Below are 144,179 nucleotides of genomic sequence, written 5' to 3'. Positions count from 1 at the left end.
GATCTTACAACATGCCATCAGTGGGAATCAAACTAAGGACCTCAGGTTCTTACTTAAAGATCCTACAACATGCCATCAGTGGGAATCAAACTAAGGACCTCAGGTTCTTACTTAAAGATCCTACAACATGCCATCAGTGGGAATCAAACTAAGAACCTCAGGTTCTTACTTAAAGATTATACAACATGCCAGCAGTGGGAATCAAACTAAGAACCTCAGGTTCTTACTTAAAGATTATACAACATGCCATCAGTGAAAATCAAACTAAGGACCTCAGGTTCTACTTAAAGATCCTACAACATGCCATCAGTGGGAATCAAACTAAGAACCTCAGGTTCTTACTTAAAGATCCTACAACATGCCATCAGTGGGAATCAAACTAAGGACCTCAGGTTCTTACTTAAAGATCCTACAACATGCCATCAGTGGGAATCAAACTAAGAACCTCAGGTTCTTACTTAAAGATCCTACAACATGCCATCAGTGGGAATCAAACTAAGAACCTCAGGTTCTTACTTAAAGATTATACAACATGCCAGCAGTGGGAATCAAACTAAGAACCTCAGGTTCTTACTTAAAGATTATACAACATGCCATCAGTGAAAATCAAACTAAGGACCTCAGGTTCTACTTAAAGATTATACAACATGCCATCAGTGGGAATCAAACTAAGGACCTCAGGTTCTACTTAAAGATCCTACAACATGCCAGCAGTGGGAATCAAACTAAGAACCTCAGGTTCTTACTTAAAGATTATACAACATGCCATCAGTGGGAATCAAACTAAGGACCTCAGGTTCTTACTTAAAGATCCTACAACATGCCATCAGTGGGAATCAAACTAAGGACCTCAGGTTCTTACTTAAAGATCCTACAACATGCCATCAGTGGGAATCAAACTAAGGACCTCAGGTTCTTACTTAAAGATCCTACAACAAGCCAGCAGTGGGAATCAAACTAAGAACCTCAGGTTCTTACTTAAAGATTATACAACATGCCATCAGTGAAAATCAAACTAAGGACCTCAGGTTCTACTTAAAGATTATACAACATGCCATCAGTGGGAATCAAACTAAGGACCTCAGGTTCTACTTAAAGATCCTACAACATGCCAGCAGTGGGAATCAAACCAAGGACCTCAGGTCTTACTTAAAGATCCTACAACATGCCATCAGTGGGAATCAAACTAAGGACCTCAGGTTCTTACTTAAAGATCCTACAACATGCCAGCAGTGGGAATCAAACTAAGAACCTCAGGTTCTTACTTAAAGATTATACAACATGCCATCAGTGGGAATCAAACTAAGAACCTCAGGTTCTTACTTAAAGATCCTACAACATGCCATCAGTGGGAATCAAACTAAGAACCTCAGGTTCTTACTTAAAGATTATACAACATGCCAGCAGTGGGAATCAAACTAAGAACCTCAGGTTCTTACTTAAAGATTATACAACATGCCATCAGTGAAAATCAAACTAAGGACCTCAGGTTCTACTTAAAGATTATACAACATGCCATCAGTGGGAATCAAACTAAGGACCTCAGGTTCTACTTAAAGATCCTACAACATGCCAGCAGTGGGAATCAAACTAAGAACCTCAGGTTCTTACTTAAAGATTATACAACATGCCATCAGTGGGAATCAAACTAAGGACCTCAGGTTCTTACTTAAAGATCCTACAAAATGCCATCAGTGGGAATCAAACTAAGGACCTCAGGTTCTTACTTAAAGATCCTACAACATGCCATCAGTGGGAATCAAACTAAGGACCTCAGGTTCTTACTTAAAGATCCTACAACAAGCCAGCAGTGGGAATCAAACTAAGAACCTCAGGTTCTTACTTAAAGATTATACAACATGCCATCAGTGAAAATCAAACTAAGGACCTCAGGTTCTACTTAAAGATTATACAACATGCCATCAGTGGGAATCAAACTAAGGACCTCAGGTTCTACTTAAAGATCCTACAACATGCCAGCAGTGGGAATCAAACCAAGGACCTCAGGTCTTACTTAAAGATCCTACAACATGCCATCAGTGGGAATCAAACTAAGGACCTCAGGTTCTTACTTAAAGATCCTACAACATGCCAGCAGTGGGAATCAAACTAAGAACCTCAGGTTCTTACTTAAAGATTATACAACATGCCATCAGTGAAAATCAAACTAAGGACCTCAGGTTCTACTTAAAGATTATACAACATGCCATCAGTGGGAATCAAACTAAGGACCTCAGGTTCTACTTAAAGATCCTACAACATGCCATCAGTGGGAATCAAACTAAGGACCTCAGGTTCTTACTTAAAGATCCTACAACATGCCAGCAGTGGGAATTAAACTAAGAACCTCAGGTTCTTACTTAAAGATTATACAACATGCCATCAGTGAAAATCAAACTAAGGACCTCAGGTTCTACTTAAAGATTATACAACATGCCATCAGTGGGAATCAAACTAAGGACCTCAGGTTCTACTTAAAGATCCTACAACATGCCAGCAGTGGGAATCAAACCAAGGACCTCAGGTCTTACTTAAAGGTCCTACAACATGCCATCAGTGGGGTTCAAACTAAGAACCTCAGGTTCTTACTTAAAGATCCTACAACATGCCATCAGTGGGAATCAAACCAAGGACCTTAGGTTCTTACTTGAAGATCCTACAACATGGCATTAGTGGGAATCAAACTAAGGACCTCAGGTCCTACTTAAAGAAGCTACAACATGCCAGCAGTGGGAATCATGCAAGAATATGAAGCGAATTTTATTAATTACAAACTGTTTTTAGTTGTTGGTTGTTTACATGAATATAAAATTCTGGCTAATTCTTACGGAAATAAACTCAGAATTTCAGTAATGTCTAAATCCATGTTTATTAAGTGGCGTCCGTTCAGCAGAACGGAATTGCCTAACTGTTTAAAACGAACATTTGCATTTAATAAAAAGCATAAATGAATCGTTGAAAAAATAATTCAATACTAGAGAAACGAGGTTAGAGTTCCCATGTGAAAAGAGTTGTTAAATAACCCGCAAATTCGATAAACAAGTTATAGTTAAAAGCATTGAAACTTATTATTTAAATAGGGAGGAAAAATACGCCAAAGCTTGTCAGCAAATAAATAACAATTCCATTTCAAATCAACATCAAAAACTGTTTGTTTATAAAATTAAAAGTTAGCTTATGTGGATTTATCCAAAATAAGTTACAATTGTGGCATTGATAGGGCCAATACCTTCTTTGTTTGACCCAGTTACATCGATGTAGCTAATTGTTTGCTTGTTGGTCCGCGAATCAGTAGTAATCGTAACAGCACTTACTTTTTGTTCAACCTCGTCTTCTAATCCTTCCCACACCTCTGTTTTAAGAGCAGGTAGTATTGTGCGGGATGGTATTTCAAACCTGGGCTCTAGAACTTTCATAAGGTCCCTAAAACCGTTGTCATTTAAAACCTTTCGTCAATGAAAATGGCTGCAAATTCTTAGTATTATAACTTCTTTTGTTGCCTGGACAGCCATTTAACATAACTAATTTGCATTTATTACACATTTCTTCACTTTCACTATCTTTGATTACAGTCTTTACCAAATATTAGACCTACGATTTGACATCGCAGTAACTGTTCACTTGAAAATAGGAAATTTAAATATTACTATTATAGACTTTGTTACATTATGTTTATTCACACATTTAATAAACTCAACTATTACAGCCTTAACATTTTAGAACATTTACAGAACTTTATTTTTTGTAAGATTTAAATAATATAAAACGGATTATTTGTTCAAAATTATAAAATTAATTAGTTTACAAGTTTTAATATATTACATAACTAAAGAATTTTAATTAACAACTAGGAATTAAAATAATTAACCGAAAGAAATATGTGATTACTAGCAAGATAAAAGCTCCATGCGAAGAAAGGGATCACCACACCAGGTTTGTGGATACAATCGAACATAGCGGGCACTTATAGGGTGAGGAAAGTTGTTGAACTTGTAACCGCTTCTATCTTCATTACCAACAAAGACCTTAAAAAGATTTAATATAATATTCAACGTAATAATATTCAGGTTTAAGATATTAATTATTTAAATTTTATAACTTTTTTAATCGCGCGTTGTTCATCGCTTCACATTTAACTTAAAGGGACTGCAACATGCACAATTAAAAAGTCTATAAAGGGCATTGTGACGTGTTTGCCAGCCCCTGATTACAATCTAAATGGCTTATTTCCTGCCCAAAAGTTACGGATTTTTGCTATTTTAAATAAAAAAATGTTACGACGATGCTTAAATTTAAGTTATCGATTTTATATTTTAGTTGTGCTTAAATTTAAGCATTCGTGTTGACACTGTTTTTAGGGAGCTAGAACAGCGTCCATAGCAACGTGATATAAATACGTTCCATGTCTTGTAAAAAACAGTTTTATGGACATAAATCACAACCACAAAATTAAATGTAGCCTGCACTTTAAAAAACTGTTTTTAATTAACACTAAGTCCAAAAAGAATGCTGTTTTTAAGTAAGTTAGGTATTAAAAACGACTTTCCAAGCTACTTCGTACGCTGGGACCAAAGTAGCTACGTTCGGCCTTATGAAAACAGTAGATTATAACTTGCGTTAAATTATAAACTCACAACTTATTTACTACTTGGAAAAAACATAAAAATGTCTTTCAACAAGTAGTAAACCCCATTTGGGGCTAAAAATGTAAGTGAAAGTCAGCACTGGAAAATAATAAAACTGAAATACAAAATCGGTAAAAAATTGTAATCCAGTTTAGCCTTAGAACCTGTAGAATTTAAAAAAACATCAATATTGCAATATTGGACATGTTTTAATAAAAAAACGTTTTTCCAGTCAAACAACGACTGAAGACCGAGTACAAACATAAGAAAAGCTCACATAATTATTTTCACACCGGTTCGCGGGACTTTTACAATGTTAATTTTTAAAATTACAAAACTTTTCTTTTAGATTAATAAAAAATTTAAAACTGTCGCAGACCCTTTATTGTTACACGACGAATAATTAAGTTTTGTAACGAGCTATGACATCACAAAACAATTAGAATGGGGATTGTTTAAACAATGGTTTGCTTGGTTATTATTATCTAGATTGTAAACAACACACAACTTTTAAAAACAAGTTTTGGTGATTTTAATTGAAACATTTTTAATAAAATAAACTTTTTAAATTAATTAACACCAATTAATTAAAAACTGTTTCTAAACTTTAATAAGTTAAACAAAATAAATTTTCGTTTTAAATTTAAGCTTACCAGATCATTTCCATTATTTTGGATGAACTGCATATCTGATGTACTGGACCCATAAGATATCTTAAAGCTGGTGAGCCAACCATAACTATTGTAACTTCCTTGTGTCACAACCCCTTTCACTTGAGTTGGTGTCTTGAGGTCAATTTGGATCCATTCCCCAACCCTGGCTATTAATTAAAATAAAACAATGTTAATGTTTATTTTCCACTAATTACAAAAGTTGGGAAACTTTATTATAAGATAGAAAATAATTCCAACAACTCACCTTGTTTAGATAACCAACCCCAGGTATGAGCATCCAACCTTGCTTTATGTGGTAATAAGCTGCTGCTATAATAAGAACTAGCTGTGATGTCACTATCCGGTATTCTTCCATCTTTTAACCCAAGTCCACATACACTAGCTATAAATATTTAGGTTTATTTAGAATTAATCTTATAAGTTGGCATGATTTAGCTTAACTCTTAAATGTTTAAATTGTAAAATTAAATATTACAAAATGTTTATAAATTGTTATATTGTCTGCTTACTGTTAGAACCTCGTAACTCAAAATTTGACAACAAATATAAATTTAGCGGAATTAAAAAAATGATTTTATTTGTAATTAAAAAATAACTTTTTATTAATTTATCATTTGATTTTTGAACTTTAAATGACCGTGTATTTTAAGTAAAAAGATCGAGTGGTTAAAGTTTTGTTAACATACAAATGTTGTTTAATTAAAACTGGTTGCGATTTAAAAAAACACCGAAAATTTTAATTTATAAACAGAAGAAATTTCAGCTGATATTAAAAAATACAAATTTTAAAAGCTGCGTTTTCTTGGGCACAGATTCCATAAGACATTTTAAGTTATTTAAATTAAAAGTTTATTTAATTAAAACTGACATTATAACTTAATATCGTTTGTTAATATAATAAATAAATATCTATGATAAAATTAATTTTACTGATAAGTTTTAGCACTTTAAAAATGCCACTGTATTAAGTATACTTGTTTATATAAGTAACATTGTTAATAAACCATACAAAATATACTTGCAAGGTTAAAAAAGTTGTTTAATTGTCTTAAAATTGTTTTTATTTTAGTTTTGAGGTTCTAGCAGTAAGCCGATGATATTACTATTATATAACAAATATAAAGTAACCAAAATACCTTTTATTTGGGGGAGAATTTTTTCTAACTCCGACACGACCTCCCCATCGCAAGAACACTCTCCGGTGGGGCCAATTTCACCTCTCAAACCTTGCTCCCCCTTCGCTCCAGCTGGTCCAAGCTTGCCTGGTCTACCTTGTTTAGTTTCAGAAGGTTCATGAGCAGATGCAGTGGGACATGCACTAAAACAAACTTGGTTGTTTTGGGATGCAGCTAAGCATAACCAGAAGCACAAAAACATAAATATTTTCGGTTTTCGGCAAGTTTCAAGTTACAATTGTTTTATTCTAAACTCATTTAACAAGCTAGTTATACTTTTGTTATTAATATTTATCGCAAATAATTGAAAATAACTTTCCGTCTGTTCCGATATTTTTGTATCAAAACACGCAGGTACCAAAACGCACCAAAAATTATATCTTGATTAATTTTAAATCGACTGAAATTTAAAATTAATTAAAAACTTTTTAAACGAGATATGACGACACTATGACGTAACAATAATAGCAACGCTGCATTAAAATAATTATTCGAATTGTTGTCTAACAAGATTTGACGCTATAGTTTAATTGTGATGTCATAATCTACTAAAGTAACGACAAAGCCCGCTATAGTTTAATTGTGATGTCATAATCTACCAAAGTAACAACATAGCCCGCTATAGTTAAATTGTGATGTCATAATCTACTAAAGTGACGTTAAAGCTCGCTATCGGAGCCGCAAAGCGAGTCAGCTATTGTGACATGCAACGAGGTTTCCCATAACAGCGTTAAAAATGTGAAACGTTTCAAGATTGTGCCAGTTAAAGTGTGGGGCAACAATCAAAGTAATTTTGTGAACGCTTTTCTGGGTGACGGTTCAGATACAAGTATTTGTACTGCAAGCCTTGCAAAGAAATTGGAAGGAGACAAAAGAACACACCGAACTTTATACAGCAAATTAAAGAACTAGTCATGGGAGCCGAGTTGACTCACTGTATGTAAAGGAGGTCAAACCGAATCGTTTATTGTCGACAAGCTTTTGGTACTTGATCATATTGTCAATATAGGTGACAGCATTACAACCAAGAAAGTGGCAAACATGTATCCGCATCTGCATAACCTGAAGTTTCCTGAACCTAAAAACAAAATCAGTAGAGCTACTTCTGGGAAACAATGTTTACGATGCATTCAGGGTTTCTGAATGGCGTTACGGCAAAAAGTGGCAGCCTTTCGGCCCGCATACGGCGTTGGGTTGGACGTTGTTTGGCTCAGACCATAACCCAAGAAAATCGTCCCAACGAACTAATGTTAACTTTTTGCATGAGCCTGAACAAGTATCGACATCATGCAACGAAATTTCAGATGTTTTTGTCGAGCAATTTTCACGACCTTGATTGTGCGCTAAAGAGCGAAATGTCAATAAAGGACAAAAGGACGTTGAAAATTATGAACAAAACAGTTTCACGAAATGGCTGACACTATGAAATTGGATTACTCTGAAAAAAGGAATGTATAAAACTCTTAAAGAATAGAAAAATGACACTTCAAAGGCTACAATCTTTGAAAAAGAAGTTTATTGCAAACCCTAAAACTTTTAGTCAATATAGGAAAGAAATCTATAAAATATGTAAAATAAGGACATGTGACTGTATTGGCTAATAGGAATTGTGTAAATGATATAACGTGGTATATACCACACCACTGTACGGGCCCTAAGTTCATTATAGTGTTTGATTGTGCTGCAAACTCTGCGTTGTTTCTTTTAATGACGTTTTATTACAGGGACTTCACTAACAGCTTCGTGGAAGTGCTTTTACGATCTGGTTCCAGAACAATATATTAACACTTGGAATAATTGGCTAAACACTCTTGTTGATTGAGAGAACATTAGTATCCCCAGATGTTTTAAACCTTAATATTGATTATGGTTGTATTTAGTTTTATCGCTGAAAGGACTGAAGCCCGGTTTTAGTCAAAGGCAATATGTACGTTGGTGGCAGGCTACATAACTCAACCGTCCCTCTAATCACCAAACATCCGATGATTCTTTCATCTAACCAGGTTGTAACCGAGCTCAATGTAACAAAGTATCATAACAGGCATGGGCATTCGGGAACAATTCATGTCTTGTCCGACATTGATGGCTGAGGTGGAACGAATTTTAAACAGCAGACCTCTGGTGCCACTCAGCGACGACCTGCCTCACAGTTTAATTTAACTGCCATTGAACTAAATAGCGCAACAGCTGCCATTGATCTAAATAGCGCAACAGCTACCATTGAACTAAATAGCGCAACAGTTGCCATTGAACTGAATAGCGCAAAAGTTGCCATTGAACTAAATAGCGCAACAGTTGCCATTGTGCGGGCAGTTAACGACAATCTTTTCCCTAGGTGATCAATAAACTTTATGTCATTTAATGCGTTTTAAAATTACGTTTTCGAGATAAAAATATTTAAAAAATGAAATATTTAAAAAATTAACATATATATTTATCTTAACAACCGGTTAAAACTTTTTTAACTATTATACTTTTCGCCAAATTTCATTTTAAATGTCGGTAAAATATGTTCTTGCGTTAAAGGTATACGCGGGCTTTACGTTGCAGACTCTCCGCAGTTTAATAAAAAAATTTGCAGGCCAAAAGCTATTAGTCGTAAAATTTTGCAGGCCAGAAGCACCCGTCTTTAATCCGTTTATAAAAAGGTTTTTGAAACAAAATCTTCAAAAAAAAATAATATTCTAAAAACTAACATATGTCATTAACGTAACAACCAATAAAAACTTATATATACTGTACTTTATGCAAAATTTTATTTTGAATATCGGTAAAATATGGTCTTACGCTGACTTTATTCACGGGAATTTCATCGCCGACTCCCCGCCGTTTTTTTTTACAGAACAAATCTTCATATTTATGCACATTCTTCAGTGTAAAAAATGATAAATTAATGCTTTTTCTTCAAATATTGTTTAGAAATACGGCCCTATTTCGCAAAATACGTGATATCATAATGCATCGTCTTGCGTCACCTAAAAGCGCGCGCTTTCAAATTATTTTTTTATAAGTTTTAGTTTGTAAAATTAAAAAATAAATTGACACGGGAAAAGAAAGATAACATGTTCTTGCACATTATTCTTTAAAAAAACTATTAATTTACTGCTTATTTTATTTCAAATACTGTCTAAAAAACTGTATAAAACTACGCGAAAATAAAATTTCACGCGGTAATTAAAATGCAAAATCCCCGCTGTTCTAAAAAAAATCTTCGGGCTGAAGTGTCTGGTAACCTTTTTGGTCAGTTCTCTGGACGTAAAAACTTATAAATAAGGAAGGCCGAAGTAAGGTTTAACATACAATTAGATTTTCGCTTTTATACTTAATTTGTTAATTAAATACTTTGTAGTTTGTGTTTCGTATCATATAGTTTTTGTCGCATTTTTGTTTTAATTAAGTGTGGCCTTCTTATCGATGCCCATCTTTGCAGCGTACTCTATTGGGGTTAATAATTGTTTAAGCCATAGTAATAGTTTATTAGATCCTACATTATTCAAGATATAAACTGCAGTCAACTAATCAATAATTTTCGCCAGATTCATCTCGCGATGCTGCGATTTTTTAAAATTATTCCTCCTTTCTAGTTATATAGCCCATGAGCCACCTCTGTTATCTACACCTCAAAAACTGATAAAATATATTCTGACAACAACCTTACGTTAAAATAAAATTAAAATGTTTTGTTTATAAATTCTGAAATTTTTTGTTTATAAATTCTGGTATTTTTTCGTAAAATGCTGGTTTGAAACAGGTAGAAAAAGGCAATCTTTAAATTAAGGAGAATTAGTCACAAGTTTTTTTTGAATATATCTTTATCCTCGATGTGGGAAGGTCGATTGCGCGAACTAAACATAGAGTTACCCAGTCTCGAGTTGCATTAAGCAGTTTGGGATAATATAGAGATTATAATTGCCCGATAATTATGCTGCTGATTAAGTGCTGACTCAGCAGGAGTTTTCACCGTTTATAGCACTTTACTCGAGGGCGCTACAGCATAAGAGCAGTGGGGATTGAACCCACGACATCATGTTGGTGCAGCAAGTGTTCTTACAACTACACCACGCTGCCAAATGTTTAATAATTACCAATAATTATTATTTTTTTAAATTAATTAAACCCCCCCCCAAAAAAAAATTGTCCTGTTGCTAGGACATCGAACTAAAATTAAAAGCAACAAAATGTAAATAATTTAAAAACCAAACCAACTTTTAAACAACGAAATTTTAAGTTAATTTTATTACATTTTAAAGCAGTAAGTTATCCCATACCAAACAACTTGGTAGTTTACATTAAACTGAGTATTGTCAACATGGTGGTGTCAGCTAAATATGACGCAAAACCTGATGACGAATATTTAATTAAATTAAAAGCGAATATGCTATAAGGTTGTTGAACTTGGTTAATCATTTATAATATCGATAAATGAAACTCGGTAAATACACCTAGGACAAATATTGATGGCTGTATAACAGGAAGTTCTATTGATGGCTGAATAACATATACGATCACCATTTTGATCGGCACATACCTTTAATAAATTGCATTTTCGAAAAATAATCTCAAAAAATAGATGATATCAATTTTATAGATTTCTAAAATTTTAAAAGAAGTAACAAAAACAAAATATATTTCAGAAATATAAAACAATAATAATTTCTCATAAAATATGGAGTAATTATAAAGTAAGGAAATACAAAATCTTAAAAGTAATAAAAACTGTAAAATTAACATTATTTAAATTTCTGTTTAGTTGATATAAATTAGAAAATAAAAACAGTAAGAATGGCAACAAATAATTTAGGAACTAAAATAACTCACTAGTATAATATTAAAAATAACTTTAAAAAAATTTTGGCAAAAAATTATAAAAAAAATTTCACTAATAAATATTTAATAAAATTAAAATATTGTCATGGTAAAATTTTTTAAATTTATAAATGTTTAACATAATTTAAAACTTCAATTTTTTTTTCAATTTAAAGTTTCGTTTTATTAAATATCGCTTCACTTTCTTCACAATTATTCGCTTCAATGCTCATGTGCGGTGAACCACGCAGAAGAGAAATTTGAGTCAACAAAAAGAAAAAAGAACCTGAAATTAGAAAAAAGTTTTCGTAAAAACTAAAAAAATAAATTAAACCAGGTTTAAAAATCAAACTATATAAACCAATAAAATATTATTTAAAAAACTTGGCTTTGCTGCATAAGGTCCTGGGTTCGATTCCCACTGCTCTCAAGCTGTAACTTTATTGAGTAAGGTGCTATAAACTCCTGCTAAGCCAACACTTAATCAGCAGCATAATTATCAGGCATTATAATCTATAATATCCTAAACTGCCACAGGCAACTCGAGACTGGGTCAGGGTAAGAAATATACCTCCATGTTTAGGTCGTAAAGTCGACCTTCCCACATCGAGGATAAACAGTTATAAAGAAAAAAAAAACTTACTAGCCAAGTAAAATCCTGGGTAAACGATGTACAGTGCTTCCCTGAAACCTAAAACTTTGATCATAGGTGGTACTATAAGAGGGGCATTCCCTCCGATATTATTGATCACAAAAATAAACATAGCGATCGCCGTCGCGCGTGACTGGGCAGGAAAGAACTCAACCAAAACAGTGAACAAAACTCCGAACCACATTTCCGCTGTGTTTTAAATTAAATTTGATTACAATAAAGTCATCACAAAACTGGGTCGGGGTAACTGTTCTCTTAAAAAAATATGAAACTATTTACCGAATAAATAAGCTCCAAAGAGCGAAATAAAAGCATAAGGCGGAGAAAAGTAAAGAGTTCCCGCCGCTAGAGGGCAGGCTATTGCTTGACTAATGACCAAAACCCACAATCTTGTTCGTACACCTAAAAAAATTAGATTTAAAATTAAACCCCCCAAAAAATGGAATATTTCTAAATACAAATCTACAAAATTTGTGTTATATTAATAATACTGTCAATTTACATATAATGGGACATTTATATTAACCCCTTTATATCCTATCCCTTCTCTGAAAATAAAACTGTTTTATTGTACTTATTTATCTTTAACGTGGGAAGGTCGAATGCACAACCTAAACATAGAGTAACATCAGTTACCCCGACCCGGTCTCAAGTTGACAGTTTGGGATATATTAATTTCTCAATAATTAAGCTGCTGATTAAGTGCTGGCTCAGCAGAAGTTAATATCGTTTATAGCGCCTTACTCAAGGGCTCTACAGCATGGAAGCAGTGGGGATCGAACAACGGAACTTATGTAGTAAAGACAGGGGTTTTGACCACTACACCATGCTGCCAACCTTTAATTTATGTCAAAATTTTCAGATAATGCCGTTTTCGAAAACTATTTTAGAAAAATGTCCATTCAGTAAAATCGATTTTTAATAAGATGATCAAAATAAAGATTACCGTATTTAGAAGCGAGTAAATCGGACAAAATTCCACCAGTGATTATCCCAATCGTTCCACCAACGATGGAAGTTAAACTCATCCACAACCCCACCTCAGTGCCGGGGTAATATTGATCAAAATATAACTGACTGTTGTAAGACCAACAAAAACTTGCTGAAAATATTAAAATTTAATTTAGATTTTGTTATCCTCGATGTGGGAAGGTTAACTTGACTAAACAAAGATGAATATTTGTTACCCCGACCCAGTCTCGAGTTAACTTTAGCAGTTTGGGATATTATTATTATTTTTTTGTATATATCTTTATCCTCGATGTGGGAAAGTCGAATGCGCGACTTAAACATAGAGTAACACAAGCTACTCCGACCCAGTCTCGAGTTGCCTGTAGCAGTTTGGGATATTATAGAGAATATAGTTGCCCGATAATTAAGCTGCTGATTAAGTGTTGGCTTAGCAGGAGTACATACCGCTTATAGCGCCTTACTCAAGGACACTACAACATGAGAGCAGTAGGGATTGAACCAAAGACCTACAGTATGCAGGGTGAGGTTTAAAGTTTGATTCCCAGTAGCGGCATGTTGAAGCACCGACTAAGGATTTTATTCATAAATATAAAAACTCACCAGAATGTCTGAATGAAGCCCCAACCAGTAACAATAAGATAGTTGGAGATTTGATAAATAATTTGAAAGTTGTCAAAATTGATTTCAACACCGACTGCTTTTCTAAATAATAAAATTTATAGCCAGGTTTATAAATAGCTTAGTTAAAAATATAGTTTGCAAAATAGGCCAAATAACTTTTAAACATTTCTCCAAAAAAATAAGAAATTTTACGGCAGACTTAAAAAACATAATTCTTATAATGAAAATGGCAGAATGGTGTAGTGGTAAGAACAGTTGCTACACCACCATGAGGTCGTGGGTTCAATCTCCACTGCTCTCATGTGGTAGCGCCCTTAAGTAAGGTGTTATAACTGGTGTGAACTCCTGCTGAGCCAGAACTTAACCAGCAGCATAATTATCGGACAAATATATTCCATAATATCCCAAACTGCCAAAGTCAATTTGAGTAACTGATGTTATTCTATGTTTAGGTCATGAGATCGACCTTCCCACATCGAGGATAAAGAATTACAAAAAACAGTTTCATTTATTAAACATTTTAACAAAAGTATTAAATACCAAAATCTATCTCATATTTGTTATTCTCTTCGGCTTGTTCTATAATTTTACGTTCTGGTTCTTTGACAGAGAAATATAAAATAATCGCCATAATTATGCCTGGAGCTCCAGCTATAAAGTAACACCAATGCCAGCTCTAAGAAAAAATTAACAAAAGATTAGTTAAAAATCAATTCAAAACAATAAAATTAATTTTTTGGGGGTTGATTTGATAAAAAAACCTAAAAATAAATTGTTCAAAAATAGGGTAGGCTACTACGTTATGAGAGTAGTAGGAATCGAACCCAGGTTCTCATGTAGTAAAGCCAAGTGTTCTGACTACTACACCGCACTGTCGTTCAAAAAATATTTAAAAAATTTTCACCATTCCAAGAATGTTGGCGTCAGTCACATAATTTCCAACAGCAAATGCCAAACCATATCCAAAATAAATTCCAAAGTTGAAAAAACTCATCGCAAAAGCTCGAACTTTCTGTGAGAAAATGTCGGCCACCAAACTTGAGGTAAGAGGGCCGACTCTCTGAGAAAAAAAGGTTTAGGTTTTTAAAAGAATTTATTATACATACAAAAAATTTGATATTATTAAGGTTTGTTAAGACCCTAGCATAAGAGCAGTGGGAATTGAACACAGGACCTCATGTAGTGATGCCAAGTGCTCTTACTACTACACCATGCTTCACCTACAAATTTAGTTAAAAATAATAACTGGTACAAAAAACTTTTTTTTTTTTAAATATTTTTTTACTGAAACAAACTTTAAACTCACCCTGCCCCAAAGCCAACTCTCAGCAAAGCTAACAACCAATAAGTGTCGGCAAATCCGGTGGTAAAAGTCATTACCGAGTAAAAGAAAACACTTGCAGATAATATCTGGATTCTAAACCATAAAATAAAAAGACTTTTATAAAAGTTAATTAAAAATTTAAATAATTAAAAAGCAAAATAAATAAAAAAAAAGTTTTAAGAGATTTTAGGTTTGCATAGAAAATGGAGTTACTGACATTTTACCAAAAACTATATGCCCAAAACCACCATTTTACTAACAATAGCACATTTTCTATTAACTCTTTTTTACTCAATGAAAAATTCTCTTTAATTTCTAAAAAAAAATTTATCCTCATAGCTCTCATGCTGTTGCGCTATAAACAGTTTAAACTCCTGCTAAGCCAACACTTAATCAGCAGCATAATTATCGGGCAATTAAAATCTATAATATCTCAAACTGTTGAAGGCAACTTGAGACTGGGTCAGAGTAAATGATGTTACTTTATGTTTATGTCGTGAAGTTGACCTTTCCACATCGAGGATAAATTAATATAAAAAATAGTCGGTAATCAACATGTTATATTTATCGCCAACAATTCCCATTACAACTCCCATAACAGTAAAAATGGCAATAAATATTGGACCAGCAAGAACTTGGTATTCTATTCCCTGGCCTGAGTAATTCCATTCACAATATATCGTTCCATTCCATCCCATGAGATTACATCTAAAAATTAAGATTATTAATAATTTACTTTGTTAGTTAGCATGTTGTAGCATCCTTGAGTAAGACCTAAGGTCCTGAATTTAATTCCCACTGCTAGCATTTTGTAGCATTCGTGTAAGGCCTGAGATTCTGGGTTTGATTCCCACTGCTGGCATGTTGTATCATCCTTGAGTAAGACCTAAGATCCTGGGTTTGATTCTAACTGCTGGCATGTTGTAGCATCCTTAAGTCAGACCTGAGATCCTGGGTTTGATTCCTACTGCAGGCATATTGTAGCATTCTAAAGTAAGGCCTGAGATGTTGGGTTTGATTCTCACTGCTGACATGTTGTAGCATCGTTAGAAAGACCTGAAGTTCTTGGTTTGATTCTTACTACTGGCATGTTGTAGCATCGTTAGTTAAGATCCTGGGTTTGATTCTCACTGCTTAAGTAAATATCAACTTTATCTCGCAGTAAAATACAAAATTTTCTTTCCATCCCACATTCTCCAAATTTTTGTTAATGTTTACCTTTGGTATTGTCTAATATAGATCTAAGAAAATAAAATAATATTAGCATGCAAAATTAACAACTACTCACTGTGTTGAATTCTTCACATCTCCGCATTTTGTGTTTGACAGTTTTTCAACATTTATGTCCAAGGTCAAACAAGCCATGTCTCCAAATTGAACGTCCTGTGCCATTTCCTTTGAGGTGACACCAACCATAAAATGACCCAACTCCCCAAACCCATAACACAACATTAGGATTGTTATACAATACCAATGATACATGGGCTCCCCTTTAAATGTTTTAACCATTTCCAAATTGTTTTCCTAATGTTAAAGTAAACTGAATTTAAATTCTGTTAAACTATATTTTTACACCCAGGTCCTCATGTAGTGAAGCCAAGTGTTCTGACCACTACACCATGCTGCCATTATTAAAGTATATATAATTTTAAAATTTGATAAATAAAAATTGTTCGTTATTCGTTTAAATTTTAATAAAATAATAAAAACATTATTCAACAAAAAAGATTTAATTTATGCCTAAAATTAACTTAAAATTTTATCCAGAATATATCAGCTAACGCAAACAATTTTGGCAAATATTGCCAGACCATAACTTTTCTGATTTTTTTAACTTAAATATATCTTAACATTTCTTTGTTTTTACTTTATAATTTGCTCAATTAATCTAAAAACATCTGTTTTTGGTCTGTTTACAAAATCACATTTCCTCAACGCGATGTCAACAAAAAGTTGAAGTAGTTACTCATATGCGGCGTACGAAAAATGTCACCACGTTTTAAATATTCTTTGCAAGAAAGTCGCCTTCAAGACCTAAATATAGGGCAACAACTATTACACCGACCCAATCTTGAGTTGCCTTTAGCAGGTTAGAATATTATTATATTTGCACAATAAATAAACTGCTTTATAAATAATGACTTAGCAAGAGTTTATGTCGTTTATAGCACCTTACTTAATGCGCTAGTGCATGAGAGCAGTGGGAATTGAATCCAGGACCTCGTATAGAAAAGCCAAGTGTTCTGACTACTAAACCAGGCTGCCTTAACATAATTTAACTAAAAACATTTTACCAAATAAACATGAATTAGAAACTTTACAAAAAACGATGTTTTACCATTTTTATCACAAACAAACAAGCCCAAGATATTCACCTCAAAAACTACCAAGCGACCTAACTACTAAGACTAAAACGCAAGACATCTACCAAAAAATCTCGCAAGCAACCTAACTACTAAGACTGAAGCGCAACACATCTACCAAAAAACCTAGCAAGCGAACCAACTACTAAGACTGTAGTGCAAGACATCTACCAAAAATCCTAACAAGTGACCTAACTACTTAGACTAAAGCGCAACACATCTACCAAAAAATCTCGCAAGCAACCTAACTACTAAGACTGAAGCGCAACACATCTACCAAAAAAACTAGCAAGCAACCTAACTAATAAGACTAAAGCGCAAGACATCTACCAAAAAAACCAGCAAGCGACCTAACTACTAAGACTGTAGTGCAAGACATCTACATAAAAACTAGCAAGCAACCTAACTAATAAGACTAAAGCGCAAGACATCTACCAAAAAAACCAGCAAGCGACCTAACTACCTAAACGGACCAAAGCTTTAAAACTATGCCAACTTAGGGGAAAACAGTTCCTGCCATAGCCTAGGTGATCCGATATTCAAAAAAGCGAACAGTCGATCAAAGCCATCGGCCTAAGGGCACTACAAGCTAATCAGACGCGCTTATAAAACCAACGAATATCCACGTACGGAGAAGTGGTTGGCCTCCCATTGTCGCTGGGAGGCCTCCCATTTACACTTCCCTAACTGTTAGTTGAACATCGAAATCTTGAGCCTAGGTTAAGCTTAAAATGAAGCTATTTGTGGTCCTTTGTAAAAGTCCAAGTTTACGCTTTGTATATGTGTTGGCTTAGCATAAGCAAAAATTTATTTTAAACGACAATTTTTTTGATTTTTGTAAATAAAAAATGTTTTGGGTGAAAATTGTGACATGTTGAAAATTGAAAGCTTGCGTCGTTCGTCCGGTTTATAAAATGCGGAAAAGCGGAATTTTTAAACCTTACCCTAATCTTCCCTTGAAAAGTATCTGCCCATACTCTTTAAAAATGAAAAAAACGACTTTTTACCTAAATATAGGAAAGATATTTAACATATTTAGAGCATGAGATTTTCTTAAAAGAGCATTTCAAGGCACAAGATTTTAGTAAAAGATAATTAAAAAGTTGAGTTCATGAGTTGAGTTCTTTTTTCATAATGATGCACACTATAAGGCTAATCATGAGTTCTTTTGAGTTCTTTTTTCATAATGATGCACACTATAAGGCTAATAATAAAGATGCTACAACATACCATCAGTGGGAATTAAACCCAGGATCTCAGGTCTTAAGGATGTTACAACATGCCATCAGTGGGAATCAAACTAAAGTCCTCAGGTCCTTCTTAAATATGCTATAACATGCCATCAGTGGGAATCAAACTAAAAACCTTAGGTTCTTACTTAAAAATGCTACAACATGCCAGCAGTGGAAATCAAACTAAGGACCTCAGGTTCTTACTTAAAGATCCTACAAACATGGCATCAGTGGGAATCAAACCAAGGACCTTAGGTTCTTACTTGAAGATCCTACAAACATGGCATCAGTGGGAATCAAACCAAGGACCTCAGGTTCTTACTTGAAGATCCTACAACATGCCATCAGTGGAAATCAAACTAAGGACCTCAGGTTCTTACTTAAAGATCCTACAACATGCCATCAGTGAGAATCAAACCAAGGACCTTAGGTTCTTACTTGAAGATCCTACAAACATGGTATCAGTGGGAATCAAACCAAGGACCTTAGGTTCTTACTTGAAGATCCTACAAACATGGCATCAGTGGGAATCAAACTAAAAACCTTAGGTTCCTACTTGAAGATCCTACAACATGCCATCAGTGGGAATTAAACTAAGGACCTCAGGTTCTTTCTTAAAAATGCTACAACATGCCATCAGTGGGAATTAAACTAAGGACCTCAGGTTCTTACTTAAAGATCCTACAAACATGGCATCAGTGGGAATCAAACCAAGGACCTCAGGTTCTTACTTGAAGATCCTACAACATGCCATCAGTGAGAATCAAACTAAGGACCTCAGGTTCTTACTTAAAGATCCTACAACATGCCAGCAGTGGGAATCAAACCAAGGACCTCAGGTCCTACTTAAAGAAGCTATAACATGCTAGCAGTGGGAATCATGCAAGAATATGTAGCAAATTTTATTAATTACGAACGGTTTTTAGTTGTTGGTTGTTTACAAGAATATAAAATTCTGGCTAATTCTTACAAAAATAAACTCAGAATTTCAGTAACTGCTTTTAGAAACGAACATTTGCATTTAATAAAAAGCAGAAATGAATCGTTGGAAAAATGATTCAATACCAGAAAAACGAGGTTAGAGTTCCCATGTAAAAAGAGTTGTTAAATAACCCGCAAATTCGATAAACGAGTTATAGTTAAAAGCATTGAAACTTATTATTTAAATAGGGAGGAAAAATACGCCAAAGCCTGACAGCAAATAAATAACAATTCAATTTCAAATCAACATCAAAAACTGTTTGTTTATAAAATTAAAAGTTAGCTTATGTGGATTTATCCAAAATAAGTTACAATTGTGACATTAATAGGGCCAATACCTTCTGTGTTTGACCCAGTAACACCGATGTAGCTAATTGTTTGCTTGCTGGTCCGCAAATCAGTAGTAATCGTAACAGCACTTACTTTTTGTTCAACCTCGTCTTCTAATCCTTCCCACACCTCTGTTTTAAGAGCAGGTAGTATTGTGCGGGATGGTATTTCAAACCTGGGCTCTAGAACTTTCATAAGGTCTCTAAAACCTTCGTTATTTAAAACATTTCGTCAATGAAAATGGCTGCACATTTTTAGTATTATAACTTCTTTTGTTGCCTGCCACTTGAAATAACTAATTTGCATTTATTACACATTGCTTTACTTTCACTATCTTTGATTACAGTCTTTACCAAATATTAGACCTACGATTTGACATCGCAGTAACTGTTCACTTGAAAATAGGAAATTTAAATATTACTACTATAGACTTTGTTACATTATGTTTATTCACACATTTAATAAACTCAACTATTACAGCCTTAACATTTTAGTACATTTACAGAATTTTATTTTTTGTAAGATTTAATTAATATAACACGGAATAACAAACCTTAATAATATCATATTTTTTTGTTTTTATTAATTACGAAATGTTTTTAGTTGTTGGTTGTTTACAATAATATAAAATTCTGGCTAATTCTTACGGAAATAAACTCAGAAATTTAAGTTAAGTCGAAAACTTAAGTTAAATCGAAATCAATTTAAGTAATGTCTAAATCCATGTTTTTTGAGTGGCGTCCGTTCAGCAGAACGAAATTGCCTAACTGTTTAAAACGAACATTTGCATTTAATAAAAAGCAGAAATGAATTGTTGAAAAAATAATTCAATACCAGAAAAACGAGGTTAGAGTTCCCATGTGAAAAGAGTTGTTAAATAACCCGCAAATTCGATAAACGAGTTATAGTTAAAAGCATTGAAACTTATTATTTAAATAGGGAGGAAAAATACGTCAAAGCTTGTCAGCAAATAAATAACAATTTCATTTTAAATCAACATCAAAAACTGTTTGTTTATAAAATTTAAACTTAGCTTATGGGGATATATCCAAAATAAGTTACAATTGTGACACTAATAGGGCCAATACCTTCTTTGTTTGACCCAGTTACACCGATGTAGCTAATTGTTTGCTTGCTGGTCCGCAAATCAGTAGTAATCGTAACAGCACTTACTTTTTGTTCAATCTCGTCTTCTAATCCTTCCCACACCTCTGTTTTAAGAGCAGGTAGTATTGTGCGGGATGGTATTTTAAACCTGGGCTCTAGAACTTATATAAGGTCTCTAAAACCTTCGTCATTTAAAACATTTCGTCAATAAAAATGGCTGCACATTTTTAGTATTATAACTTGTTTTGTTGCCTGCCACTTGAAATAACTAATTTGCATTTATTACACATTGCTTTACTTTCACTATCTTTGATTACAGTCTTTACCAAATATTAGACCTACGATTTGACATCGCAGCAACTGTTCACTTGAAAATAGGAAATTTAAATATTACTACTATAGACTTTGTTACATTATGTTTATTCACACATTTAATAAACCCAAATATTACAGCCTTAACATTTTAGTACATTTACAGAATTTTACTTTTTGTAAGATTTAATTAATATAACACGGATTATTTGTTCAAATTATACAATTAATTAGTTTACAAGTTTTAATATAGTACATAACTAAAGAATTTTAATTAACAACTAGGAATTAAAATAATTAACCGAAAGAAATATGTGATTACTAGCAAGATAAAAGCTCCATGCGAAGATGGGGCTCACTACGCCAGGTTTGTGGATACAATCGAACATAGCGAGCACTTATAGGTTGAGGAAAGTTGTTGAACTTGTAACCCCTAATATCTTCATTACCAACAAAGACCTTAAAAAAGATTTAATATAATATTCAACGTAATAATATTCAGGTTTAAGATATTAATTATTTAAATTTTATAACTTTAATAATCGCGCGTTGTTCATCGCTTCACATTTAACTTAAAGGGACTGCAACATGCAAAATTAAAATGTTTATAAAGGGCATTGTGACGTGTTTGCCACCCCCTGATTACAATCTAAATGGCTTATTTCCTGCCCAAAAGTTACAGATTTTTGCTATTTTAAATAAAAAAATGTTACGACGATGTTTAAATTTAAGTTATCGACTTTATATTTAAGTTGTGCATAATTTAAGCATTCGTGTTGACACTGTTTTTAGGGAGCTAGAACAGCGTCCATAGCAACGTGATATAAATACGTTCCATGTCTTGTAAAAAAACAGTTTTATGGACATAAATCACAACCACAAAATCAAATGTAGCCTGCACTTTAAAAAAACTGTTTTTAATTAACACTAAGGCTAAAAAGAATGCTGTTTTTAAGTAAGTTAGGTACTATAAACTACTTTCCAAGCTACTTCGTACGCTGGGACCAAAGTAGCTACGTTCGGCCTTAAGAAAACAGTAGATTATAACTTGCGTTAAATTATAAACTCACAACTTATTTACTACTTGGAAAAAACATAAAAACGTCTTTCAACAAGTAGTAAACCCCATTTGGGGCTAAAAATGTAAGAGAAAGTCAGCACTGGAAAATAATAAAACTGAAATACAAAATCGGTAAAAAATTGTGCTCCAGTTTAGCCTTAGAACCTGTAGAATTTAAAAAACATCAATATTGCTATATTGGACATGTTTTAATAAAAAAACGTTTTTCCAGTCAAACAACGACTGAAGACCGAGTACAAACATAAGAAAAACCCACATAATTATTTTCACACCGGTTCGCGGGATTTTTACAATGTCAATTTTTAAAATTACAAAACTTTTCTTTTAGATTAATAAAAAATTTAAAACTGTCGCAGACCCTTTATTGTTACAAACAACGAATAATTAAGTTTTGTAACAAGCTATGACATCACAAAACAATTAGAATGGGGATTGTTTAAACAATGGTTTGCTTGGTTATTATTATCTAGATTGTAAACAACACACAACTTTTAAAAACAAGTTTTGGTGATTTTAATTGAAACATTTTTAATAAAATAAGTTTTTTTAAATTAATTAACACCAATTAATTAAAAACTGTTTCTAAACTTTAATAAGTTAAACAAAATAAATTTTCGTTTTAAATTTAAGCTTACCAGATCATTTCCATTATCTTGGATGAACTGCATATCTGATGTACTGGACCCATAAGATATCTTAAAGCTGGTGACCCAATAATAATAAGAGTAATCTCCTTGTGTCACAACTCCTGTCACTTGAGTTGATGTCTTGAAGTCAATTTGGATCCATTCCCCAACCCTGTCTATTAATTAAAACAATGTTAATGTTTATTTTCCACTAATTACAAAAGTTGTGAAACTTTATTATAAGATAGAAAATAATTCCAATAACTCACATTGTTTAGATAACCAACCATGGGTATGAGCATCCAACCTAGCTTTATGTGGTGAGTGGGTGCTGCTGTCCCAATAAGAACTAGCTGTGATGTCACTATCCGGTATTCTTCCATCTTTTAACCCAAGCGCACAAACACTAACTATAAATATTTATGTTTATTTAGAATTAATCTTATAAGTTGGCATGATTTAGCTTAACTCTTAAATACTTAAATTGTAAAATTAAATATTACAAAATGTTTATAAATTGTTATATTGTCTGCTTACTGTTAGAACCTCGTAACTCAAAATTTGAAAACAAATATAAATTTAGCGGAATTTAAAAAATGATTTAGTTTGTAATTAAAAATATCTTTTTATTAATTTATCATTTGATTTTTGAACTTTAAATAACCTTGTATTTTAAGTAAAAAGATCGAGTGGTTAAAGTTTTGTTAACATACAAATGTTGTTAAATTAAAACTGACATAATAACTAAATATCGGGTGTTAATATAATAATGTAGGAAAAGCACTTAGCATCGCAATCGATTACGCAGCAAATGCTTTCTAGCCTCAAAACAGCTGTGGTGCTGGTTCGCAAAGAACGGCAAAAATCACCTGCATTGACAGCCGTGATGTAATTTTCGCCGTGAAACTGGGGGTATCAAAAACAAAAATATTTACAAACTTTATCAACACTATCAACCAGAACCAACCCATTATGAAGTACAAAAAAGGGGTCAACTGAAAATGAAGGAACGGAAAATGAAGGGACCGGAGAATGAAGGAACCGGAAAATGAAGGAACCGGAAAATGAAAGAACGGAAAATGAAAGAACGGAAAATGAAAGGACCGTAGAATGAAAGAACGAAAAATGAAGGAACCGGAAAATGAAAGAACGGAAAATGAAAGGACCGTAGAATGAAAGAACGGAAAATGAAGGAACAGGAAAATGAAGGAATCGGAAAATGAAAGAACCGGAGAATGAAGGAACGGAAAATGAAGAAACCGGAAAATGAAGGAACCGGAAAATGAAGGAACGGAAAATGAAGGGACCGGAGAATGAAAAAACAGAAAATGAAGGAACCGGAAAATGAAGGAACCGGAAAATAAAGGAACCGGAGAATGAAGGAACGGAAAATGAAGGAACCGGAAAATGAAGGAACCGGAAAATGGAGGAACCGGAAAATAAAGGAACGGAAAATGAAGGGACCGGAGAATGAAAAAACAGAAAATAAAGGAACCGGAATATGAAAGAACCGGAAAATAAAGGAACCGGAGAATGAAGGAACGGAAAATGAAGGAACCGGAAAATGAAGGAACCGGAAAATGGAGGAACCGGAAAATAAAGGAACAAAAAATAAAGAAACCGAAGAGTGAAAGAAAGTGAACAAAGGAGAGGCGGAATCCTAAAAAATAAAAAATTCCGCGTCCCCCAAAAAGAATACGTAAGGACCCCTTCTCAGGCAAAATAATAACTTTCGTTCTGTGAACCCAAATAACTGTGCAAACTCGCTGCCATCCTATGCGGTTAAAAGCCGTGCAAATTTATTAACAATAAGAGAATTACAGAGAAACAATATGTATATGTATTGGTTACTTAAAAGGGTATGAAAACTAAGAAATACTTTTTTATTCAAGGACAGATCTAATTACCCATAAGGTGATTAGAATAATCAAATATATTTCGTCATTATATTAAAATAGTCAAACATTTTATAGACGCTATCTATGTACATATCAACGCCCCAATTTTGGATTTAGGTTATATCTTAATAACATTTCCTGTTGTTGTTTAGTTTTTACTATATAGTAAAAACCTAAAAAAAACATTATCAATAGTGACATAGTTTTTCTATGTATGCGTTAGATTTTTGCTGAATATATTAGTTTGTGTCAATTATGTACCATTTAATTAAGGTGTCGCTTTACGTGGAAGGCGAAGTTGTGAGTGTGTTGTATTTTTGATAATTGTGATTGTGGAGAAAGGAGTTAGAGTATTTTATATGATAATGATGTTAGTTTAGAAATGATTTAACATATTGTAATATTATCGCCCCATTTTTGTATATATATTGTTATCAATAAAGTATGTTAGCCAGAATTGTATTTGAATAAGGTTTTACCTAGGAATATATTTAAGAATTTTAATCCATTGCTGGACCCTTCTGCCACCTTCCTAACCCAATTCCCTACAATAACTAAATATCTATGATAAAATTAATTTTACAATTAAGTTTTAGCACTTTAAAAATGCCACTGTATTAAGTATACTTGTTTATATAAGTAACAATGTTAATAAACCATACAAAATAGACTTGCAAGGTTTAAAAAGTTAATTAATTATCTTAAAATTGTTTTTATTTTAGTTTTGAGGTTTTAACAGTAAGCCGATGATATTACTATTATTTAACAAATATAAAGTAACCAAAATACCTGCTTTATCAGGAAAAACTCGTTTTATTACTGCAACAATTTCATCATGACACGAACACTTTCCAGTAGCCCCAACTGACCCAACTTCACCCTTAGGACCTATGGGGCCAATTTCACCCCTGAAACCTTGTTCACCTCTAACGCCAGCGCCCCCAACTGACCCAATTTCACCCTTAGGACCTATGGGGCCAATTTCACCCCTGAAACCTTGCTCACCCCTGGCACCAGGACCCCCAATTGCCCCAAATTCACCCCTTGAACCTTTTTCACCTTTCTCCCCAGCTGGGCCAAGCTTTCCTGGTCTACCTTGTTTAGTTTCAGAAGGTTCATGAGCAGATGCAGTGGGACATGCACTAAAACAAACTTGGTTGTTTTGGGATGCAGCTAAGCATAACCAGAAGCACAAAAACATAAATAATTTCAAACTCATTTCGGCAAGTTTTAAGTTACAATTGTTTTATTCTAAACTCATTTAACAAGCTAGTTATATTTTTTTTATTAATATTTATCACTAATAATTGAAAATAACTTTCCGTCTGTTCCGACATTTTTGTATCAAAACACGCAGGTACCAAAACGCACCAAAAATTATATCTTGATTAATTTTCAAATCGGCTGCAATTTAAAAATAATTAAAAACTTTTTAAACGAGATATGACGACACTATGACGTAACAATAATAGCAACGCTGCATTAAAATACTTATTCGAATTGTTGTCTAACAAGATTTGACGCTATAGTTTAATTGTGATGTCATAATCTACTAAAGTAACGACAAAGCCCGCTATAGTTAAATTGTGATGTCATAATCAACTAAAGTAACGACAAAGCCCGCTGTAGTTTAATTGTGATGTCATAATCCACCAAAGTAACAACATAGCCCGCTATAGTTAAATTGTGATGTCATAATCTACCAAAGTAACGACAAAGCCCGCTATAGTTAAATTGTGATGTCATAATCTACTAAAGTGAAGACAAAGCTCGCTATCGGAGCCGCAAAGCGAGTCAGCTATTGTGCCATGCAACGAGGTTTCCCGTAACAGCGTTAAAAATGTGAAACGTTTCAAGATTGTGCCAGTTAAAGTGTGGGGCAACAATCAAAGTAATTTTGTGAACGCTTTTCTGGATGACGGTTCAAATACAAGTATTTGTACTGCAAGCCTTGTTAAGAAATTAGAAGGAGACAAAAGAACACACCGAGCTTTATACAGCAAATTAAGTAACTAGTCATGGGAGCCGAGTTGACTCACTGTATGTAAAAGAGGTCAAACCGAATCGTTTATTGTCGAAAAGCTTTTGGTACTTGATCATATTGTCAATATAGGTAACAGCATTACAACCAAGAAAGTGGCAAACATGTATCCGCATCTGCATAACCTAAAGTTTTCTGAACTTAAAACAAAATCAGTGGAGCTACTTCAATGTTCACGATGCATTCAGGGTTTCTGAATGGCGTTACGGCAAAAAGTGCCAGCCTTTCGGTCCGCATACGGCGTTGAGTTGGGCGTTGTTTGGCTCAGACCTTAACCCAAGAAAATCGTCCCAACAAACTAATGTTAACTTTATGCATGAGCCTGAACAAGTATCGACATCATGCAACAAAATTTCAGATGTTTTTTTCGAGCAATTTTCACGATCTTGATTGTGCGCTAAAGAGCGAAATGTCATTAAACGACAAAAGTACGTTGAAAATTATGAACAAAACAGTTTCGCGAAATGGCTGACACTATGAAATTGGATTACTCTGGAAAAAGAAATATATTAAACTTTTAAAGAATAGAAAAATGACACTTCAAAGGCTACAATCTTTGAAGAAGAAGTTTATTGCTAACCCTAAAACTTTTAGGCAATATAGGGAAGAAATCGATGAATATGTAAAATAAGGACATGTGACTGTATTGGCTAATAGGAATTGTGTAAACGATATAACGTGGTATATACCACACCACTGTACGGGCCCTAAGTTCATTATAGTGTTTGATTGTGTTGCAAAACACTGCGTTGTTTCTTTTAATGACGTTTTATTACAAGGACTTTACTAACAGCCTCGTGGAAGTGCTTTTACGATCTGGTTCCAGAACTATATATTAACACTTGGAATAATTGGCTTAACACTCTTGTTGATTGAGAGAACATTAGTATACCCAGATGTTTTAAACCTTAATATTGATTATGGTTGTATTTAGTTTTATCGCTGAAAGAACTGAAGCCCGGTTTTAGTCAAATGCAATATGTACGTTGGTGGCAGGCTACATAATTCAACCGTCCCTCTAATCACCGAACATCCGATGATTCTTCCATCTAACCAGGTTGTAACCGAGCTCATTGTAACAAAGTATCATGGCATGGGCATTCGGAAACAATTCATGTCTTGTCCGACATTGATGGCTGAGGTGGAACGAATTTTAAACAGCAGACCTCTGGTGCCACTCAGCGACGACTGCAAGGATGAATTGGCATTGATGCCAAGTATGTTGCTGAACAATGGACAACGACCTGCTTCCAGACACGTTTGTCAAGGAAGACAGTTACAGACGATCTTGGAAGTTCCACTTCTTGCTGATCAATTTTGGGGGAGATTGACAAAGAAGTATTTGCCTTCGTCATAATTGCGACAAAAATGGCTTCAGCCGATGAGGAATTTCACGGTTGGCGACGTGGTTCGTTAACGCAAAGAGAGGACTCTGGCCGAAAGGGATCATCCAGAAGTTAGACAAGAACGGGATGGTGCGCCGTGTGCAGGTGCGCACTGCATATGCTACCTCAACCCAAAACAAAATTTGCCTTCTAGAAGGGGTCGCATAAATTATGTATTTTCTATGTTCTTTGTGTTTACGCCTGCCTCACAGTTTTCTTCTTTACACATTCATATTGATTTTGTAGAATGTATTTTTGTGATATGGTGTGCCTTGTATTGCATGAACTGGGCTTGCTACCTTATAGAAGTAACATTAGTTTTATCGTTATGTTGACTGAATACTTTATGTGTTTGTTGTAGTTTCGAGTGTATAGTTATTGTGTTTATTTCTTGTATTTTGTTATCGTATAATAAACACTTTTGTTGTTAATTGCCCTAGTGTTAGTTAATTTTGTCATTTAGGGCCGGTATGTTATTTCCCCAGCTGCGGGAGTCTTTTCACTCTCCATCGTCATTTATAAAGCGTATGTTGTTTAGTTCATCAAATATGTTTTATATTTTCTTTATTGTTTGTATGCGCTTTCTCCTATTTTTATTTTGCTTTAAATAACTGGCAATATAGCTTTTTGGTCGAATACCAGACACTTCTGCCCCCGGACACCTTGGCCAAGACACTTCGGCCCGAAGTTTTTTTTTTAAACAGCGGGGAGTTCGCATTTTAATTACCGCGAAAAAATATTTTTGCGCATTTATATACAGTTTTTTCAGTTTGTAAAATTAAAAAATTGACACGGGAAAAGAAAGATGACATGTTCTTGTACATTATTCTTTAAAAAACTATTAATTTACTGTTTATTTTATTTCAAATACTGTCTAAAAAAAGTATAGGAATACGCGAAAATAAAATTTTTCGCGGTAATTAAACTGCGAAATCCCCGCTGTTCTAAAAAAAATCTTCGGGCTGAAGTGTCTGGTTACCTTTTTGGTCAGTTCGCTTGACGTAAAAACTCATAAATAAGTAAGGCCGAAGTAAGGTTTAACATACAATTAGACTTTCGCTTTTATACTAAATTTGTTGATTATATACTTTGTAGTTTGTGTTTCGTATCATATAGTTTGTGTCGCATTTTTGTTTTAATTAAGTGTGGCCTTCTTATCGATGCCCATCTTTACAGCGTACTCTATTGGGGTTTAATAATTGTTTAAGCCATAGTAGGAGTTTATTAGATCCTACATTATTCAAGATATAAACTGCAGTCAACTAATCAAAAATTTGCGCCAGACTCATCTCGCGGTGCTGCGATTTTTAAAATTATTCCTCCTTTCTAGTTATATAGCCCATGAGCCACCTCTGTTATCTACACTTCAAAAATAAAATATAATCTGACAACAACCTTACGTTAAAATAAAATTAAAATGTACGACCCTGAGCCCCACTGTTTAAAAATAAGTTTTGTTTATAAATTCTGGTATTTTTTCGTAAAGTTATTCTATATATATCTTAAACACTTTAGCCTAGCAATCAAAATGCGATCCCAGCAAAAGAACACTCGTTTATAAATGCTGGTTTGAAACAGGTAGAAAAAGGCAATCTTTAAATTTAGGAGAATTAGTCACAAGTTTTTTTTTTAATATATCTTTATCCTCGATTTGGAAGGTCGATTGCGCGAACTAAACATAGAGTTACCCAGTTTCGAGTTGCATTAAGCAGTTTGGGATAATATAGAGATTATAATTGCCCGATAATTATGCTGCTGATTAAGTGCTGACTCAGCAGGAGTTTTCACCGTTTATAGCACTTTACTCGAGGGCGCTACAGCATAAGAGCAGTGGGGATTGAACCCACGACATCGTGGTGGTGCAGCAAGTGTTCTTACAACTACACCACGCTGCTAAATGTTTAATAATTACCAATAATTATTATTTTTTCAAATTAAATAAAAACCAAAAAAACATTTAAAAAAAATTGTTCTGTTGCTAGGACATCGAACTAAAATTAAAAGCAACAAAATGTAAAAAATTTAAAAACCAAACCAACTTTTAAACAACGAAATTTTCAAATTAATTTTATTACATTTTAAAGCAGTTAGTTATCCCATACCAAACAACTTGGTAGTTTACATTAAACTGATTAAGTATTTTCAACATGGTGGTGTCAGTTAAATTTGACGCAAAACCTGATGATAAATATTTATTTAAATTGTAAGCGAACATGCTATAAGGTTGTTGAACTTGGTTAATCATTTATAATATCGATAAATAGAACTCGTTGGTATCAGCTAGGACAAATATTGATGGCTGCATAACAGGAAGTTATTTATAACACTTGATGTTTTTATAAGGTCGATATCAGCTGTGATTACAAATTCTGCGAAATGTTTGCGCAATGTTTACGAAATTCTTAGTAAATTTGTGTTTACTGAATTGCAACATTTTGCAGACCTTGAACTAAAGTCCATATAATAAACATGTTGTTTACATGTTTATGATTATTTACTAACTTTTAGGCCTTACACGAATGCTACAAAATGCCAGCAGTGGGAATCAAACCCAGGATCTCAGGTCTTACACGAATGCTACAAAATGCCAGCAGTGGGAATCAAACCCAGGATCTCAGGCATTACACGAATGCTACAAAATGCCAGCAGTGAGAATCAAACCCAGAATCTCGGGCCTTGCACAAATGCTACAAAATGCCAGCAGTGAGAATCAAACTCAGAATCTCGGGCCTTGCACAAATGCTACAAAATGCCAGCAGTAGGAATCAAACCCAGGATCTTAGGCCTTACACAAATGCTACAAAATGCCAGCAGTGGGAATCAAACCCAGGATCTTAGGCCTTACACAAATGCTACAAAATGCCAGCAGTGGGAATCAAACCCAGGATCTCAGGTCTTACACGAATGCTACAAAATGCCAGCAGTGGGAATCAAACCCAGGATCTTAGGCCTTACACAAATGCTACAAAATGCCAGCAGTGGGAATCAAACCCAGAAACTCAGGTCTTACACAAATGCTACAAAATGCCAGCAGTGAGAATCAAACCCAGGATCTCAGGCCTTACACAAATGCTACAAAATGCCAGCAGTAGGAATCAAACCCAGGATCTCAGGCCTTGCACAAATGCTACAAAATGCCAGCAGTGGGAATCAAACCCAGGATCTTAGGCCTTACACAAATGCTACAAAATGCCAGCAGTAGGAATCAAACCCAGAACCTCAGGCCTTACACAAATGCTACAAAATGCCAGCAGTGGGAATCAAACCCAGGACCTCAGGCCTTACCCGAATGCTACAAAATGCCAGCAATGGGAATCAAACCCAGGATCTCAGGCCTTACACGAATGCTACAAAATGCCAGCAGTGGGAATCAAATCCAGCCTTTTCAACAAAAATCAATTTATAGAAATCATGTCTTTAACATTTAAATATTTTAATAATTGTAAAAGCATAGTTGCATAAAAACAAAAAAACTTTCTACAGTATTTTAATAATTAGTGATGTGCCGATCGCCGTTTTTTTTGATCAGATCACGATCGGATAACGTGACCGAACAATCGGTAACTTTATCGCCACTAAATACAAAAACAATTGACCCTGTATGTTAAACACTACTTATTCACAAGTTTTTTTAAATATTTAACCGTAATATTCAGTATAATTTACAAGAACTAAAAACAATTTTACTAGCGCGGAAATAAAGCGCTGTAAAAGTTTATGGAATCTATGTGGTTAAGGCATGTGCGTGTTTATTTGTGACGTAAAATTAAATGTGACGTAATTACCGATCTGCCGATTTTGGACCTTGATCGGGTGATCGCAAAATACCTTTAAAAATCGACGATTTACGATCACCATTTTGATCGGCACATCACTATTAATAATTTGCATTTTCGAAAAATAATCTTAAAAAATAGATGATATCAATTTTATAGTTTTCTAAAATTTTAAAAAAAGTAACAAAAACAAAATATATTTCAGAAATATAAAACAATAATAATTTCTCATAAAATATGGAGTAATTATAAAGTAAAGGAATACAAAATCTTAAAAGTAATAAAAACTGTAAAATTAACATTATTTAAATTTCTGTTTAGTTGATATAAATTAGAAAATAAAAACAGCAAGAATGGCAACAAATAATTTAGGAACTAAAATAACTCACTAGTATAATATTAAAAATAACTTTAAAAAAATTTTGGCAAAAAAATTATAAAAAAAATTTCACTAATAAACATTTAATAAAATTAAAATATTGTCATGATAAAATTTTTTAAATTTATAAATGTTCAAAATAATTTAAAAACTTTTTTTTTCAAATTAAAGTTTCGTTTTATTAACTATCGCTTCACTTTCTTCACAATTATTCGCTTCAATGCTCATGTGCGGTGAACCACGCAGAAGAGAAATTTGAGTCAACAAAAAGAAAAAAGAACCTGAAATTAGAAAAAGGGTTTTCGTAAAAACTAACTAAAAAAAGGGTTTAAAAATCAAACTATTAAAAAAAAAACTTGGCTTTGCTGCATGAGGTATTGGGTTCGATTCCTACTGCTCTCAAGCTGTAACTTTATTGAGTAAGGTGATATAAACTCCTACTAAGCCAGCACTCAATCAGCAGCATAATTATCAGGCATTATAATTTATAATATCCCAAACTGCCACAACTCGAGACTGGGTCAGGGTAACAAATATACCTCCATGTTTAGGTCGTAAAGTTGACCTTCCCACATCGAGGATAAACAATTATCAGAAAAAAAACTTACTAGCCAAGTAAAATCCTTGGTAAACGATGTACAGTGCTTCCCTGAAACCTAAAACTTTGATCATAGGTGGTACTATAAGAGGGGCATTCCCTCCAATATTATTGATCACAAAAATAAACATAGCGATCGCTGTCGCGCGTGACTGGGCAGGAAAGAACTCAACCAAAACAGTGAACAAAACTCCGAACCACATTTCCGCTGTGTTTTAAATAAAATTTGATTACAATAAAGTCATCTCAAAACTGGGTCGGGGTAACTGTTCTCTTAAAAAAATATGAAACTATTTACCGAATAAATAAGCTCCAAAGAGCGAAATAAAAGCATAAGGCGGAGAAAAGTAAAGAGTTCCCGCCGCTAGAGGGCAGGCTATTGCTTGACTAACGACCAAAACCCACAATCTTGTTCGTACACACATACCACGATTGGACGCGTCGCGTGCGGTCGTGTTTTGGTTTACAGTAAAAATGGTTATGAGCTACGCTAAAGCCTTAGCAAAAGAGACAAGCAATGGGCAAGAAAGGCCCAACTGTCTAAGCTTTAGAACAGTCAAAAGAACCACAAGGGAAGACCTTCTAAACTATTTGATAGAAAGTAGCATCTCGCTAGAAAACTTTGTTGGAATTTCGATAAGAAAAGGGAATTTGGTAGATGTAACTTGCAAAACAAGAAAACTAGTGGTGGATTTAGCGGAAGATTTGAACGAAAAATGCAACGCCAGCATATACAGAATAAAACTTTACAATACAGACAAAATAAAAGTTACATTAGGATGGGTGCCAATCCCGCTAAGTAACGAAAAAATCCAAGAAGTATTCTCGGAAAGATTCGGGGAAGTCCACAAAGTTTATTTTCGTAAAGACAGCAAAAACCTTATAACTGGAGTTCGTACAATTCTGATGAACAAAGAAGATTTAAAACCAGATACAATTCCGAGCTATATCGAAATAGAGGGGTACGAGATGTTTGTGGCATATGAAAATCAAATTTTTACTTGTAAAAATTGCAACGAAAAAGGACACAAATTCGCTAATTGCCCTAAAAAGTTAGGAGAGTTCCCTAAATTAAGCGCAAGCCAGTCCGTATCAGTTTTATCTCGAGACTCTACAGACGGCAATAATAAAGATAAAATAGTAGCCGATAAGGAATCACAACCGAACGAGTGCGAGACTGACATAAACATCACTGATAACGAAGCAGACGACACTTTTACACAGGTAACCTACAAACGTAGGCGTGATACCATCTCCCCTCAAACAGGAAAAAGGCCCAAGGCTTTGAGCCTAAGCGAAAACAAAATAAATGTGGATTGCCCTGGTTGCAAAAGAGAGGCGTGGATACTGGAGTCCAACGATAAGTTCCATTGCTGGAATTGCAACTTGAATTATGATGTAGTGACTGCGTGTTGCGCGGACGACGAAAGGTTTTTGGTCCCAATTAAAAAAACTATCATAGGATGTGTAAGATGCAATCGTACAATGAGAAAACTCCCTTGCTGCAGGCAGTACTCAAGAGAAGCTGTGAACGATGAGCAGGTTTACGATTGTGTAACCTGTGACAAGCGATCATTTAGATGTGCATCTGATACATGCAACAACATGAACATTGTGCCCCCGAAGTCAAGAAGTCGCGCCTGCACTAATAACATCTGTGCAGGAAAAACCATACATTGTGAATGCGGCAAGATTTACTCCGTAACCGTCACTTCGGAGAAGCCGTACACATGTCCCTGTGGAATGACGTTTGAAAGGGATACGGATGCCGGGAAAATAGAAGGTAGTAAAACATGATTGTATTATAGGTTTATTTATTGATTTTTTTTTATATATAAGTATGGTTTTAACAATTGTATCGTATAATGTGGCCGGTCTCCAAGATAAACTTAAAAGAAAAACGGTATTTAATTTTCTGAAACATAAAAAAATCCATATCGCTTGTTTGCAAGAAACTCACTGTACTATGCAAGATCAAAAACTATGGCAAATGGAATTTGGGGGCGAAATAGAATGGTCGCACGGCACAAGTAGGAGCAAGGGCGTTGCGATCTGTTTGTCTAGGACTATAAATTATAAAATATATGACGTTATCAAGGATACGGACGGTAGATTTATTATTCTAAACATTAAAATTAATGACGAACGATTGACCTTGGCTAGCATATATGCTCCAAACAGTGACGAGCCAAATTTTTTTGCAAATTTATTTTCGAATATTGATAAACTAACATGTTATGATATGATAATTGCGGGAGATTTCAACCTAACACTAAATAACGACCTGGATAAACGTGGTGGCGCTTTAGCCCACTCAAACAAACAAGCGCGTGCTAAACTTATTTCGCTGATGCAAATATATAATCTTAATGACATATTTAGAGTAAAACATCCCAATTTATTAAATTTTTCTCGTATTCAAAATAACCCCAAAGTCGCAAGTCGAATAGATTTCTTTCTAACCTCTTCAAATTTAATAAACAAAACGCTTAAAGCTAATATCATACCTAGTGTCAGATCAGATCATAAAATAGTAAAATTAACGCTGTTGCTTGACCCAACACCGCGGGGTAAAGGGTATTGGAAACTTAATATATCCTTGTTGGAAGACGAAAATTACATAAACCTAATTAAAAAGGAAATTCAAAACTATCTTAAACAAAATCAGGAACTCGATACAACGCCACATATTAGATGGGATGCCCTGAAATGCGTACTGCGAGGTGTGTCTATCGCATATTCCTCATATAAAAGTAAACAATTTATTAAACAGGAAATTCGCCTTGAAGCGGAATTAATTAAACTGGAAAATTCCTTTCTTAACGATGGAACCTTAAAAAACGAAAATCAATGGCGCCTAATTAACAATTGTAAACAAAAAATTAACAATCTAGCAATGAATCGTACAAAGGCCGCGATTGTTCGGTCTAGAGCAAAGTGGGCGGAAGAAGGTGAAAAGAACACGAAATATTTTTTAAATTTAGAAAAGCGCCACGGAGATAAAAAAACTATTAACCGATTAAAAGTTCAAAATTCCATTTTGACGGACCAACATTCTATTTTAAAAGAGCTCTCGATATTTTATAAAAACTTGTTTGCTCGGAAAAAAGATATATATCCGTTGGATAAAATCCGACACTTTCTAACAAACCTTAACCTGCCGAAGCTATCAGAGCCCCAAAGAACTGCAACCGAGTCTCTTATAAGTAAAAATGAGTGCCATAAAAGCATGAAAAGTATGAAAACAAACAAATCTCCTGGCCCTGATGGGTTTCCTATTGAATTTTATTCAAAATTTTGGTCAGAGTTGCAGGACCCATTACTTAAATGTTATAAATATTCGCAGGCCACCGGCACTTTAAGTGAATCTCAATGCCAAGGTGTGGTTACCTTAATAGCTAAACCGAACAAAGATACTCTTTTTGCCATAAACTATAGACCTATAACCCTACTAAATGCAGACTATAAAATACTAGCTAAATTAATTAACTCTAGAATTAAACAGCACATCGATGATCTAGTCTCTCGAGACCAGACTGGGTTTATACCGGGCAGATATATAGGGGAAAATTTAAGACTTATATTCAATGTTATTGATTATGTGGATAATTTAAATCTTCCTGGGGCGATTATTGCCCTAGATATATATAAAGCTTTTGATACCTTAGACTGGGTCTTCATGAAAGAGGTTCTAATACAATTTGGATTTGGCCCATATGTACTATCATGGTTAAGTACATTTTATAGATGGCCTAAATGCTCAGTTATCAATAATAATTTTCTATCCAGCTATTTTTCTATACAGAGGGGGGTGCGCCAGGGCGATCCGTTATCACCAACGCTGTTTGTTCTTTGCATAGAATGTCTGGCAACGGCAATACGAATAAACAAATCTATTCAAGGTATTAAAATAAATGAAGACAGGCTTAAAGTATCGCTCTTAGCTGATGACACTTTGGTGTTTCTCAACGGTGACTCGGATGAATTTGATAAAGTCTTTGAAACTGTAAATCTTTTCGGGGACATCTCCGGGTGTAAGATGAACATAGAAAAATGCCAAGCCTTTTATATTGGCGCAAGTAGAAATAACCAAGATCATCCCTTCGCCTCCGCTGGCCTTCAATGGCCGTCGGAGAACATTAAATATTTGGGCGTTTGCATACCGATTTCCAAATACATTAGTGATAAACAATTCTTCAACTTAAACTTTAGCGAAACACTTAACAAAATTGCAAACATACTCCAAATCTGGTCCTCTCGGGGCCTTACTTTAATCGGAAAAACAACGATAATCAAAAGCCTAGTTATACCTACTTTAATATATAAACTTAGCGTTGTACCAGTGTTGCCACCAAAGGCTTTTTTGGCAAAATTAAAAAGAAAATTGTTTGTTTTTATTTGGGGTTCCAAATGGGAACGTGTGAAACGCGAAACACTACATCTTCATTATAAAGAGGGAAGAATTAATATGATTGATATAGAAAGTTACATCTTAGCCTTATACACACGTTGGGCAGCAAAACTCTTTGATAAGAACTTTAAGTCTCAATGGAAAAACATAGAAAGTGCGTCAGGAAACCTGCAAACAATTGCGAATGTGATGTGTTCCAAACTGATTTACAACCATAAAGACATAACGAGGATTTTACCGCTTCGTAACTTACGAACAACAGCACAACTATTAAAAATAATGTTACCACCTGACGATGTCGCCGAACCAATATTTCTTAATAAGACCACTAAATATCGAGGAAAATATCTCTTTAACCCCAACTGGCTACAACGTGGATTGACCGACCTCTCACAACTATATACAAACAATGGCGAACACATTGAATTTAGCGACCTAGTTTCAAAATATAACATTGGAAATACAAATGACGATTACATTTTTTATATAAAACTAAAATCCAAGCTACCATATGTTGACGACTCTTATTTTAACAATAACACGCGCTCAGGTTTAAAATACATAGATGATATTTTACTTTTTCTTAAAACATACGGCGGTACAGTTAAGTCTATTTACAATTACCAATTAAATAATACAAAAACTCCGATTAAACAAAAATTAAAATGGCAATCTACTATTAACGACCCGAGTTTAAACGAACACGTATGGAAATCAGTCTATAAACTAACTGCGGACACAAGTTTGACGACTAGATTGCGATCTTTTCAAATTAAATTAAACCTTAGGGCCATAGTTACTAACGATGCTCTCTTTGCGTTTGGGGTGAAGACCACGCCTGTATGTTCCTTTTGTAAAGCCGAAAGTGAGACCATTTACCATATTTTTTGTAAATGCCCAGTAACCAACGTGTTCTGGGAAGATGCCATATCCTGGATTGCGGCCACATTAAGACTTCCTTTAATTATTTCTAACAGCGAACGTTTGTTTGGAGTGGTCTCGCATGATCACTCTCATTCGTTAATTAATTTATTATTATTATGCTCTAGATATATTGTTTATATTTGTAAATATGCTGAACGGACACCAACAATTAGGGAACTTATTTTTTTTGTAACCAACTTAAGAGATTGTGATTTGTATCGTTATAAAAAATTTAAAAAAATGGAAAAATTTTTTACAAAATGGTCAACTTTGCCTTAAACTATGTTTATGTTTGTATTTAGCTATTTAAAATTTTTAATATTTGTTTTTTGATATGTACTACTACGTGCTACGCTATTCTTTCCTGTGTTGTACTGTATGTCGAATAAAAAAACTTAAAAAAAAAATCTTGTTCGTACACCTAAAAAAAGTTGATTTAAAATTAAACCCCCAAAAAATGGAATATTTCTAAATACAAATCTACAAAATTTTTGTTATATTAATAATACTGCCAATTTATACATAATGGAACATTTATATTAACCCCCTTACACCCCATCCCTTCTCTGAAAATAAAACTGTTTTATTGTACTTATTTATCTTTAACGTGGGAAGGTCGAATGCACAACCTAAACATAGAGTAACATCAGTTACCCCGACCAAGTTGACAGTTTGGGATATATTAATTTCTCAATAATTAAGCTGCTGATTAAGTGTTGGCTCAGCAGAAGTTAATATCGTTTATAGTGCCTTACTTAAGGGCTCTACAGCATGAAAGCAGTGGGGATCGAACAACGGAACTTATGTAGTAAAGACAAGGGTTTTGACCACTACACCATGCTGCCAACCTTCAATTTATGTCAAAATTTTCAGATAATGCCTTTTTCGAAAACTAAAAAAACAGTCTCGAGTTAACTTTAGCAGTTTGGGATATTATTATTATTTTTTTGTATATATCTTTATCCTCGATGTGGGAAAGTCAAATGCGCGACTTAAACATAGAATAACACAAGTTACTCCGACCCAGTCTCGAGTTGCCTGTGGCAGTTTGGGATATTATAGATTATAATTGCCCGGTAAATAAGCTGCTGATTAAGTTCTGGCTCAGCAGGGCATGGTAACTCCATTTGAATTGGCTGGGAAACGAAAATTTCGTTTCGAAAATCGTTTCGCCGAAACAAATTTTGTTTCGCCGAAACGAATTTCGTTTCGAAAAATAAATAATGTTTCGAAATGAAAAAATTGTTTCGAAATTCTCTAGGTGGTACGAAGAGTAAATTTTTTTCCGATTTTCAATTTTTTTCAAACTTGATTTAAAATTATATTTTTATTGTAGTTTAAAAACTTTAAAGTATTTTTTTTAAATTTATATACAGTGGTAAGTAATAAAGCCTAAATAATGTTTATTTTTTTATATGATTTTATAGAAAACATTTTAAAATTAAATTTTTATAAAATTTTGATAAAATAATATGTAAAGAATTAAAGTTAAATAAAAAAATGTATATACTGTGAACTTAATGGAAATACATTTTTAACTTATTATGGTTAAATTATTTTGATTACCTGTTTTTTGTGGCATTTTATATATAGTTGTTATTTATAAATGCTAATTTTTGTATTCATTTATTATTGCTCTTAACCTTTTAAAATACTTATTTTTAGAATCATCATGTTCCTAATTATTAAGCACATTAAAGAAAGTAAATAAAAAACAACAGTTTGCAATTATTGTTAATTTTAAAGTTTTTGAAAAAAATTAAATTGTTTTTTTTAAGGCCAATTTTTAACCAAAATAAAGGTAATGAGAAATTTTAAAAACCAGAAAGTACACATTATTAACATTTTTATATTTAAAATGATTATGATAAATTTATTTATGATAATGGTTAAAAGCAGTTAGTTAAACAACTATTTATAATAAAATATATGTATAGTCAATAGAGGTAATAAATGGACAGTTAAAATTGGGAGGTAATTAGTGGACACCATTCCCGTTTTTTTTCAGGGTTTTGTGGTTATATTATCTTAATAGTAAGGCTTAAATGATTAGCATTTTTTTTAATTATATTTTCAGAAAAAAATTATGTTGTTTTAAAAATTAAAAAAAAATTTAAATTTTTCGAAATATCTGAATAATTGAATTGACAATATAAACTAAAAATATTCCTAACCATATAAAGCTCAATGTCACATTTATATTTGCATCACAGTTTTAACAATATGCCTCCAAATATTACCTCCACACTATTATGGTGAATGGGGGAAATTATTGGATGCATTTTATGAAAATTTTTTTGTTTTTTTTACAATGCAAACTAATCCTACAGTACCTTAAAATAACAGTTATTACAAAAACACTAATTAACATTAACAACACTCAAGGGTTTTAAAAAAAACAAAGGAACAACTGTTATAAAACTCTTAATTTAAAAATGCCAAGAAAGTATTTGTAACAATATTTACAAAATCAATTATCTAAGACAAAAAATCATCACGAAAGAGCTTTAAGAAACTTACTTTTTTACAAAAATAAAAGCATCAAAAGAGAAATCCATGTGAATGAATAGAAAAATTATATGTTAGTTTTTTTTTAGTATAAAAAGTTGACAGATAAAGCATATGTAAAACCCGCGAATGTTAGGAAAACATGAACATTAAAAACATAATAAGTGGAGATTATTTGTAGTTTATAACTTTAAAAAAATAAGTTTAGTCTCCCATGAGCAGTTTTCCATATTAAAAATATGTTCCACCCATGCATTTATTACAAAAAAAACGTTACAGACCCATAAAAAATGAATATGGCCTTATGAAAATTGTAATGAGTATAGGTATTTCACGTCGTAAATGAAATTTTCCTTTCTACATATCTATTTTATGTTCTACAAAAAAGCGTCCATTAATTTCCTCCAGGGTGTCCATTAATCACCCCATTTGCAGGGGTAATAATTGAACAAAATATTTGACTTAAAAATTAAAACAAAAAAGTGATGGCCAATTTTATCAAAAACATCCAATAATTACCTCCATTGACTTACTTATACATTGCAAATTTTAGATCATAATTTAGTTTTATTTTTAATACAGACGATTAATTTTTTTTTTTAATAACTTAAAAAAGTTTTCTTTTTTTCTTTGGCGAATAAATCTCGCTATCTGAAAATCTTTTTGTAGGAGAATCTATAACAAAATTTACAAACAAATTTAAATTTTTACAAATTTAATTTTACAAATTTAATCAATTTTACAAATTTAATCACAGGTATATATTTTAATATATATATTTTAAAAAAATTATTAGTGAACTTACATTTAGTTATAAGACAAGCATCATAAAATCTTCGGTCATGAGGCCACCTTACAAAAAGTTTGACCTCTACTTTAATATTGTGGAAATCTGCAAGTTTACTTCCATCTATTTTTACGTCACAAGGGCGATAAACATCCAGTTCCAAGTCGTCATCGATGAATTTGACTCTTATAAAGCGTTTAGAGGTATCTATGCAATTAAAATAACAAAATTTACAACCATAAAAAGTAATGTGCAATTTAAACACAAAAAAAATATCATTTTTTTAAAATGACTTTGTTATAATATAGTAGCATCTAAATTTATTATTTAAACTTTAACAGGTTAAACTAACTGTAAACAAATCACATAGGTAGTAAATATTAAAATGCTTTTTATTCTACAGCAGTATATTAATATTGACTAAGTTATTATTTCTTTGAGTATTAAAATTAATTTATTTCTTATAGTAAAAAAACAGATATAATATATTCATGTCCATTGACTGCGATACAAATGACAGTTTTAGACATTCCACAACATGGCGACAATTCCACAACAGAAAAAGCTGTTTTCTTAGCGACATTTCAAAGAAACTTGCTGACATTTCAAGCATTAATTATCGCGAAATTTTTTAGTTTGCATATATAACTATCAATTTAACGCCAAAAATGCAGCATTTTGCAAATAACTTACAGGTGCGACATACACAGCAAAATTATAAATGGGGGTGCATGCACCCTCAGACATGTAACATGTCTCCTTGACCTTCAATAAATTTACATTACCATTTATTTTCTGTAATTTAATACTTAACTTTAATAGGAGTCAACCAATCAACCAACCACTGCACATACCCAAAAAAATGAAAATCAAAATAGAATGTAAAAAACTATAAAAATAGATATTTACAACTCTAGTTTAAAGGTTTAAAATACCTAGTTGGATATCATATATTTGTAAAATGTGCACCAAAAAGCAGACATAATTAACAATTTTAATTAATTTAAATTATAAACACTTCACAGATAAACTACATTTTTCAAACTTAACTTCCTTAATTTTTGTAACATTTTTCATAATCGTATAAAAAAATGATTTTAAATCTTTATTTTATTCTGTGTATTAATTCATGACAATAAACTGTCTCTGGTACACAAGTTATTATTCAATTTCTGGTTTAACTATTCTTGTAAATTAACCAAGTAGGCCATAATCTGTCATATCAAATTAAAATAGACCAGCTAAACTTTACAAAACATTACGCTATGAAAAAATAAAACGCCTATCTTTGTCATATATACAGTTTTCATACAGTTGACAAAATTTGTTTAATGTTTGAATAAGGCATAAACAACAACAAAAATACACTTACCAGATAGAGGATTGTACGGATTATCAATTTTCGTAATTTCGTTTTGTTTTTCCATTTTCTCAAATAATTCTACAGAATATATAAAAGTATAACTGTTTATGGTAATTTTTTAAGGTTAATAATAGTAATGCTGCTGCTTTAGTTAATTGGCTTTTTTGTGGTATTTTTTTACCAGAAATTATTGTTATATTATTTTAATCATACTGCTATTTTTACTCAGTTAGTAACACAAACCTGTTGCTGGTGGTGTAGTTGAACCACAGTACTCCTCTGAGTTATTGCTAGTATTGTCATACAATATGTTATTTGAATCCACTCTTACTTTATTCAAGTTATAACCAACAGTTGTTGTTTCTTCTGCAATAAAAATAATTTATTTTATTTTTAATAAATATTATATATACAGTGCATTCACCTTAAATTGCAACTAAACAAGGTAGGACTACTCTTATTTTTATAAAATAATAATTATTAACCATTTTTAATAACTTATAAATATTTAAATTAAAAAATTAGCATAATATAAATTAGCCCTATTGATTATAAAAGGCTTTTTTATAATTTTAAACAATAATTTAATTTTATGTTGATTTTGTTCTGTTAAAAGATATTAAAAGCTTAAAATCACATCTTTTACTAATAAAGTACAAAATGAATGAAAACAGTTTTTTAAAAAAAAAAACACGCAAAAAAGATTTAGAAATTTGTATAAAGCACATCGTTTAAACAAAAAAAAAACGACAACTTACAATCCTTAACTTTACTATTAAGAGATTAGGCTATAAATAATCTTAGAAGTGGTTCTTTACCTTCAGCTATTTTTTCTAAATATACTCTGGCATTTTCTACAATTTGGCCTGGGCTTGTTATGTCATAAAATTTATCTTGTACCTCGACAGAATGACCTTCAGCTCTTGCCACTGCTCTTTGTATTACCTTCGATTTACCACCCACTTCTCTTGTTATTAACTTTCTAGTTTCTGTTACATTGATTCCCTTTCCAAAATAATTTTCAGTGACCTTTTTGTAAATACTATTAAATTGGGATGCAGTCATTTTCTCACCAGTGTTATTGCCAAAAAATGAAGGAAATGCTCTATTAACGAGAGGAATTTTGTTGCAATTTTGCAAGTAGGCCCAAATATGATCAGAAACAGCAATAGCATCCTTATATTCTTTGTGTTTAAATACTATACATGCATGACGTTTTCTTTCTTTTTGATCACTTACTAACACAGAAAAGTTTCCACTACTTGTTTCTTCACAATCTTTAATTTCCGATAACAACATTCCTGTGAAAACACTTGATCTACAGCCTTGTGAGCAAATAATTCTAACAAAAATGTCCCCACACAGTTTTTTAATTTCTTGACAATTAAGGGATCCACATTTTTTATTTCTTAAAGAATTTAGAAACAATTCTTGAGCTTTTATATATTTTATAACAACTTTTCCAGGAAAAGCACATTCAGCAAGTGCTCGACGAGATCTATCTTTAACTAATTTTTCCCCTTTTTCTTTTTTTGGTCGTTGTCGCTGAAGCCATTCCTTAACAAGTTTTAAAAGTTTGGAAACAGAATATTCACGAAACAATTCTTCATACTCAATATCCAAAAAATAAATAAAATTTTTTAACGTTGCTAGATAAGAGTATCTGGTAGAATCTCGGCCATCCTTGCATACTTTTACATGTAGAGTCTTATAAAATTTTTGTGGTCGTTTTAAGTCGTCCAGACTCGATAGTAGGGTATATATTTGACGTATGTATGTTTGGACTTGAGATTTACTACCGGCATTTCTATGTCCACTTCCCATAGTTAAAAGTGTTGTTTTATAGTTTTCCAAAACATTTTGAAGGTTAATGTTTATTTTGCTTGAGCAACAACATTTTTGAATTTTTCAGACCCCTTTTTAATGTTTTTATGTTTGTTAAGAACATGACTTTTAATTCCCAGTACTGCAACTTTACAAATGCAACATATATTACCAGTATAATTTTTGTAAAAACCAACTCTATTGCGTTTAGCAAACGAATCATACATAAAATCTTTTTTATCAATATCTTTGTGTTTTTTTCGATGATGAGTCAGTCCCATTAACAAAATTTTGCCCACAGTGAGGACATTCCCTTATTTTTCTAGTTGCAGTTTTAAATCTAGTTTAAAAAAAAATTTTATGTGTTTTATATTTTAGTATTAAAATGTATCACAAAACACTTCTACAAAAAGTTTAAATAGGCTATATCAGTGGTTTTTAAACATCAAGCAGCTCTCTCTCACTAAAAATTAAAAAAATCCTGTCTTTCCAATTTTTAATATCTAGAAGTAGTTGTAATTGTGTGTACTTTATGATAATAACCAATATAACAAAACCCCATTATTAAAAAGACAGTTACCCTACTATATAACAGTTTTTTAAGAAAAAAATACATGGAAATAAAATGCCTTTTATCATTAAAAGAAGAATATTTTAAACATAAAAAATATTTAACAAAACATATCCCTGGAAAAAAATGTTACTTTACTGAACATAGTGGGATATGTAGTTAAATTATAAAATAGTTCAATTTTTTTCACTTAGTTTACCAATAAATAACCTTTTTTTGTAACAAAACTTATTTAGAACAAACTAAGTATTAATATAATTCAAAAAAATAAAAATTATTTTTCAACAAACCGCAACGAAGACTCAGTATCACTACTGGAACTGCTTGATGATGACCTAAAACACCACGATTATTATTAATTTCATTTTTTACTTTTTAAATATATCATCGTTTAACTCACCTAACAGAAGATCTTTTTTTACTGACTAAAGTATGAGAAAAGCGCTTTTTTTTTCTTCGTTTCTTGTATTGGTACCTAGTAGATTCAAAAAGCTAAGTTTATTTTTTGTAAATTCTTCTTTTGTCTTAAAAACACAACAAATAAATTTTTTATATTGAAAATAATTATATATTAATCAATGTATATATACTCCATTCTCAAACAGCAATATGCTTATTTGGGTGTTTTTAGAAAATTTAGTAATTACTATTACATTTCCCTTGCAGAATCATGTACAGAGCTTTCACTTTTTGATGAAGATTTCCAACATTGATTTTTATGTTTTAGTTTTTTATGCCTGGTGAAAACAATGTATCTACTTTACAAAAATAAGATAACACAAAAGAATAACTAAAAAGTAGATATATATATAACTTTGTAAACAACCCAAGTTTATATTTAAGTTATTGCAAATAATTTTTTTTTTGTAAGGTAAGCATGCACAAAAAAAGTTATCATGCTGTAATAGGCTTTTTAATATAGATTTTGACTTAAGTGCAGTCGGTATTAAATATTAATTAGAACAACTAAAAAAATATTACAGTCAAGTATCTAAATTTTAGTAAGAACAGCCATAAATTAATGCAATTATTGGCAAATAAATAAATTGTGACTAACTGGATAAATTTTTGTTCATTATCAGTATTCGAATCACTTGAAGAAATACCTCTGAAACAAAAATGCATACTTGTACAAATTGACATTTTGATAAAACATTACAAATAATTTTAATATTAACGAATGTCTTAATATTGTTCTCATATTTATCGAACCTTGAAAAAAATGTTTTTCTTGAATGTGTCTTTCTAAAAAATAAATAACACTGTTTCATTAAAATTATCGATAACAAACATTAAAATATATCGGTATATATTTTGATCCGTACTCAGGTCGATGCGCACAAGGCGATCTGTACTCGGGTTCAAGTCCATTCGTACTTGCATTGCGTCACCCTTTATATAATTCAGGCGCATATACATGCCGAATCGGTTTATTTAAAGTGTTTTATCTTAGTAGAAATGTGCGATAAGTACTTATATATGTCGTACTTAGTATTGTTAATAAATTTTAATACAATTTAAGTGAACAAGTGTACCAAAAAGTCAGGCCACAGAATTTGGCGTATGGCCAATAAGTATGCTTACACCATTTTAATCTACAAAAAAATAATGATTAAAAGGAAATCTTGTTATTAAAATATATTGTGTTATTTGTTTTTTGTTATGTTTATGAATTGTAAAAAGTTTTACTTTGAAATTATGTATTTATGCTTAAAACAAGACTATTAATACACGAAGTTTTTTTTTATGTAACAAAAAGTGTTCGCTGGTATGTTATAAAAGCTAATCACCGTGACAATAATTTAAAATGAATAAGGTCAACTGATAAAAATTCCGATTACACGTCAAAGCTATTACCCTTATCTTACGTCTTGGTTGCAATAATGGTTAAAAGCAGCTGACAAAAAAGATGTCAACAACACAATAATTTATCACTAGAAACGTTGAAAAACACATTTACTAAAGCATATATCCAACATTTATTCGGTAAAAAATAGAAATAGATTATAACTAGCAACATATCATATTTACAAATAACGTAAAAAAGACCGAGTTTGGATCGCCCGTTGATACAAAGGTTTGCGTAGCGGTCCAAAAGGCAAAAAATCACCGCAAAAAAAAAATTGCCGTTGTTTCGAGTACAGACCGCTTTGGTGACATAAACCGGGGTATGGATCGACTGGCAATCACTTATAATGCCTGTAACATTTACATCCAATTCAGTCAATCAGTTAAAAAATAAATTAATAAAAATAAAGTTTAATGACAAACAGAGTTTTAGCACTTAAAATTGCACAATACAATAAAATTCTGAGTTATATAGGACTCGATGGACTAGTAAGATGGTACAAATCGTGCCTTATAAAACAGTCAGACAGTAAGAGTAGTCAAAACAAAAAGAAAATAAAAAACATTACCTTCCAAAATTCGTTTCCTTATTCATTTTTGATTATATTAGTTCAGTCAACTATAAATAATAACCTAATTTATTACCAAAAACTGAAATAATTCTTAGCAATTATTAAAAAAATAGTTCATAATCGCTCTGTCGTTGGTCAGTCTGTCAGTTGGTAATTAGTATGCATCGCAAAAAAAATTCACAAAACTTGTTCCTAAACGTTAGGGGGCGCAATTTTAAAATAATTTTTAATCAAATTTATTTTGATTCCGATTAAATTAAATTGACTTTATTACTTTTTGTATGCCTTAGTTGTATATATTATTCGAAAGAGAGTAAAAAAGTGTTAGATAAACTAACCCTTATTTGGTTTTGACTCTCTTTTTTTATTTTTTTACATAAGATCGTAATAATAAAGCCTGCTTGTTTTTTTGCCGCGTGATTTCGCACATCTACATTCATGTTATAATAATTTCATTTAAATTGTCAAAAATGATTACTAAGTAATAAAATCCGTTTTGGTTTGTATAAAACAAAATTATTTCTAAAAACAATTTTGAAATTTAAAACACAGTTTACTTTTTAAAACAAATTTTGTTTCTCGAAACAATTTTGGAAACGAAATTCGTTTCCAGAAACAAATTTTGTTTCAAAAAAAATATCGTTTCGAAAATTATTTCGTGAAACAAAATTCGTTTCGAGAAACAAATTTTGTTTCGAAAATTGTTTCAGAAACAAACTTTGTTTCAAAAAGTAATTGTGTTCAAAATTTTTGGTAACTGTAGCCTATCTTATAGGCCAGCTTATAGTTCTTTTAAATAATTTATTAAGTGTTTAACTTTAACTTAAAAAAATATATACAATATTTAAATTAAAAACAGTTAAAAGTTAAAAGCCCTCTTTTAAACAATTTTAGCTATGTTAAGTTGTTACTTGATAAGACTTGCCGACAACAGTCAGACAGTATAAACTTGAATAAATTTTTTTTGGACAATTCTTATACTGGTACTTCATTTACTAAATAAAATTTTAATATGCAGCAGTCAGACGGTAAACAATCTGGCGTAGTAAATGTCTAACTGTATTTTCAAGAATAGTTTTGTAAATTTCTTCTCTGACTGTCTGAACAAAATAAATGGTAAAATGTTAACAGGAAACATGGAAAAAAAGGTAATGTCCAGTTTATACCGGTACCTATAAACTATACAGGTTCGAATGGATTGTATATTAAATGGTTAGCGAATGGACCGAATCGATCAAATGGATCGATCCATTCGGTTCATTTGCTATCCATTTGTTATACATTTGATCCATTTGGTCCATTCGATCCTGTATAGCTTATAAATACCCAGTTTATACTAGTTTTTGACATTTAATTTTTAACATTCTTGTTACTTTAATATGTTTTTGACAGTCTTAACAACATAAGACCTTAGCAAGGTAATATATATGTTATATATTTCAGGAACACTTATGCTAAAAGAAAAAGGTTTTCCAAAAAAGATACAGTAACTGAGATACACCATTTCTTAGAGTTTTTGGTGATTTAAAAACCAAATTTAAAAATCGACAAACCTTGTGATGAAGTATTTTTTTCTTGTTCTATACGGTATGTTGATTTTATTTTTATAGATATAACCAACATATAAATCAATAGATTAAGATTTATATATATGATATTTAATTAAAAAATAAAAATTTATCTACTCAATGACATGTTTAAAATAAACAATATAGGCCTATATAATATATACATTTTGTTGAAAGAATTGGAATCACATCTATTTTATAGTTAGAAAGAAGTCATAGAATTGTAAACTATAAGAACTTAGCATTTAAACAATTCACTGCTATTGCAAGCATTTTGACCAAACTTTTGTGGGGTGTTGTTTGTTAAATTTTTATTTTCATGATATTTGCAGATTTTCTTGCTAGGTAACATTTTCGTTTACTAATGACATATGCCTATAATTAACAAACTTTTTAATTTAGCTCTCTACGTATTAGCTGTCTCCATATTGTAAATGCTAAATTGTTTTTTTACAAAATAAGTTAAAATGAAAAAAGTGTTATATAGGCTTAAATAGGAACAGTGGTAATTAAAAAATTAGCTCGGAGGAATAAAAAGGTCAACAAGCGCATTATAAGAGGAAATTATGCATTTCAATTATAATTTTTTTTGCAGAAAAGACGTCACGACCCCTGTGTGCTACATTTTAATTTGCCCATTTCTAAAGTAAATTTAATTTGCAATCGAATGATGGTGATGGTTAGACTTTGGCACAAAGGAGATTTAATATCTTACAAGAACATTATATGTTAGGCAGGTTTTGGATAAAAATTTTGCAACTCTGTGCAAGCCTAATTGTTTACAACCGAGCCATTCGCATTTTCTTCATATAATACTTCTGTTGTCTCCTTAAACCCTTTTGTGTCAACCTGTAGGTAGCATCATTTAATTGCTAGTTTTTCTACATTTTAAGTACAATCATTTGTTTTATATTTAGTTTAGGCTTTTAACATCTTAGCATACATTATAATTACCACACCAAAGCAGTTTGTGACATCATTTAAAAAAACACTCTGAACTTTTTACATGGTGTCGCTATTTTTCAAGATATAAAAATTTGATTTTGTTATTAATATAATTAAATTCATAGGTATTTTAACAAGATTTATTAAAATAAAATTTATTTTTAGGAATAAGTTTACACTCTCAATAATAATCTTTAAAATGCTGTGTTGAGCTGAAGACCTTTAATTTAAGGTAAGTTGTTTAATTTTACTGATTGTTGGAACTTAGAAAGTAAATATAGCAAAATTTATATTTTGTTTTATTAAAATACTTTTGTTTATTAAAATATATTGCCACAGTCATTAAGCGAGAAAACTCAACAATATTAAACGCAAAAAACAAATAATAAATAAAAAAGTGTTTGTTAATTAGTAATATTGTAATTGCATGTTATGAAATGATAATTTAAATTAACATTATTATTGTTTAGAATCTTCAAATACCAAACAAATTGTTATTGTCAGTAATATTAAATTTTTGCTTCTAAATTCTCTGGCTGGTTTACGGCTTTCCAAAATTCTCTCTTATGGGGAAATACTTATGGAGAAATTGTCTTGTCAGGATTACGGCTCTCCTAAATTCTCTACTATGGTAAACGACTCGTTGTTTTGTCTAGAGCCGGACAACATGAACCTTAACATTCTGTATTTTGCTTTTTAATTTTTTTTTCCATATTTTATTTTTCAACTAAATCTAGTTTTAAATTGCTATGGTGTTTAGTACAAAATTTTAAAATTTTTGTTTCACCTTATTTAGATTATTCTACTGAAAGACTTCATTGTGGTCAATTTTAAGAAATATGAAAACTGGAATTAAAAAAAAAACTGCTTAATTTTATTAAAATGTTTTTAATGTTAAGCTTCTATTAAGTGCTGGATTTTAATTATTTTTTTGAATGTTAAACTTAAATTAGTTATAACTTATTCAAATTTACCAACTGTATTGTACCACGATATAATTTTGTATTAAAAAGTGTTAATTTTTAAATGGAAACAAAATTTATAAAATACAACTTTATTTTCGTTAATGCTTATGATTTTTTTTTCTTAATGACAAGCTATGTGCTATGTTAACATTTTAAAAATGTGTATGTTAAGTATGATTTTGTACTAATTTCACCAACTGTAATTTAATGTTCTCGTATTTACCAACTGTTATTTCACCAAAAACTTTTGACATAAAATAAAACAAAGGTGCATTAAACGAAGATGTTAGGCACGAAAAGGTACATAACCTGATTTTAGATTGTGTATTGCACCAGTATGTGGTGTGTTCACTAAGGTAATTTTAATGTATTTATAAATAAATGCCATTAATGGTAAATTCATCAGGCAATTTGCGTTTATAAATTATTTCCCGTTCCTTCCCTCATTTTCCAGTTCTTTTATTTTCCGTTCCTTCATTTTCTCGTTTCCTCATTTTCCGGTTCCTTCATTTTACCGCTCCTTCATTTTCCGTTCCTTTATTTACCGGTTCCTTCATTTTCCGTTTCCTTCATTTTACCGTTCCCTCATTTTCCCGATCTTTTATTTTCCAGTTCTTTCATTTTTCGGTTCCTTCATTTTCCCGTTCCATCATTTTTCGGTTCCTTCATTTTCCCGTTCCCTCATTTTTCGGTTCCTTCATTTTCCCGCTCCTTTATTTTCCGTTCCTTTGTTTACTGGGTCCTTTATTTTCTGTTCCTTCATTTTTCGCGTCCCCCCTTTATCGTAGGCAGCTTTTTTTAGTTCCTTCATTTCCGGTCCCTTTATTTTACCATTCACTTAAATTTCTCGTTCCCATTGTAATTACATAAAATACTACAAAGTTTAAAAATGGTCCTCTACTGCCACCTTACCACTAGAAAATGCAAATTTTGCTCGAAACAAAATTTTTTTTTCTCGAAACGATTTTTGTTTTTCGAAACGATTTTTGATTTTTGCCATGTATATGGTTTTGCTATAAATACTGGAACAACTTAAACTTTCTTCACCAATCTACCGATAGTTGGTCACCGTTGCATCTCGCAATAACTGGTCCTACAAACCGTACTGTAACCGTAACGTCAGTCTAGCGATCTAGTTGATCTTGTAACGTAAATTTTAATTAAACCAAGTGATTTGCCGTATTACAATAAAAGTATTACTGTTAATGTCTTGTTGTTTATCAATAAAACTTAAACAAAATACCAAACCAGATAATAATAATAAATAGAGTCGCTAAACGGAGTCAAATTAAACCAAATAAACAATCAAAATAATTATAACAACAAATCTAGTAACTCTACAAATGGCGATTTTCCGGCCTGATTAAAGGTTAATAATGTAGTTGTAGAGTGCTATAATTAACCTCGAATACGCAAACCTTTCGATACTTCAAATCTTTCGATATTTTTAAACTTCCGAATTACGATATAAAATAAGATACCTTTATAAAAGTGTTAAATAATTAGTTTGCTATGCGCGCATAAATAAAATATAACTAACAACTGCCTAAGGCTATTATGCCATTTTAACAAAGCGCAGCAAATAAACGTTTTATAGCGCAAAAATAAAACAAAAGCCAAAACCTACATTCTGTAGGAAGCGTCACAACAACTTTGTTTTTAGATAATCCGAGACAACATAAACCCTCATTGCAGGCACAACAAATTACGACAGTTCCCATATCTCCTCGAACAAAAATAAAACAAACGCCAAAATCTACATTCTGTAGAAAGCGTAACAACTTTGTTTTTAGATAATCCGAGACAACATAAACCCTCATTGCAGGCACAACAAATTACGACAGTTCCCATATCTCCTCGAACAAAAATAAAACAAAAGCCAAAACCTACATTCTGTAGAAAGCGTAACAACTTTGTTTTTAGATAATCCGAGACAACATAAACCCTCATTGCAGGCACAACAAATTACGACAGTTCCCATATCTCCTCGAACAAAAATAAAACAAAAGCCAAAACCTACATTCTGTAGGAAGCGTCACAACAACTTTGTTTTTAGATAATCCGAGACAACATAAACCCTCATTCCAGGCACAACAAATTACGACAGTTCCCATATCTTCTCGAACATTTACGATACAAACAGAAGTGGTGAACAAGGGGCATACGCACTCCTCCAGACTTCCAAACGGGCTACGATTTTCTGACTGCAACTATTCCCTTGCCTGTAAGCCGACATTTGACATGTCCATGTCTACAAAGCCCACAGATGGCTCGTCTACTTTAACGCTACTTCAATGTCATTGACCGGACACGTACAACAATTATTCTTGTTACAACGGGCGTCAACTTCAAACAATGCACACTAAAATCGCCTTTAACGAGAATTAACCACGTAACACGTACGTAGAAGGCCAACGGCTTTACAACGAACGAATTTTTATTGCCTTCCGGTTTTGCTATAAATACTGGAACAATTTAAACTTTCTTTGCCAATCTACCGATAGTTGGTCACCGTTGCATCTCGCAATAACTGGTCCTACAAACCGTATTGTAACCGTAACGTCAGTCTAGCGATCTAGCTGATCTTGTAACGTAAATTTTAATTAAACCAAGTGATTTGCCGTATTACAATAAAAGTATTACTGTTAACGTCTTGTTGTTTATAAATAAAACTTAAACAAAATACCAAACCAGATAATAATAATAAATAGAGTCGCTAAACGGAGTCAAATTAAACCAAATAAACAATCAAAATAATTATAACAACAAATCTAGTAACTCTACAAATGGCGATTTTCCGGCCTGATTAAAGGTTAATAATATAGTTGTAGAGTGCTATAATTAACCTCGAATACGCAAACCTTTCGATACTTCAAATCTTTCGATATTTTTAAACTTCCGAATTACGATATAAAATAAGATACCTTTATAAAAGTGTTAAATAATTAGTTTGCTATGCGCGCATAAATAAAATATAACTAACAACTGCCTAAGGCTATTATGCCATTTTAACAAAGCGCAGCAAATAAACGTTTTATAGCGCAAAAATAAAACAAAAGCCAAAACCTACATTCTGTAGGAAGCGTCACAACAACTTTGTTTTTAGATAATCCGAGACAACATAAACCCTCATTGCAGGCACAACAAATTACGACAGTTCCCATATCTCCTCGAACAAAAATAAAACAAACGCCAAAATCTACATTCTGTAGAAAGCGTAACAACTTTGTTTTTAGATAATCCGAGACAACATAAACCCTCATTGCAGGCACAACAAATTACGACAGTTCCCATATCTCCTCGAACAAAAATAAAACAAACGCCAAAATCTACATTCTGTAGAAAGCGTAACAACTTTGTTTTTAGATAATCCGAGACAACATAAACCCTCATTGCAGGCACAACAAATTACGACAGTTCCCATATCTCCTCGAACAAAAATAAAACAAAAGCCAAAACCTACATTCTGTAGGAAGCGTCACAACAACTTTGTTTTTAGATAATCCGAGACAACATAAACCCTCATTCCAGGCACAACAAATTACGACAGTTCCCATATCTTCTCGAACATTTACGATACAAACAGAAGTGGTGAACAAGGGGCATACGCACTCCTCCAGACTTCCAAACGGGCTACGATTTTCTGACTGCAACTATTCCCTTGCCTGTAAGCCGACATTTGACATGTCCATGTCTACAAAGCCCACAGATGGCTCGTCTACTTTAACGCTACTTCAATGTCATTGACCGGACACGTACAACAATTATTCTTGTTACAACGGGCGTCAACTTCAAACAATGCACACTAAAATCGCCTTTAACGAGAATTAACCACGTAACACGTACGTAGAAGGCCAACGGCTTTACAACGAACGAATTTTTATTGCCTTCCGGTTTTGCTATAAATACTGGAACAATTTAAACTTTCTTTGCCAATCTACCGATAGTTGGTCACCGTTGCATCTCGCAATAACTGGTCCTACAAACCGTATTGTAACCGTAACGTCAGTCTAGCGATCTAGCTGATCTTGTAACGTAAATTTTAATTAAACCAAGTGATTTGCCGTATTACAATAAAAGTATTACTGTTAACGTCTTGTTGTTTATAAATAAAACTTAAACAAAATACCAAACCAGATAATAATAATAAATAGAGTCGCTAAACGGAGTCAAATTAAACCAAATAAACAATCAAAATAATTATAACAACAAATCTAGTAACTCTACAAATGGCGATTTTCCGGCCTGATTAAAGGTTAATAATATAGTTGTAGAGTGCTATAATTAACCTCGAATACGCAAACCTTTCGATACTTCAAATCTTTCGATATTTTTAACCTTCCGAATTACGATATAAAATAAGATACCTTTATAAAAGTGTTAAATAATTAGTTTGCTATGCGCGCACAAATAAAATATAACTAACAACTGCCTAAGGCTATTATGCCATTTTAACAAAGCGCAGCAAATAAACGTTTTATAGCGCAAAAATAAAACAAACGCCAAAACCTACATTCTGTAGAAAGCGTAACAACTTTGTTATTAGATTATCCGAGACAACATAAACCCTCATTGCAGGCACGACAAATTACGACATTTCCCATATCTCCTCGAACAAAAATAAAACAAACGCCAAAATCTACATTTTGTAGGAAGCGTAACAACAACATTGTTTTTGAATAATCCGAGACAACATAAACCCTCATTGCAGGCACAACAAATTACGACAGTTCCCATATCTTCTCGAACATTGGCGATACAAACAAAAGTGGTGAACAAGGGGCATACGCACTCCTATAGACTTCCAAACGGGCTACGATTTTTTGACTGCAACTATTCCCTTGCCTGTAAGCCGACATTTGACACGTCCATGTCTACAAAGCCCACAGATGGCTCGTCTACTTTAACGCCCAAGCTGGCTCAACTACGCCCACAGAGGCTCATTCATCGTCCCTTTCCAATGTCACTTGTCGCAAGCAGGCCCACGACACAGCCCAAAAATAAGGAAGATTGCAACATGTCAACCAGTTCACTCCTCAATTTCGATTCGCTTTTCCGAAGAAGATATTTATTCTGCCGAATTTTTATATGCCAGAAATGCACAACTTTTTCCAAGGGGAGGTGATGTAGAATCAATTGTAATAAGCCTATCACAATCAATTCTAAGTTCAAGTCAGTTCAATGTCATTGACCGGACACGTACAACAATTATTCTTGTTACAACGGGCGTCAACTTCAAACAATGCACACTAAAATCGCCCTTAACGAGAATTAGCCACGTAACCTGTACGTTGAAGGCCAACGGCTTTACAACGAACGAACTTTTATTGCCTTCCGGTTTTGCTATAAATACTGGAACAATTTAAACTTTCTTTACCAATCTACCGATAGTTGGTCATCGTTACATCGTCGGGCCGATCTACCGATAGTTGACCACCGTCGCATCTCGCAATAAGTGGACCTACAAACCGTACTGTAACTTTAACGCCAGTCTAGCGATCTAGCTGATCTTGTAACATAACTTTTGATCAAACCAAGTGATTTGCCGTATTACAATAAAAGTATTACTGTTACCGTCTTGTCGTTTATCAATAAAACTTAAACAAAATATTAAACCAGATAATAATAACAAATAGAGTCGGTAAACGGAGTCAAATTAAACCAAATAAACAATCAAAATAATTATAACAACAAATCTAGTAACTCTACAAATGGCGATTTTCCGGCCTGATTAAAGGTTAATAAAATAGTTGTAGAGTGCTATAATTAACCTCGAATACGCAAACCTTTCGATACTTCAAACCTTCCGATACTTCAAATCTTTCGATATTTTTAAACTTCCGAGTTACGATATAAAATAAGATACCTTTATAAAAGTGTTAAATAATTAGTTTACTATGCGCGCACAAATAAAATATAACTAACAACTACCTAAGGCTATTATGCCATTTTAACAAAGCGCAGCAAATAAACGTTTTATAGCGCAAAAATAAAACAAAAGCCAAAACCTACATTCTGTAGGAAGCGTCACAACAACTTTGTTTTTAGATAATCCGAGACAACATAAACCCTCATTGCAGGCACAACAAATTACGACAGTTCCCATATCTCCTCGAACAAAAATAAAACAAAAGCCAAAACCTACATTCTGTAGAAAGCGTAACAACTTTGTTTTTAGATAATCCGAGACAACATAAACCCTCATTCCAGGCACAACAAATTACGACAGTTCCCATATCTTCTCGAACATTTACGATACAAACAGAAGTGGTGAACAAGGGGCATACGCACTCCTCCAGACTTCCAAACGGGCTACGATTTTCTGACTGCAACTATTCCCTTGCCTGTAAGCCGACATTTGACACGTCCATGTCTACAAAGCCCACAGATGGCTCGTTTACTTTAACGCTACTTCAATGTCATTGACCGGGCATGAACAACAATTATTCTTGTTACAACGGGCGTCAACTTCAAACAATGGACACTAAAATCGCCCTTAATGAGAATTAGCCACGTAACCTGTACGTTGAAGGCCAACGGCTTTACAACGAACGAACATTTATTGCCTTCCGGTTTTGCTATAAATACTGGAACAATTTAAACTTTCTTCACCAATCTACCGATAGTTGGTCACCGTTGCATCTCGCAATAACTGGTCCTACAAACCGTACTGTAACCGTAACGTCAGTCTAGCAATCTAGCTGATCTTGTAACGTAAATTTTAATCAAACCAAGTGATTTTCCGTATTACAATAAAAGTATTACTGTTAACGTCTTGTTGTTTATAAATAAAACTTAAACAAAATATTAAACCAGATAATAATAACAAATAGAGTCGGTAAACGGAGTCAAATTAAACCAAATAAACAATCAAAATAATTATAACAACAAATCTAGTAACTCTACAAATGGCGATTTTTCGGCCTGATTAAAGGTTAATAAAATAGTTGTAGAGTGCTATAATTAACCTCGAATACGCAAACCTTTCGATACTTCAAACCTACCGATACTTCAAATCTTTCGATATTTTTAAACTTCCGAATTACGATATAAAATAAGATACCTTTATAAAAGTGTTAAATAATTAGTTTACTATGCGCGCACAAATAAAATATAACTAACAACTGCCTAAGGCTATTATGCCATTTTAACAAAGCGCAGCAAATAAACGTTTTATAGTGCAATAATAAAACAAACGCCAAAACCTACATTCTGTAGGAAGCGTAACAACTTTGTTATTAGATTATCCGAGACAACATAAACCCTCATTGCAGGCACAACAAATTACGACAGTTCCCATATCTCCTCGAACAAAAATAAAACAAACGCCAAAATCTACATTCTGTAGAAAGCGTAACAACTTTGTTTTTAGATAATCCGAGACAACATAAACCCTCATTACAGGCACAACAAATTACGACAGTTCCCATATCTCCTCGAACAAAAATAAAACAAAAGCCAAAACCTACATTCTGTAGAAAGCGTAACAACTTTGTTTTTAGATAATCCGAGACAACATAAACCCACATTCCAGGCACAACAAATTACGACAGTTCCCATATCTTCTCGAACATTTACGATACAAACAGAAGTGGTGAACAAGGGGCATACGCACTCCTCCAGACTACCAAACGGGCTACGATTTTCTGACTGCAACTATTCCCTTGCCTGTAAGCCGACATTTGACATGTCCATGTCTACAAAGCCCACAGATGGCTCGTTTACTTTAACGCTACTTCAATGTCATTGACCGGGCATGTACAACAATTATTCTTGTTACAACGGGCGTCAACTTCAAACAATGCACACTAAAATCGCCCTTAATGAGAATTAGCCACGTAACCTGTACGTTGAAGGCCAACGGCTTTACAACGAACGAACTTTTATTGCCTTCCGGTTTTGCTATAAATACTGGAACAATTTAAACTTTCTTCACCAATCTACCGATAGTTGGTCACCGTTGCATCTCGCAATAACTGGTCCTACAAACCGTACTGTAACCGTAACGTCAGTCTAGCAATCTAGCTGATCTTGTAACGTAAATTTTAATCAAACCAAGTGATTTGCCGTATTACAATAAAAGTATTACTGTTAACGTCTTGTCGTTTATAAATAAAACTTAAACAATATACTAAACCAGATAATAATAACAAATAGAGTCGGTAAACGGAGTCAAATTAAACCAAATAAACAATCAAAATAATTATAACAACAAATCTAGTAACTCTACAAATGGCGATTTTCCGGCCTGATTAAAGGTTAATAATATAGTTGTAGGGTGCTATAATTAACCTCGAATACGCAAACCTTTCGATACTTCAAATCTTTCGATATTTTTAAACTTCCGAATTACGATATAAAATAAGATACCTTTATAAAAGTGTTAAATAATTAGTTTGCTATGCGCGCATAAATAAAATATAACTAACAACTGCCTAAGGCTATTATGCCATTTTAACAAAGCGCAGCAAATAAACGTTTTATAGCGCAAAAATAAAACAAAAGCCAAAACCTACATTCTGTAGGAAGCGTCACAACAACTTTGTTTTTAGATAATCCGAGACAACATAAACCCTCATTGCAGGCACAACAAATTACGACAGTTCCCATATCTCCTCGAACAAAAATAAAACAAAAGCCAAAACCTACATTCTGTAGAAAGCGTAACAACTTTGTTTTTAGATAATCCGAGACAACATAAACCCTCATTCCAGGCACAACAAATTACGACAGTTCCCATATCTTCTCGAACATTTACGATACAAACAGAAGTGGTGAACAAGGGGCATACGCACTCCTCCAGACTTCCAAACGGGCTACGATTTTCTGACTGCAACTATTCCCTTGCCTGTAAGCCGACATTTGACACGTCCATGTCTACAAAGCCTACAGATGGCTCGTCTATTTTAACGCTACTTCAATGTCATTGACCGGACACGTACAACAATTATTCTTGTTACAACGGGCGTCAACTTCAAACAATGCACACTAAAATCGCCTTTAACGAGAATTAACCACGTAACCTGTACGTAGAAGACCAACGGCTTTACAACGAACGAACTTTTATTGCCTTCCGGTTTTGCTATAAATACTGGAACAACTTAAACTTTCTTCACCAATCTACCGATAGTTGGTCACCGTTGCATCTCGCAATAACTGGTCCTACAAACCGTACTGTAACCGTAACGTCAGTCTAGCAATCTAGCTGATCTTGTAACGTAAATTTTAATCAAACCAAGTGATTTGCCGTATTACAATAAAAGTATTACTGTTAACGTCTTGTCGTTTATAAATAAAACTTAAACAATATACTAAACCAGATAATAATAACAAATAGAGTCGGTAAACGGAGTCAAATTAAACCAAATAAACAATCAAAATAATTATAACAACAAATCTAGTAACTCTACAAATGGCGATTTTCCGGCCTGATTAAAGGTTAATAATATAGTTGTAGGGTGCTATAATTAACCTCGAATACGCAAACCTTTCGATACTTCAAATCTTTCGATATTTTTAAACTTCCGAATTACGATATAAAATAAGATACCTTTATAAAAGTGTTAAATAATTAGTTTGCTATGCGCGCATAAATAAAATATAACTAACAACTGCCTAAGGCTATTATGCCATTTTAACAAAGCGCAGCAAATAAACGTTTTATAGCGCAAAAATAAAACAAAAGCCAAAACCTACATTCTGTAGGAAGCGTCACAACAACTTTGTTTTTAGATAATCCGAGACAACATAAACCCTCATTGCAGGCACAACAAATTACGACAGTTCCCATATCTCCTCGAACAAAAATAAAACAAAAGCCAAAACCTACATTCTGTAGAAAGCGTAACAACTTTGTTTTTAGATAATCCGAGACAACATAAACCCTCATTCCAGGCACAACAAATTACGACAGTTCCCATATCTTCTCGAACATTTACGATACAAACAGAAGTGGTGAACAAGGGGCATACGCACTCCTCCAGACTTCCAAACGGGCTACGATTTTCTGACTGCAACTATTCCCTTGCCTGTAAGCCGACATTTGACACGTCCATGTCTACAAAGCCTACAGATGGCTCGTCTATTTTAACGCTACTTCAATGTCATTGACCGGACACGTACAACAATTATTCTTGTTACAACGGGCGTCAACTTCAAACAATGCACACTAAAATCGCCTTTAACGAGAATTAACCACGTAACCTGTACGTAGAAGACCAACGGCTTTACAACGAACGAACTTTTATTGCCTTCCGGTTTTGCTATAAATACTGGAACAACTTAAACTTTCTTCACCAATCTACCGATAGTTGGTCACCGTTGCATCTCGCAATAACTGGTCCTACAAACCGTACTGTAACCGTAACGTCAGTCTAGCAATCTAGCTGATCTTGTAACGTAAATTTTAATCAAACCAAGTGATTTTCCGTATTACAATAAAAGTATTACTGTTAACGTCTTGTTGTTTATAAATAAAACTTAAACAAAATACTAAACCAGATAATAATAACAAATAGAGTCGGTAAACGGAGTCAAATTAAACCAAATAAACAATCAAAATAATTATAACAACAAATCTAGTAACTCTACAAATGGCGATTTTCCGGCCTGATTAAAGGTTAATAATATAGTTGTAGAGTGCTATAATTAACCTCGAATACGCAAACCTTTCGATACTTCAAATCTTTCGATATTTTTAAACTTCCGAATTACGATATAAAATAAGATACCTTTATAAAAGTGTTAAATAATTAGTTTGCTATGCGCGCATAAATAAAATATAACTAACAACTGCCTAAGGCTATTATGCCATTTTAACAAAGCGCAGCAAATAAACGTTTTATAGCGCAAAAATAAAACAAAAGCCAAAACCTACATTCTGTAGGAAGCGTCACAACAACTTTGTTTTTAGATAATCCGAGACAACATAAACCCTCATTGCAGGCACAACAAATTACGACAGTTCCCATATCTCCTCGAACAAAAATAAAACAAAAGCCAAAACCTACATTCTGTAGAAAGCGTAACAACTTTGTTTTTAGATAATCCGAGACAACATAAACCCTCATTCCAGGCACAACAAATTACGACAGTTCCCATATCTTCTCGAACATTTACGATACAAACAGAAGTGGTGAACAAGGGGCATACGCACTCCTCCAGACTTCCAAACGGGCTACGATTTTCTGACTGCAACTATTCCCTTGCCTGTAAGCCGACATTTGACACGTCCATGTCTACAAAGCCTACAGATGGCTCGTCTATTTTAACGCTACTTCAATGTCATTGACCGGACACGTACAACAATTATTCTTGTTACAACGGGCGTCAACTTCAAACAATGCACACTAAAATCGCCTTTAACGAGAATTAACCACGTAACCTGTACGTAGAAGACCAACGGCTTTACAACGAACGAACTTTTATTGCCTTCCGGTTTTGCTATAAATACTGGAACAACTTAAACTTTCTTCACCAATCTACCGATAGTTGGTCACCGTTGCATCTCGCAATAACTGGTCCTACAAACCGTACTGTAACCGTAACGTCAGTCTAGCAATCTAGCTGATCTTGTAACGTAAATTTTAATCAAACCAAGTGATTTTCCGTATTACAATAAAAGTATTACTGTTAACGTCTTGTTGTTTATAAATAAAACTTAAACAAAATACTAAACCAGATAATAATAACAAATAGAGTCGGTAAACGGAGTCAAATTAAACCAAATAAACAATCAAAATAATTATAACAACAAATCTAGTAACTCTACAAATGGCGATTTTCCGGCCTGATTAAAGGTTAATAATATAGTTGTAGGGTGCTATAATTAACCTCGAATACGCAAACCTTTCGATACTTCAAATCTTTCGATATTTTTAACCTTCCGAATTACGATATAAAATAGGATACCTTTATAAAAGTGTTAAATAATTAGTTTGCTATGCGCGCACAAATAAAATATAACTAACAACTGCCTAAAGCTATTATTCCATTTTAACAAAGCGCAGCAAATAAACGTTTTATAGCGCAAAAATAAAACAAAAGCCAAAACCTACATTCTGTAAAAAGCGTCACAACAACTTTGTTTTTAGATAATCCGAGACAACATAAACCCTCATTGCAGGCACAACAAATTACGACAGTTCCCATATCTCCTCGAACAAAAATAAAACAAACGCCAAAATCTACATTTTGTAGGAAGCGTAACAACAACTTTGTTTTTAGATAATCCGAGACAACATAAACCCTCATTGCAGGCACAACAAATTACGACAGTTCCCATATCTTCTCGAATATTTACGATACAAACAGAAGTGGTGAACAAGGGGCATACGCACTCCTCCAGACTTCCAAACTGGCTACGATTTTCTGACTGCAACTATTCCCTTGCCTGTAAGCCGACATTTGACATGTCCATGTCTACAAAGCCCACAGATGGCTCGTTTACTTTAATGCTACTTCAATGTCATTGACCGGGACGTACAACAATTATTCTTGTTACAACGGGCGTCAACTTCAAACAATGCACACTAAAATCGCCTTTAACGAGAATTAGCCACGTAACCTGTATGTAGAAGGCCAACGGCTTTACAACGAACGAACTTTTATTGCCTTCCGGTTTTGCTATAAATACTGGAACAATTTAAACTTTCTTCACCAATCTACCGATAGTTGGTCACCGTTGCATCTCGCAATAACTGGACCTACAAACCGTACTGTAACTTTAACGTCAGTCTAGCGATCTAGCTGATCTTGTAACGTAACTTTTAATTAAACCAAGTGATTCGCCGTATTACAATAAAAGTATTACTGTTAACGTCTTGTCGTTTATAAATAAAACTTAAACAAAATACCAAACCAAATATAATCATAATAAAATGAGTCGGTAAACGGGGTCAAGTCGTAAAGTTGACCTTCCCACATCGAGGATAAACAGTTATAAAGAAAAAAAAACTTACTAGCCAAGTAAAATCCTGGGTAAACGATGTACAGTGCTTCCCTGAAACCTAAAACTTTGATCATAGGTGGTACTATAAGAGGGGCATTCCCTCCAATATTATTGATCACAAAAATAAACATAGCGATCGCTGTCGCGCGTGACTGGGCAGGAAAGAACTCAACCAAAACAGCGAACAAAACCCCGAACCACATTTCCGCTGTGTTTTAAATAAAATTTGATTACAATAAAGTCATCTCGAAACTGGGTCGAGGTAACTGTTGTTACTCTTAAAAAAATATGAAACTATTTACCGAATAAATAAGCTCCAAAGAGCGAAATAAAAGCATAAGGCGGAGAAAAGTAAAGAGTTCCCGCCGCTAGAGGGCAGGCTATTGCTTGACTAACTACCAAAACCCACAATCTTGTTCGTACACCTAAAAACATTTGATTTAAAATTAAAACCTAAAAAATGGAATATTTCTAAATACAAATCTACAAAATTTTTGTTATATTAATAATACTGCCAATTTACACATAATAGGACATTTATATTAACCCCCTTATACCCCATCCCTTCTTTGAAAATAAAACTGTTTTATTGTACTTATTTATCCTCGATGTGGGAAGGTCAAATGCACAACCTAAACATAGAGTAACATCAGTTACCCTTACCCTGTCTAAAGTTGACAGTTTGGGATATAATAATTGCTCAATAATTAAGCTGCTGATTAAGTGCTGACTCAGCAGAAGTTAATATCGTTTATAGCACCTTACTCAAGGGCTCTACAGCATGGAAGCAGTGGGGATCGAACAACGGAACTTATGTAGTAAAGACGAAGGTTTTGACCACTACACCATGCTGCCAACCTTTAATTTATGTCAAAATTTTCAGATAATGCCGTTTTCAAAAACTATTTTAGAAAAATGTCCATTCAATAAAATCGATTTTTAATAATATGATCAAAATAAAGATTACCGTATTTAGAAGCGAGTAAATCGGACAAAATTCCACCAGTGATTATCCCAATCGTTCCACCAAAGATGGAAGTTAAACTCATCCACAACCCCACCTCTGTGCCGGGGTAATATTGATCAAAATATAACTGACTGTTGTAAGACCAACAAAAACTTGCTGAAAATATTAAAATTTGATTTAGATTTTGTTTCCCTTGATGTGGGAAGGTCGAGTTCATGTCCTGAACATAGATGAATATTTGTTACCCCGACCCAGTCTCGAGTTAACTTTAGCAGTTTGGGATATTATTATCATTTTTTTTGTATATATCTTTATCCTCGATGTGGGAAGGTCGACTTCATGACCTGAACAAAAATGAATATTTGTTACCTTGACCCAGTCTCGAGTTAACTTGAGCAGTTTGAGATATTATTATTATTTTTTTGTATATATCTTTATCCTCAATGTGGGAAAGTCAAATGCGCGACTTAAACATAGAGTAACACAAGTTTCTCCGACCCAGTCTCGAGTTGCCTGTGGCAGTTTGGGATATTATAGATTATAATTGCCTGATAATCATGCTGCTGATTAAGTACTGGCTCAGCAGGAGTTTATAGCTCCTTACTCAAAAGCACTACAGCATGAGAGCAGTAGGGATTGAACTCATAACCTCATGTAGTAAACCAAAGTGATTCGACCACTACAGTATGTAGGGTGAGGTTTAAAGTTTGATTTCCAGTACCGGCATGTTGAAGCACCGACTAAGGATTTTATTCATAAATATAAAAACTCACCAGAATGTCTGAATGAAGCCCCAACCAGTAACAATAAGATAGTTGGAGATTTGATAAATAATTTGAAAGTTGTCAAAATTGATTTCAACACCGACTGCTTTTCTAAATAATAAAATTTATAGCCAGGTTTATAAATAGCTTAGTTAAAAATATAGTTTGCAAAATAGGCCAAATAACTTTTAAACATTTCTTCAAAAAAAGTAGGAAATTTTACGACAGACTTAAAAAATACAATTTTTATAATGAAAACGGCAGCATGGTGTAGTGGTAAGAACAGTTGCTACACCCACACATAAGGTCGTGAGTTCAATCCCCACTGCTCTTATGCTGTAGCACCCTTAAGTAAGGTGTTATAAACGGTGTGAACACCTGCTGAGCCAACACTTAATCAGCAGATTAATTATCGGACAAATATATTGAATAATATCCCAAACTGCCAAAGTCAACTCTATGTTTAGGTCGTGAGAACGATCGAATTACAGAAAACGGGTTCATTTATTAAACATTTTATCAAAAGTATTAAATACCAATATCTGTCTCATATTTGTTATTCTCTTCAGCTTGTTCTATAATTTTACGTTCTGGTTCTTTGACAGAGAAATATAAAATAATCGCCATAATTATGCCTGGAGCTCCAGCTATAAAGTAACACCAATGCCAGCTCTAAGAAAAAATTAACAAAAGATTAGTTAAAAATCAATTCAAAACAATAAAATTAATTTTTTGGGGGTTGATTTGATAAAAAAACCTAAAAATAAATTGTTCAAAAATAGGGTAGGCTACTACGTTATGAGAGTAGTAGGAATCGAACCCAGGTTCTCATGTAGTAAAGCCAAGTGTTCTGACTACTACACCGTACTGCCGATCAAAAATATTTGAAATATTTTCACCATTCCAAGAATGTTGGCGTCAGTCACATAATTTCCAACAGCAAATGCCAAACCATATCCAAAATAAATTCCAAAGTTGAAAAAACTCACCGCAAAAGCTCGAACTTTCTGTGAGAAAATGTCGGCCACCAAACTTGAGGTAAGAGGAGTACAGGCCGACTCTCTGAGAAAAAAGTTTTAGGTTTTAAGAGAATTTATTATACATACAAAACAAAAAAATATGATATTATTAAGGTTTGTTAAGACCCTAGCATAAGAGCAGTGGGAATTGAACACAGAACCTCACGTAGTGATGTGCTCTTACCACTACACCATGCTTCACCCACAAATTTAGTTAAAAATATTAACTGGTACAAAAAACTTTTTTTTTTAAATATATTTTTACTGAAACAAACTTTAAACTCACCCTGCCCCAAAACCAACTCTCAGCAAAGCTAACAACCAATAAGTGTCGGCAAATCCGGTGGTGAAAGTCATTACCGAGTAAAAGAAAACACTTGCAGATAATATCTGGATTCTAAACCATAAAATAAAAAGAGTTTTATAAAAGTTAATTTAAAATTTAAATATTAAAAAGCAAAATAAATAAAACAAATTTTTAAAAGATTTTAGGTTTGCATAGAAAATGGAGTTACTGACATTTTACCAAAAACTATATGCCAAAAACCACCATTTTACTAATAATAGCACATTTTCTCTTATTTATTAAAAAAAATTTATCCTCACAGCTCTCATGCTGTAGCGCCCCTGGGTAAGACGCTATAAACAGTATAAACTTCTGCTGAGCCAGCACCTGATCAGCAGCATAATTATTAAGCAATTATAATCTATATAATATCCCAAACTGCTAAAGGCAACTCGAGACTGGGTCGGAGTAAACGATGTTACTCTATGTTTAGGTCGTGAAGTTACCCTTCCCACATTGAGGATAAATAAATATAAAAAATAGTCGGTAATCAACCTGTTATATTTATCGCCAACAATTCCCATTACAACTCCCATAACAGTAAAAATGGCAATAAATATTGGACCAGCAAGAACTTGGTATTCTATTCCCTGGCCTGAGTAATCCCATTCACAATATATCGTTCCATTCAATCCCATAAGATTACATCTAAAAATTAAGATTATTAATAATTTACTTTGTTAGTTAGCATGTTGTAGCATCCTTAGGTAAGACCTGGGATCCTGGGTTTGATTCCCACTGCTGGCATGTTGTAGCATCCTTAAGTAAGACCTAAGATCCTGGGTTTGATTTCCACTGCTGGCATGTTGTATCATCCTTGAGTAAGACTTGAGATCCTGAATTTGATTCCCACTGCTGGCATTTTGTAGCACACGTGTAAGGCCTGAGATCCTGGGTTTGATTAACACTGCTGGCATGTTGTAGCATTCTTAAGTAAGACCTGAGATTCTGGGTTTGATTCCCACTGCTGGCATGTTGTAGCATCCTTGAGTAAGACCTGAGATCCTGAATTTGATTCTAACTGCTGGCATTTTGTAGCATTCGTGTAAGGCCTGAGATCCTGGGTTTGATTTTCACTGCTGGCATGTTGTAGCATCCTTGAGTAAGACCTGAGATCCTGGGTTTGATTCCCATTGCTGGCATGTTGTAGCATCCTTAAGTAAGATCTGAGATCCGGGGTTTGATTCCCACTGCTGGCATGTTGTAGCATCCTTAAGTAAGACCTGAGATCCTGGGTTTGATTCTCACCGTTGGCATGTTAAAGTAAATCTAAGTTAGCTTTAGAATTTATGAATAATATTAAATATATTTTACAGTCATTTATCTGCTGATAATTGTCGTAGCAAAAGTTTATATTAATAATGGCTCCTTACTTAAAAAAGCTACAGTATGGAAGCAGTGGGGATCAAACCCAGAACCCAGTTTAGTGAAGCCAAGTGTCTTACCACTAAACTATGTCATCAAGAGTTAGATTTATTTACAATTTAACCTTTTGAAGCTGGAACTAAAACAGTCAATATATATAAGATGGTACTAAAATACAGAATGTGAGAAGTTTAGGGTGCGGAAAATAGTGAGGCCATATGTAAAAGTTAACAAAAAATCACTGAATGCGGAAAGGGCAAAATTTTTATACTTTTCCCAATCATCCCTCAATCCTAAATAAATATCGACTTTATCTCGCAGTAAAATACAAAATTTCCGTTACATCCCACATTCTGCAAATTTTTGTTAACGTTTACCTTTAGTATTATCTAATATAGATCTAAGAAAATAAAATAATATTAGCATGCAAAATTAACAACTACTCACTGTGTTGAATTCTTCACATCTCTGCATTTTGTGTTTGACAGTTTTTCAACATTTATGTCCAAGGTCAAACAAGCCATGTCTCCAAAATGAACGTCCTGTGCCATTTCCTTTGAGGTGACACCGATCATAAAATGACCCAACTCCCCAAACCCATAACACAACATTAGGATTGTTATACAATACCAATGATACATGGGCTCCCCTTTAAATGTTTTAACCATTTTGAAATTGTTTTCCTAATGTTAAAGTAAACTGAATTTAAATTCTGTTAAAATATATTTTTACATTTATTAATTAGTGATGCGGAAAGGTCGACTTGACAACTTAAAAAAATCTCCAAGTTTATTCGGCCTTACTTAAGAGCGTTTCGACAAGATCTGGTGCGTGCAAGCGTAAAAAAATGCGTGACCGCGTGTGCTCGCGTACCAAAATTTCCAGTTTAGGCGTGCACGTGTGATATGTTAGCGTTTTTAGACGTCAGTACTGCGCGTACACATTTTTTTAAGACACCAGGCGAGCAAAAAGCTAATTCCAGGCGTGCATATTTATTAATAAAAAAAATTTTGTACGTGCACGCTGCCCTACTTTCCAGACTGGATGGAAGCAATGAGAATCGAACCCAGGACCTCATGTAGTGAAGCCAAGTGTTCTGACCACTACACCATGCTGCCATTATTAAAGTATATATAATTTTAAAATCTAATAAATAAAAATTGTTCGTTATTTGTTTAAATATTAATAAAATAATAAAAACATTATTCGGCAAAAAAGATTTAATTTATGTCTAAAATTAACTTAAAATTTTGGGATCTCTATTAGTTTCGCACGCCCTTAATGAACAAGGCGTTATAACCTAAGTATGGCAAATGTGCCACCAGATTTTTTAAAATCTGAAATGACGTCATAATTTTACATCGCATGACGTCATTATTTAGGCGTTTATTCTCAAAAACAATAAAAATTAGTTTAAAATATGTTTAATGAATTATTAATATTACCCAACAAACTAACCTTGACTTATTGGTTAATAACTCACGGCAACAAATTACCCCTGGCACAGTGGTTAATAACTCGAGTTTTAGTCAACCAAATTAAACAATTTAAAGTTTTCACGAAAGAAGAAGACTTCACCCACAGCAATCACCCATCAAGTTAACTCTATCGCCCCCAAGCGGAAAATGCGTAAACTTTAAATGTTAAAATTGAGGACAAATTTAAAACGAAGTCGCCCAAAAAATTTCTAAAGTTGGTGTTGCATTTAGATTGATCCACTTAACAACTTCTGAAAATTATAGCTTTCTAACCCAACCCAAATAGATTTTATAGACCATTAAACCTTACCGCGAAACATCGCGTTTTTACAAATGTAGATACGCACGCCAGCTAGTTACCCCTGGCACAGTGGTTAATAACTCGAGTTTTAGTCAACCAAATTAAACAATTTAAAGTTTTCACGAAAGAAGAAGACTTCACCCACAGCAATCACCCATCAAGTTAACTCTATCGCCCCCAAGCGGAAAATGCGTAAACTTTAAATGTTAAAATTGAGGACAAATTTAGAACGAAGTCGCCCAAAAAATTTCTAAAGTTGGTGTTGCATTTAGATTGATCCACTTAACAACTTCTGAAAATTATAGCTTTCTAACCCAACCCAAATAGATTTTATAGACCATTAAACCTTACCGCGAAACATCGCGTTTTTACAAATGTAGATACGCACGCCAGCTAGTTACCCCTGGCACAGTGGTTAATAACTCGAGTTTTAGTCAACCAAATTAAACAATTTAAAGTTTTCACGAAAGAAGAAGACTTCACCCACAGCAATCACCCATCAAGTTAACTCTATCGCCCCCAAGCGGAAAATGCGTAAACTTTAAATGTTAAAATTGAGGACAAATTTAGAACGAAGTCGCCCAAAAAATTTCTAAAGTTGGTGTTGCATTTAGATTGATCCACTTAACAACTTCTGAAAATTATAGCTTTCTAACCCAACCCAAATAGATTTTATAGACCATTAAACCTTACCGCGAAACATCGCGTTTTTACAAATGTAGATACGCACGCCAGCAAGTTACCCCTGGCACAGTGGTTAATAACTCGAGTTTTAGTCAACCAAATTAAACAATTTAAAGTTTTCACGAAAGAAGAAGACTTCACCCACAGCAATCACCCATCAAGTTAACTCTATCGCCCCCAAGCGGAAAATGCGTAAACTTTAAATGTTAAAATTGAGGACAAATTTAGAACGAAGTCGCCCAAAAAATTTCTAAAGTTGGTGTTGCATTTAGATTGATCCACTTAACAACTTCTGAAAATTATAGCTTTCTAACCCAACCCAAATAGATTTTATAGACCATTAAACCTTACCGCGAAACATCGCGTTTTTACAAATGTAGATACGCACGCCAGCTAGTTACCCCTGGCACAGTGGTTAATAACTCGAGTTTTAGTCAACCAAATTAAACAATTTAAAGTTTTCACGAAAGAAGAAGACTTCACCCACAGCAATCACCCATCAAGTTAACTCTATCGCCCCCAAGCGGAAAATGCGTAAACTTTAAATGTTAAAATTGAGGACAAATTTAGAACGAAGTCGCCCAAAAAATTTCTAAAGTTGGTGTTGCATTTAGATTGATCCACTTAACAACTTCTGAAAATTATAGCTTTCTAACCCAACCCAAATAGATTTTATAGACCATTAAACCTTACCGCGAAACATCGCGTTTTTACAAATGTAGATACGCACGCCAGCAAGTTACCCCTGGCACAGTGGTTAATAACTCGAGTTTTAGTCAACCAAATTAAACAATTTAAAGTTTTCACGAAAGAAGAAGACTTCACCCACAGCAATCACCCATCAAGTTAACTCTATCGCCCCCAAGCGGAAAATGCGTAAACTTTAAATGTTAAAATTGAGGACAAATTTAGAACGAAGTCGCCCAAAAAATTTCTAAAGTTGGTGTTGCATTTAGATTGATCCACTTAACAACTTCTGAAAATTATAGCTTTCTAACCCAACCCAAATAGATTTTATAGACCATTAAACCTTACCGCGAAACATCGCGTTTTTACAAATGTAGATACGCACGCCAGCTAGTTACCCCTGGCACAGTGGTTAATAACTCGAGTTTTAGTCAACCAAATTAAACAATTTAAAGTTTTCACGAAAGAAGAAGACTTCACCCACAGCAATCACCCATCAAGTTAACTCTATCGCCCCCAAGCGGAAAATGCGTAAACTTTAAATGTTAAAATTGAGGACAAATTTAGAACGAAGTCGCCCAAAAAATTTCTAAAGTTGGTGTTGCATTTAGATTGATCCACTTAACAACTTCTGAAAATTATAGCTTTCTAACCCAACCCAAATAGATTTTATAGACCATTAAACCTTACCGCGAAACATCGCGTTTTTACAAATGTAGATACGCACGCCAGCAAGTTACCCCTGGCACAGTGGTTAATAACTCGAGTTTTAGTCAACCAAATTAAACAATTTAAAGTTTTCACGAAAGAAGAAGACTTCACCCACAGCAATCACCCATCAAGTTAACTCTATCGCCCCCAAGCGGAAAATGCGTAAACTTTAAATGTTAAAATTGAGGACAAATTTAGAACGAAGTCGCCCAAAAAATTTCTAAAGTTGGTGTTGCATTTAGATTGATCCACTTAACAACTTCTGAAAATTATAGCTTTCTAACCCAATCCAAATAGATTTTATAGACAACTAAACTAGTTTCGCGTAAAAGGTTTAACAATTGCAAGTCAAAACAAAAACATACAAGCCTTGTTTTTGTTTGCACATATGAAGGGTGTGCTGTTGGACGTGTTTTTAAGTTAACCATGAACACTGGGCCCAAGAGCGAATAGTGTGGAGTTGGTGCGGCTCGAACCCAAAACTACCGGACTAAAAGCAACTAATATACGCGGAAAAAAACAAAAGTTACATCTATTGCCATCAAGCGGCTGTGATAAAGTTGTCCTAATACTTTTTAAAAAATTAGCAATCAGCGTAGTAAAATTTAATTTTAAAACTGTAACTTGCAAAATATATTTGTTAGAATAAATCTTCAAGCAAGTTTTAGTTTTAAGCTAACAAGTTTGGATTACCTCGACTATTTTTAGTATTTTAATCAGTTGGGGCCTTGCGTATAGATACTCATCTATATTTCGTACTCTATTAGGGCTTAATAACTGTTCAAGTAGTAAAGTTTATAAAATTCTACTTTATTTATTTTATTAACATTAGGCAAACGGTTAATTTAAAAATGAAATAAATTTATTTTTATGCAATGTTTATGCAGTAATTTATAACTTTCAAAAAAAGTTGGTGCTTTGTAAAGCTATCTTCTTTATTTCCATTAGCCTAGCCCACGAAATATTATCTCATATGAATAACTATTTTTAAGCGTAAATTTTTGTTGAGTTGTTTCTGTAAGTCTTGTTTGTTGGTAACTATAAAAACAGAAAAGGGCGATTAGTCTGGTGTAGTGACACAGTTTCTGTATGTCATACCTCTGCGTGTTTAAACATAGTTAATTCCTGTAGAGTATATAAGGTTTCTTATTAAATTACAAAACAAAAATAAGATTTGGACTTTCTTATGATATCACTAGAGATTACTTATGTTAAACAATTTTGTTTGTAAAATGTTATCTGTTTTTCATTTTAATTTAATCTCTTTTATACAAAAGGTGGCCCTAAAAAGGGCCGTTTAAAAGTGTGTGGGGGGGGGCGAAGGACAGGGCATCAACGCACAGGGTATTTGGATGCTATGGCCGCCACAAACTCCTGGAAATGGCGCTCTTTCGGATATCGATGGCGCCACAACCATTCGTCCAAATACCCCGGCAGGTTTTCTCTTGGAATTCCCTTCATCCTCTTGAACTTCCGCTTCATCTCACCCCACATCGATTCGATGTCGTTTGTGTGGACACCCCCCGGCGTAACAAATTGAACCTGGTGATTCACCGTTCGGTGAATAAAACCCAAATCTGGTGATGTTAAAATATTTTTAAAGCAGATGGCTACTAGTAAAAATTTAAAAAAATGGCATTGAACTTACTTCCTAAATTGTTATACGCCGCCCAACAGTCGGTGTGGATTGTGGATCCTATCGCAACGTACTTGAGAACTAATGCTTCTAGTGTTTGCCTCGTGCGATCAGGCACCAATTCCAAAAAGCATTGCCTAAAATTAAATTGTAGTTGTAATTGTGCCTTACTAGTTTTAATAAGTTTAACGTGTATGTAACATACTTGGTTGTGGTGTCAATGCCACCGAAAATCCACTGCTGCGTCACAGGACGGCCCTGCCTGTTTCCGGGCTTACGCCGCGCAATAAGGGTTTCGTCGAGGGCGACGACATGCCCAGGCCCACCAATTACGTGAGGAGTGGACAGCAACACGTGACTGCAAATCTACAATAAAAACAACAATCCACAAATAACAAATGCATTTGATAATAACTATTTTACATTATTTAATGTTAAACCTACATCTCTATTAAAAGAAAACCAATCTACAATGGTTTTTGTAGACACTCCTGACATGATCGCAACGGTTGCATTTGGTAGATCAAGAGACCACAACATTAATAGTTCCAAAAGCTGTGCCAGCGGAAGGTGGGACCTTTCAAAAAAGCTTCCTTTTCTGACATTTGCCGTGGCCTTGCAAGACTACTTGTAAAAATGTTTTATAATTAAACAACATACATAGTCATTTTTATTTTTTAAATTTAATTACAATACAGTATAAACATAACTTACGCGATCGGGGCAATTCCATCTTTTTTTTTCCAGGGTACGGCTGGAGTTACCCAGAGTCATGGGGATGTGACATTTGTCACAAATTTGGCTTGAAGCCAACAGCCCCATGCGCTGGGCATACTCAACAGCCTTTTCGGTGTTATGAAAAATTCCCAATACTGCCAAATCTTTATACCTTATCTGGTCAGACATTTTCTTTAAAATGTTTTTTTTTCACGTGCAATTTAATAAAGTATTACGCAATTAAATGATTGGAGAGATGTTAGTAAAAAAAGACAACAAGACCCAATTGTGACGTAGTTTCTCTCGTTTTTAACTATTATACCAACTTAAGCAATTTTTGTTTATTAGTAAATTTAGAAGTTGCTTTATAAATTAAACTAAATGCAACACTAACTTAGACATTTTTTTTGGGCGACTTTATCCTTAATTTATCCCCAAATTTAACCTTTAAACCTCACGCATTTTTTCTTTATCCTCAATTTGTCTCCCCAAACTTGTGACGACTTAATGCCTTTAAAAAGCAACAGTTGTCTATAAAATCTTGTCTATAAAATCTATAAAATAGTTGTCTATAAAATCTTTAGTTGTCTATAAAATCTATTTGGATTGGGTTAGAAAGCTATAATTTTCAGAAGTTGTTAAGTGGATCAATCTAAATGCAACACCAACTTTAGAAATTTTTTGGGCGACTTCGTTCTAAATTTGTCCTCAATTTTAACATTTAAAGTTTACGCATTTTCCGCTTGGGGGCGATAGAGTTAACTTGATGGGTGATTGCTGTGGGTGAAGTCTTCTTCTTTCGTGAAAACTTTAAATTGTTTAATTTGGTTGACTAAAACTCGAGTTATTAACCACTGTGCCAGGGGTAACTAGCTGGCGTGCGTATCTACATTTGTAAAAACGCGATGTTTCGCGGTAAGGTTTAATGGTCTATAAAATCTATTTGGGTTGGGTTAGAAAGCTATAATTTTCAGAAGTTGTTAAGTGGATCAATCTAAATGCAACACCAACTTTAGAAATTTTTTGGGCGACTTCGTTCTAAATTTGTCCTCAATTTTAACATTTAAAGTTTACGCATTTTCCGCTTGGGGGCGATAGAGTTAACTTGATGGGTGATTGCTGTGGGTGAAGTCTTCTTCTTTCGTGAAAACTTTAAATTGTTTAATTTGGTTGACTAAAACTCGAGTTATTAACCACTGTGCCAGGGGTAACTAGCTGGCGTGCGTATCTACATTTGTAAAAACGCGATGTTTCGCGGTAAGGTTTAATGGTCTATAAAATCTATTTGGGTTGGGTTAGAAAGCTATAATTTTCAGAAGTTGTTAAGTGGATCAATCTAAATGCAACACCAACTTTAGAAATTTTTTGGGCGACTTCGTTCTAAATTTGTCCTCAATTTTAACATTTAAAGTTTACGCATTTTCCGCTTGGGGGCGATAGAGTTAACTTGATGGGTGATTGCTGTGGGTGAAGTCTTCTTCTTTCGTGAAAACTTTAAATTGTTTAATTTGGTTGACTAAAACTCGAGTTATTAACCACTGTGCCAGGGGTAACTAGCTGGCGTGCGTATCTACATTTGTAAAAACGCGATGTTTCGCGGTAAGGTTTAATGGTCTATAAAATCTATTTGGGTTGGGTTAGAAAGCTATAATTTTCAGAAGTTGTTAAGTGGATCAATCTAAATGCAACACCAACTTTAGAAATTTTTTGGGCGACTTCGTTCTAAATTTGTCCTCAATTTTAACATTTAAAGTTTACGCATTTTCCGCTTGGGGGCGATAGAGTTAACTTGATGGGTGATTGCTGTGGGTGAAGTCTTCTTCTTTCGTGAAAACTTTAAATTGTTTAATTTGGTTGACTAAAACTCGAGTTATTAACCACTGTGCCAGGGGTAACTAGCTGGCGTGCGTATCTACATTTGTAAAAACGCGATGTTTCGCGGTAAGGTTTAATGGTCTATAAAATCTATTTGGGTTGGGTTAGAAAGCTATAATTTTCAGAAGTTGTTAAGTGGATCAATCTAAATGCAACACCAACTTTAGAAATTTTTTGGGCGACTTCGTTCTAAATTTGTCCTCAATTTTAACATTTAAAGTTTACGCATTTTCCGCTTGGGGGCGATAGAGTTAACTTGATGGGTGATTGCTGTGGGTGAAGTCTTCTTCTTTCGTGAAAACTTTAAATTGTTTAATTTGGTTGACTAAAACTCGAGTTATTAACCACTGTGCCAGGGGTAACTAGCTGGCGTGCGTATCTACATTTGTAAAAACGCGATGTTTCGCGGTAAGGTTTAATGGTCTATAAAATCTATTTGGGTTGGGTTAGAAAGCTATAATTTTCAGAAGTTGTTAAGTGGATCAATCTAAATGCAACACCAACTTTAGAAATTTTTTGGGCGACTTCGTTCTAAATTTGTCCTCAATTTTAACATTTAAAGTTTACGCATTTTCCGCTTGGGGGCGATAGAGTTAACTTGATGGGTGATTGCTGTGGGTGAAGTCTTCTTCTTTCGTGAAAACTTTAAATTGTTTAATTTGGTTGACTAAAACTCGAGTTATTAACCACTGTGCCAGGGGTAACTAGCTGGCGTGCGTATCTACATTTGTAAAAACGCGATGTTTCGCGGTAAGGTTTAATGGTCTATAAAATCTATTTGGGTTGGGTTAGAAAGCTATAATTTTCAGAAGTTGTTAAGTGGATCAATCTAAATGCAACACCAACTTTAGAAATTTTTTGGGCGAGTTCGTTCTAAATTTGTCCTCAATTTTAACATTTAAAGTTTACGCATTTTCCGCTTGGGGGCGATAGAGTTAACTTGATGGGTGATTGCTGTGGGTGAAGTCTTCTTCTTTCGTGAAAACTTTAAATTGTTTAATTTGGTTGACTAAAACTCGAGTTATTAACCACTGTGCCAGGGGTAACTAGCTGGCGTGCGTATCTACATTTGTAAAAACGCGATGTTTCGCGGTAAGGTTTAATGGTCTATAAAATCTATTTGGGTTGGGTTAGAAAGCTATAATTTTCAGAAGTTGTTAAGTGGATCAATCTAAATGCAACACCAACTTTAGAAATTTTTTGGGCGACTTCGTTCTAAATTTGTCTTCAATTTTAACATTTAAAGTTTACGCATTTTCCGCTTGGGGGCGATAGAGTTAACTTGATGGGTGATTGCTGTGGGTGAAGTCTTCTTCTTTCGTGAAAACTTTAAATTGTTTAATTTGGTTGACTAAAACTCGAGTTATTAACCACTGTGCCAGGGGTAACTAGCTGGCGTGCGTATCTACATTTGTAAAAACGCGATGTTTCGCGGTAAGGTTTAATGGTCTATAAAATCTATTTGGGTTGGGTTAGAAAGCTATAATTTTCAGAAGTTGTTAAGTGGATCAATCTAAATGCAACACCAACTTTAGAAATTTTTTGGGCGACTTCGTTCTAAATTTGTCCTCAATTTTAACATTTAAAGTTTACGCATTTTCCGCTTGGGGGCGATAGAGTTAACTTGATGGGTGATTGCTGTGGGTGAAGTCTTCTTCTTTCGTGAAAACTTTAAATTGTTTAATTTGGTTGACTAAAACTCGAGTTATTAACCACTGTGCCAGGGGTAACTAGCTGGCGTGCGTATCTACATTTGTAAAAACGCGATGTTTCGCGGTAAGGTTTAATGGTCTATAAAATCTATTTGGGTTGGGTTAGAAAGCTATAATTTTCAGAAGTTGTTAAGTGGATCAATCTAAATGCAACACCAACTTTAGAAATTTTTTGGGCAACTTCGTTCTAAATTTGTCCTCAATTTTAACATTTAAAGTTTACGCATTTTCCGCTTGGGGGCGATAGAGTTAACTTGATGGGTGATTGCTGTGGGTGAAGTCTTCTTCTTTCGTGAAAACTTTAAATTGTTTAATTTGGTTGACTAAAACTCGAGTTATTAACCACTGTGCCAGGGGTAACTAGCTGGCGTGCGTATCTACATTTGTAAAAACGCGATGTTTCGCGGTAAGGTTTAATGGTCTATAAAATCTATTTGGGTTGGGTTAGAAAGCTATAATTTTCAGAAGTTGTTAAGTGGATCAATCTAAATGCAACACCAACTTTAGAAATTTTTTGGGCGACTTCGTTCTAAATTTGTCCTCAATTTTAACATTTAAAGTTTACGCATTTTCCGCTTGGGGGCGATAGAGTTAACTTGATGGGTGATTGCTGTGGGTGAAGTCTTCTTCTTTCGTGAAAACTTTAAATTGTTTAATTTGGTTGACTAAAACTCGAGTTATTAACCACTGTGCCAGGGGTAACTAGCTGGCGTGCGTATCTACATTTGTAAAAACGCGATGTTTCGCGGTAAGGTTTAATGGTCTATAAAATCTATTTGGGTTGGGTTAGAAAGCTATAATTTTCAGAAGTTGTTAAGTGGATCAATCTAAATGCAACACCAACTTTAGAAATTTTTTGGGCGACTTCGTTCTAAATTTGTCCTCAATTTTAACATTTAAAGTTTACGCATTTTCCGCTTGGGGGCGATAGAGTTAACTTGATGGGTGATTGCTGTGGGTGAAGTCTTCTTCTTTCGTGAAAACTTTAAATTGTTTAATTTGGTTGACTAAAACTCGAGTTATTAACCACTGTGCCAGGGGTAACTTGCTGGCGTGCGTATCTACATTTGTAAAAACGCGATGTTTCGCGGTAAGGTTTAATGGTCTATAAAATCTATTTGGGTTGGGTTAGAAAGCTATAATTTTCAGAAGTTGTTAAGTGGATCAATCTAAATGCAACACCAACTTTAGAAATTTTTTGGGCGACTTCGTTCTAAATTTGTCCTCAATTTTAACATTTAAAGTTTACGCATTTTCCGCTTGGGGGCGATAGAGTTAACTTGATGGGTGATTGCTGTGGGTGAAGTCTTCTTCTTTCGTGAAAACTTTAAATTGTTTAATTTGGTTGACTAAAACTCGAGTTATTAACCACTGTGCCAGGGGTAATTTGTTGCCGTGAGTTATTAACCAATAAGTCAAGGTTAGTTTGTTGGGTAATATTAATAATTCATTAAACATATTTTAAACTAATTTTTATTGTTTTTGAGAATAAACGCCTAAATAATGACGTCATGCGATGTAAAATTATGACGTCATTTCAGATTTTAAAAAATCTGGTGGCACATTTGCAATACTTAGGTTATAACGCCTTGTTCATTAAGGGCGTGCGAAACTAATAGAGATCCAGATTTTGTCCAGAATATATCAGCTAACGCAAACAATTTTAGCAAATATTACCAGACCATAACTTTTCTGATTTTTTTAACATAAATATATCTTAACATTTCTTTGTTTTTACTTTATAATTTGCTCAATTAATCTAAAAACATCTGTTTTTGGTCTGTTTACAAAATCACATTTCCTCAACGCGATGTCAACAAAAAGTTGAAGTAGTTACTCATATGCGGTGTACGAAAAATGTCACCACTTTTTAAATATTCATTGCAAGAAAGTCGACTTCAAGACCTAAATATAGGGCAAGAACTGTTACCTCGACCCAGTCTTAATTTGCCTTTAGCATGTTAGAATATTATTGATTATATTTGCACAATAATTAAACTGATTTTCAAGTAACGACCCAGCAAGAGTTTATTACGTTTATAGCACCTTACTAAAGGGCGCTAGTGCATGAGAGCAAGGGAAATTAAGTACAAGACCATGTATAGAAAAGTCAAGTAACTGTACGTTCAACATCGAAATCTTAAGGCTAGGTTAAGCCTAAAATAAAGCTATTTGTGGTCCTTTGTAAAAGCCTAAATTAAAGCTTTGGTAATAGGTTAATATAAAAATAAAAATGCGACAAAGTCAAATGCGCGACTTAAACATAGATTAACATCAGTTACTTCGACCCAGTCTCGAGTTGCCTGTGGCCCCCAGTCTCGAGTTACCGTACTTAAGGGCGCTACAGCATGATTTCAGTGGGGATTGAACTCACGACCTCATGTGTGGTGCAGCAAGTGTTCTTACCACTACACCACGCTGCTGGTGACAAACAGATGTGCAAATAAAATCATTTTTATTGGATTGTATGCAGCATAACTATTAAATATTTATATGTAGGTTTACGATTAAAATAAAAGCATGTGACATGGAAACGATTTAATGGTACAATAGTACTGTAGTTAACTTTCGTGAGTTAGCCAAGATCATATATAGTGTATTTTAATTGTTGTAATAAGGTCAAAAAAAAAAATATTATTAATTTTTAAGGTATATATATTGGACATTGTATATTTATATATATGCAGTAGTTCGCCAACTGTATGCTCCATTATTTATAGACTGTATTTTAAAAAGGCGTTGCAGTAGCCTTTTTTTATTTTTATTTTGGTTTTTCGCACATCGATAAAAGTAAATAATAATATATACAATTAATATTACAACAATGCGACGGGAAAAAATGACAGAATCAATTTAATGATTTAAAACATGCCAAAAGTATTAATGTTTACACAAATATATTTAAGTATGTTATGGCATAGTCACCAAACCTAAATATATATTGGGATTGTATATATATACAGTACTTTGCCCACTGTATGCTCCATTATTTATAGACTATGTTTTTTAAAGGCGTTTAGGCTATATAGCTTCTTAAGTTTAATTTATTTCGACTGAAAAAGGCCCTTAGAAAACAGTTTACGGCGGTTTATGGAACAATGACCGCTTAAATTGGCTACAGAACAGAGAAGCCACACCATAACCTAAGTTTAAATTGCAACCACAGCTTGGTAGATTCTTTTCGAGACCGTATCTGTTTAAAATCATATATCACGTGTTTGTAGGTTAAAATACCGCGTGATGACGTCATAGCGAAAGACAGTCTTCACGATTGAGTGGATATTGACATAGGAAACGCACAAGACATAAGCGCTTAAGTTTCACTGTTAAAATTTAACAACCCGGTTTTGAACAATAAATTTCTGCAAGTTTAATAAACATTGTTAGATTGTTTAGTTATGAAGTTTTGATTGTTAATAATGGTTAAGAGATGGCCAAGAGAACTTATGTTTGTTCGAAGCGGAAATTGTTTTTAAGTTTTGTATTTCTGCTTCTAATTTCGGTTGCTTGCCTGGTCTGGACTGTCAACTTTTCTACAGAATATAAAACAGCGACCACGGACTCGGCAGTTGCTTTGAAACGATTATTCCGTCATAAAAGTAAACAATGGAAACGGAAAAAGGCGGAAAGAATTGAAAATCGAAACTTCGCGCAAAAAGAAATTGAAATTTTAGAACGAATACAAAACAAGAGCTTTGTTGAACCTGCAAGAAAAAATAATAGACCAAATGTTGAACGAAAAAGTAATTTTAAATTCAAGAAGAAAAATCTGCAAAACTTCACAACAAGAAGTGACGTCATCTTATTCTGGTACACCCCCTTTAACGAAATTACTACGGCACTTGAATTTTTATTCACCGATGCCAAAATTATCTTAACTTCAAATCAGTAAGTTAAATTGTTTTCACTTAAAATACCATAATTAAAAATTGTTAAGTTTAATTGCCTGGGGTCTTGAGTTTGATTCCCACTGTTGGCAACCCTAGCATGTTGAATTTTTTTAATAATATCAAACACTGCCATATTGTATAAAGTTCTAAATTTGTTGTTTTTTAACTGAAAATAAAATTGAGAACAAAGAAAAGTTTTGGTGGTATTTATTCTCGATGTGGGAAAGTCAAATGCGCGACTTAAACATAGAGTAACATTTGTTACCCCGACACAGTCTTAAGTTGCCTGTGGCAGTTTGGAATATTAAAGATTATAATTGCCCGATAATTGATCTGTTGATTAAATTTTTGGTTCAGCAGAAGTTTATACAGTTTATAGCGCTTTACTCAAGGGTGTTACAGCATGGGAGCAATGGGGATTGAACCCACGACCACATGTAGTAAATCCAATTTTTCAGACCACCACACATTGCTTATTAAAGGCCTTAATTGTTAAATATTTTTTGAAATAAATCTCTTTTATTTAGAGCAAAAGTTGAAACTAGTAAATGTGGAAATAGTAGATTGGTTTTTGACCGAAAATATGAGCGGGAAAGTCGATTTATCGTTTTTCACGCTGTCCAATTTGATATTAATGACCTTCCAAAAAACAGGTAAAAAAACATCATACGACCGAAACCATTAATTAAACACCATACGACTAAAACCATAAACTAAACACCATGCAACCAAAACCATAAACTAAACACCATGCGACCAAAACCATAAACTAAACACCATTTTCTTTTATTTTTACCAGAACAGCAGACCAATTTTATGTTTGGTGGAGTGCGGAAAGTACGGCATCGATTTCACAAAATGTTTACCTCAAGGACTTCTTCAATCTTACTGCGAGTTATCGGAGGTCTTCGGATGTTTTTGTGCCTTACGCTTCTTTTACTTGGGTGCTAAAACTTATTTCGTAAGTTAGGGCTAAATAAATAATTTGAATTGTTATCTTGTTGTTGATTGGTTTGATATACTGGCATTGTGATGTAGTGGTTAGAAGCTTAAATATATAAGGTCCTGGGTTTGATCCTCACTGCTCTCATGCTGTAGCGCCCTTGAGTAAGGCACTATAAACGGTATAAACTTCTGCTGAGCCAGCACTTAATCAGCAGCATAATTACCAGGCAATTATAATCTATAATATTCGAAACTGGCACAGGCAACTCGAGACTGGGTCGAAGTAACTTATGTTACTCTATGTTTAAGTCACGCATTCGACTTTCCCACATCGAGGATAAAGATATACACAAAAAAAAAAAGTTAATGTATTTTTTGGTTATAAATACATTGAGGACAAACAAATATGAAAAAAATCTAGTTTTTTAACAGACCACGTTTTTATGTTTTTTTTGTAGGCCATTCTTCTAGCGGGTATTGAACCCAAAATCTTAGACGTAAGTTTTTTATTTTTTCCAGAAATCCAGAAAACGGCAAAAACTTTTTCAAGCAACAGAATGATTTAAAACGAAATTATGTTTCGGATGAAATCGATTTAAAATACGCGGTTAAAGATCTTCCGAAACATTCCCTCGCCATTCGTCACCAAACTAACTCAAACCCAAATATTCACAAAAATTTAAAAAGTTTGATAAACAAAAAAAATAGGTAAGTTTAATATTTTTTTTCTTTTTATTTATCCTCAATGTGGAAAGGTCGACTTCTTGACCTAAACATAGAATAACATGATTTACTCTGACCCAGTATCGAGTTGCCTTTAGCAGTTTGGGATATTTTTATTTTTTTTGTATATATCTTTATCCTCGATGTGGGAAAGTCAAATGCGCGACTTAAACATAGAGTAACATCAGTTACTCCAACCCAGTCTCGAATTGCCTGTGGCAGTTTGAGAGCGGAAGGGATCGAACCAAAGACCTCATGTAGTAAAGCCAAGTGATCTGTCCACTACAGTATGTAGGGTGAGGTTTGAAGCTTGATTCCCAGTACCGGCATGTTGAAGCACCGACTAAGGATTTTATCGATAAATATAAAACTCACCAGAATGTCTGAATGAAGCCCCAACCAGTAACAATAAGATAGTCGGAGATTTGATAAATAATTTGAAAGTTGTCAAAATTGATTTCAACACCGACTGCTTTTCTAAATAATAAAATTTATAGCCAGGTTTATAAATAGCTTAGTTAAAAATATAGTTTGCAAAATAGGCCAAATAACTTTTAAACATTTCTCCAAAATAAAGAGAAATTTTACGACAGACTTAAAAAATACAATTTTTATAATGAAAACGGCAGCATGGTGTAGTGGTAAGAACAGTTGCTACACCACACATAAGGTCGTGAGTTCAATCCCCACTGCTCTCATGCTGTAGCACCCTTATTTAAGGTGTTATAAACGGTGTGAACACCTGCTGAGCCAACACTTAATAAGCAGATTAATTATCGGACAAATATATTGAATAATATCCCAAACTGCCAAAGTCAACTCTATGTTTAGGTCATGAGATCAACCTTCTCACATCGAGGATAAAGAATTACAGAAAACGGGTTCATTTATTAAACATTTTATCAAAAGTATTAAATACCAAAGTCTTTCTCATATTTGTTATTCTCTTCAGCTTGTTCTATAATTTTACGTTCCGGTTCTTTGACAGAGAAATATAAAATAATCGCCATAATTATGCCTGGAGCTCCAGCTATAAAGTAACACCAACGCCAGGTCTAAGAAAAAATTAATAAAAGATTGGTTAAAAATAAAATCAAAAAAATAAAATTAATTTTTTGGGGGTTGATTTGATAAAAAAACCTAAAAATAAATCGTTCAAAAAAAGGGTAGGCTACTACGTTATGAGAGTAGTGGGAATCAAACCCAGGTCCTCATGTAGTAAAGCCAAGTGTTCTGACTACTACATCGCACTGCCGGTCAAAAATATTTAAAAAATTTTCACCATTCCAAGAATGTTGGCGTCAGTCACATAATTTTTTGGCAAATGCCAAACCATATCCAAAATAAATTCCAAAGTTGAAAAAACTCATCGCAAAAGCTCAAACTTTCTGTGAGAAAATGTCGGCCACCAAACTTGAGGTAAGAGGAGTACAGGCCGACTCTCTGGGAAAAAAGTTTTAGGTTTTTAAGAGAATTTATTATACATACAAAACAAAAAAATATGATATTATTAAGGTTTGTCAAGACCCTATAGCATAAAAGCAGTGGGAATTAAACGCAGAACCTCATGTAGTGATACCAAGTGCTCTTACCACTACACCATGCTTTATCCGCAAATTTAGTTAAAAATAATAACTGGTACAAAAATCTTTTTTTTTTTTAAATATTTTTTGAATTACTGAAACAAACTTTAAACTCACCCTGCCCCAAAGCCAACTCTCAGCAAAGCTAACAACCAATAAGTGTCGGCAAATCCGGTGGTAAAAGTCATTACCGAGTAAAAGAAAACACTTGCAGATAATATCTGGATTCTAAACCATAAAATAAAAAGAGTTTTATAAAAAGTTAATTAAAAATTTTAATATTAAAAAGCAAAATAAATAAAAAAAATTTTTTGAAAGATTTTAGGTTTGCATAGAAAATGGAGTTACTGACATTTTACTAAAAACTATATTCCCAAAAAACACCATTTTACTAACAATAGCACATTTTCAGTTACCTCTCTTTTACTCAAAAAAAAAAGTTATAAAACAAATTATAAAAAAAATTAATCCCCACAGCTCTCATGATGTAGCGCCCTTGAGTAAGGTGCTATAAACGGTATAAACTCCTGCTGAGCCAACACTTAATCAGCAGCTTAATTATCGGGCAACTATATTCTCTATATTATCCCAAACTGCTACAGGCAACTCGATACTGGGTCAGAGTAAATGATGTTACTCTATGTTTAGGTCGTGAAGTTGACCTTTCCACATTAAGGATAAATAAAAAGAAAAAATAGTCGGTAATCAACCTGTTATATTTATCGCCAACAATTCCCATTACAACTCCCATAACAGTAAAAATGGCAATAAATATTGGACCAGCAAAAACTTGGTATTCTATTCCCTGGCCTGAGTAATTCCATTCACAATATATCGTTCCATTCAATCCCATGAGATTACATCTAAAAATTAAGATTATTAATAATTTACTTTGTTAGTTAGCATGTTGTAACATCCTTGAGTAAGACCTGAGATCCTGGGTTTGATTCCCGCTGCTGGCATAATGTAGCATCATTAGGTAAGACCTGAGATTCTGGGTTTGATTCCCACTGCTGGCATGTTGTAGCATCCTTAAGTAAGACATGAGATCCTGAGTTTGATTCCTACTACTAGCATGTTGTAGCATTCTTGAGTAAGACCTGCAATCCTGGGTTTGATTCCTACTGCTGGCATGTTGTAGCATCCTTAAGTAAGATCTGAGATGCTGGATTTGATTCCCACTGCTAGCAAGTTGTAACATCTTTGAGTAAGACCTGGGGTTCTTGAATTGATTCCCAATAAAATAATATTAGCATGCAAAATTAACAACTACTCACTGTGTTGAATTCTTCACATCTCTGCATTTTGTGTTTAACAGTTTTTCAACATTTATGTCCAAGGTCAAACAAGCCATGTCTCCAAAATGAACGTCCTGTGCCATTTCCTTTGAGGTGACACCGATCATAAAATGACCCAACTCCCCGAACCCATAACACAACATTAGGATTGTTATACAATACCAATGATACATGGGCTCCCCTTTAAATGTTTTAACCATTTTGAAATTGTTTTCCTAATGTTAAAGTAAACTGAATTTAAATTCTGTTAAAATATATTTTTACATTTATTAATTAGTGATGCGGAAAGGTCGACTTGACAACTTAAAAAAAGCTGCTGATTAAGTGCTAGTTCAAGTTCATACGGTTTATAGCACCTTATTTAAGAGCGCTACAGCATGGAAGCAATGAGAATCGAACCCAGAACCCTCATGTTGTAAACCCAAGTGTTTTTTTTTTGAAAATATCTTTATCCTCGATGTGGGAATGTCGAATGCGCGACTTAAACATAAAAAGTATATATAAATTTAAAATTTGATAAATAAAAATTGTTCGTTATTCGTTTAAATATTAATAAAATAATAAAAACATTTTTCAGCAAAAAAGATTTAATTTATGCCAGAATATATCAGCTAACGCAAACAATTTTGGCAAATATTACCAGACCATAACTTTTCTGATATTTTTAACTTAAATATATCTTAACATCTTTTTATTTTTACTTTATAATTTGCTCAATTAATCTAAAAACATCTGTTTTTGGTCTGTTTACAAAATCACATTTCCTCAACGCGATGTCAACAAAAAGTTGAAGTAGTTACTCATATGCGGCGTACGAAAAATGTCACCACTTTTTAAATATTCATTGCAAGAAAGTCGCTTTCAAGACCTAAATATAGAGTAACAACTGTTACCTTGACCCAGTCCTAAGTTGCCTTTAGCAGGTTAGAGTATTATTGATTATATTTGCACAATAAATAAACTGCTATATAAGTTATGACCCAGCAAGAGTTTATGTCGTTTATAGCACCTTACTCAAGGGCGCTACTGCATGAGAGCAGTGGGACTTAAATCTAGGACCTCGTATAGAAAAGCCAAGTGTTCTGACTACTAAACCAGGCTGCCTTAACATAATTTAACTAAAAACATTTTACCAAATAAACATGAATTAGAAACTGTACAAAAAACGATGTTTTACCATTTTTATCACAAACAAACAAGCCCAAGATATTCACCTCAAAAACTACCAAGCGACCTAACTACTAAGACTAAAACGCAAGACATCTACCTAAAAACCTAGCAAGCGAACCAACTACTAAGACTGTAGTGCAAGACATCTACCAAAAATCCTAACAAGTGACCTAACTACTTAGACTAAAGCGCAACACATCTACCAAAAAATCTCGCAAGCAACCTAACTACTAAGACTGAAGCGCAACACATCTACCAAAAAAACTAGCAAGCGACCTAACTACTAAGACTGAAGCGCAAGACATCTACCAAAAAATCTCGCAAGCAACCTAACTACTAAGACTGAAGCGCAACACATCTACCAAAAAAACAAGCAAGCGACCTAACTACTAAGACTGTAGTGCAAGACATCTACCAAAAATCCTAACAAGTGACCTAACTACTTAGACTAAAGCGCAACACATCTACCAAAAAATCTCGCAAGCAACCTAACTACTAAAACTGAAGCGCAACACATCTACCAAAAAAACTAGCAAGCGACCTAACTACTAAGACTGAAGCGCAAGACATCTACCAAAAAAACTAGCAAGCAACCTAACTAATAAGACTAAAGCGCAAGACATCTAACAAAAAAACCAGCAAGCGACCTAACTACCTAAACGGACCAAAGCTTTAAAACTATGCCAACTTAGGGGAAAACAGTTCCTGCCATAGCGTAGGTGATCCGATATTCATAAAAGCGAACAGTCGATCAAAGCCATCGGCCTAAAGGCACTACAAGCTAATCAGACGCGCTTATAAAACCAACGAATATCCACGTACGGAGAAGTGGTTGGCCTCCCATTGTCGCTGGGAGGTCTCCCATTTACACTTCCCTAACTGTTAGTTGAACATCGAAATCTTGAGCCTAGGTTAAGCCTAAAATGAAGCTATTTGTGGTCCTTTGTAAAAGTCCAAGTTTACGCTTTGTATATGTGTTGGCTTAGCATAAGCAAAAATTTATTTTAAACGACAATTTTTTTGATTTTTGTAAATAAAAAATGTTTTGGGTGAAAATTGTGACATGTTGAAAATTGAAAGCTTGCGTCGTTCGTCCGGTTTATAAAATGCGGAAAAGCGGAATTTTTAAACCTTACCCTAATCTTCCCTTGAAAAGTATCTGCCCATACTCTTTAAAAATGAAAAAAACGACTTTTTACGTAAATATAGGAAAGATATTTAACATATTTAGAGCATGAGATTTTCTTAAAAGAGCATTTCAAGGCACAATATTTTAGTAAAAGGTAATTAAAAAGTTAACTCAGAACCTGAGTTCTTTTTTCATAATGATGCACACTATAAGGCTAATAATAAAGATGCTACAACATACCATCAGTGGGAATTAAACCCAGGAACTCAGGTCTTAAGGATGTTACAACATTCCATCAGTGGGAATCAAACTAAAGACCTCAGGTCCTACTTAAAGATGCTATAACATGCCATCAGTGGGAATCAAACTAAAAACCTTAGGTTCTTACTTAAAAATGCTACAACATGCCATCAGTGAGAATCAAACCAAGGACCTCAGGTTCTTACTTAAAGATCCTACAAACATGGCATCAGTGGGAATCAAACCAAGGCCTTAGGTTCTTATTTGAAGATGCTACAACATGCCATCAGTGGGAATCAAACTAAGGACCTCAGGTTCTTACTTAAAGATCCTACAACATGCCAGCAGTGGGAATTAAACTAAGGACCTCAGGTTCTTTTTTAAAGATTATACAACATGCCATCAGTGGGGTTCAAACTAGGGACCTCAGGTTCTTACTTAAAGATCCTACAACATGCCATCAGTGGGAATCAAACTAAAGACCTCAGGTTCTTACTTAAAGATCCTACAACATGCCATCAGTGGGAATTAAACTAAGGACCTAAAGTTCTTACTTAAAGATCCTACAACATGCTATCAGTGGGAATCAAACTAAGGACATCAGTTTCTTACTTAAAGATCCTACAACATGCCATCAGTGGGGTTCAAACTAAGGACCTTAGGTCTTACTTAAAGATCCTACAACATGCCATCAGTGGGAATCAAACTAAGGACCTCAGGTTCTTACTTAAAGATCCTACAACATGCCATCAGTGGGAATTAAACTAAGGACCTCAGGTTCTTACTTAAAGATCCTACAACATGCTATCAGTGGGAATCAAACTAAGGACATCAGGTTCTTACTTAAAGATCCTACAAACATGGCATCAGTGGGAATCAAACCAAGGACCTCAGGTTCTTACTTGAAGATCCTACAACATGCCATCAGTGAAAATCAAACCAAGGACCTCAGGTTCTTACTTAAAGATCCTACAACATGCCATCAGTGAGAATCAAACTAAGGACATCAGGTTCTTACTTAAAGATCCTACAACATGGCATCAGTGGGAATCAAACTAAGGACCTCAGGTTCTACTTAAAGATGCTACAACATGCCATCAGTGGGAATCAATCTAAGGACCTCAGGTCTTACTTAAAGATCCTACAACATGCCATCAGTGAGAATCAAACTAAGGACCTCAGGTCTTACTTAAAGATCCTACAACATGCTATCAGTGGGAATTAAACTAAGGACCTTAGGTTCTTACTTAAAGATGCTACAACATGCCATCAGTGGGAATCAAACTAAGGACCTCAGGTCTTACTTAAAGGGCCTACAACATGCCATCAGTGAGAATCAAACTAAGGACCTCAGGTTCTTACTTAAAGATCCTACAACATGCCATCAGTGAGAATCAAACTAAGGACCTTAGGTTCTTACTTAAAGATCCTACAACATGCCATCAGTGGGAATCAAACTAAGAACCTCAGGTTCTTACTTAAAGATCCTACAACATGCCATCAGTGGGAATCAAACTAAGGACTTTAGGTTCTTACTTAAAGATCCTACAACATGCCAGCAGTGGGAATCAAACTAAGGACCTTAGGTTCTTACTTAAAGATCCTACAACATGCCATCAGTGGGAATCAAACTAAAGACCTCAGGTTCTTACTTAAAGATCCTACAACATGCCAGCAGTGGGAATCAAACTAAGGACCTCAGGTTCTTACTTAAAGATCCTACAACATGCCATCAGTGAGAATCAAACTAAGGACCTTAGGTTCTTACTTAAAGATCCTACAACATGCCATCAGTGGGAATCAAACTAAGAACCTCAGGTTCTTACTTAAAGATACTACAACATGCCATCAGTGGGAATCAAACTAAGAACCTCAGGTTCTTACTTAAAGATCCTACAACATGCCATCAGTGGGAATCAAACTAAGGACTTTAGGTTCTTACTTAAAGATCCTACAACATGCCAGCAGTGGGAATCAAACTAAGGACCTTAGGTTCTTACTTAAAGATACTACAACATGCCATCAGTGGGAATCAATCTAAGGACCTCAGGTCTTACTTAAAGATCCTACAACATGCCATCAGTGGGAATCAAACTAAGAACCTCAGGTTCTTACTTAAAGATCCTACAACATGCCATCAGTGGGAATCAAACTAAGGACCTCAGGTTCTTACTTAAAGATCCTACAACATGCCATCAGTGGGAATCAAACTAAGGACCTAAAGTTCTTACTTAAAGATCCTACAACATGCCATCAGTGGGTATCAAACTAAGGACCTAAAGTTCTTACTTAAAGATCCTACAACATGCCATCAGTGGGTATCAAACTAAGGACCTAAAGTTCTTACTTAAAGATACTACAACATGTCATCAGTGGGAATTAAACTAAGGACCTCAGGTTCTTACTTAAAGATTATACAACATGCCATCAGTGGGAATCAAACTAAGGACCTAAAGTTCTTACTTAATGATCCTACAACATGCCATCATTGGGAATTAAACTAAGGACCTCAGGTCTTACTTAAAGATCCTACAACATGCCATCAATGAGAATCAAACTAAGGACCTCAGGTTCTTACTTAAAGATCCTACAACATGCCATCAGTGGGAATCAAACTAAAAACCTAGAGTTCTTACTTAAAGATCCTACAACATGCCATCAGTGGGAATCAAACTAAGGACCTAAAGTTCTTACTTAAAGATCCTACAACATGCCATCAGTGGGAATTAAACTAAGGACCTCAGGTTCTTACTTAAAGATCCTACAACATGCCATCAGTGGGAATCAAACTAAGGACCTAAAGTTCTTACTTAAAGATCCTACAACATGCCATCAGTGGGAATCAAACTAAGGACCTCAGGTCTTACTTAAAGATCCTACAACATGCCATCAGTGGGAATTAAACTAAGGACCTTAGGTTCTTACTTAAAGATCCTACAACATGCCATTAGTGGGAATCAAACTAAGAACCTCAGGTTCTTACTTAAAGATCCTACAACATGCTATCAGTGGGAATCAAACTAAGGACCTAAAGTTCTTACTTAAAGATCCTACAACATGCTATCAGTGGGAATCAAACTAAGGACCTCAGGTCTTACTTAAAGATCCTACAACATGCCATCAGTGGGAATCAAACTAAGGACCTCAGGTCTTACTTAAAGATCCTACAACATGCCATCAGTGGGAATCAAACTAAGGACCTCAGGTTCTACTTAAAGATGCTACAACATGCCATCAGTGGAAATCAATCTAAGGACCTCAGGTCTTACTTAAAGATCCTACAACATGCCATCAGTGGGAATCAAACTAAGAACCTCAGGTTCTTACTTAAAGATCCTACTACATGCCATCAGTGGGAATCAAACTAAGGACCTCAGGTTCTTACTTAAAGATCCTACAACATGCCATCAGTGGGAATCAAACTAAGGACCTCAGGTTCTTACTTAAAGATCCTACAACATGCCATCAGTGGGAATCAAACTAAGGATCTTAGGTTCTTACTTAAAGATGCTACAACATGCCATCAGTGAAAATCAAACTAAGGACCTCAGGTTCTTACTTAAAGATCCTACAACATGCCATCAGTGGGAATCAAACTAAGGACCTCAGGTTCTTACTTAAAGATCCTACAACATGCCATCAGTGGGAATCAAACTAAGGACCTCAGGTTCTTACTTAAAGATCCTACAACATGCCATCAGTGGGAATCAAACTAAGGACCTCTGGTTCTTACTTAAAGATCCTATAACATGCCATCAGTGGGAATCATGCAAGAATATGAAGCGAATTTTATTAATTACAAACTGTTTTTAGTTGTTGGTTGTTTACATGAATATAAAATTCTGGCTAATTCTTACGAAAATAAACTCAGAATTTCAGTAATGTCTAAATCCATGTTTATTAAGTGGCGTCCGTTCAGCAGAACGGAATTGCCTAACTGTTTAAAACGAACATTTGCATTTAATAAAAAGCAGAATTAAATCGTTCGAAAAATGATTTAATACCAGAAAAACGAGGTTAGAGTTCCCATGTAAAAAGAGTTGTTAAATAACCCGCAAATTCGATAAACGAGTTATAGTTAAAAGCATTGAAACTTATTATTTAAATAGGGAGGAAAAATACATCAAAGCTTGTTAGCAAATATAAATAACAATTCCATTTCAAATCAACATCAAAAACTGTTTGTTTATAAAATTAAAAGTTAGCTTATGCGGATTTATCCAAAATAAGTTACAATTGTGACACTAATAGGGCCAATACCTTCTTTGTTTGACCCAGTTACACCGATGTAGCTAATTGTTTGCTTGCTGGTCCGCAAATCAGTAGTAATCGTAACAGCACTTACTTTTTGTTCAATCTCGTCTTCTAATCCTTCCCACACCTCTGTTTTAAGAGCAGGTAGTATTGTGCGGGATGGTATTTTAAACCTGGGCTCTAGAACTTATATAAGGTCTCTAAAACCTTCGTCATTTAAAACCTTTCGTCAATGAAAATGGCTGCAAATTTTTAGTATTATAACTTGTTTTGTTGCCTGGACAGCCACTTGAAATAACTAATTTGCATTTATTACACATTGCTTTACTTTCACTATCTTTGATTACAGTCTTTACCAAATATTAGACCTACGGTTTGACATCGCAGTAACTGTTCACTTGAAAATAGGAAATTTAAATATTACTACTATAGACTTTGTTACATTATGTTTATTCACACATTTAATAAACCCAACTATTACAGCCTTAACATTTTAGTACATTTACAGAATTTTATTTTTTGTAAGATTTAATTAATATAACACGGATTATTTGTTCAAATTATAAAATTAATTAGTTAACAAGTTTTAATATAGTACATAACTAATGAATTTTAATTAACAACTAGGAATTAAAATAATTAACCGAAAGAAATATGTGATTACTAGCAAGATAAAAGCTCCATGCGAAGAAAGGGATTACCATACCAGGTTTGTGGATACAATCGAACATAGCGAGCTCTTATAGGTTGAGGAAAGTTGTTCAACTTGTGACCATTTCCATCTTCGTTACCAACAAAGACCTTTAAAAGATTTAATATCATATTTAACATAATAATATTCAGGTTTAAGATATTAATTATTTAAATTTTATAACTTTTTTAATCGCGCGTTGTTCATCGCTTCACATTTAACTTAAAGGGACTGCAACTAGCAAAATTAAAATGTTTATAAAGGGCATTGTGACGTGTTTGCCAGCCCCTGATTACAATCTAAATGGCTTATGTCCTGCCCAAAAGTTACTGATTTTTGCTATTTTAAATAAAAAAATGTTACGACGGTGCTTAAATTTAAGTTATCGACTTTATATTTAGGTTGTGCATAATTTAAGCTTAAGCATTCGTGTTGACACTGTTTTTAGGGAGCTAGAACAGCGTCCATAGCAACGTGATATAAATACGTTCCATGTCTTGCAAAAAAACAGTTTTATGGACAAAAAAAAAAAATTAAAATGTTTTATCCTGCATCCTGCAGGATTTAAAAAAACATCAATATTGCTATATTGGACATGTTTCAATAAAAAAACGTTTTTTCAGCCAAACAACGACTTAAGACCGAGTACAAACATAAGAAAAGCTCACATAATTATTTTCACACCGGTTCGCGGGATTTTTACAATGTCAATTTTTAAAATTACAAAACTTTAGATTAATAAAAAATTTAAAACTGTCGCAGACCCTTTATTGTTACACGACGCATAATTAAGTTTTGTAACAAGCTATGACGTCACAAAACAATTAGAATAGGGATTGTTTAAACAATGGTTTGCTTGGTTATTATCATCTAGCTTGTAAACAACACACAACTTTTAAAAACAAGTTTTGGTGATTGTAATTGAAACAAATAAACTTTTTAAATTAATTAACACCAATTAATTAAAAACTGTTTCTAAACTTTAAAAATTTAAACAAAATAAATTTTCGTTTTAAATTTAAGCTTACCAGATCATTTCCATTATTTTGGATGAACTGCATATCTGATGTACTGGACCCATAAGATATCTTAAAGCTGGTGACCCAATAAGAACCATTGTAACCTCCTTGTGTCACAACTCCTGTCACTCGAGTTGGTGTCTTGAGGTCAATTTGGATCCATTCCCCAACCCTGTCTATTAATTAAAACAATGTTAATGTTTATTTTCCACTAATTACAAAAGTTGTGAAACTTTATTATAAGATAGAAAATAATTCCAACAACTCACTTTGTTTAGGCCACCAACCCATGGTATGAGCATCCAACCTTGCTTTATGTGGTGATGTGTTGCTGTTGACATAAGAACTAGCTGTGATGTCACTATCCGGTATTCTTCCATCTTTTAACCCAAGTCCACATACACTAACTATAAATATTTATGTTTATTTAGAATCAATCTTATAAGTTAGCATGATTTAGCTTAACTCTTAAATATTTAAATTGTAAAATTAAATATTACAAAATGTTTATAAATTGTTATATTGTCTGCTTACTGTTAGAACCTTGTAACTCAAAATTTGACAACAAATATACATTTAGCGGAATTTAAAAAATGATTTTATTTGTAATTAAAAAAATAACTTTTTACTAAAATATCATTTGATTTTTAAACTTTAAATAACCTTGTATTTGAAGTAAAAAGATCGAGTGGTTAAAGTTTTGTTAACATACAAATGTTGTTTAATTAAAACTGGTTGCGATTTAAAAAACACCGAAAATTTTAATTTATAAACAGAAGAAATTTCAGCAGATATTAAAAAATACAAATTCTAAAAGCTGCGTTTTCTTGGGCACAGATTCCATAAAACATTTAAAGTTATTTAAATTAAAAGTTTATTTAATTAAAACTGACATAATAACTAAACATCGTTTGTTAATACAATAACTAAATATCTATGATAAAATTAATTTTACAGATCAGTTTTAGCACTTTAAAAATGCCACTGTATTAAGTATACTTGTTTATATAAGGAACAATGTTAATAAACCATACAAAATATACTTGCAAGGTTTAAAAAGTTAATTAATTGTCTTAAGATTGTTTTTATTTAAGTTTTGAGGTTCTACCAGTAAGATGATATTATTTAACAAATATAAAGTAACCAAAATACCTGCTTTATCAGGAAAAACTCGTTTTATTACTGCAACAATTTCATCATGACACGAACACTCTCCAGTAGCCCCAATTGCCCCAATTTCACCCCTTGAACCTTTTTCACCTTTCTCCCCAGCTGGGCCAAGCTTTCCTGGTCTACCTTGTTTAGTTTCAGAAGGTTCATGAGCAGATGCAGTGGGACATGCACTAAAACAAACTGGGTTGTTTTGGGATGCAGCTAAGCATAACCAGAAGCACAAAAACATAAATATTTTCAAACTCATTTCGGCAAGTTTCAAGTTACAATTGTTTTAATCTAAACTCATTTAACAAGCTGGTTATACTTTTGTTATTAATATTTATCACAAATAATTGAAAATAACTTTCCGTCTGTTCCGACATTTTTGTATTAAAACACGCAGGTACCAAAACGCACCAAAAATTATATCTTGATTAATTTTAAATCGGCTGTTATTTAAAATTAAAAAAAAACTTTTTAAATGAGATGTGACGACACTATGATGTAACAATGATAGGAACGCAATAAAATACCCATTCGAATTGTTATCTATTAAGATTTGAAGCGGCAGTAACTTAAACTGTTTGAGTGTTAGTCTCTGACTGTTTGAATGGAAATGTAAAGTCGCCTCATTTTTCTTGTATATATAGACTTACAGTCAGAAGCTTTACGATATCTACTTATGACAATTTTTAATTAACTTAATAACCAAACTACGTTAATATTTGTAAACTTAAACAATTTTATCTAGTAACGCATTCAAATAATTTTTAAAATTTAATTGTGATGTCATAATCTACTAAAGTGACGACAAAGCTCGCTATCGGAGCCGTAAAGCAAGTCAACTATTGTGACATGCAACGAGGTTTCCCATAACAGCGTTAAAAATGTGAAACGTTTCAAGATTGTGCCAGTTAAAGTGTGGGGCAACAATCAAAGTAATTTTGTGAACGCTTTTCTGGATGACGGTTCAGATACAAGTATTTGTACTGCAAGCCTTGCAAAGAAATTAGAAGGAGACAAAAGAACACACCGAGCTTTATACAGCAAATTAAGTAACTAGTCATGGGAGCCGAGTTGACTCACTGTATGTAAAGGAGGTCAAACCGAATCGTTTATTGTCGAAAAGCTTTTGGTACTTGATCATATTGTCAATATAGGTGACAGCATTACAACCAAGAAAGTGGCAAACATGTATCCGCATCTGCGTGACCTGAAGTTTCCTGAACTTAAAACAAAATCAGTGGAGCTACTTCTGGGAAACAATGTTCACGATGCATTCAGGGTTTCTGAATGGCGTTACGGCAAAAAGTGCCAGCCTTTTGGCCCGCATAAGGCGTTGGGTTGGGCGTTGTTTGGCTCAGACCATAACCCAAGAAAATCCTCCCAACGAACTAATGTTAACTTTATGCATGAGCCTGAACAAGTATCGACATCATGCAAAGAAATTTCAGATGTTTTTGTCAAGCAATTTTCACGACCTTGATTGTGCGCAAAAGAGCGAAATATCATTAAACGACAAAAGTACGTTGAAAATTATGAACAAAACAGTTTGGCGAAATGGCTGACACTATGAAGTTGTATTACCCTGGAAAAAGAAATATATTAAACTTTTAACGAATAGAAAGATGACACTTCAAAGGCTGCAATCATTGAAAAAGAAGTTTATTGCTAACCCTGAAACTTTTAGCCAATATAGGAAAGAAATCGATAAATATGTAAAATAAGGACATGTGACTGTATTGGCTAATAGGAATTGTGTAAACGATATAACATGGTATAAACCACACCACTGTACGGGCCCTAAGTTCATTATAGTGTTTGATTGTGCTGCAAACTCGGCGTTGTTTCTTTTAATGACGTTTTATTACAGGGACTTTACTAACAGCCTCGTGGAAGTGCTTTTACGATCTGGTTCCAGAACAACATATTAACACTTAGAATAATTGGCTTAACACTCTTGTTGATTGAGAGAACATTAGTATACCCAGATGTTTTAAACCTTAATATTGATTATGGTTGTATTTAGTTTTATCGCTGAAAGAACTGAAGCCCGGTTTTAGTCAAAGGCAATATGTACGTTGGTGGCAGGCTACATAATCTGTCCCTTTAATCACCAAACATCCGATGATTCTTCCATCTAACCAGGTTGTAACCGAGCTCATTGTAAGTATCATAACAGGCATGGGAATTCGGTAACAATCTATGTCTTGTCCCCCATTGATGGCTGAGGTGGAACGAATTTTAAACAGCAGACCTCTGGTGCCACTCAGCGACGACCTGCCTCACAGTTTAATTTAACTGCCATTGAACTAAATAGCGCAACAGCTGCCATTGATCTAAATAGCGCAACAGTTGCCATTGTGCGGGCAGTTAACGACAATCTTTTCCCTAGGTGATCAATAAACTTTATGTCATTTAATGCGTTTTAAAATTACGTTTTCTAGATAAAAGTCTTTAAAATATAAAATATTTAAAAAATTAACATATATATTTATCTTAACAACCGGTTAAAACTTTTTTAACTATTATACTTTTCGCCAAATTTTATTTTAAATATCGGTAAAATATGTTCTTGCGTTAAAAGTATACGCGGGCTTAACGCTGCAGGCTCCCCGTAGTTTAATAAAAAAATTTGCAGGCCGAAAGCTATTAGTCGTAAAATTTTGCAGGCCGAAAGCTATTAGTCGTAAAATTTTGAAGGCCAGAAGCACCCGTCTTTAATCCGTTTATAAAAAGGTTTTTGAAACAAAAATCTTCAAAAAAAATAATTTCTAAAAACTAACATATGTCATTAACGTAACAACCAATAAAAACTTTTATATATACTGTACTTTATGCAAAATTTTTATTTTAAATATCGGTAAAATATGGTCTTACGCTGACTTTATACACGGGAATTTCATCGCCGACTCCCCGCCGTTTTTTTTTTGCGGGACGAACCTTCTGGCAACTCTTTAAACGTTTTATTCTTCGTGTTTTAGTATATAAATTTATATACATTAACACGGGCAATAACTAATAACATATTTATGCACATTCTTCAGTGTAAAAAATGATAAATTAATGCTTTTTCTTCAAATATTGTTTAGAAATAGGCCCCTATTTGGCAAAATACGTGATATCATAAGGCATTGTCTTGCGTCACCTAAAAGCGCGCGCTTTCAAATTATTTTGTTATAGGTTTTAGTTTGTAAAATTAAAAAATAAATTGACACGGGAAAAGAAAGATAACATGTTCTTGCACATTATTCTTTAAAAAAACTATTAATTTACTGCTTATTTTATTTCAAATACTGTCTAAAAAACTGTATAGGAATACGCGAAAATAAAATTTTTCGCGGTAATTAAAATGCAAAATCCCCGCTGTTTTGAAAAAAATCTTCGGGCTGAAGTGTCTGGTTACCTTTTTGGTCAGTTCGCTGGACGTAAAAACTCATAAAAAAGTAAGGCCGAAGTAAGGTTTAACATACAATTAGACTTTCGCTTCCATACTTAATTTGTTAATTAAATACTTTGTGGTTTGTGTTTCGTATCATATAGTTTGTGTCGCATTTTTGTTTTAATTAAGTGTAGCCTTCTTAACGATGCCCATCTTTACAGCGTACTCTATTGGGGTTTAATAATTGTTTAAGCCATAGTAGTTTATTAGATCCTACATTATTCAAGATATAAACTGCATTCAACTAATCAAAATTTTGCGCCAGACTCATCCCGCGGTGCTGCGATTTTTTAAAATTATTCCTCCTTTCTAGTTATATAGCCCATGAACCACCTCTGTTGTCTACACCTCAAAAGCTGATAAAATATATTCTGACAACAACCTTACGTTAAAATAAAATTAAAATGTACGACCCTGAGCCCCACTGTTTAAAAATAAGTTTTGTTTATAAATTCTGGTATTTTTTCGTAAAGTTATTCTATATATACCTTAAACACTTTAGCCTAGCAATCAAAATGCGATCCCAGCAAACGAACATTCGTTTATAAATGCTGGTTTGAAACTGGTAGAAAAAGGCAATCTTTAAATTTAGGAGAATTAGTCACAAGTTTTTTTTGTAAAAAAAACATGTCTTTATTTTTAATTTCATGTCTTTAACATTTAAATATTTTAATAATTGTGAAAGCATAGTTGCATAAAAACAAAAAAACTTTCTACAGTATTTTAATAATTAGTAATGTGCCGATCGCCGTTTTTTTTGATCAGATCACGATCGGATAACGTGACCGAACAATCGGTAACTTTATCGTCACTAAATACAAAAACAATTGACTCTGTATGTTAAACACTTCTACTTATTCACAAGTTTTTTTAAATATTTAACCGTAATATTCAGTATAATTTACAAGAACTAAAAACAATTTTACTAGCGCGGAAATAAAGCGCTGTAAAAGTTTATGGAAATCTATGTGGTTAAGGCATGTAAAGTGCGTGTTTATTTGTGACGTAAAATTAAAAGTGACGTAATTACCGATTTGCCGATTTTGGACCTTGATCGGGTGATCGCAAAATACCTTCAAAAATCGGCGATTTACGATCACCATTTTGATCGGCACATCACTATTAATAATTTGCATTTTCGAAAAATAATCTGAAAAAATAGATGAAATCAATTTTATAGTTGTTTTAAATTTTAAAAGAAGTAACAAAAACAAAATATATTTCAGAAATATAAAACAATAATAATTTCTCATAAAATATGGAGTAATTATAAAGTAAGGGAATACAAAATCTTAAAAGTAATAAAAACTGTAAAATTAACATTATTTTAATTTCTGTTTAGTTAATATAAATTAGAAAATAAAAACAGCAAGAATGGCAACAAATAATTTAGGAACTAAAATAACTCACTAGTATAATATTAAAAATAACTTTAAAAAAATTTTGGCAAAAAAATTATAAAAAAAATTTCACTAATAAATATTAAATAAAATTAAAATATTGTCATGATAAAATTTTTTAAATTTATAAATGTTTAACATAATTCAAAAACTTTAATATTTTTAATTTAAAGTTTCGTTTTATTAACTATCGCTTCACTTTCTTCACAATTATTCGCTTTAATGCTCATGTGCGGTGAACCACGCAGAAGAGAAATTTGAGTCAACAAAAAGAAAAAAGAACCTGAAATTAGAAAAAAGTTTTTGTAAAAACTAAAAAAATAAATTAAACCAAGTTTAAAAATCAAACTATATAAACCAATAAAATATTATTTAAAAAACTTGGCTTTGCTGCTTAGGGTCCTGGGTTCGATTCCCACTGTTCTCAAGCTGTAACGTTATTGAGTAGGGCGTTATAAACGATATAAATTCTGCTAAGCCAGCACTTAATCAGCAGCATAATTATCGGACAATTATAATCTATAATATCCCAAACTGCCACAACTCGAGACTAGATCAGGGTAACAAATATACCTCCATGTTTAGGTAGTAAAGTTGACCTTCCCACATCGAGGATAAACAATTATCAGAAAAAAAAACTCACTAGCCAAGTAAAATCCTGGGTAAACGATGTACAGTGCTTCCCTGAAACCTAAAACTTTGATCATAGGTGGTACTATAAGAGGGGCATTCCCTCCAATATTATTGATCACAAAAATAAACATAGCGATCGCTGTCGCGCGTGACTGGGCAGGAAAGAACTCAACCAAAACAGTGAACAAAACTCCGAACCACATTTCCGCTGTGTTTTAAATAAAATTTGATTACAATAAAGTCATCTCGAAACTGGGTCGGGGTAACTGTTGTTACTCTTAAAAAAATATAAAACTATTTACCGAATAAATAAGCTCCAAAGAGCGAAATGAAAGCATAAGGCGGAGAAAAGTAAAGCGTTCCCGCCGCTAGAGGGCAGGCTATTGCTTGACTAACGACCAAAACCCACAATCTTGTTCGTACACCTAAAAAAATTTGATTTAAAATTAAAACCCCCAAAAAAATGAAATATTTCTAAATACAAATCTACAAAATTTGTGTTATATTAATAATACTGCCAATTTACACATAATAGGACATTTATATTAACCCCCTTATACCCTATCCCTTCTCTGAAAATAAAACTGTTTTATTGTACTTATTTATCTTTAACGTGGGAAGGTCGAATGCACAACCTAAACATAGAGTAACATCAGTTACCCCGACCCGGTCTCAAGTTGGCAGTTTGGGGTATAATAATTGCTCAATAATTAAGCTGCTGATTAAGTGCTGGCTCAGCAGAAGTTTATATCGTTTATAGCGCCTTACTTAAGGGCTTTACAGCATGGAAGCAGTGGGAATCGAACAACAGAACTTATGTAGTAAAGACAAGGGTTTTGACCACTACACCATGCTGCCAACCTTTAATTTATGTCAAAATTTTCAGATAATGCCGTTTTCGAAACCTATTTTAGAAAAATGTCCATTCAGTAAAATCAAATTTTTAATAATATGATCAAAATAAAAATTACCGTATTTAGAAGCGAGTAAATCAGACAAAATTCCACCAGTGATTATCCCAATCGTTCCACCAACAATGGAAGTTAAACTCATCCACAACCCCACCTCTGTGCCGGGGTAATATTGATCAAAATATAACTGACTGTTGTAAGACCAACAAAAACTTGCTGAAAATATTAAAATTTGATTTAGATTTTGTTATCCTTGATGTGGGAAGGTCGACTTCATGACCTGAACATAGATGAATATTTGTTACCCCGAACCTGTCTCGAGTTAACTTTAGCAGTTTGGCATATTATTATTATTTTTTTGTATATATCTTTATCCTCGATGTGGGAAAGTCGAATGCGCAACTTAAACATAGAGTAACACAAGTTACTCCGACCCAGTCTCGAGTTGCCTGTGGCAGTTTGAGAGCAGAAGGAATCGAACCAAAGACCTCATGTAGTAAAGCCAAGTGATCTGACCACTACAGTATGGAGGGTAAGGTTTAAAGTTTGATTCCCAGTACCGGCATGTTGAAGCACCGACTAAGGATTTTATTGCATGAATATAAAAACTCACCAGAATGTCTGAATGAAGCCCCAACCAGTAACAATAAGATAGTCGAAGATTTGATAAATAATTTGAAAGTTGTCATATTGATTTCAACACCGACTGCTTTTCTAAATAATAAAATTTATAGCCAGGTTTATAAATAGCTTAGTTAAAAATATAGTTTGCAAAATAGGCCAAATAACTTTTAAACATTTCTCCAAAAAAATAAGAAAATTTACGGCAAACTTAAAAAATACAATTTTTATAATGAAAACGACAGCATGGTGTAGTGGTAAGAACAGTTGCTACACCACACATAAGGTCGTGGGTTCAATCCCCACTGCTCTTATGCTGTAGCACCCTTAAGTAAGGTGTTATAAACGGTGTGAACACCTGCTGAGCCAACACTTAATCAGCAGATTAATTATCAGACAAATATATTGAATAATATCCCAAACTGCCAAAGTCAACTCTATGTTTAGGTCATGAGATCGACCTTCTCACATCGAGGATAAAGAATTACAGAAAACGGGTTCATTTATTAAACATTTTATCAAAAGTATTAAATACCAAAGTCTATCTCATATTTGTTATTCTCTTCAGCTTGTTCTATAATTTTACGTTCTGGTTCTTTGACAGAGAAATATAAAATAATCGCCATAATTATGCCTGGAGCTCCAGCTATAAAGTAACACCAAAGCACAAAAACATAAAAATTTTCAAACTCATTCTTTAAATTCTTTAAATTTTTAAATTCTTTAAATTCTTATTAAATTCTTTAAATTCATTCTTTAAATTCTTTAAATTTTAAAATTCTTTAAATTTTTAAATTCTTTAAATTACCCCCCCTCCCACACTTCAAAGGCTGCAATCATTGAAAAAGAAGTTTATTGCTAACCCTGAAACTTTTAGCCAATATAGGAAAGAAATCGATAAATATGTAAAATAAGGACATGTGACTGTATTGGCTAATAGGAATTGTGTAAACGATATAACATGGTATAAACCACACCACTGTACGGGCCCTAAGTTCATTATAGTGTTTGATTGTGCTGCAAACTCGGCGTTGTTTCTTTTAATGACGTTTTATTACAGGGACTTTACTAACAGCCTCGTGGAAGTGCTTTTACGATCTGGTTCCAGAACAACATATTAACACTTAGAATAATTGGCTTAACACTCTTGTTGATTGAGAGAACATTAGTATACCCAGATGTTTTAAACCTTAATATTGATTATGGTTGTATTTAGTTTTATCGCTGAAAGAACTGAAGCCCGGTTTTAGTCAAAGGCAATATGTACGTTGGTGGCAGGCTACATAATCTGTCCCTTTAATCACCAAACATCCGATGATTCTTCCATCTAACCAGGTTGTAACCGAGCTCATTGTAAGTATCATAACAGGCATGGGAATTCGGTAACAATCTATGTCTTGTCCCCCATTGATGGCTGAGGTGGAACGAATTTTAAACAGCAGACCTCTAGTGCCACTCAGCGACGACCTGCCTCACAGTTTAATTTAACTGCCATTGAACTAAATAGCGCAACAGCTGCCATTGATCTAAATAGCGCAACAGTTGCCATTGTGCGGGCAGTTAACGACAATCTTTTCCCTAGGTGATCAATAAACTTTATGTCATTTAATGCGTTTTAAAATTACGTTTTCTAGATAAAAATCTTTAAAATATGAAATATTTAAAAAATTAACATATATATTTATCTTAACATCCGGTTAAAACTTTTTTAACTATTATACTTTTCGCCAAATTTTATTTTAAATATCGGTAAAATATGTTCTTGCGTTAAAAGTATACGCGGGCTTAACGCTGCAGGCTCCCCGTAGTTTAATAAAAAAATTTGCAGGCCGAAAGCTATTAGTCGTAAAATTTTGCAGGCCGAAAGCTTATAGTCGTAAAATTTTGAAGGCCAGAAGCACCCGTCTTTAATCCGTTTATAAAAAGGTTTTTGAAACAAAAATCTTCAAAAAAAATAATTTCTAAAAACTAACATATGTCATTAACGTAACAACCAATAAAAACTTTTATATATACTGTACTTTATGCAAAATTTTTATTTTAAATATCGGTAAAATATGGTCTTACGCTGACTTTATACACGGGAATTTCATCGCCGACTCCCCGCCGTTTTTTTTTTGCGGGACGAACCTTCTGGCAACTCTTTAAACGTTTTATTCTTCGTGTTTTAGTATATAAATTTATATACATTAACACGGGCAATAACCAATAACATATTTATGCACACTCTTCAGTGTAAAAAATGATAAATTAATGCTTTTTCTTCAAATATTGTTTAGAAATAGGCCCCTATTTCGCAAAATACGTGATATCATAAGGCATTGTCTTGCGTCACCTAAAAGCGCGCGCTTTCAAATTATTTTGTTATAGGTTTTAGTTTGTAAAATTAAAAAATAAATTGACACGGGAAAAGAAAGATAACATGTTCTTGCACATTATTCTTTAAAAAAACTATTAATTTACTGCTTATTTTATTTCAAATACTGTCTAAAAAACTGTATAGGAATACGCGAAAATAAAATTTTTCGCAGTAATTAAAATGCAAAATCCCCGCTGTTTTGAAAAAAATCTTCGGGCTGAAGTGTCTGGTTACCTTTTTGGTCAGTTCGCTGGACGTAAAAACTCATAAAAAAGTAAGGCCGAAGTAAGGTTTAACATACAATTAGACTTTCGCTTCCATACTTAATTTGTTAATTAAATACTTTGTGGTTTGTGTTTCGTATCATATAGTTTGTGTCGCATTTTTGTTTTAATTAAGTGTAGCCTTCTTAACGATGCCCATCTTTACAGCGTACTCTATTGGGGTTTAATAATTGTTTAAGCCATAGTAGTTTATTAGATCCTACATTATTCAAGATATAAACTGCATTCAACTAATCAAAATTTTGCGCCAGACTCATCCCGCGGTGCTGCGATTTTTTAAAATTATTCCTCCTTTCTAGTTATATAGCCCATGAACCACCTCTGTTATCTACACCTCAAAAGCTGATAAAATATATTCTGACAACAACCTTACGTTAAAATAAAATTAAAATGTACGACCCTGAGCCCCACTGTTTAAAAATAAGTTTTGTTTATAAATTCTGGTATTTTTTCGTAAAGTTATTCTATATATACCTTAACCACTTTAGCCTAGCAATCAAAATGCGATCCCAGCAAACGAACATTCGTTTATAAATGCTGGTTTGAAACTGGTAGAAAAAGGCAATCTTTAAATTTAGGAGAATTAGTCACAAGTTTTTTTTGTAAAAAAAACATGTCTTTATTTTTAATTTCATGTCTTTAACATTTAAATATTTTAATAATTGTAAAAGCATAGTTGCATAAAAACAAAAAAATTTTCTACAGTATTTTAATAATTAGTAATGTGCCGATCGCCGTTTTTTTTGATCAGATCACGATCGGATAACGTGACCGAACAATCGGTAACTTTATCGTCACTAAATACAAAAACAATTGACCCTGTATGTTAAACACTTCTACTTATTCACAAGTTTTTTTAAATATTTAACCGTAATATTCAGTATAATTTACAAGAACTAAAAACAATTTTACTAGCGCGGAAATAAAGCGCTGTAAAAGTTTATGGAAATCTATGTGGTTAAGGCATGTGCGTGTTTATTTGTGACGTAAAATTAAATGTGACGTAATTACCGATCTGCCGATTTTGGACCTTGATCGGGTGATCGCAAAATACCTTCAAAAATCGGCGATTTACGATCACCATTTTGATCGGCACATCACTATTAATAATTTGCATTTTCGAAAAATAATCTGAAAAAATAGATGATATCAATTTTAAAGTTCTTGAAAATTTTAAAAGAAGTAACAAAAACAAAATATATTTCAGAAATATAAAACAATAATTCTCATAAAATATGGAGTAATTATAAAGTAAGGGAATACAAAATCTTAAAAGTAATAAAAACTGTAAAATTATTTAAATTTCTGTTTATTTGATATAAATTAGAAAATAAAAACAGCAAGAATGGCAACAAATAATTTAGGAACTAAAATAACTCACTAGTATAATATTAAAAATAACTTTAAAAAAATTTTGGCAAAAAATTATAAAAAAAATTTCACTAAAATATTGTCATGATAAAATTTTTTAAATTTATAAATGTTTAAAATAATTCAAAAACTTTTTTTTTCAATTTAAAGTTTTGTTTTATTAACTATCGCTTCACTTTCTTCACAATTATTCGCTTTAATGCTCATGTGCGGTGAACCACGCAGAAGAGAAATTTGAGTCAACAAAAAGAAAAAAGAACCTGAAATTAGAAAAAAGTTTTCGTAAAACTAACTAAAAAAAGGGTTTAAAAATCAAACTATATAAACCAATAAAATATTATTCAAAAAAATTGGCTTTGCTGCATGAGGTCCTGGGTTCGATTCCCACTGCTCTCAAGCTGTAACGTTATTAAGTAAGGTGCTTAAACTCCTGCTAAGCCAGCACTTAATCAGCAGCTTAATTATCAGACAATTATAATCTATAATATCCCGAACTGCCACAACTCGAGACTGGGTCAGGGTAACAAATATACCTCCATGTTTAGGTCGTAAAGTCGATCTTTCACACATCGAGGATAAACAGTTATAAAGAAAAAAAAAACTTACTAGCCAAGTAAAATCCTGGGTAAACGATGTACAGTGCTTCCCTGAAACCTAAAACTTTGATCATAGGTGGTACTATAAGAGGGGCATTCCCTCCGATATTATTGATCACAAAAATAAACATAGCGATCGCTGTCGCGCGTGACTGGGCAGGAAAGAACTCAACCAAAACAGTGAACAAAACTCCGAACCACATTTCCGCTGTGTTTTAAATAAAATTTGATTACAATAAAGTCATCTCGAAACTGGGTTGGGGTAACTGTTGTTACTCTTAAAAAATATGAAATATTTACCGAATAAATAAGCTCCAAAGAGCGAAATAAAAGCATAAGGCGGAGAAAAGTAAAGAGTTCCCGCCGCTAGAGGGCAGGCTATTGCTTGACTAACAACCAAAACCCATAATCTTGTTCGTAAACCTAAAAAAATTAAATTTAAAATTAAACCCCCACAAAAATATGGAATATTTCTAAATACAAAACTACAAAATTTGTGTTATATTAATAATACTGTCAATTTACACATAATTGGACATTTATATTAACCCCTTACACCCTATCCCTTCTCTGAAAATAAAACTGTTTTTGTACTTATTTATCCTCGATGTGGGAAGGTCGAATGCACAACCTAAACATAGAGTAACATCAGTTACCCCGACCCAGTCTCAAGTTGGCAGTTTGGGATATTATAATTACTCAATAATTAAGCTGCTGATTAAGTGTTGGCTCAGCAGGAGTTTATATCGTTTATAGCGCCTTACTTAAGGGCTCTACAGCATGAAAGCAGTGGGGATCGAACAACAGAACTTATGTAGTAAAGACAAGGGTTTTGACCACTACACCATGCTGCCAAACTTTAATTTATGTCAAAATTTTCAGATAATGCCATTTTCGAAAACTATTTTAGAAAAAAGTCCATTCAGTAAAATCAATTTTTAATAATATGATCAAAATAAAGATTACCGTATTTAGAAGCGAGTAAATCGGACAAAATTCCACCAGTGATTATCCCAATCGTTCCACCAACGATGGAAGTTAAACTCATCCACAACCCCACCTCTGTGCCGGGGTAATATTGATCAAAATATAACTGACTGTTGTAAGACCAACAAAAACTTGCTGAAAATATTAAAATTTGATTTAGATTTTGTTATCCTCGATGTGGGAAGGTCGACTTCATGACCTAAACAAAGATGAATATTTGTTACCTTGACCCAGTCTCGAGTTAACTTTAGCAGTTTGGGATATTATTATTTTTTTTTGTATATATCTTTATCCTCGATGTGGGAAAGTCGAATGCGCGACTTAAACATAGAATAACATCAGTTACCCTGACCTAGTTTCGAGTTGCCTGTGGCCGTTTGGGATATTATAGATTATAATTGCCTGATAAATAAGCTGCTAATTAAGTTCTGGCTCAGCAGGAGTTTATAGCTCCTTACTCAAAAGCACTACAGCACGAGAGCAGAAGGGATCGAACCAAAGACCTCATGTAGTAAAGCAAAGTGATTCGACCACTACAGTATGTAGGGTGAGGTTTAAAGTTTGATTCCCAGTAGCGGCATGTTGAAGCACCGACTAAGGATTTTATTGCATAAATATAAAGCTCACCAGAATGTCTGAATGAAGCCCCAACCAGTAACAATAAGATAGTTGGAGATTTGATAAATAATTTGAAAGTTGTCAAAATTGATTTCAACACCGACTGCTTTTCTAAATAATCAAATTTATAGCCAGGTTTATAAATAGCTTAGTTAAAAATATAGTTTGCAAAATAGGCCAAATAACTTTTAAACATTTCTCCAAAATAAAGAGAAATTTTACGACAGACTTAAAAAACATAATTCTTATAATGAAAATGGCAGAATGGTGTAGTGGTAAGAACACTTGCTACACCACCATGAGGTTGTGGGTTCAATCCCCACTGCTCTCATGTGGTAGCGCCCTTAAGTAAGGTGTTATAAACGGTGTGAACTCCTACTGAGCCAACACTTAATCAGCAGCATAATTATCAGACAAATATATTTAATAATATCCAAAACTGCTAAAGGCAACTCGAGACTGAGTCGGGGTAACTAATGTTACTCTATGTTTAGGTCGTGAGATCGACCTTCCCACATTGAGGATAAATAAATCCAAAAAACAGTTTTATTTATTAAACATTTTATCAAAAGTATTAAATACCAAAGTCTATCTCATATTTGTTATTCTCTTCAGCTTGTTCTATAATTTTACGTACTGGTTCTCTGACAGAGAAATATAAAATAATCGCCATAATTATGCCTGGAGCTCCAGCTATAAAGTAACACCAACGCCAGCTCTAAGAAAAAATTAACAAAAGATTAGTTAAAAATCAATTCAAAACAATAAAATTAATTTTTTGGGGGTTGATTTGATAAAAAAACCTAAAAATAAATTGTTCAAAAATAGGGTAGGCTACTACGTTATGAGAGTAGTAGGAATCGAACCCAAGTTCTCATGTAGTAAAGCCAAGTGTTCTGACTACTACACCGCACTGTCGTTCAAAAAATATTTAAAATATTTTCACCATTCCAAGAATGTTGGCGTCAGTCACATAATTTCCAACAGCAAATGCCAAACCATATCCAAAATAAATTCCAAAGTTGAAAAAACTCATCGCAAAAGCTCAAACTTTCTGTGAGAAAATGTCGGCCACCAAACTTGAGGTAAGAGGAGTACAGGCCGACTCTCTGAGAAAAAAGTTTTAGGTTTATAAGAGAATTTATTATACATACAAAAAAATTTGATATTATTAAAGTTTGTTAAGACCCTAGCATAAGAGCAGTGGGAATTGAACACAGAACCTCACGTAGTGATGCCAAGTGCTCTTACCACTACACCATGCTTCACCCACAAATTAAGTTAAAAATAATAACTGGTACAAAAAACTTTTTTTTTTTAAATATTTTTTTACTGAAACAAACTTTAAACTCACCCTGCCCCAAAGCCAACTCTCAGCAAAGCTAACAACCAATAAGTGTCGGCAAATCCGGTGGTAAAAGTCATTACCGAGTAAAAGAAAACACTTGCAGATAATATCTGGATTCTAAACCATAAAATAAAAAGAGTTTTATAAAAAGTTAATTAAAAATTTTAATATTAAAAAGCAAAATAAATAAAAAAAAATTTTTGAAAGATTTTAGGTTTGCATAGAAAATGGAGTTACTGACATTTTACTAAAAACTATATTCCCAAAAAACACCATTTTACTAACAATAGCACATTTTCAGTTACCTCTCTTTTACTCAAAAAAAAGTTATAAAACAAATTATAAAAAAAATTAATCCCCACAGCTCTCATGATGTAGCGCCCTTGAGTAAGGTGCTAAAAACGGTATAAACTCCTGCTGAGCCAACACTTAATCAGCAGCTTAATTATCGGGCAACTATATTCTCTATATTATCCCAAACTGCTACAGGCAACTCGATACTGGGTCAGAGTAAATGATGTTACTCTATGTTTAGGTCGTGAAGTTGACCTTTCCACATTAAGGATAAATAAAAAGAAAAAATAGTCGGTAATCAACCTGTTATATTTATCGCCAACAATTCCCATTACAACTCCCATAACAGTAAAAATGGCAATAAATATTGGACCAGCAAGAACTTGGTATTCTATTCCCTGGCCTGAGTAATTCCATTCACAATATATCGTTCCATTCAATCCCATGAGATTACATCTAAAAATTAAGATTATTAATAATTTACTTTGTTAGTTAGCATGTTGTAACATCCTTGAGTAAGACCTGAGATCCTGGGTTTGATTCCCGCTGCTGGCATAATGTAGCATCATTAGGTAAGACCTGAGATTCTGGGTTTGATTCCCACTGCTGGCATGTTGTAGCATCCTTAAGTAAGACATGAGATCCTGAGTTTGATTCCTACTACTAGCATGTTGTAGCATTCTTGAGTAAGACCTGCAATCCTGGGTTTGATTCCTACTGCTGGCATGTTGTAGCATCCTTAAGTAAGATCTGAGATGCTGGATTTGATTCCCACTGCTAGCAAGTTGTAACATCTTTGAGTAAGACCTGGGGTTCTTGAATTGATTCCCAATAAAATAATATTAGCATGCAAAATTAACAACTACTCACTGTGTTGAATTCTTCACATCTCTGCATTTTGTGTTTAACAGTTTTTCAACATTTATGTCCAAGGTCAAACAAGCCATGTCTCCAAAATGAACGTCCTGTGCCATTTCCTTTGAGGTGACACCGATCATAAAATGACCCAACTCCCCGAACCCATAACACAACATTAGGATTGTTATACAATACCAATGATACATGGGCTCCCCTTTAAATGTTTTAACCATTTTGAAATTGTTTTCCTGATGTTAAAGTAAACTGAATTTAAATTCTGTTAAAATATATTTTTACATTTATTAATTAGTGATGCGGAAAGGTCGACTTGACAACTTAAAAAAAGCTGCTGATTAAGTGCTAGTTCAAGTTCATACGGTTTATAGCACCTTATTTAAGAGCGCTACAGCATGGAAGCAATGAGAATCGAACCCAGAACCCTCATGTTGTAAACCCAAGTGTTTTTTTTTTGAAAATATCTTTATCCTCGATGTGGGAAAGTCGAATGCGCGACTTAAACATAAAAAGTATATATAAATTTAAAATTTGATAAATAAAAATTGTTCGTTATTCGTTTAAATATTAATAAAATAATAAAAACATTTTTCAGCAAAAAAGATTTAATTTATGCCAGAATATATCAGCTAACGCAAACAATTTTGGCAAATATTACCAGACCATAACTTTTCTGATATTTTTAACTTAAATATATCTTAACATCTTTTTATTTTTACTTTATAATTTGCTCAATTAATCTAAAAACATCTGTTTTTGGTCTGTTTACAAAATCACATTTCCTCAACGCGATGTCAACAAAAAGTTGAAGTAGTTACTCATATGCGGCGTACGAAAAATGTCACCACTTTTTAAATATTCATTGCAAGAAAGTCGCCTTCAAGACCTAAATATAGAGTAACAACTGTTACCTTGACCCAGTCCTAAGTTGCCTTTAGCAGGTTAGAGTATTATTGATTATATTTGCACAATAAATAAACTGCTATATAAGTTATGACCCAGCAAGAGTTTATGTCGTTTATAGCACCTTACTCAAGGGCGCTACTGCATGAGAGCAGTGGGACTTAAATCTAGGACCTCGTATAGAAAAGCCAAGTGTTCTGACTACTAAACCAGGCTGCCTTAACATAATTTAACTAAAAACATTTTACCAAATAAACATGAATTAGAAACTGTACAAAAAACGATGTTTTACCATTTTTATCACAAACAAACAAGCCCAAGATATTCACCTCAAAAACTACCAAGCGACCTAACTACTAAGACTAAAACGCAAGACATCTACCTAAAAACCTAGCAAGCGAACCAACTACTAAGACTGTAGTGCAAGACATCTACCAAAAATCCTAACAAGTGACCTAACTACTTAGACTAAAGCGCAACACATCTACCAAAAAATCTCGCAAGCAACCTAACTACTAAGACTGAAGCGCAACACATCTACCAAAAAAACTAGCAAGCGACCTAACTACTAAGACTGAAGCGCAAGACATCTACCAAAAAATCTCGCAAGCAACCTAACTACTAAGACTGAAGCGCAACACATCTACCAAAAAAACAAGCAAGCGACCTAACTACTAAGACTGTAGTGCAAGACATCTACCAAAAATCCTAACAAGTGACCTAACTACTTAGACTAAAGCGCAACACATCTACCAAAAAATCTCGCAAGCAACCTAACTACTAAAACTGAAGCGCAACACATCTACCAAAAAACCTAGCAAGCGACCTAACTACTAAGACTGAAGCGCAAGACATCTACCAAAAAAACTAGCAAGCAACCTAACTAATAAGACTAAAGCGCAAGACATCTAACAAAAAAACCAGCAAGCGACCTAACTACCTAAACGGACCAAAGCTTTAAAACTATGCCAACTTAGGGGAAAACAGTTCCTGCCATAGCGTAGGTGATCCGATATTCATAAAAGCGAACAGTCGATCAAAGCCATCGGCCTAAAGGCACTACAAGCTAATCAGACGCGCTTATAAAACCAACGAATATCCACGTACGGAGAAGTGGTTGGCCTCCCATTGTCGCTGGGAGGTCTCCCATTTACACTTCCCTAACTGTTAGTTGAACATCGAAATCTTGAGCCTAGGTTAAGCTTAAAATGAAGCTATTTGTGGTCCTTTGTAAAAGTCCAAGTTTACGCTTTGTATATGTGTTGGCTTAGCATAAGCAAAAATTTATTTTAAACGACAATTTTTTTGATTTTTGTAAATAAAAAATGTTTTGGGTGAAAATTGTGACATGTTGAAAATTGAAAGCTTGCGTCGTTCGTCCGGTTTATAAAATGCGGAAAAGCGGAATTTTTAAACCTTACCCTAATCTAAGGTTGAAAATATAGGAAAGATATTTAACATATTTAGAGCATGAGATTTTCTTAAAAGAGCATTTCAAGGCACAATATTTTAGTAAAAGGTAATTAAAAAGTTAACTCAGAACCTGAGTTCTTTTTTCATAATGATGCACACTATAAGGCTAATAATAAAGATGCTACAACATACCATCAGTGGGAATTAAACCCAGGATCTCAGGTCTTAAGGATGTTACAACATGCCATCAGTGGGAATCAAACTAAAGACCTCAGGTCCTACTTAAAGATGCTATAACATGCCATCAGTGGGAATCAAACTAAAAACCTTAGGTTCTTACTTAAAAATGCTACAACATGCCATCAGTGAGAATCAAACCAAGGACCTCAGGTTCTTACTTAAAGATCCTACAACATGCCATCAGTGGGAATCAAACTAAGGACCTTAGGTTCTTTTTTAAAGATGCTACAACATGCTATCAGTGGGAATCAAACTAAGGACCTCAGGTTCTTACTTAAAGATCCTACAACATGCCATCAGTGGGAATCAAACTAAGGACCTCAGGTTCTTACTTAAAGATGCTACAACATGCCATCAGTGGGAATCAAACTAAGGACCTCAGGTTCTTACTTAAAGATCCTACAACATGCCATCAGTGGGAATCAAACTAAGGACCTAAAGTTCTTACTTAAAGATGCTACAACATGCCATCAGTGGGAATCAAACTAAGGACCTCAGGTTCTACTTAAAGATCCTACAACATGCCATCAGTGGGAATCAAACTAAGGACCTAAAGTTCTTACTTAAAGATGCTACAACATGCTATCAGTGGGAATCAAACTAAGGACCTCAGGTTCTTACTTAAAGATCCTACAACATGCCATCAGTGGGAATCAAACTAAGGACCTCAGGTTCTTACTTAAAGATCCTACAACATGCCATCAGTGGGAATCAAACTAAGGACCTCAGGTTCTTACTTAAAGATCCTACAACATGCCATCAGTGGGAATCAAACTAAGGACCTCAGGTTCTTACTTAAAGATCCTACAACATGCCATCAGTGGGAATCAAACTAAGGACCTCAGGTTCTAATTTAAAGATCCTACAACATGCCATCAGTGGGAATCAAACTAAGGACCTCAGGTTCTTACTTAAAGATCCTACAACATGCCAGCAGTGGGAATTAAACTAAGGACCTCAGGTTCTTACTTAAAGATCCTACAACATGCCATCAGTGGGAATCAAACTAAGAACCTCAGGTTCTTACTTAAAGATCCTACAACATGCCATCAGTGGGAATCAAACTAAGGACCCCAGGTTCTTACTTAAAGATGCTACAACATGCCATCAGTGGGAATTAAACTAAGGACCCCAGGTTCTTTTTTAAAGATTATACAACATGCCATCAGTGAAAATTAAACTAAGGACCTCAGGTTCTTACTTAAAGATCCTACAACATGCCATCAGTGGGAATCAAACTAAGAACCTCAGGTTCTTACTTAAAGATCCTACAACATGCCATCAGTGAAAATTAAACTAAGGACCTCAGGTTCTTACTTAAAGATCCTACAACATGCCATCAGTGGGAATCAAACTAAGAACCTCAGGTTCTTACTTAAAGATCCTACAACATGCCATCAGTGGGAATCAAACCAAGGACCTCAGGTTCTTACTTAAAGATCCTACAACATGCCATCAGTGGGAATCAAACTAAGAACCTCAGGTTCTTACTTAAAGATACTACAACATGCCATCAGTGGGAATTAAACTAAGGACCTCAGGTTCTTTTTTAAAGATGATACAACATGCCATCAGTGGGGTTCAAACTAAGGACCCCAGGTTCTTACTTAAAGATCCTACAACATGCCATCAGTGGGAATTAAACTAAGGACCTCAGGTTCTTTTTTAAAGATGATACAACATGCCATCAGTGGGGTTCAAACTAGGGACCTCAGGTTCTTACTTAAAGATGCTACAACATGCCATCAGTGGGAATCAAACCAAGGACCTCAGGTTCTTACTTAAAGATCCTACAACATGCCATCAGTGGGAATCAAACTAAGAACCTCAGGTTCTTACTTAAAGATACTACAACATGCCATCAGTGGGAATTAAACTAAGGACCTCATGTTCTTTTTTAAAGATGATACAACATGCCATCAGTGGGAATCAAACTAAGGACCTCAGGTTCTTACTTAAATATTATACAACATGCCATCAGTGGGAATCAAACTAAGAACCTCAGGTTCTTTTTTAAAGATTATACAACATGCCATCAGTGGGGTTCAAACTAGGGACCTCAGGTTCTTACTTAAAGATCCTACAACATGCCATCAGTGGGAATCAAACTAAGGACCTCAGGTTCTTACTTAAAGATCCTACAACATGCCATCAGTGGGAATCAAACTAAGGACCTCAGGTTCTTACTTAAAGATCCTACAACATGCCATCAGTGGAAATCAAACTAAGAACCTCAGGTCTTACTTAAAGATCCTACAACATGCCATCAGTGGAAATCAAACTAAGAACCTCAGGTCTTACTTAAAGATCCTACAACATGCCATCAGTGGGAATCAAACTAAGGACCTCAGGTTCTTACTTAAAGATCCTACAACATGCCATCAGTGGGAATCAAACTAAGGACCTCAGGTTCTTACTTAAAGATCCTACAACATGCCATCAGTGGAAATCAAACTAAGAACCTCAGGTCTTACTTAAAGATGCTACAACATGCCATCAGTGAAAATCAAACTAAGAACCTCAGGTTCTTACTTAAAGATGCTACAACATGCCATCAGTGAAAATCAAACTAAGAACCTCAGGTTCTTACTTAAAGATCCTACAACATGCCATCAGTGGGAATCAAACTAAGAACCTCAGGTTCTTACTTAAAGATCCTACAACATGCCATCAGTGGGAATCAAACTAAAGACCTCAGGTTCTTACTTAAAGATCCTACAACATGCCATCAGTGGGAATCAAACTAAGGACCTCAGGTTCTTACTTAAAGATCCTACAACATGCCATCAGTGGGAATCAAACTAAGGACATCAGGTTCTTACTTAAAGATCTTACAACATGCCATCAGTGGGAATCAAACTAAGGACCTCAGGTTCTTACTTAAAGATCCTACAACATGCCATCAGTGGGAATCAAACTAAGGACCTCAGGTTCTTACTTAAAGATGATACAACATGCCATCAGTGGGAATCAAACTAAAGACCTCAGGTTCTTACTTAAAGATCCTACAACATGCCATCAGTGGGGTTCAAACTAAGCACCTCAGGTTCTTACTTAAAGATGATACAACATGCCATCAGTGGGAATCAAACTAAGGACCTCAGGTTCTAATTTAAAGATCCTACAACATGCCATCAGTGGGAATCAAACTAAGGACCTCAGGTTCTTACTTAAAGATGCTACAACATGCCATCAGTGGGAATCAAACTAAGGACCTCAGGTTCTTACTTAAAGATCCTACAACATGCCAGCAGTGGAAATCAAACTAAGGACCTCAGGTTCTTACTTAAAGATCCTACAACATGCCATCAGTGGGAATCAAACTAAGGACCTCAGGTTCTTACTTAAAAATGCTACAACATGCCATCAGTGGGAATCAAACTAAGGACCTCAGGTTCTTACTTAAAGATCCTACAACATGCCATCAGTGGGAATCAAACTAAGGACCTCAGGCTCTTACTTAAAGATCCTACAACATGCCATCAGTGGGAATCAAACTAAGGACCTCAGGCTCTTACTTAAAGATCCTACAACATGCCATCAGTGGGAATTAAACTAAGGACCTCAGATTCTACCTAAAGATCCTACAACATGCCATCAGTGGGAATCAAACTAAGGACCTCAGGTTCTACTTAAAGATCCTACAACATGCCATCAGTGGGAATCAAACTAAGGACCTCAGGTTCTTACTTAAAGATCCTACAACATGCCAGCAGTGGGAATCAAACTAAAGACCTCAGGTTCTTACTTAAAGATCCTACAACATGCCATCAGTGGGAATCAAACTAAGGACCTCAGGTTCTTACTTAAAGATCCTACAACATGCCATCAGTGGGAATCAAACTAAGGACCTCAGGTTCTTACTTAAAGATCCTACAACATGCCATCAGTGGGAATCAAACTAAGGACCTCAGGTTCTACTTAAAGATGCTACAACATGCCATCAGTGGGAATCAAACTAAGGACCTCAGGTTCTACTTAAAGATGCTACAACATGCCATCAGTGGGAATCAAACTAAGGACCTCAGGTTCTTACTTAAAGATCCTACAACATGCCATCAGTGGGAATCAAACTAAGGACTTCAGGTTCTTACTTAAAGATGCTACAACATGCCATCAGTGGGAATCAAACTAAGGACCTCAAGTTCTTACTTAAAGATACTACAACATGCCATCAGTGGGAATCAAACTAAGGACCTCAGGTTCTTACTTAAAGATCCTACAACATGCCATCAGTGGGAATCAAACTTAGGACCTCAGGTTCTACTTAAAGATCCTACAACATGCCATCAGTGAAAATCAAACTAAGGACCTCAGGTTCTTACTTAAAGATCCTACAACATGCCATCAGTGGGAATCAAACTAAGGACCTCAGGTTCTACTCAAAGATGCTACAACATGCCATCAGTGGGAATCAAACTAAGAACCTCAGGTTCTAACTTAAAGATTCTACAACATGCCATCAGTGAGAATCAAACTAAGGACCTCAGGTTCTACTTAAAGATCCTTCAACATGCCATCAGTGAAAATCAAACTAAGGACCTCAGGTTCTACTTAAAGATCCTACAACATGCCATCAGTGAAAATCAAACTAAGGACTTCAGGTTCTACTTAAAGATGCTACAACATGCCAGCAGTGGGAATCAAACTATGGACCTCAGGTTCTTACTTAAAGATCCTACAACATGCCATCAGTGGGAATCAAACTAAGGGCCTCAGGTTCTTACTTAAAGATCCTACAACATGCTATCAGTGGGAATCAAACTAAGGACCTCAGGTTCTTACTTAAAGATCCTACAACATGCCATCAGTGGGAAACAAACTAAGGACCTCAGGTTCTTACTTAAAGATCCTACAACATGCCATCAGTGAAAATCAAACTAAGGACCTCGGGTTCTACTTAAAGATGCTACAACATGCCAGCAGTGAAAATCAAACCAAGGACCTCAGGTTCTTACTTAAAGATCCTACAAACATAGCATCAGTGGGAATCAAACCAAGGACCTTAGGTTCTTACTTGAAGATCCTAAAAACATGGCATCAGTGGGAATCAAACCAAGGACCTCAGGTTCTTACTTGAAGATCCTACAACATGCCATCAGTGGGAATTAAACTAAGGACCTTAGGTTCTTTCTTAAAGATACTACAAGATGCCATCAGTGGGAATCAAACAAAGAACCTCAGGTTCTTACTTAAAGATCCTACAAACATGGCATCAATGGAAATCAAACAAAGAACCTCAGGTTCTTACTTGAAGATCCTACAACATGCCATCAGTGGGAATTAAACTAAGGACCTCAGGTTCTTTCTTAAAGATGCTACAACATGCCATCAGTGGGAATTAAACTAAGGACCTCAGGTTCTTACTTAAAGATCCTACAAACATGGCATCAGTGGGAATCAAACCAAGGACCTCAGGTTCTTACTTGAAGATCCTCCAACATGCCATCAGTGAGAATCAAACTAAGGACCTCAGGTTCTTACTTAAAGATCCTACAACATGCCAGCAGTGGGAATCAAACCAAGGACCTCAGGTCCTACTTAAAGAAGCTATAACATGCCAGCAGTGGGAATCATGCAAGAATATGAAGCAAATTTTATTAATTACGAACGGTTTTTAGTTGTTGGTTGTTTACAAGAATATATAATTCTGGCTAATTCTTACAAAAATAAACTCAGAATTTCAGTAACTGCTTTTAGAAACGAACATTTGCATTTAATAAAAAGCAGAAATGAATCGTTAGAAAAATGATTCAATACCAGAAAAACGAGGTTAGAGTTTCCATGTAAAAAGAGTTGTTAAATAATCCGCAAATTCGATAAACGAGTTATAGTTAAAAGCATTGAAACTTATTATTTAAATAGGGAGGAAAAATACGCCAAAGCTTGTCAGCAAATAAATAACAATTTCGTTTTAAATCAACATCAAAAACTGTTTGTTTATAAAATTAAAACTTAGCTTATGCGGATTTATCCAAAATAAGTTACAATTGTGGCACTAATAGGGCCAATACCTTCTTTGTTTGACCCAGTTACACCGATGTAGCTAATTGTTTGCTTGCTGGTCCGCAAATCAGTAGTAATCGTAACAGCACTTACTTTTTGTTCAACCTCGTCTTCTAATCCTTTCCACACCTTTGTTTTAAGGGCAGGTAGTATTGTGCGGGATGGTATTTTAAACTTGGGCTCTAGAACTTTCATAAGATCTCCAAAACCTTCGTCATTTAAAACCTTTCGTCAATGAAAATGGCTGCAAATTTTTAGTATTATAACTTCTTTTGTTGCCTGGACAGCCACTTGAAATAACTAATTTGCATTTATTACACATTGCTTTACTTTCACTATCTTTGATTACAGTCTTTACCAAATGTTAGACCTACGATTTGACATCGCAGTAACTGTTCACTTAAAAATAGGAAATTTAAATATTACTACTATAGACTTTGTTACATTATGTTTATTCACACATTTAATAAACCCAACTATTATAGCCTTAACATTTTAGTACATTTACAGAATTTTGTAAGATTTAAATATAATAACACGGATTATTTGTTCAAATTATAAAATTAATTACTTTAAAAGTTTTAATATAGTACATAACTAAAGAATTTTAATTAACAACTAGGAATTAAAATAATTAACCGAAAGAAATATGTGATTACTAGCAAGATAAAAGCTCCATGCGAAGAACTGGAAGAACATCATGCCAGGTTTGTGGATACAATCGAACATAGCGAGCTCTTATAGGTTGAGGAAAGTTGTTCAACTTGTGACCATTTTTATCTTCATTACCAACAAAGACCTTTAAAAAGATTTAATATAATATTTAACGTAATAATATTCAGGTTTAAGATATTAATTATTTAAATTTTATAACTTTAAAAATCGCGCGTTGTTCATCGCTTCACATTTAACTTAAAGGGACTGACTGCAACATGCAAAATTAAAATGTTTATAAAGGGCATTGTGACGTGTTTGCCAGCCCCTGATTACAATCTAAATGGCTTATTTCCTGCCCAAAAGTTACGGATTTTTGCTATTTTAAATAAAAAAATGTTACAACGATGCTTAAATTTAAGTTATCGACTTTATAATTAAGTTGTGCATAAATTTAAGCTTAAGCGTTCATGTTGACACTGTTTTTAGGGAGCAAGAACAGCGTCCATAGCAACGTGATATAAATACGTTCCATGTCTTGCAAAAAACAGTTTTATGGACATAAATCACAACCACAAAATTTAATGTAGCCTGCACTTTAAAAAACTGTTTTTAATTAACACTAAGGCCAAAAAGAAAGCTGTTTTAAGTAAGTTAGGTACTAAAAACTACTTTCCAAGCTACTTCGTACGCTGGGACCAAAGTAGCTACGTTCGGCCTTAAGAAAACAGTAGATTATAACTTGCGTTAAATTATAAACTCACAACTTATTTACTACTTGGAAAAACATAAAAACGTCTTTCAAGAAGTAGTAAACCCCATTTGGGGCTGAAAATGTAAGAGAAAGTCAGCATTGGAAAATACTAAAACTGAAATACAAAATCGGTAAAAAATTGTGATCCAGTTTAACCTTGGAACCTGTAGAATTTAAAAAAACATCAATATTGCAATATTGGACATGTTTTAATAAAAAAAACGTTTTTTCAGTCAAACAACGACTGAAGACCGAGTACAAACATAAGAAAAGCCCACATAATTATTTTCACACCGGTTCGCGGGATTTTTACAATGTCAATTTTTAAAATTACAAAACTTTAGATTAATAAAAAATTCAAAAACTGTCGCAGACCCTTTATTGTTACACGACGCATAATTAAGTTTTGTAACAAGCTATGACGTCACAAAACAATTAGAATAGGGATTGTTTAAACAATGGTTTGCTTGGTTAATATTATCTAGCTTGTAAACAACACACAACTTTTAAAAACAAGTTTTGGTGATTTTAAATAAAACATTTTTAATAAAATAAACTTTTTTTAATTAATTAACACCAATTAATTAAAAACTGTTTCTAAACTTTAATTAGTTAAACAAAATAAATTTTCGTTTTAAATTTAAGCTTACCAGATCATTTCCATTATTTTGGATGAACTGCATATCTGATGTACTGGACCCATAAGATATCTTAAAGCTGGTGACCCAATAAGAACCATTGTATTCTCCTTGTGTCACAACTCCTGTCACTCGAGTTGGTGTCTTGAGGTCAATTTGGATCCATTCCCCAACCCTGCCTATTAATTAAAATAAAACAATGTTAATGTTTATTTTCCACTAATTACAAAAGTTGTGAAACTTTATTATAAGATAGAAAATAATTCCAACAACTCACTTTGTTTAGGTAACCAACCCATGGTATGAGCATCCAACCTTGCTTTATGTGGTAATGTGCCGCTGTGCCAATAAGAACTAGCTGTGATGTCACTATCCGGTATTCTTCCATCTTTTAACCCAAGTCCACATACACAAGCTATAAATATTTAGGTTTATTTAGAATCAATCTTATAAGTTAGCATGATTTAGCTTAACTCTTAAATATTTAAATTGTAAAATTAAATATTACAAAATGTTTATAAATTGTTATATTGTCTGCTTACTGTTAGAACCTCGTAACTCAAAATTTGACAACAAATATAAATTTAGCGGAATTTAAAAAATGATTTATTTTATAATTAAAAAATAACTTTTTATTAATTTATCATTTGATTTTTGAACTTTAAATAACCTTGTATTTTAAGTAAAAAGATCGAGTGGTTAAAGTTTTGTTAACATACAAATGTTGTTAAATTAAAACTGACATAATAACTAAATATCGGGTGTTAATATAATAATGTAGGAAAAGCACTTAGCATCGCAATCAGTTACGCTGCAAATGCTTTCTAAAAAAAAGGGGTCAAAAAAGGGGTCAAAAACAAAAAAGGGGTCAAAAGGGGTTTTACAAAAAAAAGGGGTTTTACAAAAAAGGTGTCGACTGAAAATGAAGGAACCGGAAAATAAAGGAACGGAAAATGAAGGAACCGGAAAATGAAGGAACCGGAAAATGAAGGAACCGGAAAAGGAAGGGACCGAAGAATGAAAAAACGGAAAATGAAGGGACCAGAAAATGAAGGAAGGAAAAATGAAGGAACCGGAAAATGAAGGAACCGGAGAATGAAGGAACGGAAAATGAAAGGACCGTAAAAAGAAAGAACGGAAAATGAAGGAACCGGAAAATGAAAGGACCGTAGAATGAAAGAACGGAAAATGAAGGAACAGGAAAATGAAGGAACCGGAAAATGAAAGAACCGGAGAATGAAGGAACGGAAAATGAAGGAACCGGAAAATGAAGGAACCGGAAAATGAAGGAACCGGAAAATAAAAGAACCGGAGAATGAAGGAACGGAAAATGAAGGAACCGGAAAATGAAGGAACCGGAAAATGGAGGAACCGGAAAATAAAGGAACAAAAAATAAAGGAACCGGAGAATGTAGGAAAGTGAAGTAAGAAGAGGCGGAATCCTAAATAATAAAAAATTCCGCGTCCCCCAAAAAAGAATACGTAAGAACCCCTTCTCAGGCAAAATAATAACTTTCGTTCTGTGAACCCAAATAACTGTGCAAAAAAGCTGCCATCCTATGCGGTTAAAAGCCGTACAAATTTATTAACAATAAGAGAATTACAGAGAAACAATATTTATATGTATTGGTTATAGAAAAGGGTATGAAAACTAAGAAATACCTTTTTATTCAAGGACAGATCTAATTACCCATAAGGTAATTAGAATAACCAAATATATTTCGTAATTATATTGAAATAGTCAAACATTTTATAGACGCTATCTATGTACATATCAACGCCCCAATTTTGGATTTAGGTTATATCTCGATAACATTTCCTGTTGTTGTTTAGTTTTTACTATATAGTAAAAACCTTTAAAAAACATTATCAATAGTGACATAGTTCTTTTTATGTATGCGTTAGATTTTTGCTGAATATATTTTTCCGTAATCTTGTGATTATTAATTAATTTGATATAGAATTACCATCCATTTTAAATTACAGTGAAACGTACAGCCATGTAATGTAGTTTTGTATTATTTAACCCAGTATATTATTTATTTTCGCATCGCAGAATAATTTAGTTTGTGTCTATTATGTACCATTTGATTAAGGTGTTGCTTTACGTGGAAGGCGAAGTTGTGAGTGTGTTGTATTTTTGATAATTGTGATTGTGGAGAAAGGAGTTAGTGTATTTTATATGATAATGATATTAGTTTAGAAATGATTTAGCGTAATGTAATATTGTAATATTATCGCCCCATTTTTGTATATATATTGTTACCAATAAAGTATGATAGCCAGAATTGTATTTGAATAAGGTTTTACCTAGGAATATATTTAAGTATTTTAATACATTGCTGGACCTTTCTGCCACCTTAACCCAATTCCCTACAATAACTAAATATCTATGATAAACTTAATTTTACAGATAAGTTTTAGCTCTTTAAAAATGCCACTGTATTAAGTATACTTGTTTATATAAGTAACAATGTTAATAAACCATACAAAATATACTTGCAAGGTTTAAAAAGTTATTTAATTATCTTAAAATTGTTTTTATTTTAGTTTTGAGGTTCTAGCAGTAAGCCGATAATATTATCATTATTTAACAAATGTAAAGTAACCAAAATACCTGCTTTATCAGGAAAAACTGTTTTTAATATTCCAACAATTTCATCATGACACGAACACTCTCCAGTAGCCCCAACTGACCCAATTTCACCCCTTGAACATTTCTCACCTTTCTCCCCAGCTAGGCCAAGCTTTCCTGGTCTACCTTGTTTAGTTTCAGAAGGTTCATGAGCAGATGCAGTGGGACATGCACTAAAACAAACTTGGTTGTTTTGGGATGCAGCTAAGCATAACCAGAAGCACAAAAACATAAATATTTTCAAACTCATTTCGGTAAGTTTTAAGTTACAATTGTTTTATTCTAAACTCATTTAACAAGCTAGTTATAATTTTGTTATTAATATTTATCACAAATTTCAAGTTTCAAGTTACAATTGTTTTATTTATCACAAATAATTGAAAATAACTTTCCGTCTGTTCCGATATTTTTGTATCAAAACACGCAGGTACCAAAACGCGCCAAAAATTATATCTTGATTAATTTTTAAATCGACTGCAATTTAAAATTAAAAAAACTTTTTAAACGAGATATGACGACACTATGACGTAACAATAATAGCAACGCTGCATTAAAATACTTATTCGAATTGTTGTCTAACAAGATTTGACGCTATAGTTTAATTGTGATGTCATAATCTACTAAAGTAACGACAAAGCCCGCTATAGTTAAATTGCAATGTCATAATCTACTAAAATGACGACAAAGCCCGCTATAGTTAAAATGTGATGTCATAAACTACTAAAGTGACGTTAAAGCCCGCTATCGGAGCCGCAAAGCGAGTCAGCTATTGTGGCATGCAACGAGGTTTCCCATAACAGCGTTAAAAATGTGAAACGTTTCAAGATTGTGCCAGTTAAAGTGTGGGGCAACAATCAAAGTAATTTTGTGAACGCTTTTCTGGTTGACGGTTCAGATACAAGTATTTGTTCTGCAAGCCTTGCAAAGAAATTGGGGGGAGACAAAGTAACGAGCTATTGTGGCATGCAACGAGTTTTAAAATTACGTTTTCGAGATAAAAATCTTTAAAAAAAGAAATATTTAAAAAATTAACATATATATTTATCTTAACAACCGGTTAAAACTTTTTTAACTACTTTTCGCCAAATTTCATTTTAAATATTGGTAAAATATGTTCTTGCGTTAAAAATATACGCGGGCTTAACGCTGCAGGCTCCCCGTAGTTTAATAAAAAATTTTGCAGACCGAAAGCTATTAGTCGTAAAATTTTGCAGGCCGAAAGCTATTAGTCGTAAAATTTTGCAGGCCAGAAGCACCCGTCTTTAATCCGTTTATAAAAAGGTTTTTGAGACAAAAATCTTCAAAAAAAAAAATAATTTAAAAACCAACATATGTCATTAACGTAACAACCAATAAAAACTTTTATATATACTGTACTTTATGCAAAATTTTATTTTAAATATCGGTAAAATATGGTCTTACGCTGACTTTATACACGGGAATTTCATCGCCGACTTCCCGCCGTTTTTTGCAGGACAAATCTTCTGGCAACTCTTTAAACGTTTTATTCTTCGTGTTTTAGTATATAAATTTATATACATTAACACGGGCAATAACTAATAACATATTTATGCACATTCTTCAGTGTAAAAAATAATAAATTAATGCTTTTTCTTCAAATATTGTTTAGAAATACGGCCCTATTTCGCAAAATACGTGATATCATAATGCATCGTCTTGCGTCACCTAAAAGCGCGCGCTTATTTTTTTATAGGTTTTAGTTTGTAAAATTAAAAAATAAATTGACACGGGAAAAGAAAGATAACATGTTCTTGCACATTATTCTTTAAAAAAACTATTAATTTACTGCTTATTTTATTTCAAATACTGTCTAAAAAACTGTATAGGAATACGCGAAAATAAAATTTCTCGCGGTAATTAAAATGCAAAATCCCCGCTGTTCTAAAAAAAATCTTCGGGCCAAAGTGTCTGGTTACCTTTTTGGTCAGTTCGCTGGACGTAAAAACTCATAAAAAAGTAAGGCCGAAGTAAGGTTTAACAACAACTGTTACACCGACCCAATCTCGCGGTGCTGCGATTTTTTTAAATTATTCCTCCTTTCTAGTTATATAGCCCATGAACCACCTCTGTTATCTACACCTTAAAAATAAAATATAATCTGACAACAACCTTACGTTAAAATAAAATGAAAATGTACGACCCTGAGCCCCACTGTTTAAAAATAACTTTTGTTTACAAATTCTGATATTTTTTCGTAAAGTTATTCTATATATACCTTAGCCTAGCAATCAAAATGCGATCCCAGCAAAAGAACACTCGTTTATAAATGCTGATTTGAAACAGGTAGAAAAAGGCAATCTTTAAATTAAGGAGAATTAGTCACAAGTTTTTTTTGAATATATTTTTATCCTCGATGTGGGAAGGTCGATTGCGCGAACTAAACATAGAGTTACCCAGTTTCGAGTTGCATTAAGCAGTTTGGGATAATATAGAGATTATAATTTCCCGATAATTATGCTGCTGATTAAGTGCTGACTCAGCAGGAGTTTATACCGTTTATAGCACTTTACTCGAGGGCGCTACAGCATAAGAGCAGTGGGGGTTGAACCCACGACCTCTTGGTGGTGTAGCAAATGTTCTTACCACTACACCACGCTGCCAAATGTTTAATAATTACCAATAATTATTATTTTTTTAAATTAATTAAACCCCCCCCCAAAAAAATTGTCCTGTTGCTAGGACATCGAACTAAAATTAAAAGCAACAAAATGTAAATAATTTAAAAACCAAACCAACTTTTAAACAACGAAATTTTCAAGTTAATTTTATTACATTTTAAAGCAGTTAGATATCTCATACCAAACAACTTGGTAGTTTACATTAAACTGAGTATTGTCAACATGGTGGTGTCAGCTAAATATGACGCAAAACCTGATGACGAATATTTATTTAAATTGTAAGCGAATATGTTATAAGGTTGTTGAACTTGGTTAATCATTTATAATATCGATAAATGAAACTCGGTAAATACAGCTAGGACAAATATTGATGGCTGAATAACAGGAAGTTCTATTGATGGCTGAATAACATATACGATCACCATTTTGATCGGCACATACCTTTAATAAATTACATTCTCGAAAAATAATCTCAAAAAATAGATGATATCAATTTTATAGATTTCTAAAATTTTAAAAGAAGTAACAAAAACAAAATATATTTCAGAAATATAAAACAATAATAATTTCTCATAAAATATGGAGTAATTATAAAGTAAGGGAATACAAAATCTTAAAAGTAATAAAAACTGTAAAATTAACATTATTTAAATTTCGGTTTAGTTGATATAAATTAGAAAATAAAAACAGCAAGAATGGCAACAAATAATTTAGGAACTAAAATAACTCACTAGTATAATATTAAAAATAACTTTAAAAAAATTTTGGCAAAAAAATTATAACAAAAATTTCACTAATAAATATTAAATAAAATTAAAATATTGTCATGATAAAATTTTTTAAATTTATAAATGTTTAACATAATTCAAAAACTTTTTTTTTTAATTTAAAGTTTTGTTTTATTAACTATCGCTTCACTTTCTTCACAATTATTCGCTTCAATGCTCATGTGCGGTGAACCACGCAGAAGAGAAATTTGAGTCAACAAAAAGAAAAAAGAACCTGAAATTAGAAAAAAGTTTTCGTAAAAACTAAAAAAATAAATTAAACCAGGTTTAAAAATCAAACTATATAAACCATTAAAATATTATTTAAAAAACTTGGCTTTGCTGCATGCGGTCCTGGGTTCGATTCCCACTGCTCTCAAGCTATAACGTTATTGAGTAAGGTGCTATAAACGATATAAACTCCTGCTAAGCCAGCACTTAATCAGCAGCATAATTATTAGGCAATTATAATCTATAATATCCCAAACTGCCAAAGTTAACTTAAAACTAGGTCAGGGTAACATATATACCTCCATGTTTAGGTCGTGAAGTTGACCTTCCCACATCGAGGATAATTAATTATCAGAAAAAAAACTTACTAGCCAAGTAAAATCCTGGGTAAACGATGTACAGTGCTTCCCTGAAACCTAAAACTTTGATCATAGGTGGTACTATAAGAGGGGAATTCCCTCCAATATTATTGATCGCAAAAATAAACATAGCGATCGCTGTCGCGCGTGACTGGGCTGGAAAGAACTCAACCAAAACAGTGAACAAAACTCCGAACCACATTTCCGCTGTGTTTTAAATAAAATTTGATTACAATAAAGTCATCTCGAAATTGGGTCGAGGTAACTGTTGTTACTCTTAAAAAAATATGAAACTATTTACCGAATAAATAAGCTCCAAAGAGCGAAATAAAAGCATAAGGCGGAGAAAAGTAAAGAGTTCCCGCCGCTAGAGGGCAGGCTATTGCTTGACTAACGACCAAAACCCACAATCTTGTTCGTACACCTAAAAAAATTTGATTTAAAATTAAACCCCCAAAAAAATGGAATATTTCTAAATACAAATCTACATAATTTTTGTTATATTAATAAAACTGCCAATTTACATATAATGGGACATTTATATTAACCCCCTTACACCCCATCCCTTCTCTGAAAATAAAACTGTTTTATTGTACTTATTTATCTTTAACGTGGGAAGGTCGAATGCACAACCTAAACATAGAGTAACATCAGTTACCCCGACCCGGTCTCAAGTTGACAGTTTGGGATATTATAATTGCTCAATAATTAAGCTGCTGATTAAGTGCTGGCTCAGCAGAAGTTAATATCGTTTATAGCACCTTACTCAAGGGCTCTACAGCATGGAAGCAGTGGGTAACAAACAAAAGAACTTATGTAGTAAGGACAAGGGTTTTGACCACTACACCTCGCTGCCAACCTTCAATTTATGTCAAAATTTTCAGATAATGCCGTTTTCGAAAACTATTTTTGAAAAGTGTCCATTCAATAAAATCGATTTTTTAATAATAAAATCAAAATAAAGATTACCGTATTTAGAAGCGAGTAAATCAGACAAAATTCCACCAGTGATTATCCCAATCGTTCCACCAACGATGGAAGTTAAACTCATCCACAACCCCACCTCTGTGCTGGGGTAATATTGATCAAAATATAACTGACTGTTGTAAGACCAACAAAAACTTGCTGAAAATATTAAAATTTAATTTAGATTTTGTTATCCTCGATGTGGGAAGGTTAACTTCATGACCTGAGCATAGGTGAATATTTGTTACCCCGACCCAGTGTTGAGTTGCCTGTGGCAGTTTAAGAGCAGAAGGGATCGAACCAAAGACCTCATGTAGTAAAGCCAAGTGATCTGACCACTACAGTATGTAGGGTGAGGTTTAAAGTTTGATCCCCAGTACCGGCATGTTGAAGCACCGACTAAGGATTTTATTCATAAATATAAAAACTCACCAGAATGTCTGAATGAAGCCCCAACCAGTAACAATAAGATAGTTGGAGATTTGATAAATAATTTGAAAGTTGTCAAAATTGATTTCAACACCGACTGCTTTTCTAAATAATAAAATTTATAGCCAGGTTTATAAATAGCTTAGTTAAAAATATAGTTTGCAAAATAGGCCAAATAACTTTTAAACATTTCTCCAAAATAAAGAGAAATTTTACGACAGACTTAAAAAATACAATTTTTATAATGAAAACGGCAGCATGGTGTAGTGGTAAGAACAGTTGCTACACCACACATAAGGTCGTGAGTTCAATCCCCACTGCTCTTATGCTGTAGCACCCTTAAGTAAGGTATTATAAACGGTGTGAACACCTGCTGAGCCAACACTTAATCAGCAGATTAATTATCGGACAAATATATTGAATAATATCCCAAACTGCCAAAGTCAACTCTATGTTTAGGTCGTGAGTTCGATCGAATTACAGAAAACGGGTTCATTTATTAAACATTTTATCAAAAGTATTAAATACCAAAATCTATCTCATATTTGTTATTCTCTTCGGCTTGTTCTATAATTTTACGTTCTGGTTCTTTGACAGAGAAATATAAAATAATCGCCATAATTATGCCTAGAGCTCCAGCTATAAAGTAACACCAATGCCAGCTCTAAGAAAAAATTAACAAAAGATTAGTTAAAAATCAATTCAAAACAATAAAATTAATTTTTTGGGGGTTGATTTGATAAAAAACCTAAAAATAAATTGTTCAAAAATAGGGTAGGCTACTACGTTATGAGAGTAGTAGGAATCGAACCCAGGTCCTCATGTAGTAAAGCCAAGTGTTCTGACTACTACACCATGCTGCCGGTCAAAAATATTTAAAAAATTTTCACCATTTCCAAGAACAAAGTTGAAAAAACTCATCGCAAAAGCTCGAACTTTCTGTGAGAAAATGTCGGCCACCAAACTTGAGGTAAGAGGAGTACAGGCCGACTCTCTGAGAAAAAAAGGTTTAGGTTTTTAAGAGAATTTATTATACATACAAAAAATTTGATATTATTAAGGTTTGTTAAGACCCTAGCATAAGAGCAGTGGGAATTGAACACAGAACCTTATGTAGTGATGCCAAGTTCTCTTACCACTACACCATGCTTCACCCACAAATTTAGTTAAAAATATTAACTGGTACAAAAAACTTTTTTTTTTTAATATTTTTTTACTGAAACAAACTTTAAACTCACCCTGCCCCAAAACCAACTTTCAGCAAAGCTAACAACCAATAAGTGTCGGCAAATCCGGTGGTAAAAGTCATTACCGAGTAAAAGAAAATACTTGCAGATAATATCTGGATTCTAAACAATAAAATAAAAAGAGTTTTTTAAAAGTTAATTCAAAATTTAAATATTGAAAAGCAAAATAAATAAAAAAAAAAAGTTTTAAGAGATTTTAGGTTTGCATAGAAAATGGAGTTACTGACATTTTACCAAAAACTATATGCCCAAAACCACCATTTTACTAACAATAGCACATTTTCTATTAACTCATTTTTACTCAATGAAAAATTCTCTTTAATTTAAAAAAAAAAATTTATCCTCATAGCTCTCTTGCTGTTGCGCTATAAACAGTTTAAACTCCTGCTAAGCCAACACTTAATCAGCAGCATAATTATCGGGCAATTAAAATCTATAATATCTCAAACTGTTGAAGGCAACTTGAGACTGGGTCGGAGTAAATGATGTTACTTTATGTTTATGTCGTGAAGTTGACCTTTCCACATCGAGGATAAATTAATATAAAAAATAGTCGGTAATCAACCTGTTATATTTATCGCCAACAATTCCTATTACAACTCCCATAACAGTAAAAATGGCAATAAATATTGGACCAGCAAGAACTTGGTATTCTATTCCCTGGCCTGAGTAATTCCATTCACAATATATCGTTCCATTCCATCCCATGAGATTACATCTAAAAATTAAGATTATTAATAATTTACTTTGTTAGTTAGCATGTTGTAGCATCCTTGAGTAAGACCTAAGGTCCTGAATTTAATTCCCACTGCTAGCATTTTGTAGCATTCGTGTAAGGCCTGAGATTCTGGGTTTGATTCCCACTGCTGGCATGTTGTATCATCATTGAGTAAGACCTAAAATCCTGGGTTTGATTCTAACTGCTGGCATGTTGTAGCATCCTTAAGTCAGACCTGAGATCCTGGGTTTGATTCCTACTGCTGGCATATTGTAGCATTCTAAAGTAAGGCCTGAGATGTTGGGTTTGATTCTCACTGCTGACATGTTGTAGCATCGTTAGAAAGACCTGAAGTTCTTGGTTTGATTCTTACTACTGGCATGTTGTAGCATCGTTAGTTAAGATCCTGGGTTTGATTCTCACTGCTTAAGTAAATATCAACTTTATCTCGCAGTAAAATAAAAAATTTTCTTTCCATCCCACATTCTGCAAATTTTTGTTAACGTTTACCTTTAGTATTGCTTAATATAGATCTAAAAAAATAAAATAATATAAGCATGCAAAATTAACAACTACTCACTGTGTTGAATTCTTCACATCTCTGCATTTTGTGTTTGACAGTTTTTCAACATTTATGTCCAAGGTCAAACAAGCCATGTCTCCAAAATGAACGTCCTGTGCCATTTCCTTTGAGGTGACACCAATCATAAAATGACCCAACTCCCCGAACCCATAACACAACATTAGGATTGTTATACAATACCAATGATACATGGGCTCCCCTTTAAATGTTTTAACCATTTTCAAATTGTTTTCCTAATGTTAAAGTAAACTAAATTTAAATTTTGTTAAAATATATTTTTACATTTATTAATTAGCAATGTGGAAAAGTCGACTTGACAACTTAAAAAAAGCTGCTGGTTAAGTGCTGGCTCAGCAGAAGTTCATACGGTTTATAGCGCCTTACTTAAGAGCGCTACAGCATGGAAGCAATGAGAATCGAACCCAGGGCCTCATGTAGTGAAGCCAAGTGTTCTGACCACTACACCATGCTGCCATTATTACAGTATATATAATTTTAAAATTTGATAAATAAAAATTGTTCGTTAATCGTTTAAATATTAATAAAATATTAAAAACATTATTCAGCAAAAAAGATTTAATTTATCCCTGAAATTAACTTAAAATTTAGTCCAGAATATATCAGCTAACGCAACAATTTTAGCAAATATTGCCAAACCATAACTTTTCTGATTTCTTTAACATAAATATATTTTCACATTTCTTTATTTTTACTTTATAATTTGCTCAATTAATCTAAAAACATCTGTTTTTGGTCTGTTTACAAAATCACATTTCCTCAACGCGATGTCAACAAAAAGTTGAAGTAGTTACTCATATGCGCGTACGAAAAATGTCACCACTTTTTAAATACTCATTGCAAGAAAGTCGCCTTCAAGACCTAAATATAGAGTAACAACTGTTACCTTGACCCAGTCCTAAGTTGCCTTTAGCATGTTAGAGTATTATTGATCATATTTGCACAATAAATAAACTGCTGATTAAGTAATGAGCCAGCAAGAGTTTATGTCGTTTATAGCACCTTACTCAAGGGCGCTACTGCATGAGAGCAGTGGGACTTAAGTCTAGGACCTCGTATAGAAAAGCCAAGTGTTCTGACTACTAAACCAGGCTGCCTTAACACAATTTAACTAAAAACATTTTACCAAATAAAAATGAATTAGAAACTGTACAAAAAACGATGTTTTACCATTTTTATCACAAACAAACAAGCCCAAGATATTCACCTCAAAAACTACCAAGCGACCTAACTACTAAGACTAAAACGCAAGACATCTACCTAAAAACCTAGCAAGCGAACCAACTACTAGGACTGTAGTGCAAGACATCTACCAAAAATCCTAACAAGTGACCTAACTACTTAGACTAAAGCGCAACACATCTACCAAAAAATCTCGCAAGCAACCTAACTACTAAGACTGAAGCGCGACACATCTACCAAAAAAACTAGCAAGCAACCTAACTAATAAGACTAAAGCGCAACACATCTACCAAAAAACCTAGCAAGCAACCAACTACTAAGACTGAAGCGCAACACATCTACCAAAAAAACCAGCAAGCGACCTAACTACCTAAACGGACCAAAGCTTTAAAACTATGCCAACTTAGGGGAAAACAGTTCCTGCCATAGCGTAGGTGATCCGATATTCAAAAAAGCGAACAGTGGATCAAAGCCATCGGCCTAAAGGCACTACAAGCTAATCAGACGCCCTTATAAAACCAACGAATATCCACGTACGGAGAAGTGGTTGGCCTCCCATTGTCGCTGGGAGGTCTCCCATTTACACTTCCCTAACTGTTAGTTGAACATCGAAATCTTGAGCCTAGGTTAAGCTTAAAATGAAGCTATTTGTGGTCCTTTGTAAAAGTCCAAGTTTACGCTTTGTATATGTGTTGGCTTAGCATAAGCAAAAATTTATTTTAAACGACAATTTTTTTGATTTTTGTAAATAAAAAATGTTTTGGGTGAAAATTGTGACATGTTGAAAATTGAAAGCTTGCGTCGTTCGTCCGGTTTATAAAATGCGGAAAAGCGGAATTTTTAAACCTTACCCTAATCTTCCCTTGAAAAGTATCTGCCCATACTCTTTAAAAATAAAAAAAACGACTTTTTACCTAAATATAGGAAAGATATTTAACATATTTAGAGCATGAGATTTTCTTAAAATAGCATTTCAAGGCACAATATTTTAGTAAAAGGTTATTAAAAAGTTAACTCAGGACATGAGTTCTTTTTTCATAATGATGCACACTATAAGGCTAATAATAAAGATGCTACAACATGCCATCAGTGGGAATCAAACTAAGGACCTCACGTTTTTACCTTAGGATACTATTACATGCCATCAGTGGGAATCAAACTAAGGACCTCAGGTTCTTACTTAAAGATCCTACAACATGCTATCAGTGGGGTTGAAACTAAGGACCTCAGGTTCTACTTAAAGATGCTACAACATGCCATCAGTGGGAATTAAACTAAGGACCTCAGGTTCTTACTTAAAGATGCTACAACATGCTATCAGTGGGGTTCAAACTAAGGACCTCAGGTTCTACTTAAAGATACTATAACATGCCATCAGTGGGAATCAAACTAAGGACCTCAGGTTCTTACTTAAAGATACTACAACATGCTATCAGTGGGGTTCAAACTAAGGACCTCAGGTTCTACTTAAAGATGCTACAACATGCCAGCAGTGGAAATCAAACTAATACTTAAAGATCCTACAACATGCCATCAGTGGGAATCAAACTAAGGACCTCAGGTTCTTACTTAAAGATGCTACAACATGCTATCAGTGGGGTTCAAACTAAGGACCTCAGGTTCTACTTAAAGATACTATAACATGCCATCAGTGGGAATCAAACTAAGGACCTCAGGTTCTTACTTAAAGATACTACAACATGCTATCAGTGGGGTTCAAACTAAGGACCTCAGGTTCTACTTAAAGATGCTACAACATGCCATCAGTGGGAATCAAACTAAGGACCTCAGGTTCTTACTTAAAGATCCTACAACATGCCATTAGTGAAAATCAAACTAAGGACCTCAGGTTCTTACTTAAAGATACTACAACATGCCATCAGTGAAAATCAAACTAAGGACCTCAGGTTCTTACTTAAAGATCCTACAACATGCCATCAGTGGGAATCAAACTAAGGACCTCAGGTTCTTACTTAAAGATCCTACAACATGCCATCAGTGAAAATCAAACTAAGGACCTCAGGTTCTTACTTGAAGATCCTACAACATGCCAGCAGTGAGAATCAAACCCAGAACCTCAGGTCTTACACGAATGCTACAAAATGCCAGCGGTGGGAATCAAACCCAGCCTTTTCAACCAAAAATCCATTTATAGAAATCATGTCTTTAACATTTAAATATTTTAATAATTGTAAAAGCATAGTTGCATAAAAACAAAAAAACTTTCTACAGTATTTTAATAATTAGTGATGTGCCGATCGCCGTTTTTTTTCGGATCAGATCACGATCGGATAACGTGTCCGAACAATCGGTAACTTTATCGTCACTAAATACATAAAAAAATTGACCCTGTATGTTAAACACTTCTACTTATTCACAAGTTTGTTTAAATATTTAACCGTAATATTCAGTATCATTTACAAGAACTAAAAACAATTTTATTAGCGCGGAAATAAAGCGCTGTAAAAGTTTATGGAAATCTATGTGGTTAAGGCATGTGCGTGTTTATTTGTGACGTAAAATTAAATGTGACGTAATTACCGATCTGCCGATTTTGGACCTTGATCGGGTGATCGCAAAATACCTTCAAAAATCGACGATTTACGATCACCATTTTGATCGGCACATCACTATTAATAATTTGCATTTTTGAAAAATAATCTTAAAAAATAAATGATATCAATTTTATAGTTTTCTAAAATTTTAAAAGAAGTAACAAAAACAAAATATATTTCAGAAATATAAAACAATAATAATTTCTCATAAAATATGGAGTAATTATAAAGTAAGGGAATACAAAATCTTAAAAGTAATAAAAACTGTAAAATTAACATTATTTAAATTTCTGTTTAGTTAATATAAATTAGAAAATAAAAACAGCAAGAATGGCAACAATTAATTTAGGAACTAAAATAACTCACTAGTATAATATTAAAAATAACTTTAAAAAAATTTTGGCAAAAAAATTATAAAAAAAATTTCACTAATAAATATTAAATAAAATTAAAATATTGTCATGATAAAATTTTTTAAATTTATAAATGTTTAACATAATTCAAAAACTTTAATATTTTTAATTTAAAGTTTCGTTTTATTAACTATCGCTTCACTTTCTTCACAATTATTCGCTTTAATGCTCATGTGCGGTGAACCACGCAGAAGAGAAATTTGAGTCAACAAAAAGAAAAAAGAACCTGAAATTAGAAAAAAGTTTTCGTAAAAACTAAAAAAATAAATTAAACCAAGTTTAAAAATCAAACTATATAAACCAATAAAATATTATTTAAAAAACTTGGCTTTGCTGCTTAGGGTCCTGGGTTCGATTCCCACTGCTCTCAAGCTGTAACGTTATTGAGTAAGGCGTTATAAACGATATAAATTCTGCTAAGCCAGCACTTAATCAGCAGCATAATTATCGGACAATTATAATCTATAATATCCCAAACTGCCACAACTCGAGACTAGATCAGGGTAACAAATATACCTCCATGTTTAGGTAGTAAAGTTGACCTTCCCACATCGAGGATAAACAATTATCAGAAAAAAAAACTTACTAGCCAAGTAAAATCCTGGGTAAACGATGTACAGTGCTTCCCTGAAACCTAAAACTTTGATCATAGGTGGTACTATAAGAGGGGCATTCCCTCCAATATTATTGATCACAAAAATAAACATAGCGATCGCTGTCGCGCGTGACTGGGCAGGAAAGAACTCAACCAAAACAGTGAACAAAACTCCGAACCACATTTCCGCTGTGTTTTAAATAAAATTTGATTACAATAAAGTCATCTCGAAACTGGGTCGGGGTAACTGTTGTTACTCTTAAAAAAATATAAAACTATTTACCGAATAAATAAGCTCCAAAGAGCGAAATGAAAGCATAAGGCGGAGAAAAGTAAAGAGTTCCCGCCGCTAGAGGGCAGGCTATTGCTTGACTAACGACCAAAACCCACAATCTTGTTCGTACACCTAAAAAAAATTGATTTAAAATTAAACCCCCAAAAAAATGGAATATTTCTAAATACAAATCTACAAAATTTTTGTTATATTAATAATACTGTCAATTTACACATAATGGGACATTTATATTAACCCCCTTATACCCTATCCCTTCTCTGAAAATAAAACTGTTTTATTGTACTTATTTATCTTTAACGTGGGAAGGTCGAATGCACAACCTAAACATAGAGTAACATCAGTTACCCCGACCCGGTCTCAAGTTGACAGTTTGGGATATTATAATTGCTCAATAATTAAGCTGCTGATTAAGTGCTGGCTCAGCAGAAGTTAATATCGTTTATAGCACCTTACTTAAGGGCTCTACAGCATGGAAGCAGTGGGGATCGAACAACAGAACTTATGTAGTAAAGACAAGGGTTTTGACCACTACACCATGCTGCCAACCTTCAATTTATGTCAAAATTTTCAGATAATGCCATTTTCGAAAACTATTTTAGAAAAGTGTCCATTCAGTAAAATCGAATTTTTAATAATATGATCAAAATAAAGATTACAGTATTTAGAAGCGAGTAAATCGGACAAAATTCCACCAGTGATTATCCCAATCGTTCCACCAACGATGGAAGTTAAACTCATCCACAACCCCACCTCTGTGCCGGGGTAATATTGATCAAAATATAACTGACTGTTGTAAGACCAACAAAAACTTGCTGAAAATATTAAAATTTGATTTAGATTTTGTTCTCGATGTGGGAAGGTCGACTTCATGACCTGAACATAGATAAATATTTGTTACCCCGACCCAGTCTCGAGTTAACTTTAGCAGTTTGGGATATTATTATTATTTTTTTGTATATATCTTTATCCTCGATGTGGGAAAGTCGAATGCGCGACTTAAACATAGAGTAACACAAGCTACTCCGACCCAGTCTCGAGTTGCCTGTGGCAGTTTAGAATCTTACTGATTATAATTGCCCGATAAATAAGCTGCTGATTAAGTGCTAGCTCATCAGAAGTTTATAGCACTTTACTCAAAAGCACTACAGCACGAGAGCAGAAGGGATTGAACCCATGACCTCATGTAGTGACGACTTAAACATAGAGTAACATCAGTTACTCCAACCCAGTCTTGAGTTGCCTGTGGCAGTTTAAGAGCAGAAGGGATCGAACCCATGACCTCATGTAGTAAAGCCAAGTGATCTGTCCACTACAGTATGTAGGGTGAGGTTTAAAGTTTGATTCCCAGTAGCGGCATGTTGAAGCACCGACTAAGGATTTTATTCATAAATATAAAAACTCACCAGAATGTCTGAATGAAGCCCCAACCAGTAACAATAAGATAGTTGGAGATTTGATAAATAATTTGAAAGTTGTCGTGAGATCGACCTTCCCACATCGAGGATAAATAAATCCAAAAAAAAGTTTTATTTATTAAACATTTTATCAAAAGTATTAAATACCAAAGTCTATCTCATATTTGTTATTCTCTTCAGCTTGTTCTATAATTTTACGTTCTGGTTCTTTGACAGAGAAATATAAAATAATCGCCATAATTATGCCTGGAGCTCCAGCTATAAAGTAACACCAACGCCAGCTCTAAGAAAAAATTAACAAAAAAAGGGGTGCTACATCATGACAGCAGTTGGGATCGAACCCAGGTACTCATGTAGTAAAGCCAAGTGTTCTGACTAATACATCGTACTGCCGGTCAAAAATATTTAAAAAATTTTCACCATTCCAAGAATGTTGGCGTCAGTCACATAATTTCCAACAGCAAATGCCAAACCATATCCAAAATAAATTCCAAAGTTGAAAAGACTCATCGCAAAAGCTCGAACTTTCTGTGAGAAAATGTCGGCCACCAAACTTGAGGTAAGAGGAGTACAGGCCGACTCTCTGAGAAAAAAGTTTTAGGTTTTTAAGAGAATTTATTATACATACAAAAAATTTGATATTATTAAGGTTTGTTAAGACCCTAGCATAAGAGCAGTGGGAATTGAACACAGAACCTTATGTAGTGATGCCAAGTGCTCTTACCACTACACCATGCTTCACCCACAAATTTAGTTAAAAATAATAACTGGTACAATAAACTTTTTTTTTTTAAATATTTTTTTACTGAAACAAACTTTAAACTCACCCTGCCCCAAAGCCAACTCTCAGCAAAGCTAACAACCAATAAGTGTCGGCAAATCCGGTGGTAAAAGTCATTACCGAGTAAAAGAAAACACTTGCAGATAATATCTGGATTCTAAACCATAAAATAAAAAGAGTTTTATAAAAATTAATTCAAAATTTTAATATTGAAAAGCAAAATAAATTTAAAAAAATTTAGAGATTTAAGGTTTGCATAGAAAATGGAGTTACTGACATTTTACCAAAAACTATATTTCCAAAACCACCATTTTACTAATAATAGCATATTTTCTATTAACTCTCTTTTACTCAAAAAAAGTTTATAAAATAAATTTATCCCCACAGCCCTCATGCTGTAGCGCCATTAAGTAAGGCGCTATAAACAGTATGAACTCCTGCTGAGCCAACACTTAATCAGCAGTTTACTTAATGGGCAATTATAATCTATAATATCATAAACTGTTGAAGGCAACTCGATACTGGGTCAGAGTAAATGATGTTACTCTATGTTTAGGTCGTGAAGTTGACCTTTCCACATTGAGGATAAATAAATATAAAAAATAGTCGGTAATCAACCTGATATATTTATCGCCAACAATTCCCATTACAACTCCCATAACAGTAAAAATGGCAATAAATATTGGACCAGCAAGAACTTGGTATTCTATTCCCTGGCCTGAGTAATTTCATTCACAATATATCGTTCCATTCTATCCCATGAGATTACATCTAAAAATTAAGATTATTAATAATTTACTTTGTTAGTTAGCATGTTGTTGCATCCTTAAGTAAGACCTGTGATCCTGGGTTTGATTTCTACTGCTGGCATGTTGTAGCATCCTTAAGAAGACCTGAGAGCCTGGGTTTGATTTCCACTGCTGGCATGTTTTACCATCCTTAAGTAAGACCTGAGATCCTGGGTTTGATTTCCACTGCTGGCATGTTGTAGCATCCTTAAGTAAGACCTAAGATCCTGGGTTTAATTCCCACTGCTGGCATGTTGTAGCATCTTTAAGTAAGACCTAAGATCCTGGGTTTGACTCCAGCTGATGGCATGTTTAAGCAAATTTAAGTTAGCTTTAGAATTTATGGATATTATTAAATATATTTTACAGTCATTAATCTGCTGATAATTGTCGTAGCAAAAGTTTATATTAATAATGGCTCCTTACTTAAAGAAGCTACAGTATGTAAGCAGTGGGGATCAAACCCAGAACCTAGTTTAGTGAAGCCAAGTGTCTTACCACTACACTATGTCGTCAGGAGTTAGATTTATTTACAATTTAACCTTTTGAAGCTGGAACTAAAACAGTCAATATATTTAAGATGGTACTAAAATACAGAATGTGAAAAGTTTAGGGTGCGGAAAATAGTGAGGCCATATTATGTAAACGTTAACAAAAAATCACTGAATGCGGAAAGAGCAAAATTTTTATATTTTTCCCTATCATCCCTCAGTCCTAAATAAATACCGACTTCAACCCACAGTGAAATACAAAATTTCTGTTCCATCCCACATTCTCCAAATTTTTGTTAACGTTTACCTTTAGTAATGTCTAATATAGATCTAAGAAAATAAAATAATATTAGCATGCAAAATTAACAACTACTCACTGTGTTGAATTCTTCACATCTCTGCATTTTGTGTTTGACAGTTTTTCAACATTTATGTCCAAGGTCAAACAAGCCATGTCTCCAAAATGAACGTCCTGTGCCATTTCCTTTGAGGCGACACCAATCATAAAATGACCCAACTCCCCAAACCCATAACACAACATTAGGATTGTTATACAATACCAATAATACATGGGCTCCCCTTTAAATGTTTTAACCATTTTGAAATTGTTTTCCTAATGTTAAAGTAAACTGAATTTAAATTCTGTTAAAATATATTTTTACATTTATTAATTAGTGATGCGGAAAGGTCGACTTGACAACTTAAAAAAATCTCCAAGTTTATTCGGCCTTACTTAAGAGCGTTACAGCATGAAAGCCCAGTCTGGAAAGTGGGACAGTTTTCAACAAGATCTCGTGCGTGCAAGCGTAAAAAAATGCGTGACCGCGTGTGCACGCGTACCAAAATTTCCGGTTTAGGCGTGCACGCGTGATATGTTAGCGTTTTTAGACGTCAGTACTGCGCGTACACATTTTTTTAAGACACCAGGCGAGCAAAAAGCTAATTCCAGGCGTGCATATTTATAAATAAAAAAAATATTGTACGTGCACGCTGCCCTACTTTCCAGACTGGATGGAAGCAATGAGAATCGAACCCAGGACCTCATGTAGTGAAGCCAAGTGTTCTGACCACTACACCATGCTGCCATTATTACAGTATATATAATTTTAAAACTTAATACATAAAAATTGTTCGTTATTTGTTTAAATATTAATAAAATAATAAAAACATTATTTAGCAAAAAAGATTTAATTTATGCCTAAAATTAACTTAAAATTTTATCCAGAATATATCAGCTAACGCAAACAATTTTGGCAAATATTACCAGACCATAACTTTTCTGATTTTTTTAACTTAAATATATCTTAACATTTCTTTGTTTTTACTTTATAATTTGCTCAATTAATCTAAAAACATCTGTTTTTGGTCTGTTTACAAAATCACATTTCCTCAACGCGATGTCAACAAAAAGTTGAAGTAGTTACTCATATGCGGCGTACGAAAAATGTCACCACTTTTTAAATACATTGCAAGAAAGTCGCCTTCAAGACCTAAATATAGAGTAACAACTGTTACCTTGACCCAGTCCTAAGTTGCCTTTAGCAGGTTAGAGTATTATTGATTATATTTGCACAATAAATAAACTGCTATATAAGTTATGACCCAGCAAGAGTTTATGTCGTTTATAGCACCTTACTCAAGGGCGCTACTGCATGAGAGCAGTGGGACTTAAGTCTAGGACCTCGTATAGAAAAGCCAAGTGTTCTGACTACTAAACCAGGCTGCCTTAACACAATTTAACTAAAAACATTTTACCAAATAAACATGAATTAGAAACTGTACAAAAAACGATGTTTTACTATTTTTATCACAAACAAACAAGCCCAAGATATTCACCTCAAAAACTACCAAGCGACCTAACTACTAAGACTAAAACGCAAGACATCTACCTAAAAACCTAGCAAGCGAACCAACTACTAGGACTATAGTGCAAGACATCTACCAAAAATCCTAACAAGTGACCTAACTACTTAGACTAAAGCGCAACACATCTACCAAAAAATCTCGCAAGCAACCTAACTACTAAGACTGAAGCGCAAGACATCTACCAAAAAAACTAGCAAGCAACCTAACTACTAAGACTGAAGCGCAACACATCTACCAAAAAACCCAGCAAGCGACCTAACTACCTAAACGGACCAAAGCTTTAAAACTATGCCAACTTAGGGGAAAACA

General features: G+C 33.7%; 8 protein-coding genes, 1 long non-coding RNA gene and 1 pseudogene across 9 annotated transcripts; 2 read left to right on the top strand and 8 right to left on the bottom strand.

Annotated features, from left to right (window-relative positions):
* Positions 1-8,602: 8,602 nt before the first annotated feature.
* On the bottom strand, positions 8,603-25,998 carry LOC145755970 (uncharacterized). The gene is made up of 13 exons (XM_082572181.1): positions 25,569-25,998; positions 23,151-23,291; positions 22,891-23,057; positions 16,138-16,373; positions 15,405-15,557; positions 14,832-14,942; positions 14,430-14,583; positions 13,505-13,562; positions 12,879-13,034; positions 12,212-12,334; positions 11,924-12,121; positions 11,483-11,566; positions 8,603-8,805 (listed from the first exon to the last, which is right to left on the bottom strand). Exons 1-13 carry the CDS (start codon positions 25,996-25,998, stop codon positions 8,603-8,605), a joined length of 2,214 nt encoding a protein of 737 aa, XP_082428307.1.
* A 6,527-nt stretch (positions 25,999-32,525) lies between these two features.
* LOC145755969 (MFS-type efflux pump MSMEG_3705-like) lies at positions 32,526-69,322 on the bottom strand. The gene is made up of 11 exons (XM_082572180.1): positions 69,102-69,322; positions 67,785-67,937; positions 67,230-67,340; positions 66,824-66,986; positions 66,495-66,596; positions 65,934-65,991; positions 65,161-65,316; positions 64,496-64,618; positions 64,204-64,401; positions 32,969-33,166; positions 32,526-32,641 (listed from the first exon to the last, which is right to left on the bottom strand). The coding sequence occupies exons 1-11, from the start codon at positions 69,320-69,322 to the stop codon at positions 32,526-32,528; spliced, it is 1,599 nt and encodes a 532-aa protein (XP_082428306.1).
* LOC145755246 (uncharacterized) lies at positions 41,223-44,775 on the bottom strand. The gene is made up of 6 exons (XM_082571472.1): positions 43,741-44,775; positions 43,389-43,407; positions 43,195-43,317; positions 42,961-43,029; positions 41,607-41,795; positions 41,223-41,476 (listed from the first exon to the last, which is right to left on the bottom strand). The coding sequence occupies exons 1-6, from the start codon at positions 44,773-44,775 to the stop codon at positions 41,409-41,411; spliced, it is 1,503 nt and encodes a 500-aa protein (XP_082427598.1). The 3' UTR covers positions 41,223-41,408.
* On the top strand, positions 48,745-51,336 carry LOC145755517 (uncharacterized). The gene is made up of 5 exons (XR_014284212.1): positions 48,745-48,914; positions 49,210-49,353; positions 50,445-50,511; positions 50,750-50,910; positions 51,076-51,336. It is a non-coding gene; the product is annotated as an uncharacterized LOC145755517 (long non-coding RNA).
* A 4,525-nt stretch (positions 69,323-73,847) lies between the features above and the next one.
* Positions 73,848-75,057, bottom strand: LOC145755968 (uncharacterized). Its single transcript, XM_082572178.1, has 5 exons — positions 74,866-75,057; positions 74,596-74,775; positions 74,357-74,517; positions 74,164-74,288; positions 73,848-74,092 (listed from the first exon to the last, which is right to left on the bottom strand). The coding sequence occupies exons 1-5, from the start codon at positions 75,055-75,057 to the stop codon at positions 73,848-73,850; spliced, it is 903 nt and encodes a 300-aa protein (XP_082428304.1).
* Positions 75,058-81,885: 6,828 nt separating this feature from the next.
* LOC145755967 (uncharacterized) lies at positions 81,886-87,024 on the top strand. The gene is made up of 5 exons (XM_082572177.1): positions 81,886-82,343; positions 82,873-82,998; positions 83,145-83,306; positions 83,810-83,998; positions 86,937-87,024. The coding sequence occupies exons 1-5, from the start codon at positions 81,886-81,888 to the stop codon at positions 86,989-86,991; spliced, it is 990 nt and encodes a 329-aa protein (XP_082428303.1). The 3' UTR covers positions 86,992-87,024.
* Positions 87,025-98,821: 11,797 nt separating this feature from the next.
* Positions 98,822-112,507, bottom strand: LOC145755966 (protein spinster homolog 1-like; annotated as a pseudogene).
* Positions 112,508-121,509: 9,002 nt separating this feature from the next.
* LOC145755964 (lactadherin-like) lies at positions 121,510-125,764 on the bottom strand. The gene is made up of 4 exons (XM_082572176.1): positions 125,515-125,764; positions 123,175-123,312; positions 122,910-123,076; positions 121,510-121,650 (listed from the first exon to the last, which is right to left on the bottom strand). Exons 1-4 carry the CDS (start codon positions 125,762-125,764, stop codon positions 121,510-121,512), a joined length of 696 nt encoding a protein of 231 aa, XP_082428302.1.
* Positions 125,765-128,483: 2,719 nt separating this feature from the next.
* On the bottom strand, positions 128,484-133,689 carry LOC145755963 (uncharacterized). Its single transcript, XM_082572175.1, has 9 exons — positions 133,469-133,689; positions 132,736-132,888; positions 132,162-132,272; positions 131,814-131,917; positions 130,498-130,653; positions 129,830-129,952; positions 129,538-129,735; positions 129,079-129,173; positions 128,484-128,612 (listed from the first exon to the last, which is right to left on the bottom strand). Exons 1-9 carry the CDS (start codon positions 133,687-133,689, stop codon positions 128,484-128,486), a joined length of 1,290 nt encoding a protein of 429 aa, XP_082428301.1.
* A 4,060-nt stretch (positions 133,690-137,749) lies between these two features.
* Positions 137,750-141,539, bottom strand: LOC145755962 (MFS-type efflux pump MSMEG_3705-like). Its single transcript, XM_082572174.1, is given in 10 exon segments — positions 137,750-137,865; positions 138,226-138,423; positions 138,518-138,640; positions 139,186-139,341; positions 139,933-139,978; positions 140,153-140,227; positions 140,365-140,527; positions 140,772-140,882; positions 141,344-141,477; positions 141,525-141,539. Coding segments are annotated over 10 exon segments (1,137 nt in total).
* Between the last annotated feature and the right edge of the window lie 2,640 nt (positions 141,540-144,179).

Source organism: Corella eumyota, chromosome 6, assembly GCF_963082875.1.
Source record: "Corella eumyota chromosome 6, kaCorEumy4.1, whole genome shotgun sequence".
NCBI lineage: Eukaryota > Metazoa > Chordata > Ascidiacea > Phlebobranchia > Corellidae > Corella > Corella eumyota.
This window is presented reverse-complemented; position numbering and strand designations above follow the sequence as displayed.

Excerpts from the sequence above, each read along its gene's own strand:
- LOC145755970 (XM_082572181.1), bottom strand. The coding sequence starts at position 25,998 with ATGAGTTTGAAATTATTTATGTTTTTGTGCTTCTGGTTATGCTTAGCT. Across the intron at positions 13,035-13,504 it reads GGCTTCATTCAGACATTCTG|CAAGTTTTTGTTGGTCTTAC; the intron begins GTGAGTTTTTAT and ends TAATATTTTCAG. Across the intron at positions 8,806-11,482 it reads AGCGAATAATTGTGAAGAAA|GGAAAAGATTGTCGTTAACT; the intron begins GTGAAGCGATAT and ends TTGATCACCTAG.
- LOC145755246 (XM_082571472.1), bottom strand. The coding sequence starts at position 44,775 with ATGGGAAGTGGACATAGAAATGCCGGTAGTAAATCTCAAGTCCAAACA. Across the intron at positions 43,030-43,194 it reads AACTACACCACCAGCAACAG|AATTATTTGAGAAAATGGAA; the intron begins GTTTGTGTTACT and ends TATATTCTGTAG. Across the intron at positions 41,796-42,960 it reads TCCGTACAATCCTCTATCTG|ATACCTCTAAACGCTTTATA; the intron begins GTAAGTGTATTT and ends TTAATTGCATAG.
- LOC145755969 (XM_082572180.1), bottom strand. The coding sequence starts at position 69,322 with ATGGTTAAAACATTTAAAGGGGAGCCCATGTATCATTGGTATTGTATA. Across the intron at positions 67,938-69,101 it reads GATGTGAAGAATTCAACACA|ATGTAATCTTATGGGATTGA; the intron begins GTGAGTAGTTGT and ends CTTAATTTTTAG. Across the intron at positions 66,987-67,229 it reads AGAGTTGGTTTTGGGGCAGG|AGAGTCGGCCTGTACTCCTC; the intron begins GTGAGTTTAAAG and ends CTTTTTTCTCAG.
- LOC145755968 (XM_082572178.1), bottom strand. The coding sequence starts at position 75,057 with ATGTCTGACCAGATAAGGTATAAAGATTTGGCAGTATTGGGAATTTTT. Across the intron at positions 74,776-74,865 it reads GATGGAATTGCCCCGATCGC|TCTTGCAAGGCCACGGCAAA; the intron begins GTAAGTTATGTT and ends TTTTACAAGTAG. Across the intron at positions 74,289-74,356 it reads GGCATTGACACCACAACCAA|GCAATGCTTTTTGGAATTGG; the intron begins GTATGTTACATA and ends ATTTAATTTTAG.
- LOC145755967 (XM_082572177.1), top strand. The coding sequence starts at position 81,886 with ATGGCCAAGAGAACTTATGTTTGTTCGAAGCGGAAATTGTTTTTAAGT. Across the intron at positions 82,344-82,872 it reads ATTATCTTAACTTCAAATCA|AGCAAAAGTTGAAACTAGTA; the intron begins GTAAGTTAAATT and ends TCTTTTATTTAG. Across the intron at positions 83,999-86,936 it reads TTGATAAACAAAAAAAATAG|GTCAAACAAGCCATGTCTCC; the intron begins GTAAGTTTAATA and ends TTTATGTCCAAG.
- LOC145755964 (XM_082572176.1), bottom strand. The coding sequence starts at position 125,764 with ATGTTTTTGTGCTTCTGGTTATGCTTAGCTGCATCCCAAAACAACCAA. Across the intron at positions 123,313-125,514 it reads AGTTTTTCCTGATAAAGCAG|CTTGTGTATGTGGACTTGGG; the intron begins GTATTTTGGTTA and ends AAATATTTATAG. Across the intron at positions 123,077-123,174 it reads GGGTTGGTTACCTAAACAAA|GCAGGGTTGGGGAATGGATC; the intron begins GTGAGTTGTTGG and ends TTTAATTAATAG.
- LOC145755963 (XM_082572175.1), bottom strand. The coding sequence starts at position 133,689 with ATGGTTAAAACATTTAAAGGGGAGCCCATGTATCATTGGTATTGTATA. Across the intron at positions 130,654-131,813 it reads CAACTTTGTTCTTGGAAATG|CAAGTTTTTGTTGGTCTTAC; the intron begins GTGAAAATTTTT and ends TAATATTTTCAG. Across the intron at positions 128,613-129,078 it reads GTGAAGAAAGTGAAGCGATA|GTATGTGCCGATCAAAATGG; the intron begins GTTAATAAAACA and ends AATTTATTAAAG.